We start from the raw sequence: 139632 nt of genomic DNA, 5'->3' as shown, positions 1-139632 counted from the left end.
TTCTTCCCTTGCTGTGGCCTCTCTGAACCTGGCAGTCAGCAGTTTAGGGACTCCCTGAGTCAGGCAGTGCCATGAAAACAACACTTTTTAATTGCCAGCAGCAGACCTATTCCAAATGAATCCGTCTCAGCTGACACGGTGAGGAGTTTCCTCGTTTAATTCCTGACTCTCAGCCTTTTCCACACAACACCTAACTGCTTCTAATCCATTTCGGAAATGCGATGACTCACCTGCAGTTACTTTACACGGTGAGACCCCGTGGTAAGTCATTTTACAGAGAGTACAAAAAGCATAGTTGCAACGGGAACATATGCCCATGGTGCAACCTGGTTCCTGCATGACCGGTGTCTGACAGCCTGGGCGAGGGCAATACACTACATCTGCCATCAAGTCCAAGCTAGACTGCAGAAGCAGGCGGTCATAACGTGCAAACAATTGCTCTCCAACCAACTCTTTAACCTAAGCAAAGAGCAAAGAAAGATTATGTGCATTTGAAATTCTAAGTTTGCTAGCTTTGGCAGAAAAAGGCAATTTGATGAAAAAGTACCTACAGCTGGGATGAGTTCCCTTTATATTCTCCAATACAGATCAAGAAATTACTCCTAGAAAGGTTATTTTAGGAACAGTTAAATAATCAAATGAGAAACATGCAGCATCAAGTGCAGCGGGACGTTAATTCAGGCCTCCGACCAGCGCCAGCACTGACACAGTGGGCACCATGTGCTGTGTTACGCAGCTTTAACAAGGGCTGTGACTCAGAACATGAAAACAAAATTCCCCAGGTGTGTGCCCAGCGCTCACCATCCAAAGCCACACCTCGCTGCCTGCAGTTACTGGGCACTTAGCAGAACTCTGCCAGCACAGCCGCATTACCTGGCCAGGAGTAGCGACAGAAGAACACTTGGGCTCAGGGCAGTTGAGGCAGTGGACCTGACCATCCCTGATCTGTATTTCAAAGTAGTCCTTCAGGCAGGCTTTGCAGTAGACGTGGCTGCACTCGGTGAAGTACATACATTCGCTGCCCAGCTTCTCACTGAAGCAGATATTGCACAAGTACATCTTACTGTTAAAGCACTTTCTTCTCTGAGCCTGATCAAAGTCCAAGATCTCCCTAATCAGGCTTGATAAAGATTCCACATCCTGCACAGCTCTTTCATCAATGATTTCTTCATCAGCTGCTGCAGAGCCTGCTGCACCACCACAATCCTTCTCGGCATCTAGAGGGACCAAAGCTGTCCTGCTCTGAGCACTCCCTTGATGGCACATTTTTAGCTCATATGGGGAGGAAATATTCAGGTAACTCAATGTTTCTTCCTTCAGGAACTGCATCCAGGCAAACAAGACCACACAGCCTCGATTCTCTTCCCATACGTTGTCTAAATGCTTGCAAAGAGCACTGAGCTAGAAAAGAAAACCACGACTTCAGATTTCAGGAACTTCTGACAACACATTACCATTTTCCTCTCCCATGGTCTTCATTTAATGCAAATTCAGGAGTTCAATTTCTGCATTTTTTATGTAGACATAGAAAACATAAAACTATGCTCAAAGATGCAGGCTTACAACTCTCAGAAGAGCGACCAAATCAAAACAGGTAGGAAACAAAAGAGACAACTGAAAGAGAGAGGTAATTGTACAGGTCTTAATTTTACTTTTATCTACCATGTTAACATCCACCAGAACACTGTCAGTTATTAACTTACTTAGGACCACCACATGGTCAAAATGTTAGAAGTACTCTGCAAACCTGTGCTTGGGAGAGCCATTTGCCACTGAGGGTAAAGGCAGGCGGGGAGGTTGACGGGTAGTCTGGTGGAAGCTCAAAATTCAGCACGAGGGGAGGCAGAAAGCAGACGGTGTACTCAAACCCGTTCTTCTGGAGGCTGTCTGCAGAATTGCCTGAATCAAAGACAATTGAGACAAAGTGAGAAATAGCAAGAAAATGAAAACCAGCCAGCCACAGCTATTTACAGCAGCAACCGAGATCTCTCTTTTCATTTGATAATTTCTAGATTTGAAATGATTTATTCATCGGCCCTCAGTAACAAAACTTCCCAGTGCCATAAAACATCATGGGGTTTTATGAGATTAAATCAGTAACTACCAGTACTGTGAGATACCAGGTCCTGCACAAACCAACAGCCTGGGAAGGCGAGCCCTCAAGAAAGAATAAATAAATAAATGAACTTGATTGTTCCCACAAAGTACTATTATTCATCTCTAACTTTGAAGCTCGCTGAAGAGGTTACGTGCACAAGGATGGAACCCAGAACCCAACAACATCAAAAGCACAGGACAGGGTCAGTCACTGATAAATATTCCTGTAGGTTACCAGCACATCTAAGCGCGCACCAGGAAAAGCTAATTTAGGATAACAAAAGTCGTCTCAACTCACCACTCACAAAAACTTTGAAGTTTTGAGGCAATTCCAAACAAATTCTTGTTTCTCCTCCTTGTGCAGACTCGGCTCTCTTAAACTCATCCTCATCGTAGATGCTAGCCAAGGCCAGCAGCTCATCCTCCTGAGCTTCTTTGTCTTCCGAAGACATTTAAATTTTCTGTGGACACAGCATCACCTGAGTTAACGCGGCCTGTTCAGTAATTGACTCTGGGTATCTACTGTATTCTACTGCAGTAAGATTTAGAAACCCAAATATCTGATATAAAACAATGTGAAATATAACCCAGAATTTTTACACGTTGAAAAAAATAGATTTAACTTTATAAAACACAAACCACCAACAGAACATCAAAGGCTTCAAAAGCAAAGTGTGTTGGTGACTGGGGACAGCTGGAAGAACAAAGGTGAAATATGCTGAAGGCAAAAGTATCACAAGAGATGTTTTGTTAGCATCTGAAAGGGAAAACATCAGAAAAGAAGAAAAATGACCTTGCAACAACAGTTCCTCTCAGCCCTGTTCTAGAAAATGAATTTCTAGAAAATGACTTTCTGATCACAACTGCTGAAGCTGTCAATAAGGCGCCTGAAATCCTACAGAGACACCTTGCAGATGCACCCCCCTAACGCCTCGGTTTGTGTTTTGGTGAAATAAAGCCGTGGTTCAGGCGTTACCTTGGTATTCACGGCTGCCGGTGAGGAGCTGCGGGTGCCCAGGGCCGGGTCCGGGGCGCTGCTCATCCCCTGGGCCAGCGGCGGGCAGGGGCTGCTCGGGGCCCGGCCTCACCGTGCCAGGGCCGCGGCTCGGGGCTGCGGGGCCCGCCTGAGGGCAGAGGAACGACAAAAACCTCAGGGGGAGCCAAGTCCGGCGGGAAGCGCGGCGCGCCCGGCGCTCCGGCAGAGCCCCCTCAGCGCCCCGGAGCCGCCTCACAACCCCCGGCCCGGCTCCGACCGGCTGCCGGGACCCATCTGTAGCCTGAAAAAGAAAAAAAAAACGGAAAAAAAAGCAAAAAAAAAAAAGGTGAAAAGCGCCACCACCACCACCACCCCCCCCCAACCCGGGCACACCCGCGGGGCCGCCCCCCGGGCCGAGGCCGCTCCGGGAGCTCCGAGCCCTGAGGCCGAACCCGGCCCCGCCGCCCCCCTCAGCCCCCGGTACCTCGGCGGGGGCAGCGCTGGGCCCGCGGCCGCTCAGGGCCGGCACCGAGAGGGGGCCGCGGGCGGCGGAGGCCGAGGGGGAGGCACCGGCCCCGCCCCGCCTCCGCCAGCGGCCTCAGCGCCCCCGGCGGCCGGAGGAACGCGGGGCACGGCCCCGGTGGGTGCCGCAGGAGGCCCGAGGGCCGCGGCCTGCCCCGCACACACACCCCCCACCCCCCCGCCGCTTTTGTCACGAGAAACGAGAGGTTGAGAAGGCAATCCAGGAGAATCCAGTGCATTTATTTCTTCCGGGTGTTTCAGCTCTGGGTTTTTAACACATACAAAGTAATGGTTGCGAGTTTAATGACAAGCAGCACTAGAAGCAAATTACTGCGTAAAACTCATAGAAAAAATGGGTTCTGTTCCTGAAAAAAGAAAACAAGCATTCCAAACAAAGGCCTCATGAAGGAAGCAAGCGTACCCCTTAAAAAAAAGTGTTAGGAAGTAGTCGGTCAACTTTCAGCATAGGCAGCTGGACTACAAGTCCTCATTCCTTCTACAAGCACCTAATTGAGCTAGAGACAAAGACTTCATGTAGTCTAACTAGCTGGGGAATATACACTTCCATAGTTAAGAGCACATTCATAGTCCAATCTGTTAAGAGTATACAGTTGCTATTCTACAGCCTAGGTAAATGAGTCTGAGTTTGGGCTGACTATCCCTGAAGCGAGGATACCAGCTAAGGACTAAAGGTACTGCTGCTAGACCACTGCTTTGCATACCTTGTGTGAGTAGTAATTGTTCAAGTGCAGATCAAAATAAAACTAGAGTTGTGTGTTAACACTTAAACAATGGCTAGACTAAGATAAACAGATGAAAGACTATGCTGCAGGCTCCCTCCCCCATTATTTTCCTCATAGTCCTAATATTAATGGGCATCTTCTTATAAACACGTGCTATGATCCACAAGAGAAAGTGAACAGTGTTGCAAATTAGATCTGAGCTTTTGCAGTCTCACTTCTTTAAAAGAAGACTGGGCCTGAACATGCTCAAAGGAGACAGCTTAGGGCTGTTTCTGGTAAGAATCCCAGGAAGTTCTAGCTACAATGACTATGGCAAGAAATACTGCTTATTTGATCAAGTAGTTGGCTACCTAAGTATTCTGATGTTAGGCACTGACCAAACCTCTCCAAATAGTACTAAGAGTGCTGTGGTATCCACTTGCTTCAATTTGTATTCAGAACATACAAAGTCAACAACTTAAAGCTTTATTGTAGTTTGCAATAATATAAACAAGTACTGAAATTTAGTCAATGTCCATTTCAGGAAGCTTCTTTTCCGTAGCTGTTGGGGCAGCTGCAGCACTCTGTTCATCAGCAGTCTGGGACCCACTGTTGCCATCTCCCTGGCCTTCTACTGGTCCATTCGGTTCAGATGGTTTCTGCTCCTCCTTTGGGAGTTCAACTTTGGGTTTTGGCTTTGTGACTATAGGATTACAAATACTTGTCAACTCCTGGAAAGGAAATTAAATAGTGTTAGAAGTTAAAGAACAACTGTTAATATGCAAACATGTTTGCCACATCTACTTTTGTCACCAGCTAGGTATCCAAAGTTGAAAGGTAACGTTCCCTTGTACACATCCAACAGAAATACCTCACCACTGTCCTATTACAGATTTCTCAGTCTTCCTCTTAGCACACAACTAGATTAAGAAACAGGTTTGTGAAACTCAGGAATTGTGTATAAAGACTTACTTTAGTTTTAGCTTGTATGTCTTTAGCTTTTATAACTGGGTCCAAAGTAAGACTTCTCTTGTTTTGAAGATTAAGTTTATTATTCATCCACTCCATAGCTTCATTTGCACTCTTCTCCACTTTTGCTACATCTGCTTCATCTAGGTGGTCATACTGCTCATCCTGAAACAGGTTAGTAGTAGCTGTGTAAATAAGTACTTTAAGCATGCAAATTAAAGCTAAGAGTTCAAAGGAATTAGTATGCAAAGTTCTACAAAGACTGAACTAGAAGGCAATTCTGGTTAGCAGAGCAATTAGCCTGCTCATCCACAGATCTAATCAGACAGAAATTGAAGTTCTGCTGCTGCTGCTATTTTCCCCTCCAAGAGCGATCAAGATCTGATTTAGACTGCCATTTTCAAGCCAACGCCCACTTCTGAAAATGTGGCAGACAGAACTCAGCAGCTAATCAGGAGGTTACACCATCTTTTTGATTAGCCTTCATAAAATTCAAAATAAGCTTTTTTTATTGCATTTTTATTGCATTATTTCCTTGTATTTGCCAGAAATTAAGCATGGAAATACCTTTGCTTTGAATGCATGAACAGTCTTCATGTACTGTTGAATCTGCTTCCCTAAGTCCTCAAATGCTTTTGGTCTTTCCTCTGATTCTTGAAATCTTGCTTGAATAGGCTGACCCAGAGTCTGAAACAAAGTAAAACAGGTATCAAGAAAGCATTCAGAATCACAACAATGCTGCAAGATTTGACAGGACACATCAATATTCCCAAACTCTTTACCACATACCTTCAATTCTGTTAATTTATCAATGTAAACTTGTTTGGGTTGGTCTTCACCATCTTCATAAAGCCAGTTTTCTGTATCTTCCAGCTTCAGTGTGAAACTATTTCGATCCTGAAGCAATCAATACAAAATAGTTAGGCAAGATAATCCTAGTAGACTGCAGACTGTATTAAATGATGCCTGGAATCTTTCTGGAACATTTTTGTAAAGAACTTTGAAAGTGTTAATCTACTTTCACTGAAAAACAGAAATTCTTCAGTAAAGCTTAGTGGCTGAGACCAGACTTAAGGAAGAGCTTAGCTCAGTATTGTCACAAAAGCCTGTTTTTCTCATCTTCTGATATTTATCATTACTATGTTCTCAGACTTGGTCATAGAGTGAAACCTATCTTTAGCAAAGGTGCCATGAATCTTACTTGGTTTGTCCCAGTTTTAGCTGATATACATTACCTAGGCACCACACAGACACCTTGCCAGCACAGCTGCTGTTATAATCAATGGAGATACAGTTGAGGTTGGAGTGATTCACCTGATGACATGTAATCATCTACCTTAGAGTGATGATCACAACAAGCTCATTTGGCATGCCAGGGAAAGCTAATTAATACCACAGGATTTCCATGCAACCTGTTCAGGTAGCACATTTAGTCAGACAAATCCCACCTACTATACCCCCAGATTGGCCTCTTCTTCTATTTTGAAACCATCCCTAAATACTGACAAGAGCTGAAGCAGAATAGGCTGCCTTAAAGATTGTCCAAGTGTTTCTTGTTTGTTTCAGTCGAAATACACACTGACAGCAGCCTCTTTTCCAAGAGATGCAGCAATTGAGCACCATACAACCTGGGTACCATCCACTTGTATGTGGTCCACATTTCGATTATTTTCACAGAAAGGTTAAAGATATTTCTTCAAATTTAGATTTTAAGTATTAAAGATGCAGTCTAAAGCATACTACTTAATACAGTCCAAGGCTATTAAAATACAACTGGTCATTGCAGGAGAACATTAGAAGATGATCAAGCTAGCAGTACTTACATCTTCAGTAACAAATTTCTCATAAATACCGCAGAGTTTGTCTCTCATATCATACACATATTCTTCCACTGCATTCTTGGCATCATTCCTCTCCTTCTCTAGTTTATCCTGCATTATCATTTTACCCTGCAAACAAGTTGTCAAATTAGTTGGCTAAGAAGCTAATTACCTCACTAGGTGTCTTCACAATACCTGTTAACAAATGCTTAAGTATTTCAGAATCTTTAGTCAAACTATGGATAACAGAACTCTAGACAGTACATCAAGAAAATCTCATTTCAGTTTAATGTTGGTGGGACATCCAACATAGCACAGTCTACCCCAGATGAAGAACCAGCCACCATCATGGTAGCAGCTGCCAAACATCTTTTAACCATAGCTGATTTTGGACACAATCACTGAATATCACCATCTTTTCTGCAGAACGTATCTCCAGTAAGAGTTACAGCATTTAACAAGAATACATTTTTGGCTCTATGGGACACTGTTGTTCACCCCAAAGGTGCTGTATTCACCTTTCCCTAACCACCACTGACATTTACCAAGCTTAACGAACAGCAAAACTCCCCAGATCTACTAGTGACATTTTTTTAGCTTGGGCAAGTACGAGTTTACCTCATTCTCAATGAACAAGTTCAGCATGTCTTTCCCTATCTGCCACACCAGCTGATTCTCAATGGGAAGGTCCACTGTAGTAGTCTTCACTTTAGCCTTCTTGGCTTGAGGTGGCTGATCCACTTTCTTGTCTTTTGAGTCAGCTTGAGAAGTCTGCATTGAAGGAATATATTCAAAGTAAAAACCAGCATCATCAGTTAGTTCAAGCTGAGTATTCATGATTGGCAACAGAAACAAGTATTAACAAGTCAGTACACGTCAGCATTAGAAGTGCACACCATCATTCTTACATCCCACCTGCCAAAAGGAGTCAGAATTAACACAACTGCTGACCTCTTCTCAGCACACTAGCTACAGTCATGGGGGTGATGCCCCAACCCTGATGCCCCCTTTTAGTATTTAAATTACTGAAAATTATGATTTCTTTTATGAGCAAGAGTTCACCCATTTTACCAGTACAAGGTCACCTGACAGGCCTGCAATAATCTATTCATGTATTTAAAACTCATTCACAATAAAGACTACAAATATTTCAAATACAAGTTTAGCATCCAAAGCTATGACAAAGGTAGTGGATGATATGTTCACACACTACACGTTCTTCTGAATCTCACAGAAGAAAAGTTGTCTTCCAGATTTTTATTTTACCTCCATTTCTTCAGACTCTCCCTTATTTTCAGGTTGGGCCTGCTGTTGTTCTTCAGTCTTCTGTTGCTCCTCCTGGTCTACCTGCATCTTCTGAAATCCATAAAAAGATTCAGTTTAAATTAATGCATATGCAGAGCACTGCTTCAGCTCTTACGCTGATCACTTTACTTGCACCTAATGTTCTTTAGGCAAAGGAGTACATTCATGTATACCTCAAAGTCATGGTTTCAAGAGATCTGTCACAGGTGTGACATACATAAATCAGTACCTAATCACACCTGTATCTTAGGTGCAAGGCACACCTACTAAATCCTTCTACAGTTTCTAGAAACTCTCCAGAACCTGACCAACTGTGCTTTATCATGTCTTCCAAGTAGCCAACAGCAGCAAAGTCCATTACCTCTTCCTCTTTTGCATGCTGATCTGTTTCCATAGGCTCTTCATTCTCATCAGATTTATGGACTTCCACTAGAGATGCACTTGAAACACTGAAGATACCATGGATATTTACTCTAACTTTGACTTTCACTTTTGAACTGGATCCATCTGTTTGAGGAGTGACCTTCTGAACCAAGAAGTGAGCTAAACAACCCCAGAAAGAAAAAACACTTGATTAACTTCACATGAAATTAAGTAAGTTCTATTGCTGGCAGCAGATTGCCAGCATGCACTCTAAAGATATCAAAACCTATCTAATCGAGGTAGTTTGACCTTTTCATCAGCAATACTAGGATACTGTTATTAGAAATTGTCTATAGTATGCTGTAAAAGCTGGAGTTACTTGTATCAGAATAAGAAACCTCACAGTTCTGAGTATGCCCCCCCCTTTCAAGTTTGCTTCAGCATCAGTAATCTCTGCTTTTAGAATATTTGTCCATAAACTTCATGTTACTCCACATATTTTATTGCAGATTCATGACTTTGTAAACCTGTCCCTACAGCATTTGTAGTAGATTAGACTTTCCAGACTATGTAATTAAAAAGAAGTCTGGAAAGATGTACAAGATGATTAATCAAGTTTAAAACCACAGAATGGCCTTAACTACCTATAGCCGGATCTGGGTAAGGCAGTTCCTTGGGAGAGCTGTAGTATGCCTCAAGAGTGAAAGGTTCCTTTCTGTAGAATGTGAGTACTTTAGAAAATGGAGCAGGATGGTTCTTGGGAAAGACCTCACAGTCACTGCAAGAGAAAACAGTACTTGTTTAGCACGAGGTGCCACTTCTGACGAAGTTAACAAAACATTTCCAGATATTCTTCACAACGTATGGAAAAGCTTAAAAAGTAACAAAAGATCTAGTGTTTTATATGAAAGTAAGCACAACAGCAACGTAGGAAGTGCTGAACTTTGCTATCCTTTTCTCCCCTACTGTCACTAACTTCAGTGAAGGTCTCAAAGTTTGAGATGTTAGATGGACGCTGTTCTAAGTACTACCTCCTCTAGTTGTTATCAGTTAGTTTTAAGCTGTATGTAATCATGCAAGAAGACTGAACATTATTTTTACCTTAACCCTTCTTCTGCTGGTGAATTCCATCGCAAAGAAATGGGATATGGTATCAAGTCTGTGATAGAAAATTCTCTCACTTTGAAAGCCGGGGATAAGATAGCACACTGAAAGAACAAAGGAGTTATATTACAGAAATTCAGGCTTCAGGTGAATAGTAACTTAATTCAGCAAGTAGCTATTTAAGCTGCTTAACATGTAGGATTACTCTAAGTTAAGGGAGACTAATGCTGATTGATGGACTCAGGAACTGCATAGTAAACACTACAAGCGTTTATGTACCCTTCCTTTTCAGGAAGCTGTCATGATCTGCTCACTCTGAAAACATGTTTTAATTTAGAACAATCATGCCATTGAGTTTTTTTAGTGCCAGTGCAAGGAATCAGAAAATGTAAACCAAAGGTTTTAGTGACAGTATCAGTTGGTTTGATTCTTTTTTTTAAACAAACCATAACAAAACCCCTTTTTAAACAGATTACATTCCAACAGCTGGTTTGTACCACAGATGGAACAGAGATAAGCACCTATTAAGCATTTGAAGAGGAAAATAAGGTGATCATAGCAAAATTAATGTGCATTCAAAAGATCATAGCGCTAGTAACTACAGAGTATTTACTATTGCTTATGCCATTTGGTGATTCTGGCCTCAGCTCAGGACAGATTTCCATCAGCAAGAACCCAAGTTTTCATTTCCATTCACATCATTAAGCAATTGCCAGATTACAAGTTTATCAGTAGCCCTGTAAAGCTTTGTTTAACTTAGGCTCCCAAAAGGAGCCTGCAAAGGAAATAAAGTCCTCATATGACCATTATCATACTACCAGTTTCCAGCTACAGCTGGAGCAGAGTGCATATTTCACTGCAGACTACACTGACCCACTGATTTTGCTTATACAAACAGCACAAAGGAGTCACTTAAAACTGCCACTCTCCTTTTTCCCAGCCACCTTGCTGGAGTTTATGTGAATCCAGTCTATGATGCACATGAAGTCACCTTCATGTTACCTGTGGACTTCAGCTCAAGTATTTATGGATTTCAATAAAAATATTCACAGCTAAAGCACACAGCACTTTTTACCTGCAGCGCACAACCTCGTGCAACAGCCTCATCTGCATTCAAAGTTGTACTGACTTCTTTGCCAAAAAATTTACTGATCTTCTCTTTTACAGCAGGGATTCTTGTTGTACCACCAACTATTTCTACCGCATAAATATCCTCCTTCTTTAACTCTAGAAAGGAGTCAGACGTTAGTTTATTGAATAAACTGTTCTGTTTTAAGTGAATACACTGACATTGTAAGCTACATTATACTAGACCAACCGTTATAAGCTTGTTCTAAATTTCTAAGCAGTAAGAATTTCAGGTCTTAGATTCTGAGAAAAGGTTCTAGAAAGCTTAAAACTAAGCCAGAAAAGGTTAGCTGTGCTAATCAGTCTGCCCAAGTTCTGTCAGCAGCCAGAGGAAGCTTGTATTAAGGACATCTCCTTTCTGCATGCAGAATACAGAACGCATACACACTTACTGGCTTGCTCCAGCACGCTGCGAAGGGGTGCTTCTACTCTCGCAAGGAGTCCATCACACATCTCTAAAAATTTGCTTCTGTTAGAAGACACCAAAAATAAAACTATAGCATACCATAAGCTAGTTAAAGCTGCAAATAAAACAGGATGCTAAGATTGAAATAATTTTAAAATGCTGCAGTGTGTACCCTCCCCAATCCTAGCTTTACACTTAGTTATTTCACATAATCTGTTCCTAGTAATCTAGGCATACTTGCAACCTTTATAGCCCTTCCTCTTAGTTCAAGGCCACTGAGCTGTCTTTAGAGATCATCATTTCGAGCAGAACCCCTGCACAAGCTTCTCTTACATTTCCCTCCTCCCACCAATCCTGAACACCAGTACTTTATGCTAAGTTTCCTTCCAGAAGGAAGGAACTTGAATGAAGTACGCTCTACAGCTTACCTTTGTAGAAGTATATACATTACCTGTTCATTGTTCCAGACACGTCTATGTCATTCATGAAGCATTCGATGTTCATTGGGAGATCAGAGGCATTAGCGCTCATCAGTTTTTTCAGTTTTTCACATTCTTGGTATAGCCTCAGTAACGCACGGATCTTTGACTTGATGTCTAATTTATATTTCTTCCCAAATTCTTCACAGAAGTATTCAACTAACATTTCATCAAATTTCCTGCCTCCAAGTGTTGTGTCAAATGCTGTAGCAAGAACCTTAAGAAAATTGAACTCTTCAGTAATAGTACAATCAATCATTGCTTCAGTGAAACTGATTAACTGCTAATGTCAAAGCACTGTTTCAACATAGCTTTGAATCAAAGCAAGCATATCACAGCATTACTGCAGATGAAGAAACACTGGCACAGGCACAACAAAAGGATCCACTACTGTTCACCTATATCCTGCCCTTGCCAGTAAGGGATCTTTTGATGAGCCTTGTCTAGAAGGCTAACCCCTTTCCAAATAATATTGTGCAATGTATGAGATTACTACGGGACATAGCTTAATTCTTGCTACCAGTAAAGTTATTTTTATTTCAGGGCAACCTCACTAGCAGGTGCCTCACTAATATCTGACATCTAGCATGAGTTACAGCTGCAGTAGTAGTTGTACACATCCTAAAGTCTTTTTAAAAAGCCTACCAAACCTGAGCAGAGGTTTACCTATGACCTGTAGCCGGTACTAGATATGTTCAAAGTGTTATCAGAGAAAGCTATCACTAACAGACAAGTGCTAGCAGCTCTACAGGTATTTGACCTCTTTGTGAAAGATAATTTTCTCAAATGACAGCAAACACACATGCTCCAGGAGAAGGATATCCATTACCCCAAATGCTAAAGTGGCTAATTTACAAATACATGCTCATTTTTGATGATGGAATTGCCTGAAGAACACCTGCAGTCCTCAGCTGATTCTACGCTAACATTGTGAGCTTGACACTTCTCACAATGTAGGTTCAGTGAGACTGAATGAGGTTCAGTTTCTACATTTTTAACTGCTTTGCTATCCAGTACTGTTTATATCCAGAAGCTTCTCTTCAATACTTCTACAGCTTCAGAACAGCAGAAACAAGTTTGAGAAGCAAGAACTAGATGAAGTTTCTTCATAAGAGGAAACAACTACAAAGTGTGTATTTTCATAACTTTCGCCTTCTCGTTTCACTTCCCTATGCTTTCACTTTGTTTCTCTAGTGAAGGGAAAAACGACTGGACCTGCAGAAATCCTAACTCTAAAAAAGCTAACTAATAAATGCTAACATTTGTGGCAAAACAGTAGCATCTTGGCAACTTACACTGAAGTACACTAACTTGCTTAGCTTCCCCTTTTTTTCCTTAGTCATTAAGAAAAATTACTCTTACATGAGCACCACAGTAAGCATTCAAAACAGAAGTTTGCACCTACACCCTTCTAGGAATTTGTTTTCACACTAGACCTTATGACTTGAGTATTTTTTGTTTTGAAAGCAGCACCCAAACATCTGTAAAAATTGAATCCAAGCTTTTCATTCTTTGCCAAAGTACACTGATCAATGTACATTTGCTTCTTCTACATATCATTCAAAAAGCTCCCTCATTCCCTGCCCTACTTTCAACTCCAAAGTGCAAGTTTAAAAATACAAATTGAGCTGCCTGGACATGCTTAGGTAAAGACAGGCAAGCTTGCCTGTAACAGTTAGCGTATGCACTGATGAATATTTCTATTGGTACTTAAAATAGATGCATAACAGATTCTTTACTTTCAGTTTTCCTTTGTTGAATGCGCAGACAGAAACTTGATATGCAGAGTGCCCCATATCCACAAACACAACATTCCGTGGCTTCTCTTCTAGGGCAGGCAGGTCTTGCTTATAGATTCCATATGCAAGGGCAACTGCACAGAAACAAGAGTTGGTACAGTTAGGGCATTCAGATTTGTAATTCCTTTAAGTAGTAGCTGGTACAGCAGTAAAGAGCATTAACATTTCATCTTATTTTTCAAGCTACAAAATTTTCTTGTTAAATATAATCCTGATGTAAAAATAACACGGAAGAACACTAAGAAGTATTAGCCCCTCCTAGAAGAGATACTGCTCCATTGAACAGGTATTCCAGAAACATTTTTATGCCTCTGAAGGAATGAAAAGTGGACTTTAGAAACTTAATGGTCAGTCGTTATTCCAGAGGACATGGATCAGTGACAAATTAGAAACCATTTTATCTAATAAAACTACAGTGTTAAGTGATTGAAAGGGAGAGAAAGTAAGACATTACCTGCAGTGGTTTCATTGATTATTCTCAGACAGTTGAGACCAGCAATCTGTGTAGCATCCATCACAGACCTCCTTTCTGCATCTGTGTAGAAACATGGAACCTGCAAGAAGATCAGATATTCATTATTAGCATTTAAGACCCATCCATAGCAAACAGCCAAACATGTAGAGACTGCACAGAGCACAGCAGCTTTCCTTCACACCCCACCCGAGAGTTACCCTTCCAATTTGTTTCAATGTTCATTACATCATTGTTCTTCCCCCTCTATCACAGCTGAAAAGGCAAGAGGTGTGAACCTTCCTTCACTCCCTCTCACAAACTACTTATTTTAGGAGCACAGAACAAGAAACATATCAAGTATTTTGATAAACAGCAGAAATTGAAGGCACTCTGTCATTAGCAAAGTAAGTCCAACTTTGGGGAAGACATGAATAAGACTCAGTCTGAAGTAGAAGACAAAGACCCGAGCACAGGTTTAATTGGCAGTTTTGTGCTATTACCAAAGGCCTTTTCAGTTCATGACACTAACAACGTACAGAAGCCTTGGTTAGCACATACTTACCGAAACAACACAGTCAACTACAGGCTTCTTAAGCGCATTCTCAGCTGTCTCTTTTAATTTGGTAAGGAGCATTCCAGTCACCTGTTCAATAGTAAAGTTTCTTTCTTCTTCCATATACATGACCTTCAAATAGAAATTGTATGTACATTACACGGCCTTTACTGAAAGCAAGCTTCAAAACTATTGCAGCCCCATCTTATGTACAGCAAACAAAATACATAACACTAGAATATGCATTTGAGAATTCATATAGACAATGCTACTTTGGGCACAGTTTTGAGTCTTGATTGCTCAACAGTGTCTAGGATACTTCCCTCCCTGCTGCTCTGAAGTATTTGACCAGTTATTGCTAAAAAACGGATCAGAGATCCAGGTACGGTTCAAAAGGAAATTTCTGCCACTTTACCTGACATGTAAAGCTCACCTCTTACATCCTTGCAATAGATGAGCAGCAGCTAAATTAATTATGTTGGTCAAATAGCTGCCTTCCAAACCCACCACAGAAAGAAATGCATTGATAAAGTGGTCTGTGTTAAACCGGCTTTGCAAGGAAAAATAGCTAACTGCAAAATCAGTCTCACCAAGCACTAGGGAAGACCACCTGCATTATTCGCCTTTTATTTAAGATTTTTATAGTCAGAAAAGAACAGAAATCACAGCAGGTAGATTCAAAACCAAGAGATAAATGGAAGCATCACTTTTTTCTTCTTGCTCTTTAAAATACTCCAGACTTACCTTGATGCCAGTTGAACCTGTTGGCAGCTGGACAAGTTCATAGGCAAGGCTCGTTTTTTCAGCTTGAACAAAGGGATCTGAGAATGCACGACCATGAAATCTTTTAAAACTTTGTACTGTATTCTTTGCATTTGAAATAACCTAGAGGAAAAGAAATCTTTAATACAACTTGTCAGGGGAACATCTGAATTTCAAACAGAAGACTACACAGCTACACAGAGTTTGGTTCTCAGGCTTCTCTTGCTGAAGATTTGTCATTGGTATCTTAATAGTATCAGGGCAGATGCTAGAAGGCAGCTTCCCTCTGATCTCTCAGGTAACCTACAAGAATTAAAGATTTAAAGTAAAATGTATGCCTGAAAACTGAGCCAAGGGTCTATCAAAACCACAAAGTAGTTAGCATTTCATTCTCATAGTGTATACATAAGATACAAGAAAGTGTCTTCCCCATTTACCTGTTTCCTACCACCCTACCTTTCTACTGGGCTGCAGCCAGTAAGTTACCAAGTGTAACAAGCATAGTGATGCAGATTCCACATCAGGTCCATCACATGCATGTGACAGTCAACAGGTGGGTATTCTTTAAAAAGTCAGGAGGGCCCCAAGATGATACTGTCAACTTGATTTAACTGACAAAAGGTAAACTCTTTTAACAGCAAAGATCAGTGCAGATGTAGAAGTGAGAAAATCATTGATGTTTCACACAATTTAAGTATCCTAGTTTAATTCTTCCATTTATACTACAATATACTCAGAAATAAGTCACAACAATGTTCAAGCTGACAATGTTTACCTGTGATTCAGTTCCAGTGAAATGTATTTCCTAAGTAACCTGGGTTGGTTTGGTTTGACTTCCTGTAAGTTTATTTTCTGCATGACAAACCTCATTATCTACTGGATTCTCTGCTTAGCTTAAAAAAATGCATTGATACAGACACCCAATTCCAGAAGAACATCTGCATTGAGTTCTAGTGCAGTTCTGCTTGAGTGCCATGATTGTGTCCAGTCACTTTTGTGTTCTAGACACTGAATCTTCACTAGGTACTTAGGCTAAGAAAAATCAAGCATGTGAGTCAAGCATTTGAATAGTCACTTCCTGTAGAGCACTCCAAAAAAAGTTTGACTGCTGTTTCACAGCAACACAATACACAATACATCAGGACCCAAACGTCATGAGCAGAACAAGTCAGCTAAACTTCTTCTTGGTCCTTAAAGCATATTTATCTACCTACACCAACAGAAATTCTTAAGTATGAGCAAGAAAGCCTAAGAGACATTTAGGCTGTAACTCAAGCATGAAGAGTCAAGGAGCTATATGAGATAATCAGGTTTGTCCCCTTTCTACTAAAGGAATGCCCTGAAGAGTTGTATGGAATATAGCTACAATTAAAAAACTACCCTAATCCAGAGAGATAAGCTAAGGTAGGATGAAACACTATTGCTTGTTACAAATGTAAGTTCTGAAGCCAAAGTGTTTCAGATTTGAGGCAAAAACAGTTTTCCCCCCATTTCATTAAATACACCCTTATATTCCTATCCAAGATGATAGAGCAGCATTACAAACTGAACAACTGAATTAAGTTTAGCTGTTTGTCACAGTTAGACACTAGGAAGCCAGTTCAGAGTCCTTTTAAGCTTCACATATGAGAAAACCTGTGATAGCCTGATTTTTGACCACTGAAGCTGCTTTCACCCAAACTGCACACTCACCTGGCTTTTAGCTGCAGCGCCAATCGAGCGATTCTTGGGTCCAAAGGCTATACATGATCTAGAACAAGAACAAAGATTGGTAGCGATTGGTACCCCTGCACTGAACATCAGCAGTCAATGCTTTTTGGTAGGAGTGTTGACAATTAACATTCGGTGCATTAAGAAAATTGGTCGCTTTGCATACAGGGAGTCTATTCCTGTGAACTCTGGTATCTATACAAAATGCTAATTAAACTCCTCAGTTTTTAAGTAAACCCTTCAAGCACAGGAAGAAAAAAATGCAGATGAAGACTGGTGCTCATGGGTTTCATCTGCACTCACTGAAGGAAAAATGCAGGTTACCAAAGAAAAACCGTACCTCACCTCAAGCTCTGCTTAGAGCTTGCAGTTCTAAGAAAACAGAAGAAAACCTCCTTTTGAAGAAATTCCTAGTCCCACTAAGCTCCTTGACTTACATATTTAGCAAACTGTATCAACCCTAAAGTAAATCCAAGCTCCTCGTACCACTGAAGTACAAACAGAGGAAAGGCTGCCATTAGGCAGATCGTTGCTATTAATGAGACATTCACAGCCCAGTGATCTCCGTGCAGCAAACGAGACAGCCTTACAGCAGAATTATGCCACCAGGCTGCCCCAAGAAACAAATTTCAACTCTGCCCAAGGTTTGGAATTGGTCCTCTGAATGGAAACTGTCAGAAACAGAACAGAGGGACAGAGATAATTACCTTGGGTTTTCATTTTGAAAATATACGCACCCAATTTATTAATAGCTTAATAGATGAAACAAGGCCCATCCCCTTAAGCAAATATTACAACCGAATTAACGTTTGGGGAATAAACCTTCTAAAGCAATTATTCATGGGATTAGTTAATGAAGAGCAAGGCTCGTTGGCGCTAGGCAAACCCCAGGGCCCATGCTGGAAGGAACAGGAGCTGCAGTGCTACAGCTGGAAACCTGACCAGCACCGAGCAGGAAGCTCATTATTAATTCACCTGGCTCTCCAGAAAGAAATTCTGGCATGAAGGTGAATCTGTGCCTTTCTCCTGAAGGAAAGGACACGCAGCTGCTAAACGCAGGAGCCATCGGCAGTGTTCGGCACGCTGCCGCTCCCTGCGTTAGGGCAGAGCTCTGCAGCCCTGTCAGACTGGTACCTCGAGGTGGGGGTTGTCTCCAGAAAGGGTTACAGCACCGTGACCAAACAGGCAGGCTGCGTTACAGATCTGGAATAACTTCAGTTCTGGGAGCACACATCCGCGTTAACCACGCTTGCACCTGCTCAGCACGGAGGCTGCCGTGCCCCCGGACAGCCCCACGGCACCGGGGCAGCCCAGAACCGTAACTGAGGGGGGAGCAGCCCGCCAGCCTCACTCCCCAAATTGCTTCAAAGCAGCCAGGGTAACCCATTAAGTACAAATTACACTATTAATTACACAACTTACTGGAAGTTGAGTAACTCACCATAGCATTTTAAATAGAAACATAATCGCAGTGAAGGTCAGCTGAGGTCTAAGGCAGCAACTGAAGGAGGGCTCTGACCTCCCTGCTGCACCTCGCAGCTACCTGCAGGCACTGCCCTGCCTGCCCTCACCACCCCTATTTTGTAGGACACCCACAGCCCCAGCAGCACGCTGCCACCACACTGACACACAGCACCGGCCTCCTAAGGTCACTCACAGCTACTCGGTGTAACTCAAGCACCCTCTTCCTCGTGGGTAAGGAAACTGCCTTAATCCTCCTCCTGCCTCTAGCTTTATCTCCACCACTTCTGCATTTCAGGAATGCCACATCCAAGGACAGCTGTGCGGCACCACTTTTGGATGTACAAGCCCAAACCCCGCAGGGAGAAGCAAAGCAGAGCCACGGGCGGGTTCGGTCACAGCACCAACCAGGCCACTGCGCTGCAAGGGGAGCGTTGGGCAGGGCTCACAGAGCTCGCTTGCTGAGCCAGGCCCTCTGCTTTCAGGACATTTTGGTGGCTGTGCCCACCTCTCAGCACAGGTGTGCCTGCTCACAGCGCTGCTTTCTGCAGGCCCTCGGTGTATGAGGGAATCAGAACAGTGCCTGAGGGCAAAGCACCGCTAAGGGCATCCTCAATATAATTTTTGGGTTGACCTGTGTGGTGCCAGGAGCTGGACTCGGTGCTCCCTGTGGGTCCCTTCCCACGCGGGATACCCTATGATTTTGTGATTTTATGAATATAAGATAACGTGGAACAGGAAGGGGTGGATAAATTATCTCCTGGGAAGCGCGCTGTGCCCGGTGACTTCCAGCATCTCCCCTCTCCGATGTGGATCCGTGCAGCCTCCAGGTACCCCGGGCACACCTCAGCTCCTGGGAGCCGCTCCGAGACGCCTCCCGTTAAACATTCCCCCGATACCCCTACAATCACTGCCCGCACTGCCGGGACTCGCGAGCCCGGCCCTCACCGCAGCACAGCCGGCGGGCTGGGGGCATTTTCCTCCATTTCCTATTCCCTGGAGCCCTCCCCAGCCCCCTCAGCCCCCCTCGGGCCCTCAACAAAGCCACAGAGCCCCCCCCTCCCCCCCCCCAATCGCCTCACAGGCCCCGACCCCCCCCCCCCCCCCCCGCGCCTCACAGGCCCCGGGCCTCGCCTCACGGAGCCGCCCCCCCCGAGCCCCCCGGCCGACTCACGGCGTGCTGCGGTCGCTGTACTCGTTGGCGACGGTCTCGATGCCGCCGGCGCGGGCCACGGCCACGTAGCAGCTCTGGAAGCCCAGGTCGATGCCCACCACCGACATGGCGCCGCCCGGCCCAGCCCGGCCCCGCCGCTCTGCGCTGAGGCGAGGCGGAGGCGCGGCCCCTTTAAATGCGCGGCGGCGGCGGCGCGGCGCGGAGGGGGGGGCGGGGCTTGGCGGAAGGGGGGCGGGGCGAGGCCGGGCACTTCTGGAAGGATCCCGCCGGGCCGCGCCGCGCGGGACAGCAACGGAAAAAGGAGGGGGGGGGGGAGAGGAGGAAGGGAAGATCTCGCGAGAGGACCGGGGCCCAGCCAATCCCCGCCCCGGAGGGGGGAGGGAGCGCGGTGGCTCCGCCCCTCGGCGGGACGCACGGGGCCGCCCGCGCGTGGCCACGCCCACACAGCGCGTGGCCACGCCCACCCAGTGCATGGCCATGCCCACTTCGTGGATGCCACGCCCACCGCGTGTCTGGCCACGCCCCCCCGCATGAGGCGGTAGCGGCCGGCCCCGAGGCGCGGGGGGGCCGTGAGGGGCCCTGGGGGCTCTGAGGGGCCGTGGGGGGCTCTGAGGGGCCTGGAGGGGCTCTGAGGGTCCCTGGGGAGCCTGAGGGGGCTCTGAGGGGCCTGGAGGGGCTGTGAGGGGCCGTGAGGGGCCCTGGGGGGCATTGGGAGGCCGTGAGGGGCTCTGAGGGGCTGCGCAGGGCCGTGAGGGGGGGGCCTTGGGGAGCTCTAAGGGGCTCTGAGGGGTCGTGAGGCCCTGTGGGGGCCTGGCTGCATCTCTGAGTTACAGGGAAATCAAATCAAACCCAGGCTGGACTCAAAGCCTCCCAGCCCGGGGCTGTGCCCAGAAGTCAGTCAGTTTCCACCTCAGATACCGCTTAAATTTATCACGGTTCCTTTCCATCCTCACAGGCCAGCAGGTCCCTAACAGTGTGAAGCATTGCTCTTAGCACATCACAGCCCGGCCTCTGCCCCATGTCACGGACCCTACGGCTGCATCGGCTCCCAGGGCAGCGCGAGGCCAGCAGGCTTGGGGAAAAAGCTGTTGGTAAGCGATTGACTGGAAAGGTGGCAGGGCTTTTCACTCAGGGAGGAAAAGCAAAGAGGCTTTTTTCTTGTGTGGCATAGGTCTGTCACCTGGTGAGACCAGATCGACGCAGGAAAGCTGCAGCGGACCAAGCACAGTGCTGGGACAACGGCAGGGCTGCTGCCCCTGGAGGCCGAGAGGAGCTGAGGGAGAGCTCTGCTGGGGGAGAGGTCAGGGAACAAAGTGCCAAGGAGCGGCCGGTTCATCCCGACACAAATGTGATTCAGATACTTTACTGACATTGCAAAACATAATGTTTGGGAAAGTTTTTAATTCTGAGATGAAACGTGCTGAAGGTACGGAAGCGCAGTGTGCTATAAACGGGACACTTCCAAATTCCTGGCCCTAAATTTACACTGCTGCGCCTTGTTTCAGTGATACAGAAGACACATGGCAGAGAAACTCAATATTTAAAGCAGGAAGGACTCTTGCCCCAAAGACTGTTGAGTAGCCTCAGCTCCGAGTGCTTGCAATTCCTCGCGGCGTGCTCAGTGACACTGCTTTGGCAGCTGTAGGTGGGCTGGGAATTGCATCATGGTGCTAATGACAGAATAATAATGAAGTGTTTAACCTCGGACGTCCTTGAGAGTATGGGAAAGTGCCAACAAACGGCACCAGCCTGAGCGGAGAGTATCACACAGCACATGCTCAAGGCACAATTAGAAGCCAGAATATCATCGAGTTTCCTCTTTTTTTTTTTTTCACTTTCATTTTCAAAACGAGTGAAGCTGCCAGCGAAGGGCCGGCTCCTCGCTGCCCTCGCCTGTGGCTGCCTGGCCCCTGCTAGTGCTGGACGCAGCTGGGCAGCCGGAGCAGCAGATGCTGGCCCCGGGGATGGAGGAGGGAGAGGGGCCATGGGCCCAAGCAGGCTGTTGGGACCAGCACGTACAGGCAGCTGGGGGAAAATGCCTCAATCAGCTCAGAATCCGGGCTGCTGTTACGTCGGGGTGTGAGATGGAACAGATTCTGCAGCCCTCCCCTCTCTCTGTTATTTTCTCAGTGTTTTTGGTATAAAAAAATTAGACTTGTACTGTACAAAACATGAAAAGCCTGTAATAAATCCTGCTGCCCCTGGAGATGGAAGGAGGGGAGAGGGGCCTGCAGGCACAAAGAGGCTGTTCTGACCAGCACAAACAGCCAGCTGGGGGAAAGTGCCTAAATCAGTTCATAATCTGAGCTGTTGCCATGTTGGGTCTGCTTCTATGGTCTTCCTCACTCCCTTATTTTCTCAACGTTTTTCATATTAAAAAAAAATATGAAACTTCTACTGTGCAACGCATGAAAAGACTGTAATAAATCCTGCTAAGAAACAAGCAGGATTTGATAATGACTGAAACATGTACCGTACACTGAACTCTCTCAGTACATGCTCTTTATTAAGGCTCTATCGTTTCTTACCTGATGACGGCTGTGTTGCAGGAGAGAGAGCAACTGTAAAATGGAAGAGCAAAGAACTGGTTGGGATAACTCTGCTTACTGGATTTTACCCACAGCCTCAAAAGGTAGGTCCTGATTTCTTTACTGCTTATGTTCCTGTGTGAAACAAACTGGGAGATGAAGCCCGCCTATGTCACTGTGGTGGGCAAAATGCACAGAGAAGGATGGAGAAGAGCTGAAACATGAGAGCAAAAGGAGGGAGAAATGAGGAGTGGGAGGAAAAAAATGTCTGGAATAGCGGGCAGCCCGGTTTGAAAGCACATTGTTGGGCTGCATTTCCATCCATTCCCCGGTACAACAGTAAGGGACTAAAGAAAGAATGAACACAAGTTCAGTTACCTCTTATATCCCCTGTGGTGTGAGCCTGATGCCCCGTACCTTCAGTATGGTGGTGCTCAGCCACAGGGAAGGGACCTGACTGCTGGGAGGATGGGGATGTGTGTGGCTGCCCCGCTGGAGCCCAGGTGCCTGCCCTGCTGGCTCCCCTGCTCCACTTCTCCCAGCCTGGCAAACCGATAGCTCCCAGACCCACTGCAGAGGCAGAAAACTGCTGCAATTCTTTGCCAGTGTTTAGTGAGCATGCCTGAAGCGCGCAGGCTTGCCTCAGTTCACTTTGGGGATGGGATGTGTTAGGTGTGAAACGTGGACATGTCCCACGGACGTGTCATCTGCTCGGGTGGGCACCAAGGTCCTTACGGTGTTTAAACCTGTCTGGGTTAAACTGTCCGTCAGCTTCTGACAATGGGTTACTGCTGGGAGAGAATTCCCAAGAGCTGGTGGATTTTAAGTTCCGTGGGTTTCTGCTTTCAATTAAAGGAGGTGTCTAGTATATTTTAAAAACTCTGTCATGAGATCGAATTATTCAAGAGGACCCAGAGCGTGAAAATCAGGAGTAAATAAATCTGACATGCTGGAAATTATGGGGGAAAATCTGCACATTTATCATTCCTTTCACTTGTTTTCTGGCACATTTTGCTAGAAATTTTATTTATTGAATTTTAGAATGCTAAGAAATAGCAAGGCAAAGCTCAGCTCTGAGGTAGCGCAGCACCGGACCACGTGAATTTACGTTGATGTCTAACATCAAAGCAGACATTGCCTTCTTCTGAGTAACTTGCTTTTTTCTTATGCATTTAAATACGTAATCTGCGAACCCCTACCAGACCTAAATATTCCTACCTGAACATATTGCTTGTTATTTTGAATGTGCCGTGTGTGTTGCTACCGAGCTGCTTATGTGACTGCTGTGTATATGAACATGGGACAGAGAATGTACTAAAAACATAAGGATTATATGTGGCCTAAAACTCAGGTATTTTTTGAAGAAGGAATAATTTTCTGTTCTGTTGCCACCATTTCACTGCTTTGAGTTGCAAACAGCTCCTCTCTGTAATGACAGACACTGTGAACATCTATTCCTCAAAAGCCAAGGGTATGAAGAAAAGGAGAAGAGGGTAATGCATCTAGGTTAATTGACAGCCCCAAGACTTTTCTGAAACTTATTTCTCTTGGGAACTGCACGAATAAACCTCGGCCTGGCAGATTGAATTCCCTCTGATTTCCCATTATCCATATGCTAAGCACAAGTGCTCACAAACCGCAGATCTGCCGTTAGAGTATGGGAGCTCAGGCCAGTGTTTTCAGGCTTTGTTTACAGAGGCATGTCTTGTAATTCATTAGCACAGGCTAAACATGAAAACGAATATGAGCTTAAAATAAGCCCGAGCTGGTGTCCGTCACAGGCTATTCTTTGGAGTGCTGTAAATAGCCCTTGCATGTCATCTAATGTATGGTTCATCGTGCTATTCTGGGGTATTCAGATACAGACGGGCTTTGCGAGCTCCTGAAGTGAGGGGAGCTGGAGTATCGTGTTCCCGAACTCTAATAAGAACCACACCACATATAACGTGGTTCTCAGAAAATCCTGGCTTGCCGTCCTGTGAAAAGTTATTCTGGGGCCATTTCCCCCAGCGTAGTTATCTCAAGAATTTGCAGTTAAATGGCTGTTGAAAATACGTTTTTCCCTCTTACTCTGGTTTCTGTACTTTCAAGCTCGAAATGTGATTAGATTTCATTTGCTTACTAATGAAGCTGTTGCAGGTACTGAGGTGTCAGAGCTAGATAGTGGCCCCCCAAACTAAATCTTGAAGAATCCACTGAAAATTTGGCCTGACCCTTCTGCTGCAGGCTGGGAGCGAGGCACCGCGGGCAGCGCGTCCCTTTCGTCTGCCACCGAGGCTCCTTTGTATGCTGTGGCTGAATTCCCAGGGAAGAAAACCATCTGAACCTGCGGCATGTCCATGTAATACATTCCAGTGATCTATTTAATGATGTCAGCTTCCACAAGCTGCGCAAACCACGGCCCCGCTACGTCGACATGCTTCACGCGCCGTCGGGAGCCATTTCTGAGCTGTTGACACACAAAGATACTTCGTGTTCACTGAAATGTGAGCCGAGGATCTAAAAATACCGCGGAGTTTTACAGGCTGGAGCTGGAACAGTCACGGCGCAGGCACTTGCGGAGGGTGCAGCGAGGACAACAAAACATCCCCATAGTAACACTGCCGGCCCCACTCCCTCGGGAGGAGGGTGGCTGGGGTCCCAGGCTCACGGGTAGCACAGAACGGATTGGAAGCGCTCACAGAACGGATTGGAAGCGCTCAAAATCCAGAGCAGTGTACTGAAGGTGGCAAGTGCCAAACGCACAGCGTGTTAGGGCATTTCCGAAGTGGCAGTACCAGTACCGGCTTTCTCTGTCTAAAGAATTCTGTCTTGCGCTAGCCAGTACTCCCAACTGTTGGTTCATGAGGTTAAGATGATAAGTTCAGTTTGTTTAAATGCCCTGAAATAATAAAGCCCGCGTTTTCTTTTCATTTCCATGGAACTCTGGCTGGACTTCCATTCAGATTACAGGTTTTGGGGGTGCGTTATCCCTCCCAGTGTGGCTTTACAACAGCTGACCCAGTGAAGCCTAACCCAATTTGGGGCTCAAGAAGCTTCCTCCACACGAAGGTTGAGGAACGGCTCCAGCTGACCCATCTATCTTTTTTCTTCCAGCTTTCTGTACTCCCTCTAATTGTCTGTTTATATGGTGGATACCAAAGGAGTCATGAGCCTGGTTCCTCTGCGAAGAAGCAAAGCAACCTGGCCAACAGGGATGTATTTATTACCTTAACGGAGTACTGTGAGTAAACTCAGTTACTGAAGGTACAGCTGAATGGCAGCAAGAAATTCTGGACAGGGCGTGCTTGAAGTCTATTTACTCTATCCCTTATCACTGAGGTGTTTTTCTAGTCTGCAGTTCTGCCTGAATAGGGGCCTTCTGTGTTACTCTGCTAGAGAGCTGGGGGGGGAAAAAAGTAAAATGCCCATTAAAAAAAATGCCAAGTGCCAGCATCGCTAGCGCTCCCAGTTTGTCACTGTTGTTGTCCCAGCAGTAGCACTACCAGCTACTGAGCTGCTCGTCATTTTGGAAGGCTGATCAGTTTTGTGTGAGTGGCACTCGTAGCAGCAGTCTTGGCAAGGGAGGTTTAACTGTTTATTCGTTGACTCAGCCCTTCCTGAGAAAGCTCTGGCTCCATTCTTCCTGTTGCACATACAAACCCTTAACAAATATTGTGACACCTTGCTTTCAAGAGCAATGCGCAGGCACAGAAAAGTGCAGGGAGGTGGAAGCACAGTGGGAGCTGCATGACAAGGTAGCTCGAGGTCTGTGCCACCGAAGCTTCAGCACCTTCAATTTTCTTCTCCTGCGTTGTCTGCATACCCCCCCCTTTCCTGTCTAGAGAGGGGCACATTTTGGAAAGCAATTGCCCTGCCCAGCATATTTAGAAATAGGTTAATGATACTGCGACTTTAAATAGCAGCCTGGTGTGCAAGAGCAGGATTTATGGTCCCAGCCAGCTCATTGAGCAGCAGCAGCCCGGATCTGTCCGCCCTTGGCAGGGAGCTGAGCGCCACGCCGTGACTCTGCACATTCGGTCCGTGGAGTCGCATCCCACCCTGAGGGGTGCCACAGTGAGTTACCGAATGCAAGGACTGGCTGTGAGACACTCCCCCGAGGAGGCTGCAGGCTGTAGGAACCTGCGGAGTCTGAAGTTACAAGCACTCTTTCAAACTTCTTAGGTAGCAGGATTTTTAGTGGGTTGCTCCAGTACCAGGTGTGTTGTTGAGGTCTCTGTGTAAGGAGCAGCCCACACGCTCCGTGCGTGTTCTGGCACATGGCACCACAGCCCTGGCTGTGCTGGCACATTGAGGGAACGGTGGTTCTGCTGTCACAGCTGCCAGGAACACCAAATGTAGTTGGGCAGAGTACAGACACTGCTATCAGTGTGTAATTCACTCCAAGATTTTAAGTAATTCTGAGGTAAAAAGGGAGCAGGGATTTATTGTAAGCATGGAATATTATAAATAGATCAATCCTAAAGCAGGAAATGCTTCTGTCTGACTTTCTCCATTCAAGTCAGATGCCAGCCATCAAGATTCAGATATTGAGGCCAGACTCTGGTGCGTTTATAACATACCAGGCATCACACAGCACAACGTAGCTATGGTGCCAGATGTAATTATTCACAGATTACCACAGAGCATCAGCCAAAACAGGACAATTATCAGATACCACAAGAAATGCCAGATGGAGAGGAAAACAAACTGCATAGAGGAACAGCCACTAGCCTTTGACATTACAATTTCAGAGTTTGGAGACAGGAACTACCATGATTCAATTCGCCACACAATAATTAATCCTGATGAGTTGGAGCTGCTTATGTCTAACAATTCCTCAGTATCGTACCTTCCCCATGTGACAGTTAATCGGTGCCATTGTCCTCAGCAGATGTGACCTGCTCTGACATGTTTCATGTGTGACACAGCAGGAAGTTCTGGCTCTCGTATTTCCAGGCTGTGATATTAGAATCATAAAATCATTCAGGCTGGAAAAGACCTTTGGGATCGAGTCCAACCAGCACAAGGTACCATCAGAGGCAGAACACCTCAGGACGTGGGGTGATCATCAGCTGAAAGGATCAGATTTGTACTGCTGCATTATGTGTGCCATATGTTCTATTCTTATGTATCTGTGTTTCCACCTTGTACCTTGTCTTGAGGGAAGTGTAAGCCTCTCTGGCCAAGGTCTGTCTTTTATCCCACTCCTATGTTTCCTAACACAGTAAGGCCCTGATCCAACTGGCACTGCTGGATGTTAGGAATTTAAGGAAATACAATAGATTTTGTTGTTTTATATAATAAATGAATACCGTGCACTCCCAAGAAGCCACATAGCTGTTACTACACTACTAAGGACCCGGGATGGTTCACCTGCTTTGGGGAATGCAGGGGGCCGGCGCAATGCCCACACTGCCCGCAGGTTGTCCCTGCAGGAGGGGATGAATTCTGGATGAATTCAGAGAATGGCTGGGTATAAAATATCCCGGGATAAGAAAGGCAGGAGTCACCCCAGCTCCACATTAAGGAGTGTGTTTCCTTGAGGATTTTTGTAGTGAGATCAACATTATTGTTTTAATACCGATCCCGTGAGGTAACAACAAGTTTTGATAAAGCAAACGTTAGGAAGCCCCACTCGTGGCTGCCCTGAATTCAGGATGGGGGCTGTGCTGCCTGTGCCAGCTGGCAGCGAGGCTCCGGGGGCTGCGTGCCAGGAGCGTGCCCTCAGCACTGCCACCACGGCTTCGTTTTCTGCCCCTTGACCTCTCCTCCCGTGCCATGAGCCGTAAGGAGGTGATGCAGGAGCCCAAAATACCAGCTGCTGCTGGCACAGGGCTTAGTGGGGTGGGGGCAAGGCTTCGCCTTGTGGTTCCTAGGGGTGCCTGAGGTGTTTATTCCCTCACTGTTAGGTATGGATGGAGAACGGAGGGGCAGTGCGGGCAGGGGGACAACTTGTCAGCGGCACCCCCTGAGAAGGGGGCTTATACGTGACTATATTTCCCGTGCTCATGCGCCTGCACCGCAGCAGAGCCGATGCCGTGCGTTACGAGGCGGTAACGGGCTAAATCCCCCCTTTTCTGCCATTTAGCCCCGCGCTGAGGGCGGCTCTGCCTCGCCTCAGGCCCGCCTCGCGTCCCGGCATGCAGCGCGGCCCCGCCCGCCGCCATGGCGACTCCCATGCACCGCCTCATCGCCCGCCGCCAGGCGTGAGTGCGCCGGGACCGACGGGGGGTGGAGGGGGGGGGAGCACAACGGGGGGGGCCCCGCGGCCGCTCCTCGGCCCGCACACGGGCAGCGGGGCCCCGGCGGCCCGGGCACGGCCCCGCAGCCCTCAGGAGAGCGCCCCGCAGCGCGGCCGGGCCGGGCCGGGGAGAGGCGGCGCGGTTTTAAAAGTGGCATTTTGGGTTATAAAAGCGGTGGTTGTGTGCTCCCGGCGTGGGTTTAGGGGCTGGTAAAGGGGTGTGTGTGGGGAAGCAGCGGCTCTGTGCTCAGAGCTGAGGGGTCTGATTGCACAGCAGCGAAATGAGGAGAAACCAGCACTTTGGTGGTGTTAAGTACAGTGAATGCCCCCCTCGGCACTCCTCTGGGGGTTTGCTTCTTCACCTCCCTCCTTAGAACAATTTGTTGTTGCTTTTTTAAGAGTGTTCCTTTTTTTTCTGTCTGCTCACAGCCGTTGGTTAACATACGGATGGCTTCTGCGTCTTCGTGCCTTTTTTGTTGTTTACTGTAGTTCAGTTGTTCTTCCTCATTTTCCAGCAGAAAATAACTTGGAATTTCAAAGCACTTTTGGAATACTGGTTCTTTAGGTTGCTATTCTGTATAGGTTAAGGAGCGATTTCCTACATTTTTGTTATGCCTTCAGGTGCTTGATGGCTGTTTGCTGTATTGCACATTGGCTAACCTCTGCGTTTAGGTCGTAGCCACTGACCTGTATTAAAAGTTTACCTTAACCTCATGCTTTTCATTCATGTTAAAACTTGTTAGTGTTGATATGATATTTATAGGTCTGGTTGCTGAGCTATTTTGATCTGTTTTCCTGGTTGTTGCTTTTAGGGCTTGATTTTTATCGTCCTACCTTGCATAAAGTTGCCTGCCCCAGTCGTGTGAGCAGTCCCAGAGCCCTGGAAATGCTGAATTTTGTTGTTGTTGCTTTGAGCTGCCCTCCTCCTGTGGAGACAGCTCTGGGCTGGTTTGTGGTACAAAAAAAAACAAAGTGAATGTTTTTCTATGTTGACTAAGCAGAGATAGCATCCTTGTTTTGCTTACATGCAACTCTTGTGGTAGAGCCAGGAGACCAGGACAAGACAAAGCAAGCTGTTCAGAGGACCTTGATTTGATTTTTTTTTTGTTTTGTTGGTGCTCCTGCTTCCTGCTGAAGTTTGAGTTAACTGCACCGTGTAGGTAGCAGGGTTAGTTAGTCATACAGTGCTCATTTACATCAACGTTTCTGAAGGTAAATCATGAAGCCAAATAAACTTTGCGTTGAGACTGATGAATGTTCAAAACAAGATTCCCTTTGAGATGCAGCAGAACTGTCGGAAAAAGCGATAGCTAGATGCAAAGGAGAAACAATCGCTACAAAGGAACACTCCTTTCTGAGAGTAGGGTGTTCGCTGCTGGTCTGTCACCTCATGCTCTCTAAATACTGAGTGAACAGTCGAGGATCCTCCTCCTAGCTGAGCCAGGCTGTTAATTTTGGATGATTAAGATGTGCTGGCTGTCAAAAATGAGTGTCTTCATGTTGAAAAAACAACGCAAGGTGGAAATAAGTCACAGCAGTTTCAGTGAGCTGCATGAGAGCTACAAAGTCCTGGCTCTGAAACTAATCTGTGATATGGCCTTGAGTGGGTCGCCTGGCTGCTGTCTGAGTTTCCTTGTTTGTAAAGGAGGAGCACATCTGTGAGAAGATAAGCAAACAGAGTTTTTTTAAACTTTAGAATTGTGGATTAAGTGCTAGAATATGAAAACATGAGTTTTTCTCACTTAACTTGCTCCTAAAAATGATCAAAGAATTTGATCACTGAAGACTGAAATGCAGATGTAAAATGTTCTTTTATACTAATTGTATTTGAATGGCAGAGAGCAGTAAGTAAACAAGAACGTGTTCTTGCAATAAATCTTCTGACAGGCTTTAATAAATCTTAGCGAGGTTCAAGTAAGTTACCAATAGGAGCAGCTCTGTTTTACTTGCTCAGAATCCCAGGCTCTTTGTGTTAATTTGGAAGTGTTCTGCTGTTGAGGGTTAGATACGAGGATATGGGAACGAAGATTGCAAGCTTGGCTGGCAGGAGCTTGTACGAGCATAAAGTGAAATTCAGGTGCAGTTGCTCAGTGCGTTGACAGTTAATGTCTGTAGTTCAGCATTAGCTACCGTAGCAGAAGAAGGCTTAAGCTGAAGCTCTGGAACAGAGGAAAAGTGTTCTTTCTACTTTCATAAATAGTTGATATTAGGATCTTTTGATAACTGAAGTGCGTGAGTTTGCCAAAATTCTGTGTGTACGTTACTGTTCTTGTCCCAACTGAAGATGTTTAATAGTTAAACCAGAGCAATGTTCATGGGTGCTTTAAACATAGCTGCGTGTATTGTTAAGAATTTGTGTGCTAAAGAAAATTTCTATTTTTTCAATAGGTAGAACAGAGTTGGAATCAGTCACTTAATGCAATTCTGCATTTTTATAGGGAAGCAAACAAGCAGCACGTCAGATGTCAGAAATGCTTGGAGTTCGGACATTGGACGTATGAATGTACAGGGAAGAGAAAATACCTGCACAGACCTTCGAGGACAGCTCAGTTAGCAAAAGTTCTGAAGGAAAAAGAGAAGCGACTGTTATTGCAACAAAGGTAAGATGGGCAGAATGAGAACGTTTGGTTTATTAATGAAAAGGTAATTTTGTGGGTGGGTGGGAAAAATGGTGGTCCAGGCCTTTTTCTGTTGTCTTTTCTCCCAGGCTGTGAGGTGTCTGTTCAGTATCAGAACCGTTGTGTATGTTAGGTGGTGTATGTGCACTTGGATCCCACAAAATTAAGGCATTGTTTGTTAACACCTGCTTGTTGCTTGGGGTCAAAAAAGCTTTAAGTGCGTCTGAAACAAACAATAAAGTATACTAAGCTAAGGGTAAAGTAGTCGGAGGCTCTCTGTAATAGAATATGGCTTCCTGAGTTCCTCAGTTGCTTGGTTCCTTGAGTTCACGTGTGAGCAGGTTGAGGATTTGAAGACCTGCCTTCTGTCACTGTTTAGCTTGCTGGCATCAGTAGAGCCTGCTGCCTGCCAGTCCTAGAGGAGCTGAGAGGGAAGGAAAGGTGAGACGATGTTTATTCCTTAGTAAAAACTGCTACAATCAACTAAAAGTAGAACTCCTGAGTTTTATTTATGGTTCTGGAGGCGATGTGTGGTGCCACAGGGAGAACAACCAAGTGTAACAAAGCAGCTTTGTTTGATACGCAGCCGGCTGACCGCTCTCAGCTCTGTGGCTTCATAAAGTGTCAAACTCATAGAACTATACATATGTTAAAACGCTAGAGGGAGGCACAGGCCGATGGGTGGCAGCCTGGGTTAGTCACCAGCCTCCCCATAGGTGCTTTGGGGTGTAGCTCTGTGTACGCACACTGGTGCTCATCCCTGGTTACCTAGGTAAGGGCATACGGCCCTAACAACAGAAATACAAGTGGTGCTCAGCAGTACAGGAGGGATTATAGCTTGCCTCAAAGCTTGAGGGTCAGTGACTCTTCCTCTTGTCGATGGGATTTTGTGAGGGGTGTGGAAAACTCCTTCGTGTAATAATTCTGCTATTCTCATACAACTGGTATGAAAAAGAAAAACTTGGAAAATCTCATTTCGCTAGCGTACAAATGGCCTTGGGTACTTTTGTTGAAATGTAGTTTACACTTAATGTGTTTCTATTTCTGACATTTTCTGGAGTTATCAGCACGTGCTGCTATCTAATTGCTAAGTGAAATGTATTTTCAACTTCTCTAATTCAATGGTTACTGTTAGTACTGTGTACATAAGATGGCTTTCAGAAATAGTTTCAGTTGAGGAAAAAGTATCCCGGGTCATAAAAGAACATCTTCCTCACCTATCAGTGGCACGTTAAGCATGTAAGTAGATGATGAGGGATTACTTCAATCACAAATGTTCATTCCAGGTTGAATTATGTGCTATTTTCCTACAATGGGGAAAAAGGGGATGCAAAGAGGATGTGACTGGTAAACATGACTGAAATATTTAAAAATGATTAAAAAATCCCAAACTGAAGACTAGTAAAAATCTCCTGAAGTGTTTTTTTAAATATCACAAAAGAATGTTTCCTTTACTCCTAAAACATTCTGCACGTGTATGAATACATGGCAGTCTGAAAGACAAATAGCTGGAAAGCAGCCATATGAATAGTTTTGTGTCTTTTGTACCTGAAAGAAACGCACGATGAAAGCTACAGACTAATCTGATCTTCTAATCCTTTGTTTCAATCGGTTCAGTTATTGCTAAATATGGGTACACAGAACTTTTTTTTTGTATCTGTATCCCCTCCCCTCTGCTTCTGCCATCCCAAGATGTTGTTGTCTGTATAATGCAAAGGAAAAAAGTAAAGGTGAGTGAAGCATTCTTAACCCAGAAAATCAGAGGTGAATTGCTGCTCCCCCTCCCCGGATTTGTAGATATTGTTTTTCTAGTTTAAATAGCAACTGAAAATAGATACTAAAGGAGCTTTGGGCAGATTTCTGCAAGTGGGATACCAGTTTTCTAGTACTGAACTCAGCTCCTCTGTGCTGCTACATATTTAATTTTCCTACTGCATTAATCAAAGGCATTGTTTTTCTCCCCCTTAATTAGCGCTGGAGAAAGTACTGCAGAAAGGAAGACCAAGAAGAAAAGGTACGTGGGGATCGATGACAAGTTGTACGGCTGCTTCAGGGTGTGATCTTGCACTGGGTGTTACAGCAGGCAGTTTGGAAGGGGCCTGTGTGGAAACTGAAAGTGAGCATTGCAGATACAGATTTGGTGTTAAGCTTTTAGCCTGTTGTGGGTATTTGCACAGCAGGTACTTGGGAGAGTTTCTACTCTTCCCTGTCCAAAAACTTTAATTTCTTTGTCCTCTGCTTTTCTCCCTGGTCATTCTCCTATCTCTGTGTTGTTTTGTTTTAATAATAAGTTGTCTTATTTCTGCCTCAATGTTTATCGAGTAGTTTAATTGTGCAAGAATGGCATACTGTTTCTAGCCTGTTCTCTCTCCACCTACTCATCTTGCTCTTCCTTTTGTTTTCATCCCTTTTTCTTAACAGCTGTCTGTCTCTGAAGCTTTGTCTAGAGAATGAAACATGTATCTTAAAAATAATAAATAAAAAATCCAGGAACTAAACATTTCCTCCTTTACCATCCTCCATCCCTGGAAAAAAAAATAAGTCGAGCCAAGAGTTGTTTTGCCATCCTTCCTCCTTTACATATGCAGTAATGCTAGCATGGGAATCCACTTCAGTCTCTATTAGCAAAATCCTTTCAGGAGCAGCTAGAACCCGGGCTGTAAGACTCCTGCTAATCACGTTGCAAGTTTTACATATGGGGGATGTCTGTACAGTAATCGCCTCATTGTCTCCTTGCCTTTCATTGACTGTCCTCTGTCTCTGAATCTGACCAGTTAAAAACAGCCTTGTTTTTTTTAAAGGCAAGGCCTTTTGCTTTGTGTGTCAGTCATTAAATGAGCCAGAGCATTTTTTTAAAACATGCTTTTATATGAAGCTCTCATGTTAAATCCGGCTTTATTGGAACACTTGATTAGGATCTTAGTTCTACTATCAGGATGTGTTTTCTCAAGGGCTTCTTTCTCGGTAGTGTTCACGTATTGTTGGAATTATCCACGGCTAGTGAGATCATAAATTAGCTGATTTCTTAACAATATAGTTCAGATCTCTTCCTTCCTCAGCTTTCTCATGTGTTGCAGTCTTCTACTTGGCATGATTTTCAGAGTAGTTGAGCTCTAAACCGCTGCCAAAAGGAAAAGAACAAAAGAATTTGGGTTGGGGGGTTGTTTGACCATTGTTTCTTTAAACCTTAAAAACTTTGCTATGCTTGAATTGTTACCCTGCTTTTATGCCAGTATAAAATCCATCAATGTAAATTCCTTTCCAGGTCACATGGTTTTTATATCTTTAGTATGATAGGGGAAAAAATAAACGCAGAAAATTGAGCGAAGCAATGGATGTGTAAGTTCCAGATTTAAAAAATGCAAAAGTGAGACTTCTGGCAGCAGTGAGCGCTAACCTTTTACATAGTGTGTGTTTGTTTTGATATAAACAGTAATAAGGAAGCTACAGGCTTAACCAGAAAAACAGGAACAGGCAAAACTGCTGTCGGACAATGTTGTAACCTTAGGTGGCACAGAACTGTCTCTGAGTTTACGTTGGCTTCATCACTCCTCTGTGGCATACTTGGTTAATGAATTGAAAGCCCCCTTTATGCTGCCTGTCTGAAGGGTCCTGAATTGAGTCCTAATTCCCTTGTTCCTTCAGGCAATCCGGCATGTGAACAGCCAGGTGCTGGTGCCCAACATTGTAGGTTTGATTTAAGCAGCATGTTTAAAATCACCTGGGGCTGTTAGGTGATTGCAGTGGAGCCAGAAAGGGTAAAATCTCGGAGAAGGGTGATAGCCAACGTTACCAAATGCAGCAGTAATCCTGTGGTTCATCGTGCATGGAATAATATTAGTTGTTACCATCTGTGAGCTTGTGTGGAGGAGAACGAATGCTTATCTGCTGGAGGAATGTGCTTTTCCAGTGGTACAGCAGACCCACAAATCTGTGACCTCCCAATATATAGCATCTAGGATGTCACCTTACCTAATTAGGACAAGGTAAAATAGGTGAATTTTGCTTGTTCCCATGTCCGTCTTCCTTTTGTGACTACCAATAGGCCACCGATTGCATCAGCTGGCAACAAGTATCTGCTTGCTTTTTTCTCATGGATCTAGCCAGTGCTTTCGTCGAGGTGAAGGTATTGAGTATCGTGTCTGATGTTTCAGATACACGGATGTTTTGGGGGGAAAAAAACATTTTGTCAGGGTTACTGTTCAGGGGATCCTCTGATCCTTGCCCGTATAAATGGGTCTGCACATCCAGTAAAAAGATTGAAACTACTGGTTTGTGTGGGAGTTTGCCCAGAAAATAACAAATACCACTTTAAAAATAGACACTTTTTTTTCTTATCTCGTTACACCAGTTTTCCACCAACAATGTCTGTATTTAACTGGCCTTTATGATTTATTTTTTTTTTTATAAACAGCCATTATGTCTGTGCACAGAGAGGGAACCCATGCCCTGTGTATTATAAAAACTTCAGTGGTCTGTAGCATATTACAGGCGTTCAGATCTGGCAGTTGTCGTGACAGTGGCTGATCTGATGGAAAAAACATTACTCTCTAGTAGACTTAACGTAGGCATTTCCTGAATTTTTATACTTAACCAAACACTGAGATAAAAACTACAAATCTGCATTATTATTTCTAGCATTTTTGCATAGTATTTGGTTGACTTGGTGGGAAGAAGGGTGGATAAGTACCTCTATATTTTGCTTGGAGAAAGATTTATGGAAGAACTTAATTGTACTTTCTTAGAATTCGTATTACATCAGTTCTGCAAAGACCTTGGGAACAGTGGCCTTACAGTAAGAGCTAAACACGGAGGACAGGAAAAAAAGGAGAAAAAAAAAAATTAAACTGCAGAGCCTACAGAAATCCACTTTACAGTGTTCCTGACTCCATCTTTATCCTGGACTGTTTCCATACCTTCTCTTCCACCCCGAAAACAGAAGCCTGCTGTAGCGGCAGGTAGTGGGGGTTCTGCCAGCAGTAATCTAAGAAAGGTTTCCGCTGAGCACAATTCTGACGTTTGGGAAATCTCGCTGATGAAACTTCCACCAACTCACATTGCCAAAATTGCACTTCTTATTGCAGTGCTAGGGATCTGATCTTGGTTACTTTTCCCCCCGAGGCTTTAGTGGTACAGCACATTCCTGCAACTTTCTTTTATTTACGAGTTAGTGAAGACGCTAGTTGTTACTGTGAACAGGAGGAGCCTTGCCAACTTTCAAACGTAACTTTTTTTTTTTTCCCCTGTAGTCCTGTTCGGGCTTTCATGTTGTCCAGGGCAACTTACATCATGTGCATGGTGTCATTCTGCTGTTGCTCAAAATTAATTTGTTCAGAATGGAACGGGAGGTTGGGAGCAGGAGGGGAAGGAAGATTGTTAAATTGTTAGGCCTGGAAATTTTCAGGCCGAATAATTGGTCTTTGGATTACAACAGAGTATAAAGAGCGCTCTGTAATGCTGTCTATAGCAGGCCTGTTCTCATCTGTGTATTTGTTTTCTTTCAGATCTAAAAGTGTGACGAGTTCCAGCAGCAGCAGCAGTGTCAGCTCAGCTAGCGATTCGTCATCTGACAGTGAAGATTCCTCTACCTCCTCTTCTGATGATGATAGTGACAGTGATGAGAGCTCCTCAACTTCCTCATCGTCTCCATCCTCGAGTAGTACTACTTCTTCTTCAGAGTTTGAATCAGATTCTAGTTCCTCGAGCAGTAGCAGCAGCAGCACAGACAGTAGTAGTTCTGATGATGAGCCACCAAAGAAAAAGAAGAAGAAATAATATGTTGTAGCGAAGAACTGTTGCTGAGCAAACGATAACATTCTTCAAAGATGTTCTGAGCACGTGGTTGCCAAGCAGTTTACCTGGTCAACATTTCTACTGCTAAAACTTTCTAAATGTTTTGCATAGTTCATAGGACATGAAAAGTATTAAATGGCACGTGAAACTTACTGAAAGAGTGTTTTTGTGGTTTATCCTTTTATGGGAAATTTTACTTTTTTAGTTTAAAAATCTATCATCAGATTTGTTTATACGAGCTAAGGTCCAGTAACCTGGATGTTTACATGCTGGAAAGCAAAAGCTTTTTATCACAGATCATGCTGTGCATCACATACTGCTACTCTGCTTACGGCAACTTCACTTACATGTAGAAAATCCTCCGATCTGTCAGAAGCAGAAGTTGTACGCTGCTGGCTGTAGAGCACGGTCATTGTTGAAACTGAATGCACAATGTTGCACACAGAGGGCCTTCCATCTCACTGTTAACAAATGTATTATATGCTGCTGAGCTTTTTTTCTGATGGCTTTTCCTGATGCTTCCAGGTCGAGTCTTAATTGCAACATGAAACTTTAAATAGTGTTCATTTGTTAACGATCAATATGCTACTTGTGCTGTACAGAGGCTTTAGTCTTTTCAACTTTGCCTGTTTCCATATTTCCTGTCTTTGTAGTACTTTTCTGAGACAAACAGAGTCTGTTGTAGCATTGTCTATGTAAGAAAGAGGAGCAGTGCACAGTGGAAGAATTACGACTGATGCTGCTTAGGAGTTTCATCTTTGTGCCTTTTTTTTGTAAATTAAATGTATCCTGGTGAGAGAAGGGCTCGAGTGGGTGTTTTTTCAGAACTCCCAATAGCTTTCCACACAGAGTACGGTTCGTAAAGCCAGAGAAATGGTAGTGATGAGCAAAAACAGGCACTATTTTTTAGGAGAGAGAAGAAAGGCTATTTTCGTGGGATGCTCAGTAAGGAGTGGAGTTGTCTTTTAAAAGAGGTCCAAAGGACAGTGTTTCCATTTTGATATTTTTGAAAAAAAAAAAAAAAAAGTTCTGTAATGCAAGATTGCCAATCTATGTTGTTGAGCACATGGTAACTGGCATTATAGTCTGCAGTATAATCTGTTCGCTATTTTTACCGGCGTGTGTACATGTCTGTGGAAATCTGGCACGGGAGAAGCAAGTTAGTGCAAAAAAAAAATAAATCCAAGCATACTGCAGAACAACTCTTGCTGGTTATAAATTGAAATTTATTTGTTCTTTTGGTGGACTTGAGCTGTTGGCATTAGTATTTTAATTTGTGATGCCATCTCCTGAATTTCTTACTGTTGGAGTTACCCTTTTCTGAGGGGGAGGCATCACATGTGGAAGAATTCTTAAATATCTTGGTCTAGGTAAAATATAGTAACTAAACTATTTTTTATATTTTTATGGAAAAGTAGTGTGTAGAATTACTTTTGAATAAACTGTGCTTATATTTAAATGTTTGAAAATATATATGTTGTGTGTTTTAGTCTGTTTTAGTGTGTTTTACGGAACACTGCAGACTGTAAATAAAAATTATCAGAAAGTTGTTGAAGTCTTCTTGAGTAAATGTACTATTTAATGGGAAAAGTTAATAAATTATTAAACGGTATTTGTTAAGTTTATGCTTCCTGCAAATCAAAATGCAAGACCTTTGGAAAACAGTACTTTTATAGGTCTGGGTTTAGGGTCATCTCTCATGGTTTCAGCGCGACTGAAGCAGGTGAGTGGAAGTTTGCAGCCCCAGCTTCCATTGTAAGGGCACAGCCGGGCTGTAGGGGACTGCAGGAAGAGGGGTGTGGAGCCCATCTGTGTGAAGATGATGTGCTACGAAGAAAAAAGGCTTTTGTTTTGGTTGATGTTGAGCTGAGCAGCAGCGTGGATGCGAAGGGGGTTGTGATGAGGAAGGGCAGTTGTTTCGAAGGGAGAGGACAAGGAAATGAGTCTGAACTGTCCTTGCCATGCTGTTATGACCACGCTGTACGTTGGTTTCTTTAATGCTGCTGGTGTTTGTGTGTAGATGGCTTTGTCAGATGTGCATTGCTCCACACAGAAGTGTTACTACTGCTGCCCTTTAAAATGTTTCTGCCAAAAAAGAAAAACTTAAGATTGTCAGACAACTACTGATAGCAAAGCAAGTCACTCTGTTTGGGGGCGGCCTCTTCCTGCTTCTGTTTACATTTAGTGCCCATAGTCAGACAAATTGTGTCCATTCATAGGGACAAAAGGAAACACTTGTGCATGTCAGGTTCCATCAGTGGGAGGTAGGACAAGGTAACATAATTGCAGATAGTATCAAGAAGTCATTAATTTAGTTTCTGGTCCACTGTTGGCTCATGAGCAGACATCAGAGATGGCTCACTGTTCTCGCTGCGTATCTGACGTTGCCTGCCATTAAGTCTGAGACCAGCCGTAAGGCTGCCTATGCTCACGTTGTTTTAATGTTTACTTTTAAGTATGATATGTTTGATTTTTTGTGACTTGCCCTTTCTGTTTATCTCTGTATATTCTTATTTTACAGAGTAAAGGCCACCAGTCTGTCAAGAGCCTCACCACTCATCTTTCACTAGATCTCATCCTGATACCTCGTTATAAGGTGCTTTGATTCCATTTTTTTCAATGGGAAAGGTGATTTCTTTGATTACTGTCTTCCAAAGCTCTAGGTTACCTACAAAAAGCCAGTAATTAAAAGCAAACAAAAACAAACAACCCCCCCCTTGGAATTGTTATTTACCAAGCGTGTATATTTACACGAAACCTGTGTAGCTTGGAACAGGCTCAATTTAATCTTTCCTCTTCCAAGCAAAGCTGCCATTGCTAATTGAAGTGAAGCAATTGATGCAGTCTTGTAGAAAAATAGCCTCAGGAAAAGGCATTGCATTTCAAGGAGAAACGCTGCTAACCCAGGGGAGAGCAAAGGGAGGGAGGGACAGGACAACCTGGTCCAGGCCTCTACTGAATCAAACGTTGGTCAGCCAGAGACAGGCTTTTGGGTGCCCTCAGTGAAGTTGCATTAAAAAGTCTTTAATGGATTGATGGATTTTATTTATTTATTTATTTATTTTGGGAAAGTGTCCTTAATAAATAGGAATTTTGCTATCAAATGGATTTGCTCTATGAAGAAATGATTCAGCATACCTGAACCCCATGGGTTTAATTTGCTTTATGAAGTTCCATTTACCCGAGCCGTGCCTTTAACCAGACACTGAGACATCAGTTGTGTCGGAGGCAGATCTTCACAGCCTAATTTTGTTCAAGATGTGTAAAAATTGTGTGTGTAGGGGGGGTGTTAGGAATAATACAAACCATAATGCAGGATATCAGCTTGGAGAAGCAAGGTACCAAAAATGTCACTGGCAGAACATCATTTTGAAAACACTGTGGAAACCTTACAGGAATGTATAGGGTATTTTTATTATTTTCTGTCTATTTGCAGTACAGTGCTGTGTTCTCAGGGCCTCTGCCTCCTCTGCCCCTGTGAAGTGGGAACTTGTAATTGCTTTTACTTTCGGGCAGGATTGTTACCATTTGGCCATATTTTGTAGAGAAGTCGGTAATATTTTAGTGTCAAAACCCCCTTTGGAGTTAGCAGCCCGTTAAAACACTTTAAATCGTTTATTTTTTGCGTGGGCCCGAAGCAGAGCCGCGCTGCGGCCCGTCAGCGTGGGCTGTGTGGGCAGGGCTACAGGTGCTGCTTTCTACTAAACTCCAACACTTGTGCGCGTTTAGTTACATTTTACTTCACATTTATTTTTCCATCCCTGGCCCCGACCCCCTCCCCTCACCCCTGAGGCGCGGGACACCTCTCCCCCCACCCCCCCCAACCCCCCCACCCCCTCCCCTCCGCATGACGCGTGACGTCGCGCGGTCACGTGAGCGGCGGCGGCGCGGGGGCTGCCGGGAGCGCTGGGGCCCGGCTGCGGGAGGAGGCGCGGCCCGGCCGCACGGGCGGAGCGCAGCGGGGCAGGGGCCAGGCAGGGCCCAGCCCGCCCGGGGCCGCCCAGCGCCGCCCGACGTCGCCGGCCCAGCCCCAGCCCGAGCTCCCCTCGCCCTCCTCGCCGCCAGCCCGGCCCCGGCCCCGCCATGGAGCGCCGGGAGCCCCGGGGAGCCGCCAGCACCGCCGCCAGCACCGCCCGCCTGTGAGGCGCCCCCCGCCGCAGGCCTCGGGCCCTGCTCCCCCCCCTTCTCCCTCACCCCTCACCCATCCCGGCCGGGCCCTGCCCTGCCCCCCGGCGGCACCACGACCCGGCCCGGGCCCGGCGGAGCGCCCCGCGGAGGTGAGACCCCGGGGGGGGGCAACCGGGCACCGGGGGGAGGGCGGGGGGGGCGAGGGAGGAGCCCGGCCCCGGCCCGGACCAGGCCCCGGAGGCCCCTTCCCGGCCGCCGCCGCCCCCCCCCCACCCTTGTGGGCCGCGGCCCTACCGGGAGGCCTTGGGCCCGGCCGGTGCCGGGGATGCTGCTGGGGCCGGCGCTGCCCCCTCGGGTTTGGGCCCCGGCAGCCGGCGGCGGGCAGCGCTTTGTTCCTGCCCCCCCCACACACCCACAGGGCGCTGGGACCGGGCTGGGGCCGCTCCAAGGAGGGATGGGGGTGGGGGGGGTGTGCGGGCACAGCCTCCGGGGGTGTTATGGGAAGCACTGGCCCCAGCACGAGCGGTGCTGAGCTGCGGGCGCTGCGTTGGGCAGGCAGGCAGAGAAGTGCTGGGTGCAGGCAGGCACCGCTGCTCGCAGCCGCTGCCTCTTCCAGAGGTGCCTCGCGCCGTGGCTGCCTTTCAGGGGGAAGCTGAGCGCCTGTGGCCGTGCCTCAGCCCCGGCCCCGCTCCCTGTGGTGCCCACAAGCAGCTGGGGCCCTGCTCTGTGAGCACCCCCTCAGCCAAACGCGGCCCCTGACGACTTGAAGTGCTCCCCGTGGTGGCAGCCAGGCCTCCCACTCGGCTCCCCGTGAGCGGGGCAGGCACTTACTCAACGCCGGCAGGCTTTGAAATTAACTTCTCCTGCTCAAGTGTCTGCCTGGGGTTCTCACCTTGCTGCTGGCTCTTCCAGTGCCGGCCTTCTCACGAGAGCGTTGCTGGCTGCTTGCGCTTCTTGAAAACTCCCCAATGCTCCTCTGAAGCGGGGCGCCTGGCAGCCCGGGGCGTTGTTGTGAAATAGGGTCTAGTCAAGTGATTGGAAGGAGTGGCATTTCGTATCTGCTCTAATGAGAGAAACATCATTAAACCCTCCGCACGCTGCTGCGCCTTCTGGCCCAGCAGGGCTTGGTACGAACAGCACCAGTCCTGGAGGGGCCGTGCAGGGCGTTAGATGTGAGTTGTACAGCAGCTCGTGGTGAGAATCGGGGAGTTCTTGCTCGTCGATACCAGGAGAGAAAATTTTGCCACTGGGCATTGTTAGTACCTCGGCTTTCTTGCCGTATCGGGGTCATTTCTGTGCTGTGCAGTGCTTGTGTGGCTTTCTGTGAGGGTGACTTCTCCAGTGCTGAGCAGTGCTCTCAGTTGTCAAAGAACATGGTGGATTTCAGGTCTCGTTTCAAGAGTGGGTTCAGGTCCCTAATATTTTCTTTAAACGTCTTCCCAGTTCTCATTTCTGGCATTTCTCCTCCCTCTCAAACGTTGTGAGAGGGAGACTGAACGCCCCGGGTGGGTTTTTTTCCCAGTTTTGTGCAGGAAGCCACGCAGCAACCCCCCAGAGAAGAGGTGTGTTTTGCATTCTTCTAGCTATAATGATCGCAACTTGATAAAACTTCAGTGAAACGTTCCTTGGGTTTGCAGGTTGCCGTTTTTGTGAGCTGGAATGTGTTTGTGCGTGGTTATTTCCCAACTATTTAATGAAAGGATGCCACGTATTTTTTTTTATCTGCGAACGCGGCTCAGTTTGCATTGTTCAGCCTTTGTAAATAAATACTTGCAGCAGAAATCTGTCCTGACCTCGCAGGCAGCAGATAGTAAGTTGGCAGGCGTGCCTTAGTTCCTCCTTTCTCCCCTGGCTCCCAGCTGCTGGCAGGGATGTTGGGCTGCACTTTGTTTTCCACGCTGGCCGCCCCGGCTGCGGGACGGGGCTGCAGGCACACGGGGACTCGGCCCCCTCCTCCCCCTCGCTTTGTGTGTCACGAGAGTTGCCAGAACTGCTCACAGCTGCGTCAGGTGCCTCTGCTCTTGTGCTTCCTGCTCCTCCTCTTGTTTGGAGAGGTTTTTTGAATCGTTGCTCCTGTTAAGCTTTGCTCCAGATGATGGGAGGCGGCGGTGTTGAGGGCAGGCACAGCAGCGGGTGATCCCTGAGGCTGGCTGCCGAGAGCTGAGGCACGAAGTGAGCAGCTTCCACGGGCAGCTTTTGGGAGCCGTGGGCAGAAAACTGGAAGCTGAAGGAGGCCGCCTTTGTCGGCAGAGCCGTGTTGTAGAACAGGGAGAAAGTTGGTGGGGCAGAGCCCTGCGTGGGGCCTCCCTGTCTGAGGAGGTAGGAACAGAGTCGGGATTTCAGTGGCTGTGAGGTTCCTTCTCTGCTGCAGTAATTGTTGCCAGCCACATAATTTCAGAGCGTTACTCACCTGTGGTTTGTTCTACAGGCACTCTTTTTTGCTCGTGTTGCTGTAGTGTCACAGTTCCCTTCAGCAGGAGTGGAGAAATGAACCCGAGGCCGTCTGTCCCCCCGTGTCGTTCGTTTTCAGTGTCTCTCGTGGAGTTTGTGCCACGGAGGAGCTGATGCTGGTGTCGTCCTCGCTACAGCAGGGAAGCTCCACGCTGTGGGGAGGTGGAGAGGCCGCAGCGTGACAGGGAGCGTTTGGAAGTGGGTCAGGAAGCTTTAAGAAAACACATTTTAGTAGAGCACTGCTAGGGGTAGGCAAAATACCGCTAGCTCTGTTCAAATGAGAAAGTAATGAGTGGGTAGGTGGGATTGGTAAAGGAAAGAGGAAAGGACTTCTCTCGCAGTGACTCTCCTCTTGCGGGACGGATCCTTTCTGCAGCTGCTGCAGATTGACGAGATGACTTTAGCCTTGTGAGATGTTAGGGCTTCTGCCGCTCAGGAAATACAGCTGCAGGGGCTCGTGCTCCTTCCTGCCATAAAGCTTTTCTCTTGAGCTTAGTCAGCCTGCGATGTTAGAGGAGTCCTGTGCTTACGCTTTGTAGTTTCCTCCTGTGGTAACCTGGATTTGTGCTCTCTCTAGCTCTGTAACGTATACCTGCATGGAGCCGTTGCCGTTTCCCACGCCTGGCACTTGTGCTGCTGCTCTCCGAGATGGGAATGTGAGGCTGTGCCTGTGGAGGTGCCTCGCAGAGCACTTAGCCGCGGCGCGGGGCTTCCTTCCCTGGTTTTGTGCCAGCCTCGTACGTGCAGCCCGGAATCCCAGCCTCCCCTCTGGCTGTAACGCCGCTCGCCTCGTGCTCGTGTCTCGCTTGCTGTCTGCCATCTCCCCAGGCTCTCAGATCTCTGCTGCTTTCCAAGTTTCTTCCTCCAGCTTTGTGTTCCAGATCTCCCTCTTCCCTAACGCAGCGAGCTCTGTTTTCTTCCCAAGCGCCTTGTGGTTCTTCAAGTTGTCGTGGCTCTTGTTCTCACTTGAGTCGTTAATTGTTCTTGCTGATGAACGTAAAACCCGGTTTATGAACTGGCAGCAGCACCAGGTACCAACAGGAGAAAAAAACCACCTCATTGTGCCGGGTGCTGCACAGACACTGAATAAGGGAAGTTCTTGCCCTGAAGTCCTGAACTCATTTTCTTCTCTTGACAGCTCATTAGGAACAGTTTGCCCGCACGGCTCTGCTGAGGGCTGTGCTGAGGCACCGTCCCCAGCCCCAGCAGCACCTCCCGGGCAGCTCCTGAGCCCCGTTTGTTGCCAGCTGTTGCTGAAGTTCAGTTTTCATTTATAGTTACTGATAATAGACAGTTCCTGATAACTTGAATGCGGTGCTTGTCCATGATTTATAATTACAAGTTTAGTTAAGAGTCAGTTTTACTAACATCACGGGCCTGTGCTGATCACGTTGCTCAGGACAGTTTCCTTCCCCACCCCTCACTGCTGGCAGCTCTCTGCAACCTAAGAGCAATCTCTTGCTATTTCCACTACCACGATGGGGGGCAGAAAGGCCAGACTTAGACAACCAGCTGGAACAGTGCTGCTCTTAAACGTTAGTGCTGTGTTCCTTTTCCCATAAAGGGCCGATGTTTCCCCCACTGTCTGCAGTTCCCAAAAGTGGCTTTCAAATGGGTGTCCTTTGGGCTGGGCTTGAAACTTCCCTCTGCTGTTGGGTTTGGCTTTTCAGCGGAGGGCCGGGAGGCAGCTCCGAGCTGTGGGTGCCCCCCTGAAGCTCTCGGGGCTGGGCAATGTCAGAGGCCGTGCGTTACACCGAAGCAGATCACAGGCTTTGTGCTTTCAAAGCTTTTACTCTATATGGCGCTGAAAGGAGCAGGCACCCAGGTCCTGGTGCACTGCAGCCATGTGGGCTCCTGGCAGCAGCCGTAAACGCTCGGTATCTCGCTGTAATTTGTCTGTACATCGTTGGGCGTTGTTTGGTGTGTGAGTGGTGGTGGCCACCACCAGCCTTGCGATGGGTGAGCCCTTCTGGCACCCTGTCACAGCAAGCCCTGCGCGCTCCTTTCCTTGGCAGCCTGCTCCCACAGCAGCCCCTGCCCTCCCTCCTCGCCCCAGCACCCACTGCTGGTCCCCTGCTCCTGCTGCCCTGCCTTCCCCGGGACCCCCCTGGGGGATTTCCCATCTTCAGGACCCTTGGGAAGCAGCAGGGATGTGCTGTGGGGCGTCCCGTGGTGCTGTGCTGCTCCTCTTCCTCTCAGCCACATCTCGCAGCGCTCGCTTTGCTCCTCAGATGAGGCTTTCCAGGGCATGGCAGTGTGTTTAATTTTTAGAAGCAAGCGCTGGGAACGCGGTGTTTCTACCCAGCGACCAGGTAAAAAGCACCCTTCGGGCAGGAGGAATTGTTGAAACTTGCTCAGATTCTAAAGTTCTGTGGTCTGTAAAATTCTGCTCAGGTTCTAGAGCTCAGATTCTAAACTTCCACCCTGGTAAGAGTCAAATTGCTGCCTGTCAGATGCTTCCCGTGCTGGCTTTGGCTCTCAAACCTGCCCGCTTTGGTGCTGAGCGCTGACTCTGCTCCTGCCGTCCCAGCGAGGTGCAGCAGGTGCACACCAATCTTCGACATTTTAACCCAAATCTGCTCCAGAACACTGAAGCTGCTTCCCCGCTCCTCGCCACCCATCCTGAGCTTCCCGTAAAGCTCAACAGCTGATAAAACCCGGGGAGCACCTGGGTACGGTCACACACACCTCTGGGTTTGTTTCTGTCTTTAATTTAATTTCCAGGGACGTTAAAGAGCTTTCAGTGCTGGAAGTGCTTAAATGGCTCTGATCGGGCTTTGATGTGCACAAATCATTAAAGCAAGTGGGATGAGGAGATAAGAGCCCGCTTCACTCGGGATAGTTTGGGTAGGAGCAGCTAACAGTGTTTTGCTATGGGGGAGGGCAGAATCCAACCCCAAAAAGCCACCTCAGAGCAGTTTCTGTGTAACACTGAGTGTGTTCGTGGGCAGAGGAGTGTAAACCATCGTTTTCTGAAAAAAACCCAAACCCAACTGATTATCTCATTTACCAGGCCTCCGCTTCTATTAGCGTAATCACTTTCTTATTTAACGATAATTTAAAAATTGCGTGGTCAAAGTCCAGCTGTGAGAAATGGTGCCCGTGTTGGTTACCACGGGGCTCCCAGGGTGTCACACAGGGAGCAGGGCTGGGGGCCCTGCAGGAGGAGCGCCTGGCAGTGCCCGGCAGCCAGCGGGACGTGTTTCGGTGTAAATAAAAATAGCAGCTCGATGGAAGCTGCCCTGCTTGAGAAAGCTTTGATTTTACAAAGGCAGCTTTATTCTCCTGACCTCGGGGCCTCCGAGCATGAAGATCGGACAGGACGAGATACGGCGGGTAAGGTTTTTGCTGTCCTACATCTTTTTTTTTGGTGCGCTGGGTGGTCCCGCGTGGGGAAAGGCTTCTGACGGTTCTGTTTGCGTGGAGCCAGTTCTTGGTGTACGTGTGGGTGGGGGGAGGCCCGGCGGTGGTACCTTTTTTTTCTCTTGGTTGCTTTTTTGGAGATTTACAGCGGGACCTTCGCGTGGAGCTGTGGCTGCTGTGCCAGGGGCTGGCCCCGCCGTGCTGAGCGGGGAGGTGTTGGCCTCGCACCGAAACCTTCCTCTGGCCCGGGGAAAGCTGTGAGCCTGCAGAAGGCTGCAGTGAAAAGGTTTTCCTGGAGCAATGATTACTTCTGCTGAAAGATCTGCACCAATTATATTTAATGAGGGGGAAAGAGAAGCGAGGAGTTTGTGCTGGGACACATCCCGAGCCAGTGAGTAGCAGAAACCTCGTACCAGGAGGGGCTTGAGCAAGCAGGCTTCAGCTTCAAGTTGTTCGTTGCTTGTAAGCTCCTAAAAGAGGACTTTCTGGCTTCGTTTTTCTCTGATTTCCTCTGATTAGTTTTGTGGTTTAAGAAGTCAGTTGCATCTCTTATGGCCACACGGGGCATGACCCACACCGAGTGGGCATTGCAGGGTGCTCTCACGGCACCCTCAGCACCCCCTAGCTGGCTCCAGGCACTCGCATGGCCTTGGTTATGTGGAGGGATGTTAGAGTGCTTTCACTGACTGAAAAGCTAAAGGTGGGTGAAATGAGAACATTTTAATTTCGGTTTCTCATCAAGAGAACTACAAAACTTGAGCCTTGTGGCTGGCGTAAGGGGGTGAGCTCGCACCAAGAGTGGACACAGCGCGTGGCGCATTTAACGTGTTACACAACGAATAGTTCAAGAACTATGGTGTGTAAGTAAATAACTCGCACATTAAAGATTGCTCTTAGCTTGCACCGTGCTGCTTTGGAGTGGGAAATGGAATTGGGTTAATTCCCAGGCACAGTGACAGGTCTGCCTTCTGGGCCAGGCGCCCGCGCAGGACGGAGCTGCTCAGGGGAGCTGCTTTGCCCGCCGCATCCTTGGGCGCTTCTGAAAGGGGCAGCGGCCGTCCTGCCGTGTTCCTGCAGCACCTGGAAGCTTGTCTGTCTGTCTGTCTGCCTGTCCGTCTGTCTGTCAGCTGGAGCATCATCGTGTGGAAGCTCCGTAACGAGTGAACGCAGCTGAAGGCCCCGCACGGGCTGTTGCAGTGAGGGTTTGGAAATTCAACTGAATTTTGGCGTGAGTGTTGCAAGGCTGCTTGTGTCTTCCCTTTATTTTGTACTAGAAAAAGTTTAACTTCTTTTTCTGGCGGCAAGATCCATCCGGTCTCCCTGCTGTGAAATCACGCGTGCTGTTCTGCTCGCCTGGGGTGCCCTTTGCCAGCTCCTTTATCCACAGCTGAACGCGCCGCGAGCGGCCGCTCACAAGCAGCTGGCACACGCCTGGCCTGTGCCACCTGCAAAGTGAAGTTCTGAGGCCGGGTAGGACAAAATCATCCAGGTATCTTCTGCCACCCGTCTCTGCACGACACAAAGTGTCTTTGTCCCATTGAATTTGGTGGTTCTCTCAATGACGTGCTCACAGGGGTTGTGAAATACCCGGGGCGTTCAGCGGGCTGGACACACGGTTAGAACTTTCCGTCCGTGTTGACGGTAGCTCTGGTCCCTTCCTGTTGGCTTCAGTTTTTTTGTTCTTTGGCTGTAAATCTCAGCTGTTCTCCGGTGGGTTTTACCAAAGTTCAGCCAGCAACCTCTCTCATCATCTTGGGAAGCCCAAAGTGGCCCAGGAGCTCCCTAACGGCTGGCGGCGGCCGTTGGCGCCCAGCTGGGCTGTCCCGGTGCGTGCCGACACCTCAGCTCAGGTGACTGCTGGTGCTTCTCCACACCCTGTTCGGTTGTGCTCTCAGGAATTCACCTGGTTGTGCCCTGTGACCCCGCAGCACGCCCCGAGGGGCTCTGCCCACGTTTCTGCAGGGTGTTGGGTCTGACGTGGGGAAGTTGCGTGGCACCGGGGGTGAGAAACGCGGGCAGTCATGCTCTTTCCTCTTTATTTTTATTAAAGAAGTTGCTTATTCCCACTCTCTCATGCTGTTATAGCTGCTCTAGAGGCTGGGGAGCGTTCAGGCTCATCCACGTTCCCAAATAACCCTGTCCCCCAGGGTTTGTTTTGACCCCACACAGCTCGGGGGCCGGCAGGGCCGTGCTGCAGCCCCGGTGCCTCCTGCCTGCCCCTGGTGCCGTGCTCGAAGCAGCGAGGAGAGGAGCAGGGGTGTTGGTGGGTGTACGGCCGTGTGCCCGGCTGCTGGGGCAGTTACAGAGCCCCCCCTGGTTTATTCAGCGCCTGAATTTACGGTCTGAGAACCCGATGTGTGTGAGCCTGGTGTGCAGCACGGGGCTTGGGCCTTGGCTGCGATGAGAGGCTGGAGATAAATGCGTAGTGAGGAAGCAGCCAGGTGAGCTTTCAGCAGGGCTGGAGGAAGCGGCAGCTAAACCTGGGCACCGTGTGATAAACTTCTCTCCTGCTTGGTCTGCAGCTGAGGACGGGAACCTTCAGGCAAACGTGAGTTTTCCCTTTTGTCCTTCAGGTGGGGCTTCGTGAGAACACTCGGTATTGTTTCAGGGCCTGGTCGGGGTGTATTTATCACGGGATTTCTGCAAAGCCAGTCCCTTCTGAGGCATAATGCTGCAGAGTTCGTAACGCTCCCGTGTAATGAGGCCTTGAAGACAGTAAATTAACGTGAGGAAGTCAGAACTATAATAGGCAGATTAACGCCGGCTGTCTGAAGAACTATTGCTTAATAAAATTTAAACGCCAATTGTCTCGGCTTCAAAGCTGGAGCAGGAGAACATGCAGGCACAGGAATCTGGGTAGCGAGTCTGCACGATTAAAGTGGCTGCTGGGAGCAGCATCGCGGTGCGCTTCGTGGAGCCTGTGCGGGCAGGAAGGAGCACACGGGGAAGCTCCGCGCTGCTCCAGCACCTCACCCTGCAGCGTGGGTCAGAAAGGGATGGTTTTGGTGGATCCCAGCCTCATATTGCAGTCTGGTTATCCCCCTTCCCTCTGGGGTCAGTAGGGTTCCCCTGGCTGGGCCATTCCTCCACGGGGTCGGTGCCTTCGTGCTCCCGGTTGTGTTGTGGCTCTGTTTTTTCTGCTTGAAGCCATTTCTCTGCTGTTCCCATCCCCGGGGAGAGCCGGGCACGCTGCTGCATTGCCTGGGTTTCCCTCTGTAGGGACAGCACAAAGGGGCTGGTGCTGCAGGCCTGGGAGCACTCCCCTGGCTGGGAAGAAAAAGGAAGCCGGGAACTTTGTTTCAGAGGGCCGGGCAGCTGATGTCTTCCTGCCCCTAAGTGGTTAGCGAAAAGAAAAACAAAACCGATAGCTTCAGGTCTGTGTTTTTCTTTCGTTTCTCTCCAGAGGACGCAGGGAGGATTTCTTCCAACAGCTCTTGAGCTGCCAGCCTCGCACAAGAGCCTGGCTGTGCGGCGCGGTTCCTTGCAGAACCAAGAGCGAGCTGCAATCATTGCTTTATTTTTAGAGCTTGCCCTTGGTAGTGACACAAAATAAAACCGAGGGCTGGGTAAGGTTAATCCAGGGAAGGAGAGGTGAGGGGGTCTGGGCGCTTTCACTACCCTGTAATGCTGTTGCACAAAGTAACTGTGATGGTTTAAAGGAGGGTGGTGTGGGGTCTGTTAACCCTTGAGTAAATAACAGCACATTCTTCTTGGTCAGAATCGGTTTAAAGCTATTTTAGCAGTATGTTTAGGAAAAGGACTTCAGACTTGTTTTAGACAAGCTGAAACGCAGCTGCAGAAGTTCCAAGTGTCCTCCTTAATTTGGGTTGTAAAATTCAGTTTCTGGGAGCTGCGTTTACCTTAATTAAAACAGAAGCCTTGTGTCTGTGTGCTGGGTCTTGGTGTGGTGAACGCTGTGCCCAGCTCTCACTCAGCTCCTCTCATAAAATGGGTCTTACGTGAGCGTGCAGAGCCTCGTCAGTCCCACTGCAAGGCCAGGGGCCCAAGGGAGGAATCCAGCCGATGAAATTAAAGAGCTGGAGCTTTGGGGGGGTTCTGCAGCCGCAGGGCTGGCCGGGAAGGGGAAGGGCCCCGTGGCAAACACCGAGCTCTTCCCTCTGGTGGCTCTCATCAAACATTAACCTCGCCTAGGGCAACTTTTTTTTGTTTTGTTTTTAAAAGCTCTGCCACCCTTACGGTGCGTACAGAGGTGGTGTTCTCCAGCTGTGCGTTAGCAGCTCGCTGGGGAGTGTGCAGAGGGAATGCCCCACGTGAAGGACAGGGTGGAATTTCTGGGGAAATCTGGGTTTTGTATTAGTTTTATACTGCCAGTATCTGTACCAGATGACCAACAGAAGAGATTTCCTAATGAAACCTTGGAAGAAGGGATATCTGCTAGAAACAGGGTTGTATTTTCAAGAAACAACACACCCAAACCCTTGGCTTTCCCCAAAACACCCAGGTGAGGTGATGGCTCACCCTTTCTCGTGCTCAGGACACATCAGCGCCGCTGCAGTGTGAGCGTGCCTCGCCTCGGGCTGACTGATGCCGAGTTAGAATTGCCGAGCACTTCTGGCAGAGCCACCCTCTCCTCTCGGGGAGCAGGTAACGCCTGCAGCCGGAGCCATCCCAAACCAAACGCCCTCCCGAGGCAGAGCCTCGAGGGGAACTCCATCCGTGGGGTTGGAGGCGAGAGGGAGAGGAGGAAAGTGGGACGCTGCGCTCTTCTGAAAGCTTTTTATTTTATTTATTTATTGACACGTGACTATTATTTAAATTCTCTGTAAACTCCTTTTTGGTTTTGCTGCTTATTTCAGTGTCACAAAGCCGTACGAAGCCAACCTGGATGCCTGTGTTACTGCTGCTGTATTTGCAGCACCGTGATTATCCTTAAACTTACCTGGAGCTTGGACAATTTTGTGCAAAGCTCTATTGGTTCTGTAAGCAATGTTTCAGTTTTTCTGCACTTTTATTTTTCTTTACCATAAACCAGAAAGCTCTAAATCACTTTTATTTGGGAAGCTTTCAGTCGTTAGTGGCCACACCAGAGCGCGTTGCTGCTTTGTGCCTCGGCGTGCTTCGTTTTGCTGCTGTGGGGCAGGGTTTGGTGGCTGGGCTTGGTTTTGTTTGTGACTTCTTTCTTTACCAACTCTTCTGTGAGTGCATTTGGATTAAACTGTCAGAGTAGCACTTGGGAACTGTGTGTGTGTGTGTGCAGATACCTCATTCCTTATATACTGCTCCTTCCTAGGGGCAGCATTTCCAGCCTGGGGTGTGAGCCGGGTGTGCCCTGCCCAGCTGCTGGGGCCTGCGTGCTGCGTTTCCCCCACAGCCCCTTTATCATTCACGGCCAAATGCTGTCAAACAACGCTGGTGTTTCCTCGCAGCCAGCTAGCCCGTGCTGCCTGAGCCACCTGTGGGATCTCTCCTGCTTCTCAAAGCAATTCAGACAGAAAGAGGCCCTTGAGGTAGATGAGGCTGTCTCAGAGGGGTCAGGGTGCTGCGAACACACTCTGAGGATCCACTGAGGCCTGGCTGTCTCCCTTAGCCTGGCTCAGCTCCTCCGAGGGGTTCTCCGGGGGCCCTAAAGCTGGACAAGACACAAGCATCTGAAAAGTTCCTCCTGCAATTGCCTTTGCTGCTAGCAGTCCGGGTTGAGCAGGCACACCTTGTCTCGTGCTCGGTGCTGTGCACGGGGTGCGTGTGGCTGGGAAGCTGTCGGACACGCCGAGCTCAGAGCCCGCCGCGCCAACCAGCACCGGCTTCATTTATTTGCATGTTTAATGCCCGTGTGATTTTAATAGCGTAGTACACGCTGTTGGTGCTTAAAATATCCCCGCAGAGATGCAGAAGAGTAGATAAAGAAGTCTCGTTTGAATGCGATCCAAATGATCAATTCCACTCCCTTCCTTCCCCAGCAAAACAAAAAGAAAACCCCAACGCGCTCCCTGTACGGCCACAGTGAGTGCCTGTGGGGACATTTGCCACTTGCTGTGTACTGCAGAGGGGTAGGGAGGAGTGGCAAAAAGTGCCCTGAGCTGCTTTGATATTTCCAAAGCCTGATTTTGCATTGACCTGGCGCACAGAGCCAGCCTGCCTGCTTCGCTCCGAGGGGTGGCTGCCTTCGGGTCCCTTCTGTGCAGCAGCGTTGTACCAAGTGCCAGACCTTGACTTCCCCAGCCCAACGAGCTGCGGTACGTTCGTACAGCTCTGGGAGGGCGCTCAGCTCTCTGAAAGCCAGTGAAGAGCTTTATGTTAAAATTTACCCCCCTGTTTGTAAAATGTAGGTGTGAAATTGAAAATCGGCCTCACCTGATCAGTATAGTTAAATCTGGTGTTTGTTTCTGTTTAAATCCTGCACGTAGAAGAAATCTGAAGAAGAACAAGCTTCCTAGACCTCCATCCTTCAGAAGGAATTTGCGTTTTGCCGTGCATGGGCAAGTGCTGAGGCAGTTTGCTGGCGGCAGTGCCCCGAGGCCTGCGGTGTGCTCCCACCTCCAGGAGTTGGGCTGAGTTTAGCATAATGGGAGGAAAAATAATTTTCACACCTGTGTTAAAAACAGTCATATCCACAGGCTTGGTATCAGCACTGAGCTGGATTATGCTAATGCTTTTACCTTGTTTACAACACAAATATTCCAGGGAAGTGCAACAGATCCAGTGCCTGGAAAAGCACTGAGTGTGTAAGCTCAGGCTGGGGGTTCTGGCTGCGGCGTCCCTGTAGGTTTTATTGCAGCAGAGCAGCAGGCAGAATGCAGCCAAATGAGTAAGAAATTGCCATGAAAGGCTAAAATGTTATTAAGGTGAAAAGAATAATGTTAAACAGACAACCGAGTGATAGGTAGAAGGCTTCCTAGGATGGGCTAGCTGCTTTTACACAGCTTTCAAATCAGTGCTGTAGCAAACTTTGTTGTTTCTAGACAGCTTCCTATTATTTTTAACAGTGACTTTCAAAGTAGATGACTTCTTCATTTTAGACTGCAGCTTATTTATGTGGAAGAATAGGCATTTCTTCTCTGGAAGCACCAACTGTGCTTTTGGCACACCAGTAGGGTGCTTTTATAGCTCTCTTAACATAAAGAATTACGCTCACAAAACCGGGGAGACCTCATCGGTCATCTGATTTTGTTGATTCCTGTGGGTCCCGATGCTTTATGAAGCGCAAAGCTGACAGTATTTTCTCGCTGTGTTGCTACAACTTGGCGTATTGCTGTTAACTCAAACAGCAAGAGCAAACCTCCAAGGAGGATGGGCAGGAGGGGAGCTTGCCAGCTTTCTAGTCTGCATTTTTGCAGTAGGCACAGATCGTGTGGCCTAGGGCAGAAGTGCAGCACTGACAGAACTTCACGGAAATGACTGCTTTGGCTAGAAAGGCCTTTTAGGAGGGAGGGAGGAAGGTAGGCCTGGAAACAACATCAAAGCTGGAGGTCAGAGGATGTCGGGGAATGCCCAGAAAGGTGCCTTGGGGCAGAGCTGAAAGCAAACCACAGCCCGATTCAGGCACTGAACGGGGGCGGGGGAAGAGAAGGGAATTGCAGAACACTTGGGGGATGTTGAGGAGAAAGGGAATTGTAGGAATGACTGGGAGAGGACGGGGTGGGCTGGAACAGCTAAATGCTTCAAACAGGTGCAATAGTTAGAAACAGTTATTTGCCTGAGGACTTTGTGCTTTTTTTCATTTTACTTTTAGTTTTCCTGCATAAACTCTCCCAGTTAGGCACAGAAGGTAGCTGTAAATTGTGGGTTACAGCTGTTCTAAATGCAAGGTTCTTTAAACTGGACAAAAACATCTCTTCAGTTGTGAGGAGCTGCTGTCAGCAGCGGGTTCTTAACTGAGCTCTCTCGTTTGGCAGAACGGGTACTGGGGGCTCACTGCGCCTGCCTTCCTCCTTCCTCATTTCCTTCTGTGATCAGGAAATTATGTTTTTTTTGTAGCAACATGAACCGTGAAGACCGGAATGTGCTGCGTATGAAAGAAAGGGAAAGGCGAAATCAAGAAATTCAACAGGGTGAAGAAGCCTTTCCACCTAACTCTCCTCTCTTTGCGGAACCGTACAAAGTTGTGAGTTTATGCCATTTTCACAAACTCATTTTTTTGTGGCAGTTCTGTGCAATTATTATTAGAGGACTAAGACCTCTATTGGCTGTCTAGATTTTAACAGCAGCTTTGGTTTTTTTAGAAGATAAATATTGATTGGGCATCAGTAAAAGTAACAAAGTTCATTCGGATTTCTTTTGTAAGCTGTAGAAATAAGTGTAAAGTATTGCGGAGTGTTTTGTTCCTTTTCCTTACCTTCTATGCCAGTAGGGACTTTGTCATTATTTTCTAAAAAATAAAATAAAATTAAAGATCAAAGATTTTGAAATTGAAAACAAAAGCCTTCTAGTTTTCAAATACAAAAATGACTCAGTGCTGCCTAAGCACATCTTTTCTGTGTGCTCTAGGGGGTTAAATTACTGCTTGAAAAGTAAACCTGGGACTAGGAAACCTTGGCAAAACGATCGGGGTGCTAGCCACGATCCTAGCCTTGAAATGTAGATCAGCTGCACTAGTTGTCAAGTCAATTCACTGAAAGCGAAGTTGTGACTCTTAACACTGAATTTTGCATTTTTTCTAATGATTTTCACAGACCAGCAAAGAAGACAAATTGTCTAGTCGCATTCAGAGCATGCTCGGTAATTATGACGAAATGGAGGATCTTCTAGGAGATCGATCGCAACAGAAGCTCGTTGGAATTCCCAAACCAACCGTACCATCAGCAACAGATGAGAAATCAAACCAAAGTTTCTTTGGTGACCAGAGACATAATACTAGTTCACATCAGAGTAGCAAATGGACTCCTGTAGGACCAGCACCTAGCACTTCCTCGCAATCTCAGAAACGGTCCTCGGGTTTACAGAGCGGGCACAGCAGTCAGCGCGGCAGTGGCAATAACACTAGCAGTAGTGGCCAGAGGCATGACCGTGACTCATACAGTAGCAGCAGCAGCCGCAAAAAAAGCCAGCATGGATCAGAACACTCCAAATCCCGTTCTTCCAGCCCTGGAAAACCACCTGCTGTTTCTTCGTTGAGCTCCAGCCATTCGAGATCTCATGGAGGCGATCATCACAGCAAAGAACATCAACGGTCAAAATCTCCCCGGGATCCAGATGCCAACTGGGACTCTCCCTCCCGCGTACCCTCATTTTCAAGTGGACAACACTCTAATCAGTCTTTTCCACCCTCACTAATGTCCAAGTCCAATTCAATGTTACAGAAACCCACTGCCTATGTAAGGCCGATGGATGGGCAGGAATCCATGGAACCAAAGTTATCTTCTGAACACTACAGTAGCCAGACTCACAGCAGCAGTGTGAATGAGCTGAAGCCCAGCAGCAAAGCACATCTAACCAAGCTGAAAATACCTTCTCAACCACTCGATGTAAGTTCCTACCTATTTACTGGGTTCTTAAATGATAGTCCCTTCGGGCTGGGATTTTCCAGCTTCTTTAAAATCCCAATCTACGTAACTAAGATGCAGTTTATAGTAAATGCTGTTTTTTTGTTAAATAAAACATCTCTCCTGGTGAAGACCTGTATTTTAAATGGAAAACATGAAATTTTTCCATGTGGATACTGTGATTTTCATTAAACAGAGCCTATGAGACAGTCTGAGAAAGGCTTAGCTAACCCAGACAGGCTAATTTTCCTGGAGTACTTCTGAAGTCAAAAGTCAGTAAAATAGTAGGATATTCACAAGTCTTTTGACAAGCCTGTATCCATATATTGTCTTTGCTGGGAGCTGTGTTGCCTTAGTCAGGTGATGCTATCTGAGCATATCAGGTTTTGTTTTGGAGCCTGTAGTAATTTCTAGGTGTGATTATTATACCTTCACCTAAGGAACATCAGCTAACCCCAAAGCACACCAAAGTGAAAAAGGTTCAGAACTTTGCTCAGGTATGCTGAATACAGAATACTATTGGACTAACAACTTTTAATAGTTTAATAATCCTGGAATTGGTAAGGCACAGACCTTGACTACAGCTCACTTGCAAGGAGAGGGCCTTTCTTAATAACAAAATGGCCGTGCATTTCATATGAACTCTTTAAGTGCCAGTAGCAAGAAAAAAAACGTTTGTTCCTGGGATTTCAATAAATAGCAGATTAAGATTCAGGAAACAGATAAGGAAAGTCGAAAAATTATTTCCACCTTCTGAAAGACTTGACACGCTGGTGTTAATGCAGTGAGATGTGTAGTCATTCTGCTTTCTTCCTGTTGCAGCGTCCCAAATGCAGTAGATTCATAGTTTCATAATTATTGCTGTTTCTAGTTTCGTGCTGTGCTCTGTTTTACTTTGTAAAGCAGTTTGTCATTACTGTGTATTCATTGTCATGCATTTGAGTTCAGATATTATGCAGTGGCTTCTTCCAGGGAAAGATTGAAAGCCATGATTCTTTTTTCCCCTCTTTCCAGAAGTTTTTAATATCCCCGACTGCCTAAGATCACTTTTAACCGTCAAGTGAAAAGTAAGAGATTATTGTGGCAGTTTTATAGATCCGGTGTATTTGCTTTTCATAACTGGATGTGACTCATCCCATAAAAATTTGAAGCTATCTGATATTAGAATTAATATTGTTGAAAAGAATTAATGAGGTCTGTTTGTATCTATATAGACTCTGTATGAATTATGATAAGGATTGAAGTTTATTCTTAACTGCTTCAAACTCCTGGGATCTTTTAAAGAAAATCTGCTCTAGGAGATGTTAATCTTGAGTTTTGATTTGTAGGCATCAGCATCTGGCGATGTGAGCTGTGTGGATGAAATTCTAAAAGTAAGTTCTCTGCTTTTTTTTCATAAGTTATTTGTTGAAGATACAAAACATTACTAAGGAGGTGGAAAATACTCTCCAGTTGATTAGTTCCTTTTAAATTGGCTTGACTGCAAGTTGTTACAGGAGGGCTCTTCAAATAATCCTCTGAAGCGGGTAGACTGGGGAAAACTGGAGGCAGAGCTGTGCGTGAGCTGGGCACTGTGCACTGCAGGGTGCACACATCATCTCCTGGATAGCCTCATGGCATTCCTTTCCTTCTAGCCCCATCCCCGCTAATCTAACCAGAATTTAGCCATTTCTTCCACCTAAATACAGTCATTACCTTCCAATACCTTTTTAGAGTATAATTATTTGTAGCTACCCAACAGCAGACCCTTCCCTTCTCCTCTGCCTGCATTATTTTCTCAAGCCTTTTTACCCCTCACGTGACCTCCTGTTCATATGTCTGCTGTCACAAAGGTATCATTGCCCCATGAGCATTTCCATAGCGTATTTCCTCTGACCTTCAGTACTCCATGGTCCTTGGAGATGCTCTGAATGAATACAAGATGCTTTCTTTCCAGCTTCAGGTATTGATTTTCACCTCTTTTTCCTCAAATTTTATAGATTTCCCTTCCCAGGATTTTTCTTTCTACCCCTTTATCTTACATGTGCTCTTCACAGGCTGAAGTGATCAGACGCTGGCTTCTACTTCAGTTTATGTTCAGGCCAACCAGTTTTATTGATTTGTTCCTTTCTGCTTGTTTTGTTGGCATGTCTATTTATTTTCATGAGTAGCAATTTAAGATTTAGGTTTATGTGCAAAATCTTCGTTACACATTTGGGGAATTAAGATTTGAATATAAAGCTCATTGAAGCGTGAACAATGAACTGAAAATTGAGAGGTTTACCATTTGAATCAGGATTTTAACTTGAAATCTTTGCTCTGCTTTTGTTTTGTTAATAGCTTGTCTTTTTTGTTTTGGTACAGGAGATGTCCCATTCTTGGCCTCCTCCACTGACTGCTATTCATACTCCGTGCAAAACTGAACCGTCAAAATTTCCTTTTCCAACAAAGGTCAGTGCTGTAGTCAAATACCGAATGCAGTTTAAAAAAGTAGCTCCTATTAAAGATTAGGATTTTGAAACTCTTTTAAATTCAATTCTGTATTCTGTGTTTGTTTCAGTGCTGTGCAACTCTTTATCTTGCTTCACAATAACATTGTCGTTCTTATGAAAAATGTCATTGTTTATCCTCTGGTTTACATGCATAAAGCACTCTTCAATGTCTGCGAAGACATGTATAAGCTTTCATTTTTATATTAAATTCTTTTTCATAAATTCAAACCTTCTTCAGGGTACTCCTGAAGCTTTAAAACGCCACTGAGCCTTTTCCCTGTTAGGGAAATACTTTGCAGCACTTTGTGCAGAAGCAAGCATTGTTTACCTCGTCAAGCAAGCAGTGGAGACTGACTGATAAATGTTAAGAAATTCAAACATATTTTTCTGCATAAACTGATTTTTCCTCATAATTTTGAAGTCCAGTTGTAGTTCTGTTAGATCTTACATTTCCAATTACAAAGGAAAAAAAGTTTTTAAATGAGACCTTTTGCTCAAGAAGTTTTGAGATTACTTGCCCAGAAATATGCCTTATTAGCTTACCATGTACTTAATAACTACTGAAGCATTTAAATTATTAATTGGAAAGAGAAATCAGTTGCTTTTTGCTGCTGCTGACAGCATAGGGCATGTTGCCAAGAGACCTGCTTGAGCCGACACCTCTGAGGAAGGAGCTTGCATTCTCCTACCTTTTCGCTCTTGGCTGTTTGCTCCTTTCCCCTCGGGCTGGCTCTTGCACTCCCAGCTGCAGTGCTTTAAGGCAAATTGGCAGAAGTGATTGTTTGCCTTGAACTGCAGCTCTGTAATCTGAAGTGTCTTGGAAGCTGTAGGTAGGCAGGGTAGATAGTTTGGGGAGCAACTTCAGCAAGTACAGTTCAGCTTACGATAGCTGACTCGTTCAGGACTTCGTACCTATTGATTAGCAGAAAAAGATTTAAGGTAAGAATACAATGTTTCTCAAGGCTCAACATACATCTGAAACAGGTTGAGGTACTCTGTTCCTAGTTTGGCATAATTTCGGATTGCAGAAATTATGCTGGTCATCTTTTAAAAGTTACCTTAATAATTATGAAGACTACACCTTTTCGGACCAGGCTGGTATGCTAGAGGACCAGTTGCTGCTATCAGTTTCCTGCTTGATCCAAATTACTCCCCAAAACAGTTCAGTGAAATGTTTTAAGATTTTTTCCCTGAGATTTCTAAATGAAATCTGTCTAAACAGATTGTCTTGTTCCATGAATGCTTGAACATCAACTTTCTAGCCCCGTTTCTCTTAACATGAAGATGTTTTGGAGTTTGCATGTGTTTGAAAATCCAAGTAAAGGAGCTTTAATACATGAAACAAGCACAATGGATTACTCTTTCTAACAATCTAGTTGGAAAAGAAGTGTGTTCTCCTTTTGACTAGTTGGTCATAAGAAAATGTTTTCTTGTGAGCACCTGTAATAGTTTCCTCAGTGTGGGCACAAGGTTTAATCTAGGTGATTTACCCAGATGAGCACTGAATGAGTACAGTTTTCCAAAAGGCTCTAGCTATAGCTCACGATTATTTCTTGGTCAAAAGTTCCAGCCTCTGTAAGTGCACATCCACAAACTCCCACAGACTGAAAGGTTAAACAGTTCTGTTTCTCCTACTGGCTAGATGTCTTGGAGCTACAGACAGTCCTGTTGTCATCACCCTGTTCTGTCGTGTTTTTGTCTCCGTGCATCTCTTTGACTCAGTGTGGGGAGAAAGAAGCTGTGCAGAGATCTGTAGGCCTTTGCCATGTCCAGAGAAAGTACGTAAGGTTGCACAGCCTTGTTGATGCTTGAACAAAAAAGGGTGGTTGTGTGTTTGGTGTTTTCTTCTTCTTTTGAATCTATCAACCTGGATTGTGTTTCTTCACCCAGTTTGCAAAAAAAAATTCCATTTATGGCTGCTCTGACTCTTTCGACTTTTTGCCAGCTTTTTTATTTTGTGGCTGCACATCTTAACCATGGAACTTTGTCAAATTCTCTCTCCATATCCAAAGTCTGTAATTTCCTCTGCCTTCTCCCCTCTGTCATTCTTGGCAGCAGGATCTTCGCAGAATTCCAGCAAGCCAGTGAGCCGTAGGCTTGTGCTGCCTGGACCCAGAGCAGAACTCAGAAAACAAAACAAAGCAGTGATTTACTTTAATCAAGCAGTGCTGCTCTAGAAAAGCTCGTTCTCTTTAATACTCTATTTATTTACAAGTGATATGCTGCAGTATTTCACAGCGTTCCTTTTGTGTGCAGAAGCCTGGCATGTTTTGCCTGCGCACATAAAATAGGGCTTCTTTTAGTGGACCGGTTGGTTTTATTTGTGAGGCTGTTGGGATAAGATCACTTCTATGTGCGGATAGTGAGTAGGTTGCAGGGACTCTAACCACTGACTGGGGCCTGTCTGCATTATTATAAATATACCTAATATCAGAAAGTCTTTGAATCAGAAGATAAAACTTCATGAAAATAGGTCAGGGAAAGTTTTATGGATACTATGAAAAGAAACTGATTCCTGACTCTTGGTAAAAACGTTATCTGGTGACCTAACACTCTGTAATTTTATCCTATGTAAGTTGTTTTTTGTTTGTTTTTTAAAGCCATGGGCTCACTGTCAAAATCTCCAAAGCAGGAAGTACTGGTGTGTTTGTAAAATATATTCAAAAATCCAGCTGTTTGTTAGAGGGTGGGAGCTTTTCATCTCAAAGCAAGCATCCTTGCCAGGTTTTGTGCCTGCGTGCCCGTGCGGTGACCTGGAGACATCCCTGGAGAGGTGGGTTCTGTCTCCAGCCTTGTTCAGTGCCTGCCCCGTGCTGAAGTGACCGTAATGGCCAGTGGGCAGGTGTGTCGATCCTTTCTCAAACAGAAACTTTCTTCTGAGAAATAAAAATGAAAACCTGAGTTTTCAGACATTACATGGGAACGGGTCCCATTCCCCACAGGCTGCTCACAGCCCGATTCGGTACCCCACTGCTGTTCCCAGCAGCTACCAGGTGGTTTTTCTCACTGCAGTTCTTGTGGCAAACTACAAGCAGCAATTTTATTTCCTGTTAAGTGTCGTCACTGCCTAACCTCAGTGGTATTCTGTGAAAGAGGTTTCCTTCCTTTAAGATATTTTTAATTCCTTTTTGAAGTAGACCTTTAGAAGATAGTGCCATAGGTAACCTCATGGCTGAAAGTGTATATTCTTATTTATTTATTAATTTCTGAGTTTCTTAAAGAAATAATGTATTCAAAGACAAAATAGGTGGTGAGGTGTTTGGAAAAAGTTGTGTGTTTAAGCATAACTCCTCGTTAAAGTGCACTTAACTGAAATATTGCACTGTGCCTTAGAAATAGGAAGTTGACTGACGCGAGCAGTTAGGGGTTTCTGCAGAATTTGTGCTACGTATACTGGTGAGAATGGTGCCAGTTCCTCGTCTTGTGCTCACCCCAGCACAGATGCTCTGTATCTGTAGATGTGGTATTTTGATTACAATATGGTCTTTACTTCTTTTTTGACTTGAGTTTTATCAGTCCTGTCTAAGTTAACGGTAGGCAAAGGAAATTGGGGAATCACGCTTGCACTCTGTGAACTTGTGTCAAAGATAAAAATCTGTTTTTGTTTTGAAGGAGGTAGAGCTTTGCTTTCTGTTGAAGTCACAACACTTTTTTCCAGCCTTGTCTTCTCTTTTCACTTTGGGTATAGTTAAATTTTATTTATATTGTCCCTTTCTTTCATTCGGTTTCTTTCATTAGAGGCGTTTGGAACACCTGAAAATGAAGTCTCCTGGGAAGGTGTGGTTTTGAGAGAAGTGTTGCAGTCTGTTCTTCTAGACCACTGACAAAAAACTTGTCCAAGACAGTATTTCAACTGCTTCCACTTTTGAAATAAAGTTGAAGGAAGTTAGAGTTAATCTAAGCACGCCTTGTTGCATAAAGCTTTTGTTACGTTTGGAAATCGCGCATACAGCCACTCAGCACACCAGTGAGCTGGCTGTTAGGGAAGACTGGTTCGTAGCTATACCAAAACCCCTGCAATTCAGTGTTGTAAAATGTGTGCGTGTGACTTCATGAATTATCTCAATTTTTTCAGCTTTCATGCTTAAAGTCAGCGTTTGTCCTCGTTTTAAAATGAGGTCAGGAGGGTCCTGGTTTGAAATGGCGAACTGGTTTAGACATTTTTCGGTAACTCGGTGCTCTGCATATTTGTTTATTGAAACAATATGTTAGTGTTTGAAAAGTTTGATAATGTACTTTCGGGAGACAGAATTGTTTTTTTGGAATGGGAATAGCAAAGATCACAGCAGTGCTAAAATCTGCAGGGCTGCATCTTTCAAGGCTGGACTTGTAGGTAACACGTCTGTTACGTCTCAAGGCAGGTAATATCGCTGTTCATTGGCTTTGGTACAAGTGAATTGCCTGATTACATGCGGATTTGGCTGTTTATCGGGACGGGGGTGGGGGCGAGGAAGGGAAATGATCTGTTTGTCAGCTGTGCCTGCCTGCGTTTCCCCAGGAACTCGTGCAGAGTGTTCTGAGACGAGGAGTTGGACGCAGCGCTTGTGCAGGGCTCTTCAGATTTCAAGTTTCATTGTCTCATGTGCTCTTCTGTAGCTGGGACTTTTTCATTACTGTGAGCTTTAGTATGCTCATTAATTGTTCATTGAGTGTTAGTATGCTCATGGCTTGTCCACCAAGATGCTGTATGTGTCTGAAAAAGAGAAGAGAAGAATTTGAGTGAAAATATGTAAAGCTAACAGCAAGGCTTTCCCCACTGTATAAGAAAAATAAAAACATACCAAACTGCTCATCTTCATGCTAAACAAACAAAGAGATAGGATTTATGGAAGTTACACAGAGATTGAGTTTCAGATACCAAGAGGTACAGCACAAGGCCCTTAAAACCTGGCACGTAGGGATGGCCGAGCTCCAGACGAGGAACATGAAGTGCTCTTTCCATGTTCTTGCTGTTCCACTAGGGTTGGTGAAAGGAGTTTGGGCCCAGATAAAGAATCACTCTTTGCTTTGTTGTTGTTGTGTGTGTTTTTTGGTGGAGGAGTGGTTTTGTTTTGTTTTTTTAAAGATGAGGTGCCATCCTTTAAAGTCAAAGAATAGCTGGATGATGGCGTGGTTTTTGGTATGTTAAAATTCCCTTTGAAAAAACTCCTGTGATCTTTTTATTCCCTTAGGAGTCCCAACAGTCCAGTTTTGGCACTGGAGAACAGAGTAAGTATATTAAACTTCCTTTAATACGTGTAATGTTTTTGTTGTGATTCAGTATTTTTAGTATCCTCCTAAGATGTTAGGCTTTTTAAAGAGACTTTTCCAGACTGGTCATAGCATGGAGTCTAGGTTAAGATTTTCTGTACTTTCTCAAATGTTGACTTACGAAATAGCATTTGATTTTCTTCCTAGTTTCTTGTTGAGAACTAGAAAGCCAGTAACAGCCTTGCAACTCTGTTGTATCTGCTGGGGAAAAAAAAAAAAAAAAAAAAAAAAGAACCATCTTTAATTTGTCATATTATTTAATTCTTGAAAAGGTGTCTTTTTGGTTGATCTGAATGAAAATAGCTGAGTACTAAAAACAAAACACCCTCAGATAAAACCTCTGGATGTAATAGAAACTAACAGATTGCATAAGTTCATGTTTTAGTAGAAAAAGCACATTACGTTTTCCCCTTTGCTATGTTCATTTTCACTTTTTGAACATAAAATCAGAAGAAAAAAAAACCAATCAAGAATTCTTATAGCAATAGACTTAATAATCTTGAATTCATGTCCCAAAATATATGTCTGTTTTTTAGACAAAAGCAGCTTTTATTCCTCTTGAATTATATCTTTAATTTAATATTACTGAAATAAGTAATTTAACCAGGTAACATACATGTACCTAGAAAAATTGAATTAGATTGGTGCTGTTGTCTTCCAGAAGTCTTTCCACTTCCTGTTGAAGTGATTAAACAGATTAAGTAGTAAAAGCATAATGGGTTATTCTTAGGTATTCACAAGCAGCTTAATCTAAACACCTAATACAGTGGGGGAATTAAGGAAACAAAACGTAATTCCCTGATGCCAACAAATAGACGTGCGTTCCGGGAGCAACTGATCTCTCTGTATGTGAATGGAGAGGCTGGATAAATAAAAACATAGATCTGGTTTTCAACTCCTGTTTGAGTTTTCTGGGAAACTTTTAACATTCTTGTTCCTGTTGCACTATGCTTAGCAATATACCAGAATTAAAGAAAAGGGAAGAATAGAACCCCAAGCTGAAAAGCAGATTATATCAGTATGTATTTTGACTGTAAGAGTTGGTTTGAGTGAGTGTTTTTTGGGTGTTTGAAGGTTGCTTATCCACTAAAAAGCTGCGCAGGGATGCTGAAAAGTCAGGAACTTGACAGGTTGACCTGTATCCCGTACCCAGCACATGGAAGGCAATACTTTAACCTTGATAGAAGCAAAACATTTTTTCACACCATCAAAACCAAATTAAGCACGTATCGGTTTCAACAGCGAGGTTTTAAATAACTTTCAAGATTTTCTCGGTTAAATTAGTTGTTTTACTTGGTGTTTTGTCTCTGCATCCGCTCACTCGGTTGGTCTCTGGGAGACTGTACCTGGTGTCTGCTGGTTCTTCCTTTCTGCCGTTCGCTCAGCCCTTCTGGGTTTGTTTATCCAGGACTGTTTACTTCTGGCAATCTTGGAGTGACTATTTTCCTGTCTGAGTTTAAAACTATGCACTTTTTTCTTCTAGAACGATATAATCCTTCATCAAAAACATCCAATGGTCATCAGTCCAAATCGTAAGTAGCTGTTGAGAAAACATTTCTCAAATAACTGTCAAATTTTAAGAAATTGGGGAAAATAGCTGTTTTGTTACGTGACCGTGTCGGTTCTTGCACAGACTCTTTAGCATACTTGTGCTAGGCTGGCAGAAAACAGGGATCGTTTCCTGTAAGCCCTTTTCAGGGCCAGTAGAGCAAACACGGTGTATCGGTATGGGTAAAAAACACACTGTGCATGCTTTCCTTTCCCCTGCTTTTGTCAGCTATCAGGATAGGTGTGAAGGAGTTTGGACCTAGGAACTGGCTTGTGAACTGGCAGCATATAAGAACAGGCAGGATGGGACAGGACGTACCAAACGTGTGCACTGCAGAGCTGTCAGCTAGGAGCAGCTTGCAGCAGTTGCACAGCCAGACAGGATGAGAACTGTTTTGTTATTGGAGGAGATAGTAAACTGGGTTTGGGATCTAGTTAAATTCATGCTACTCAGTCTTTTAAGTGACCAATTAACATTTTTGTTAATTAGGTACACAGACCCAACGTTATGCATCCTCAGTCATACAACTGAAAGAAAAAAAAAAAAAAGTAACTGGAAGATTCTAGATGACTGTACCCCACCACCTTTCTCAAACCTGAAAATTGATTATTTGCTGCTTAAAGATTGTTTCCAAACAAACATGTCCATAAAAATAAAGTTTTACCACCCGATTGTATGTTTCATAAAAGTGATGATAGATTCTGAAAACCGGGTATTCTGAGTTAATGCTTGCTGTGATGCAGTTACAAAATGAAGTCTAGTTCTTCTGCTTGTCCGTGTCCATATTACAGTCTTAACAAGATTAAAAAGCAAATGACCTGTGGGAAGGAAATAGAAGATAATTGAAGGCCGATTTATTTATTTATTTTAGACTTGCAGTCAATTTCCTGAAAACATGAGGTTTAAGAAGATGCTTATATGCAGCCATTTCAACAAGCAGGAGAAATAGGAGTTCACTGTTTGACTTTGCTTTTGTTTTGGTAGTGGAATTCTCCATGAAAGGACTGTGCTATTTCCAAAACAAAATGCAAGAACATCTAAGGACAAGATGTAGCATTGTGCATTAGTTGAACTGGGGTGCATAGGAAGAAGGATTAGAAGATGTTTACTGTTGCAGTAGACTTTGAAACAAAGTGATTGTACTCTGTTCAAAAACCTCAGCAAATGACATAAATGTATCTTTTGGAAAAGGATAGTAGTGGAAAACATTGGGAACTAGATCTAGAGGTTGGCATCTCTTTTCAGGTTATCGGTAGAACAACTATACTGTAAAATTCAGATATACCAGACTTTTAATCCTTTCTCATCTTCTTTTTCCAGATGTGAATCGAACCAGACAGAGTAAGATGTCTTATTTTTGTAATCATTTTTTTTTAAATAAGCACAAAGGCAATATACCCCACTATTTGTTTCCAATGTGTTCATGTATTTTCAGTATTGTGAAATAGGTGTGTGTAATTATAACTAGCTTAAATAATAGAGTAATTATAACTGAATAATAATAATAGAAAAATTATAGCTTAATACAGTTGTGCTTTTGCCATGAGACGGGAAACAGCCACTTCATTTTATTTAGCACAGTATTCTTGGTCATTGTATGAGAGAAGTTGAACATCCAGATTTTAGCTCTTCCTGCATTAGTAAAATGTATGAGATTTCCTTCCTAAATTTGACAGATTGAACAAAGGAGTAAAAGTACTAGAGTCTGTATTTGTCTTTAAAGAATGACTTAACTCGCCATTCTTAAACAATTAAATGTTTTAGAATGGTAACTTGCAGATTTCACCCACGCAGCCTGCTCTATAGCATAAACAATAGCATGCTGCAATATAGAAGAATGCTTTGACTGTAATTAAAGTACATGGAAAAACTTGTCTCACTTTCTCCCTTTTACTTACAGTATGTTGAAAGATGACTTAAAGCTTAGCAGTAGTGAAGACAGCGATGGAGAGCAGGTATGTTCATTCAGTACCAAAGTTTCAGGGAAGTATAGCAAGCACGTTGATAATTTGGTAGTTCAGCAGCAGTCAGTACTCCCAACAGCAAACCGAGCAGCTCAAAGATTTGTAATTAAGAAGCAAAAATCAATTAGCAAGTTTCTAAACAAGCTCCAGGTATTCCACAATACAAACTGGGGGAAAATCATCTGTTTTGTGTGAATAGTATGCTTTTACCTAAAGACTCTTGCCTTTCTGATTTCAAGTGGACTTTCTATGAAAATAAAGAGGAGTGTACTTCATAACATATGTAACGGCCTGCCATTGAAAGATAGAACCCTGCATGTTCTTCCATGCTGTCTAACACATGCATGGCATAAACATTTCTGTGCAGGGACTGTGTTCGGGATGATAAGAGCTACTGTGTTTGTGTTTTGCTCCCAGGTTTTATCTGTAACTGGGTATAGCAGCACCTTTATTGCTGTAGATAAGTCTTTTTTTCTTTTTTGTCAATATTAATGTTGTGTGGCTTCTGCTAAAAATGGCATTTGGCATGCTAAATTAAAAATACCTGTAGGGTCTGTACTAAGCAGCAGTAGTCCACTCTCCTTTTTTTTTTTTAAATTTATTTTTTTCCTATTCCCACTTCTATTACTTGATTTGTTTTCTCACGTGAAGAACTTGAAGATAGTGCATTTACTTGGGTACCTACTGGTACTCTGGCCATCTCTAGAGTAGGATCATAGAATTTCAAATAACCTGATACAAAAAGGTGTTATTAAGGATTGAGAAAATAGCATCTCTCAGAATACAGGGGACTCTAAGATGACACATCTGTGGTAAAAACTTGGAGAAAACTCTGATTTGTTTTTCTTTCTGTTCAAGGAAAATTGAGACAACTTTCTCAAGTACTGAATTAAAACACTGTTCTGGCAAAATATTTTAAAATTTTAAGGCTCTAAATTGATGCTTTGCGACGTAACTGTATGTGCAATCCTAAAATAACTTCCAGAAGCTTCACGGTCTTCTTCTTAATTGCAGGATTGTGATAAGACAGTGCCAAGGAGCACACCTGGAAGGTAGGCATTCCTGCTAGATTGCAGCATAGAAAGTAAAGCAGTGAAATTCAGTCCAGTCAGCACTCATGACCTGATCTCATTTCTAAAATCTCTGTCTTTCATCTTCTGTTAGAGCAAAAGGTGATGAAAACGTAATCGGTGATTAAATAGCATTTATCCTGCAAATTATAGTAACCACTTTGTGAAGGGGGGGAGGGGGGCAAAAGCTGTTGTTTGTTTCCAGAGTAAGTTGCATTCTGTTGAACTTTTAAGCAATTGTTAATTAAAATGTTAGATTTCATTCTTCCTAATGGAAGGATTTCTAGGATGTGTTTGCACCTTGAGTAGTGTTTCTTTATTTTTCTTCATTTTTGTTTTCAGTAATTCTGAACCTTCACAGCATAACAGTGAAGGAGCAGATAATTCAAGGGATGACTCGAGCAGCCATAGTGGATCTGAAAGCAGTTCAGGATCTGACTCCGAAAGTGAAAGCAGTTCCAGTGATAGTGAAGCTAATGAACCATCACAGAGCGCGTCCCCTGAGGTAGGATGTGACATGTATTCAGGCTGTCTTCGTTAGTTTGGCGTTCATCCCGAGTTTTAAAAGCAGAAAAATTGAATGTGTTCTCAAAGTGGTTAAAAAAAAAAAGTTGAGCTGACACACGTGGAATCATTCCCCCATCTGCACAGTGTTCTTTTGCTGAAGCACCTGTAGTTGGACACAGTAACGGTGCTTTGTGTAAGCACACATTTGATGTTCCAATTTGAGGTGATTTTTACCACCAGTTACCTGGTGGAGTGCAGACTCTAGGTATGGTAACAGTATCTTAAAAAACTGTGGTCTTTTAGTCTGGGTAGCTACGGCAGCAGGTATCGCCTCTGGGTAGCAGCTGCTCTGGATGAGGGGAAAAATGAGAACTGCTATTTGTAACTATATTCATCAACTCCTTTTATTTTTGTTAATTATTGATCTCAGATGTTTGGTGTACCTCTTGCTTAGACATGCAGCACAGTGGAGGTGTCCTGCAGAAAAGATGGAAGAAATGTAAAATGCTTGATATAACACTGCTGTTTCTTTTTTTAAATTTTGTTTTTAGCCAGAGCCACCGCCAACAAACAAGTGGCAACTGGATAACTGGTTGAACAAAGTAAATTCGCATAAAGTGTCACCAGCTTCTTCTGTGGACAGCAATATCCCGTCCTCACAAGGCTACAAAAAAGAGGGACGGGATCAGGGGACAGGCAGTGGGTACGCTGATCAAAGCGGATCCAAGGATTCGATTTCTTCTACGCCAGGGCGAGATTCCAAACCCACCCAAAAGGGCTCAGAGGGCAGTCGTGGCAGGCAGAAATCACCTGCGCAGAGTGACAGCTCAACACAGAGGAGGACTGTAGGTAAAAAGCAGCCCAAGAAGGCAGAAAAGACATCTGTTGAAGAGCCTAGAGGAGGTCTTAAAATAGAAAGTGAAACCCCAGTAGACATGGCAACAAATATACCTTCAAACAGGCATAAGGCAGCCACAAAAGGTTCCAGAAAACCTAACATAAAGAAAGAGCCCAAATCTTCCCCTCGGCCTACAACGGAGAAGAAGAAATACAAGGCTTCGAGCAAATCTGCCCAGAAATCCAGGGAATTCATAGAAACAGATACCTCATCCTCTGATTCAGATGAAAATGAAAGCCTGCCTCCTTCGTCACAAACACCCAAATATTCTGAGAGCAATAGGACTCCTGTTAAATCTTCCATGGAGGAGGATGACAGCTTTTTTCGGCATAGAATGTTCTCTCCTATGGAAGAGAAAGAGCTTCTTTCACCACTCAGTGATCCTGATGAAAGGTACCCACTTATTGTGAAGATTGACCTGAGCCTCTTATCAAGAATACCAGGGAAGCCTTACAAGGATGCTGACGCGCCCAAAGTGGAAAAGAAAACCGTACCAGAGAAGCACACAAGAGAATCCCAGAAGCAGCCTTCTGACAAAAGCTCTACAAAAGGCAAAAGGAAACATAAGCAGGTGATGACTCTGTACATATAATTTTGCCTGTTATCTTAGCCCCTTATTGCCTTGCTACGGGGGTGAAGTGTATAACCCAGCAACCCACATCGTACCTCACTGTCATGACGCTGAGTAATTCAGGAGATGACTTTGGCCACTTTTTTGTGTAGAATATGTTGGTCATTCCTGTGTCATTGTACTAGGGGTTATTTGAGTTTTCTTTTGGAGTGAGGAGGGAAAGGGAGAAGGTTGTACATGGAGGTGTGAGAGCTCGTGGAGGTTGCAGTGCTGCTGTACCTCTGAGCACTGCATCCTGCACTCTCCTGCCTCCGCTCCACCTGCCATTAGTCCCTGTTGCACTGCAGGCCAGCTCAGGCCGCTAATCCAAAGGAAAATCCACCTGGCCCCCCCAAAAAAAAGTCTTAATGTGGATCACTTCAAACAGCAAACGATGCATTTGCATGGGAGCTATTGCCAGGATAAGGGACGGGCGGAAACAGACCTGGGACATAGCAAGAGAAACCATAAGCTCAGGGGCGCTGCTTTACTGGAATTGGAAGTATCCCTCCATAACAGTGAGGCTTTTCAGAAAAGCATTTAATCTTCTCAATTAAATAAAAAAGCAGGAATCCCAAGGGACAGTAAAATGGACAGGTATTCATGAGGGATCTGAACAGAGTTAGCACTGCTGGGAGAAAAATGGTAGGGGGTAGCTACTAGTATAATTTTAAACTGCTTTTGGAAAAACTCAGTAGAAGACACACAGTCTGTGTAAAGAGCAAATCTGTGACTGCCATTTGCTGTTGTGTTTTCGTGATGGTGATGCTCAAGGTTGAAATATTGGTGTGACTAAGGTGTAACCTTCTGGGTTTGAGTCTGGGTTCTGTACCAGGTGATGTACTCTGTGGGGCCCTAAGTTCTGGTTTATTCTTTGTATTTCTACTTCCAGTGCTTGTTGAAGACAGCTTTGAAATGCACCCTCAAACCCTTTGACTTTAGGATTAGGTTTATATAAAAACCTGGTATTCAGCATCTCTTCCTTTACAGCCAGCAAGACTTTTACTGTTTCTGGCGTTCGTAGGACACCTGCTTTAGGCTCCCAGCATAAAATCTGTTTCCTGATCTCTTATTGAAGCTTTTGGCTTTTTTTTTTTCTGGTATTTCATGGTAATACTTTTGTTCTAAAATGTACAATTTGACTGCCACTTTTTTTATACGGGTTGGTAATTCAGAAGTCAGATTTTGTTTTTCTTTGTGTTCCGATCTCAGGGTTCAATATCTGGTCAAATATTTGATGCAGGCTAGATGCTTTGGGGAATGTTTTTGTGGTCTGTACAGATCTTACTCTGTACACTGCACAATACTACTAAATATGAAACATTTACAGCTTCACTGAGATGATAATGTAGACATTTGCCTGGATGTATTTCTTGTTTGCTTTATTCAGAATGAGGATGAAAACAGAGCCAGTGAAAGCAAGAAAACAAAACTGGAAGAGAAAGCTCCATCAGGACACAAGACGTCTAGCAGTAGAGAGTGAGTATCTTGGCTGTTTTCAACATGAAAGCTCGGGGTGATCAAGAAGACCGATCTCCCCCCCTTCCCTTCCCTCCACAACAGTGTCTCCTCATTATTATTTGATGGGTAAAATTTCATTGCTTCTTATTCTTGAGACGGATTTAGTTCAGTTTCTGCTAGTAGCTGGTGGAAATTGATTTCCATAACCAAAAACATTGACCAAGCACATTTTTTTACTTAACAAAAAACTAAGGTAAACCCTAAAGTGAAGGGTTGGTTTATTATGGAAAGTACACTTCCTGTTTTTTTTTTTCTCTGACGTATGGTGTGTTTTTTTTCTAGAAGTAAGCTGTGCCTCTAGGTTTTTGATCTTGCAAAATCTGTACTTTTAAATTAACCTAATCCGTTAATTCTCCATTTAGCAAGTATGTAAACTGAGAATAAATTACTTAACTGACATATGGGATGCTGATGGCATTGAGACATGGATCTATGGATTTAGCCTCAAATTTGCTTGACAGATTAGCTGAAGTATGCACGACACAAAAAATAAAACATTGCAGACTTAGCAAAAACAACATCCTTCAATACCCTTTTCCTTGCAGGTTATTTCTGCAATTTTGTAAATGACAGGATAAAGGGAATGGTTTTAAATTAAAAGAGAGGAGATTTAGATTAGAGGTTAGGAGGAAATTCTTCACTCAGAGGGTGCTGAGGCACTGGATCAGGTTCGCAGTGAGGTTGTGGATGCCCATCCCTGGAGGTGTTCAAGGCCAGGCTGGATGAGACCCTGGGCAACCTGGCCGAGTGGGTGGCATCCCCCCCATGGCAGGGGGGTGGAAATGGGTGATCTGTACGGTCCCTTCCAACCCGAGCTGTTCTGTGATTCTATCTTTTTTCCTTTTATTCTTGATATTTGCTTGTTTGCCAGTGTGGTTGTCAGAAGGACACTTTGTTAAATGCAACTGTATTTTTATTAAAATACTCTGTATAAATAATTACTTAATGTACTGTACTCTGTAAAAAGGGGAGCCAGGAATAAGTAACCATAGCCCTCAGCAGTGAAGTTGAGAAAGTTTTCCACTTCCCTGGCTTCCAGAGCTGGCTTATCTGGACCATCTTTTTTCTGAATTGTTAGGCTGACTAGTCTGCAATAGACAGGCTGGCGCTGACATGGGCATTAATTTCTGACGTGGTGTTTAGGGTGTTTTTTAAGAACTGTTGCAGGGATGTGGTTTTATGGTTAGAACTTGCCTGCTGCATTTTCAGGTCAGAACAGATAAAATGGTAAAAACGAGTTCAATCAGGCTTCGTAACATCCAGTCACTGTGATAATTGTTCTTTCTTTCTTCCTCTGAATCTGGCTTGGTAGGGCTAACAATAAAAATCTTGGTTTTTGGGGGAGGAAGAAGGGACCAAAAAAAAAAAAAAAGAATTTAGAAGAAAATGGGCTTTTTTTTCTTTTTTTTTTTTTTTTAATAAAAGACAAAACTGAATGTGTTCATTTTGCTCAGGTCTCTAAAGCCAAGTGCTGTTAAAGAGAAGGATTTACTGCCGTCTCCTGCTGCCCCAGTCCTCCAGAAGGATTCCAAGCAGGAACATGGGTCCCGAAAGAGGACAGTCAGCCAGTCGTCATCCTTGAAGTCCAGCAGCAACGTCAGTAAGGACAGTAGTGGTGGCAGTAAAAGCAACTCATCTTCTAAACAGAAGAAGATGGAGGGAAAGGGTTCTAGCAGTACTAAAGAAACCAAGGTAAAGGGCTTATTCTGGGACTGCCTTGAACTTGTCAAACTGCAAAGCGAAACACATGCTCAGTGTGATCTAAACAGTAATTCACCGTTCAAGTTGAAATGTAATTAGTTTTAGATTTGCATTGTTTCATGTCATGGTGCTTAGGTACCTTGGAAGTCCGTAAATTAGAAAATAACTTGGGAGAGATTGTGGAATACTAATGCTTATTCCTACCAAATGCTTATGTTAATTAGTGAAATGAGTTTAGACATCTGATTACAGATGCTGCTTATTTGTTGTTTAATTTGTTAATGAGAAATATCACTACAAATCTGTTTACACAACAGTAAATAGAATAATGAGGTTACTCTTATGTCATTGGAGCAGATACAAATCTTGTCCTAATTTTAAGAGCAGAAGCTGGGTCTGTGTTCACTGCTAGGATGCAAAGTTATGGCTCTCATCTTACTGCATCCTTGGACTCCAGAAAGGAGCTTTTAACTCCAGCTCAGGAAGGTACAGAGCCCACTATAATTAGATTAGATGAAAAATGGGTGCAAAGATGATACAGGAAACTTTTTTTAATTTAAGAGATTTAGGTTAGGAAGATACTTACATGGTGGGATTCAAAAATATTACAGGAAGATGATGCACTTAAGTCATGGAAATGTAATGTGTTTTTTCATCAATACATAAATGTGCATTACTGGACAGAAATTACTTTGTGAGAACATCTGACTGTTTAAAATGTATCACTGAATACCTGTGATAAGCAATTTCTAATGTATAGCCAATTTTTGAGTGTAGAATGTTTAACTTGGAGGGATTTCAGCTCCATCTTTGGGATTCCAAAGTACGCTGAAGATGTTGGTGCAGTCTGTCTGTGAGCTCCCTGCAGCAAAGCCCCAAAGCCTCCTATGGGCTCTGGAAACTGCAGCAGTTGAAGCAGCTGCTAACCTCAGTGGCTGGGTTTGCAGTTTCTGAGAAGTTCAGAAGCAAGGTCTAAAGCATTCAGGAAGGATAATTGATTGGGCAGGAGTAAAGCAGCAAATTGCCATTAGCAATGGCAGAAAGTAGCTTAGTCATTGGGGTGGAGTTCATGAAATATCTGAAGTGGGAGACGTGCTGTGTTACTTCAGATGCCATTGCAATGAGATTTGAGAAACCTGGCGAGGTTGTGTGCATCGAGACACTTCCAGGATGCCTGTAGATAATGAAGTTGCATCACAGACTGCTGCTCTCTGTCCTTTCCTTATTTGTTAGCATAGAACTGTCCCTAAACCAGCTGTTAACTGGTGTGCTGTTTATCCTTTTATGCCTTGGATATGCTTAGTCATGCCTTTCTTAAAGCAGCATACTGCATTCCACTGCATGTTTTGGTATTGACTCCAGGATCCTTCTGATTAGCAATGATCTGATAAGGGTAGGTTATGAAATACATCTGTATAGCTGGCCTTTGGTCTTCATAAAGCCAAAGAGCTGAAAACACATGCGAAGCTGGAAAGCTGCTTTACACTTGAGCAGAACAGATTCACTTACAACACACAGAATGTTTTAGTATCCAATCTGCAGCCTGAAGTGTCACTGAGCTGTGTGTAATTTAAGGGAGCAAGGACTGTATTGTGAGGACAGTTGTCATTTCTCCCTGAAGATGTTGTTTATCGTTGTGAAATCCTGGTGTTTTCAAAGCAAAGAGATTCAGCAGTTTACTCTGGAGAAAAATGAGAAGTCATTAAAATATTCATAGTATCTGTGATGGGGTGGGAAAACAGGACCTAGAAACAGCAGTGTGGGAGGTTCAGGGAGGGATTTCCTGGACCTAGGTGTGTCTAGGAAACCTTAGCTGCACTCCTTCCTCTGAGGGAGAGCTCCTGGTGTATTAGAGCCAAGAGCCTGATCGCAGCCTCTGTGTCTTCCTCTGTGCCAGCGTGAGGTGAAAGCCTTGTGGAAGCTGTGTTACTGTATGGCAGCGAGAGCAGCTGCAAAAGTGACCTTACTGTGAAGTAGCTGTGAAGTCATAGGAGAAACTTACATAACAAACGCTTTATTTGCAGACAAAGAAGGCTTAATTGTTCTTTAAGTTTATGATTTGGGAACAATTTTCCTTTCAGGAAAAGATTCTGAACAATTCCTCAAACTGCCCTCCTGTGTCTGCTCCATCTACAGAGAGCTCAAAGTCTAGAAGAGCAAAACTTGTTTTTGATGACAGGTAAGAAAAGCAGAGGGATCCTTTCCCTTTGTGGGGATGCTAGTCTTGGAGCACAGCCAGCCCCCTGTGGGGAAGTGTTGTCTTTTTGCTTCACAAAAGACGTTAAGTACAAGCTCGTGTTCCGGAGAGCTGCAGTGATGTGCTTGTCTGCCCGCTCTGTGTGCCACTTACGTGGTAGACAGTGCAGTCCTTGAGAAGGGAGTCCTTGAGAAGCCTGTCCTGTACCTTCCCCTAACGAGGCAGGGCCAAGCAGTAGACTTGCATCGCTCAGGGTTGTTCTGGTTTTAAATGCTGATGGGTCCATTGCACCCTCAAATTCTTGTTTTGTTTCCTTCTCTACCCCACGCTGTTGATCAAGTGTTTGGTTTGCTTGGCTATCAAATGCAATCCTGTGTACTAAACATCTTGGTCAAGATACTATTTCAAATTACCAACAAGAGAACTAAATTTAACTATTTGTAACGGTTCTATCATACTGTAAATAATCATACAATTTAACTATTAAAAGTATTTTTAAACAGTTTCAGCATACAGTAGCTCCTGTAACTTGAGTTAGAGGAAAAAAAAAAAAAAAAGAAATGTCAACATTAAGAAACTTCAGTTGTAAAAGGAAATGCATTGTGGATGGTGCTGAGTCCGTAAGTTTCTCTCTTCTATTGTAGGACTTACTCAGCTGATCATTATTTACAGGAAGCAAAGAAGTTAAAGCATAATGCGGATGCACTGGTAAGTAAATCTGCAATATTTCTCCAGTGTTTGCACACAATGCTGGGGTTTGTTTACTGCTTTTGCCAGATGGTTCCATATCTGTACTGGGACTTTCTGGTGTATCCTCTCAATTCTTGTCTTTAAAGTTTTTTCCAATCTCCTCAGTCTGACAGGTTCGAGAAGGCTGTGTACTACCTAGATGCCGTAGTGTCGTTCATTGAGTGTGGGAATGCATTGGAGAAAAATGCTCAGGAATCCAAGTCCCCGTTCCCTATGTATTCAGAAACTGTGGAATTAATCAAGTAAGCAACGTAGGGGATACACAAAAGTCAAGTGGGTGGGAAGGAGGTCTGGAAATAAGAACTTCTGGGTTTCAGAAGGGTTTTCCCACCACCGTTTGAAATCCCTTATTCTCCAGTAGAACCAGATCACTTACCACTTTGTTCCAGTTGCTGAGGGTTAAACTGGTTTAATGAATGTTGAGATCCTTTGTTCCAAGGTTCTTGATGTCTCCCAATAATATGTAACACGTGAAAAGCAAAATTTTCCCAATTATTATCTAGTCATATTTTGTTTAGAGTCTGGGGGAAGTAACTGAAATGGTGAAGACAGTTGAAATTAGAAATTGATAAGAACTTTGATGGATAAGTGATAGTACAATACTTTATTTTGTTGTTTACTTGCTGATACTTTATTTGTAGGTACACTATGAAACTGAAAAATTACTTGGCACCGGATGCTACAGCTGCAGATAAAAGGCTAGCAGTGCTTTGGTATGTGTATTCTGAACTTAAGATAACACACTGATTACTTCAAGTGCAGTCTCCATGAAATACTGTATTACACCGAGTTCTCAGGTGGTTTTGAACAAAAAAATGTCCATTTGACTGTGCAGAAAGATTAATGATATATATCTGATTACAGTAAATTTGGGCAGAGAGGCTCTCTACATGTAGTTTTGGGACTATTAATGAAATTACTGAATCTTTTTCCAGCTCTGTCTAATTTCCTTAAAATGATGTCAGTTAGTGCTTTTATTTTAGAATATGATTTCATTGATGCGATGTCTATTGCAGCAATGAGGCAACAAAGTTGTTATGTGGCTAGAAATGGTAGAGAGATCTTCTGAACTTTTATCCTCCTTAATGTTTTGGTAAAATTACTGTTGATGAATTGAGCTCTCCGTTTTCTCTCTTTGCAAATTGCAATACTCAAAAATAATGGATTGCTGTTGAGTTTGATGTGGATCCAGCTGATAGGGGGCTGTTCGGTGACCTAGGTGCTTCAGAAAACACCGTTGTTGCATTAACAAACTGTTTTCTGGTTTGTTTTATCTTTTTTTTTTTTCTAAGATGGGATTATCAACATGCACTGCTTATTCATTTGAAAGAACTTGTAGCTCTGCTTTGTGCCTTTTTTGCAAAGATAAACTTGAAACTAAGGTGTTTGACTGGATTTGCAAGGAGTAATGGCAGAAAGGATGAGGGTGCTTCCTATGTATTCACCCAGTGATTAAGTCAAACTTTAGAATGACTGAACAATTGTCATTTGCCATCTGGACCAGTGAAATGGCTGCAGCAAGCAGGGGAGCAGAACCAACCAGTATCAGGTGGAAAAGAAAATGGGGGTTAAAGCAGAATACACTAGACTCAGCATGTCATGACGTGAGCAAAACAAATTAAATGAAACTCTTGTCTAGCAAGTAATTTAGTGTCGTCTCCTGGGCTCAGAACTGGAGATTAGTTATATCAGCAAAATCATGGAAAACTATAATTTCCGCTCAAGGCAGAAAGCTGCTGTGGCTTTCACTTCCTTAAGAAGTTAAAAGTGGGTTTGGGTTTTTGCTACTTGGGACTTGACAATTGGCTTTTCAGAGTAAGGAGGGAAAGCTTTTAAAAACACAGCTGTGAGATTTTTGAACTTTGCTGAGATGTGATACACTTGGCTTTAATTGTAAACGTTTTGCTGTTCTGTCTTTGTTTAGTCTTCGGTGCCAGTCTCTGCTATACCTAAGGCTTTTCAAACTGAAAAAGGAAAGTGCATTGAAATATTCTAAGACTCTGACTGAACATCTGAAGGTAATTGCATATGTATTTTTCATTTTCAATCAAATTAAAGTTCTACATCACTAAAAATTCCTCTATGCAGTTTACAGACTGCTGCATGCAAACTTCAGTATGCTCTATTTAGAACTGAAAGTATATTTGAGCTGAGTAGCTTAAAGCTGGGAAGATTCAGCATGACTATAATGACATCAACCCACTGGTCCTAACATGATTGATCTCTATTAATAATTTGATGTAGCTTTTGTCTTTAATAAGTTTAGTAGGCTTCAAAGAGAATTTTAAAAGATTTTTCTTTCTGCAGATATAACAAAGCTGAAACCTCACTTTATCTTCACTGATTTTTGTCTTAGTCATCAGTACAAGGGATATTTTTACCACATTTGAAAGTACTTTGCTTGATATTATTCAAGATTTTGATTATTGTTTAAAAGAAAAGCCGTAAGAACTAACTTGGTCAAAAATGACCGATTAAGCAAATAAAATGTGATTAAAGTATAAACATAAATCATGACAATTTTTTTTTTCCCCAACAGAATTCCTATAACAATTCTCAAGCACCATCACCCGGTATGGGAAGGTAAGTAATAAAAGTTGGTACCAGTATTTCCCAATGCATCTGTTGTTCATATAATTATCATAGATCATTCTAACAATATGTCATAGATGCATGTAATTCTAATTGTAGTAGATTATTTTATTTTGATAAAGAGTTTGGAAAATTGTCACTTGTGATATTGTAGTACTGAAACTTAGGCAGTTCCTTGTTTGGGAAGGAAAAGAAAAAAAAAAAGTAGTGGGTCATTAACACACAAAGTGTTTGTCTTTGTGAATTTGTTGTTTTATACAATGCTTTTTCCCTCAAAGCAATAGCTTTATTGGTGCTGCAAGCCCAGATGGCTACAAGTACAGGGTTGTCTGTTCCATAGTATAGCCATTTAATTTATTCTTTAAAACTTAACAACCAACCTTTTATAGATTACTCTATCAAAATTAAAAATTCCAGAATTTAGGGGAACTGGTCAGATTTGCATCATGTTATTTGAAAATGTAGCAGTATGGCAGCATAATTAACCATGTTGTTTTATTATTATTATTATTTAAGCCTCAATTAATTTAAACAATGAGTTTAAGACTTTTTAATTAAAAGATGGTGAGGATTGGTTTTGGTTGTTAAGCTGAAACACAGGAGTTGGAGGAGCCTTGGCAATTTTTACCAGCCCATGCATTTCATCTGTTGCAGGGCAAACCCTGACTTCTTGATGTGTGAAGTGGGGGTGTTTTAGCATCCCACGTTCTGAGGTGTAGGAAGAGAGGTCTTAAGCATTATTCTTACAGCATGACGAGCCTGAAGGACACATGCATGCATTTTACAATTTAATATTTTTCTTTGGATAAGCAGCAAGCCTGTTGGTATGCCGTCTCCAGTCTCTCCAAAGCTGTCTCCAGGGAATTCAGGAAATTACTCTTCTGGGGCAGCCAACCCTTCAGGGAGCGGGTCTTCGGTGACGATCCCCCAGAGGATCCATCAGATGGCAGCCAGCTACGTCCAAGTTACATCCAACTTCCTCTATGCCACTGAAATATGGGACCAAGCCGAGCAGCTGTCTAAAGAACAGAAAGGTAAGGCTCGTCACAGGCAGGTTATAACCTCAGATGTGTCAGGCTGTGCTGAAACGCTAACAGGTTTGATTCTGGAGTTAGGGTTAACAGCACGCGGGATGCTTAGCTGGGTCCTCTGCAAAAGAAAGACAGAAAGCGATGCCCTTGATTATGGTGATTTCCCAGGCTGGTTGTCTTGGTTGTCAGGTGGTGCTGGTGGTGTAATGTTTCCTAATGGCTATGTTTTAAATAAACAAATCCTGATTTTCCCATAATTTGTTCGCTGCAGGAAGAGGAACTTGGTGTACTTCCTTCTCTGAAATTCTTATCTTGAGTAAATGCACACGTTTGAGGGAAAAGACCAAAAAAAGTTTAGCAACCATTTAACCATAGTATAATTATTCTCATCAGCTAGTCTTATGGGAAAGAGTAAAGAAATTGACTAGCAAAGACCTTTTTCTTTTATTTTTATTCTTCGAACATTCAGCCATCTTTCGTTTCTTCTGTTTTAATCTGAAAGATTTGTGTTGAAAAGATTTTTTTTTTTTTTTTGTGATGCAGTGTTTCCAGTACACCAGCCAACGTGAAAGATTGTGCCTAATTTAACTTGCATTTCTGTTGTTTTAGAGTTCTTTGCTGAACTGGATAAAGTCATGGGCCCTCTGGTTTTTAATTCAAGCATCATGACAGACCTAGTGCGTTATACCCGTCAGGGACTACATTGGTTGCGCCTGGATGCCAAGTGATATTTTGAACTGAAGGAATGGAAAATAGAACACATTTTTCTCGCTGCCTCTGATTTATCTCCACAACACTGTGTCATGTCAATAAGGAAGACTGCCATAACACATTGCTTAGTTGACACTAAGAGCAAGGAATGCTTTGAAATGTCTCCCATCCTCATTTGTGTTTTGTGTTTTAACCCCAAATTATCTGGTTAATGGACTTCTTCAGTATTCCCGTTTTAAGTTATTTAAATATTTTAAAATTTGCAAAATATAAAGGTGTACTTCTGCTAATCTATCATGGATAGATTGGATCATTGGAATTCCAGTCATAATACATAAGTCAGTTTAAATCCTATTTATTTTAATTTTTTAATTTTAATTTTGAAAAGCCCGATTTTGGGGCAGTTTTTAGCTGTTTCTTCCCTAAATTTACCCTTTCGAGTACTTAGCAGAAATTAAACATAGACACTTTATTTAAGGACTTTGTGAGCTTTGTTACTCTGTAATGTCTTGTGGTGGTAGAGCCTGTAAAAGGAAGTAGGGTTGATAGGTTCTAACGTGTAGGAACACCATACTTTTCATGCCTAATGCCTATGAGTCAACTAATAAATGACAGCTAGAGATTTATTATTGCAGAATTTGTACTAAATAGAAAAGTTCCAGATATTCTTCTACATATTAAGATACTTCGTTTAAATGAATTTTAAAGAAATTTATATGGAAAATATTTAGCTGGATCTGACTTGGGTTGCTTTCAAGGCAGTTTCAAAACACTGATTAACACTATAACAAATCACAAAACATTACAGTAATTTGTATTCGATGTAATATCAAAGTAATGGTGTAGGAATGAACTTCAGTCTGATAGGTGCGATGCATACAGGAAAGGTTTCTGAAATGGACAATCTTGTGCTTTTTTGTATCTCTTCATTTAAAACAAGTTTTGTTTCCGTGCTTGTCATTTTTCGATACGTTCAAAATCAGCGAACTTTGTGGTTAAAAAAACCAAACCGACAGTAGTTAAATTCCTACCAGAACCGTCATTTGCATCTTTTCTATTGACTGAGAAACCAGGAATCGGAAGTAGAAATGGAGGTCCATTTTTTCCTTTTAGGGTCTGATGGTTAATGGACACTACAGCATGACAGTGCAACAGCCATTGTGGGGTGGGGAGCACGCCTGCTATTACAGGGAAGCTGTCTGACTGCTTTGATGCAGAATGGATTTGAAACTTGTATTTACCCCATGTTAACGAAGGTCCCATTAATGCTTGATGTGTTTGACGGAGCAGAATATTCGCTTGAGAGGAGTGATGTGGTGCAACAGAAACGGTTCGTGGAGTTGCAGCTGACTGCTCTCAAAACGTGCAAACCAAAGTACCTGTCCACGCAAGGTGCTTGTCTGAGTCAAAGGTTTAAAATGCTACTGCTTTCAGTATTGCTTAGTGCCCCTAACATGTCTGGTGTGCCTTATGCCTTACTTTTAGATGAAGATTTTATGAACTGTTTACAAGATGTTTTACAGCAGGACCAGGTATACTGTATGCAGTGGTCTTCTGCAGTACTTTGGTAAAATTCCATTTCCTTTGTAAAAGTAGTGTCTGTCACACAAACGGACTTCTCAGCGCAGTGGTCTCCTGTTAAAGAGTCAAACTCTGAATACTTTGGAGTGAGATGGTGGAATGCTGCTTTGTTTTATCTCCCACTTAACCCTTTATTCTGTACCAGATATGAACGTGCATGTTCAGGAAAATTATTGCACTAAATTTTTGTGTAGCTGTAGTTAAGTGCCAAACTCATGGCAACCTCGGCGGAAGGAATAGAATTCTACGCTACTTAGTACTGCAGTATGTCCTATGGGCTTTAAGAGTTTAGGAGTTTTGCAAATTAGTAACCTACTAAAAGGTAGCTGCATATTCGTAGAGCTTCCTTTGCGTTCCAGCGTGTTTTGTACTTCCAGAAGAGCTTTGCTACATACAAACCGATACGTGGGTGACGGACCTGCGACGTGGTCACTTAGAGCCGAATTTCCTGTTCAGGTCTGTTGGAGCATCCTTTGTATTGAATCACTGTGCAAGATCACATTTCTTTTAGTGTTTGCTGTTAGAGACAGAACTCTGTACCCTCAGACTCTGCATCCTGGTTAATGGGACACTGTCAACTATTTTTTCCTTTAATACTCTAAAGTGCCTAGCACACTTTTGACGCTATATAAAAATACCTTCTTAGAAGTTGCATTCATAGTTTATTTTTTTGTGTAGTGCTGCACTAGCCAGCATGGCTGTTTTTTGGCTTGCTCTTTTGTGCACAGTTACCATGACTGTCAGCAGGAATGGTCTCATCTCTGGGATTTTTTTTTTTCTTTTACTAGAGTCCCACAAATACCTTTTGGTGTCACGTGCAATTGGTCTATAAAAATGTATCGCTTATCCCTAGATCGGTGAATCTTAAAGGATTGTCTTCAAATGACCAGAAGACTTTCCACATTGTGTCAAAATGTGGACCTAAACTGGTTGAAAGTGTCCCACCTCAACAGTGTACTTCACAGTGAAATACCCTCCAAGAGTGCTGTCCCGGATTTCTGTCTGTCTGGGAGATGTGCAGTGGTCTTGTTCATTGAAAAGAAATGCCTTACTCATCTGTGGCTATTTCAAGCAGAGAAACTTAGATTTCACACTTCCAAAAGCATATCTATTTTGGGATTTACCGTTATTTCAAAGAGAAAAGTTAAGTATTTATCAGACTTCATAGCCAAAAAATGCAAATACGTAATAAGCTTCCATCCCTCTGTCCAAATGCAGGCTAACAATCTAAATCTTTTTTTTTTTTTTTTTAACCTCTACACAACAGCGGTGGAAATGCATGTCCCTTCAGCACTAAGGCAAGTCGCACTATGGACTAATGAGGGAATCCCTAACTCCTGGCTTCCTAAACGATTCCCTAGACGATTGTATATTAAATACATATCAGCGCTGTAATTCTAATTCCCTTACTGAACGCGGTCCCAGTTGGTGAATCTTAAAAATGGCTTAATCAGACTAGGCTTGCTCAGATATCAATATTATTTGAATTTGCTGTGAAACTTGCAGGTTCCTAGGTGATAAGTGCAACCATTTATATTTATAAACAAATCTTTAGGACACCAGAGTAAAACAGCCCGATACTTTTATTTTGATTTGAAACTATTAGCCATAAAGCAGAGCGTATGGATGGCTCTTCTTGGCTTTTGATGGCAGTATGCAATTTGTATTGTATGTGTCTTTTAATATATATGTATATATATATGAACTCAGTCTGTCCAAAGTATATGTTATACTTGTTTTTAGATTATGGTGCAACTGACTATATTGATATATTATTTATTGAGTGATGAGTCACCGTCTTACTGGTGATAAATCTTGCATATTATACAGGAGTGCAATGTATATTCCTTTAGATTGCTGAGGCTTGATTGCTGTGATAACAAAAAAAAAAAAAGCCCTGAAATGTATTTATGAAAGGCCCCAACATACAGAGAGTCAGTACTTTATGGAAATACTGTTGTGCTTGCCTGGGGCAAGTAAAATAAAGCCGTAGGCAGATAATTATGTAATTTTCCAAAATGGGAAACTATTGGAAAGAGAGACTACCTTTGCTGTATTTAATGTTTCACTTACCTAACAGATATTTACTGTCACTGCAGTGTTTATATTAAGGGCCTGAGCAAGTCAAGTTTGAATTACCCATTGGGGAGTAAGCAACTTCCAAATTATTACATGTCTGACGAGTATTTCGGTCAGGGTTTAAATTACTCCATCTAAGGAATCAGTATTACGGAAAACTGTGTGTTTCCAAGCAACAGAGTTAAGATACCTGTTAAGTATAAAGAGTAGCCAAAGCTTTTGGTAGCCAACTCAGACAGATACAGACCTATTCCAGGAGGCAAATGTCCTAAGTATGAAAGTTGTGTAAACCCAATCAATCAGGGAATCGTGATCTCTGTCTAACCCCATTACTTCTCAAGGAATTGGTCTCCGATGCCATTTGAAACCAGCAGCGTTGGGGGCAGAGAGGGAAGGGTTGGCTGTACAGTGAGCGAATTCCTGTTTCAACAGGAGCTCTGGGCTTCGGCGGAGCAGCCTTGGCTCTTTGCTCTCTGCCAGTCTCAGCTGAGTTTCAGTGGAATACACTATAGCGAGCAATTGGAAATGCTGCCTTACAGCAGAGAATTTATACAGGCTATCTGTGTGTAAACGCTTACCTGTTTTAATTTCATCTGGAAACTTAATGGGAACGTATCCGTTCCTGTCGGAACTCTCCACGTTTGCTAACGGAGCTGATACAGGCAAATTGGATTGCAGTGTTCCCTGTCTTCAGTTTTTGTATGCAACCCTAGGAATTGATGCAGTCGGGTGCACAGTTACTTCTGCAGCGGTTGGCGTCGGCTGCGCTGGCATTATACATCTGAACACTCAACTCTAAGGACCAGGCATGACTTTTGCAAGCACAGTTCCTGACATTTGTATCTGGTCCCCCTTTTAAATTGTTTTAAGAAATTTTGTATATGGAGGATAAAGTGCTTATATATTTATTAAAAATCCTTTATCTTATTTGAAATTATTATTTGGTGAAGAAGGGTTTTCTTTTGGGGGAGGGTTTGCGGGAGGGGGAAGGTAACTTTTAAGCTGTCACTTATAAATGAAGCCCTTATTAATCATACAGAAAGGTACTGTTAGTAACTAATGGGATGTCTCTGTTTTATGCTTTGTACATGACAAGTCCATGTGTTACATTTTGTTTCTATCAAAATATTTAGGCATCTGTCTTTCAACCAAAACCTAAAAAAAAAAAACAAACTGTGATTTTATTTGTTGCAATACATTTGAAATTTCAAAGGGTACTTTGGGGCTCAAAATTAGGATTTCTAAGTCAGTATGTGCATTTCACGTAATAAAGCTGTTAATGGTGAGCAAAGTATTATATACTAACTAGATTTTTTCCACATCTGTATAGTATATTCTATGTATTTTGTGGTATTGAGATTATAGAAAGTTTAGTGTCTGAAACATGCGTTTAATGTGTATTTTTAAACAAATTTATGGCAATTAAAATATTTGGAGAAAAGGGTATCACATTTCAATTTGTAAAGATCTTTTTAACTACTGTGTCATTAAAATGCTTTGTACAATGCAAAACTGTAACTGGAGAAACTAAGTTTAATAAATATCAAATAGATTTTCTGTATTAAACTTCATAAACACTGTGTTCGTGTCTGTTGGACAGGCTGTCTCCTCCCCAGTATTGCATTTTAAAGCAGTTTTCATCTTTGTTTTAATGCTATCTGTATAACAAAGGAAGCTAACATTCAGTATTTGTGTCCCAGACCTGTTGATATTCGTCTAATCAAAAGTGGCTTCGTTTCTCTCAGCCCTCTGAGTTAAGATGGATCTGATTTTAATAAATTTATTTTGAAATAAGAATATCCTTCAGTGGAAGAGGTCAGTTTAGGACTTACTTGGGCAATTTTGATTAGAAGTAATTAAAAGTAAATACATTTTCTAGTTATCACCAGATATATTTGGCGTATTGAATCTGCTAGCAGTATTATTATCAGTTTGTTTGTTCCCTCTTTCCGACAGGCCTTTATTTGAAGTACTGATAAGAGTTCAGCTGTTGAGACTGAAATGAGATGGAAGCGTGATCTACTTTAAGCACTTGCCAGGTTGAAGGATAAATGTCTAAAGTCCAGTTTGAAATAAGCATTCCTACTTGAAATGCCTGATGTGCACTCACCATACACTTTGCTCACAGGATACAAGGAAAAACCCAGGTTGTTTACTGAATATAAACTTTTAATCCACACCTTAAAAAAATATATATTAACAGTTATAAAAAAACAAAACAAACGTGAGATGCAGGGTCCTTTTATTGAGCTTGGCCAGAGTCATCCTCAGGCGTATGCTGCAGAGGTACAGCCTTGGTTACTGAATGCTGTCCAGCTCTTTGAAGTCCTTTTACCAGTTCTTATGGCAGAAATGTCGAATGTGCTTGTTGCTGATTCACTGCCCTAGCTTTTGAACGGTCAATAAATATTTCACAAGTAGAGTGGAGCATTGTTAGCAGTAACAGTGATGGGTGTTCTTCATCATGACAGGTCACTCGGAGGCGGATCTCAGGAAGCAGCGGTTTTTCCTGGAAAACAAACCACCGTCAGGCACTGACAGCTGTGTAGGGCTCCAGCAGGTCTGTCTGTCCTTAGCAGGGCTCAGCTATTACACCAGTGCTTGTATTCAGCTTAATGTGACTTGGTTTGTCTCGATTCATCTTATATTCTTTGCTTTGCATGGTAACTCCAAAGTACGTATTACCCAGGGCTATATGGCCAGGCTCTAGTGCAAAAAATATACACAACAAAAATGCCTTCCTGTCTATTCATCTTCCTGTAGCTGCTGTTATAGTTCATCCACGTTAATTGTTAAAACCAAATGGTGCATTTCAGGTGCATGCAGAGTAGGAACCCGACTGTCATTTCCTGTAGTATCTGTGTGTAGATGGATCTATTTTACCCATTTTCCATTTGCTTTCTGGTGTAAGTACAGTAAGTGCCACACAAAATCAGCTTTCAAGCACTAGGCAGTAATTTTAACTAATCACTTTTTATATGTAGTTGGATAACTTATGTTTGCTTTAGTATTTTAGCTTTGAAACAGTGAGCTTCAGTAATCACTTTAAAGTGCTTACCATTTTAAGGATGGATTATTATTTAAGGCTTCTAAGTGGCTACCTAAAGCTGTCTGGGACTCTATGGTTGGTTGCCTTTTTTTTTTTTTTTTTTTGAAAAGATGGTTATTCTGGGTTGCAGTGAAACTACAAAGGCCTGTCATCAAGGGCATTTGGACTCTGTTCTGTTTGTACTGCTTACAAAAAAGGTCTAAATCTATTGCTCCATCCATCCCCCTCCTATCTTTTTTTTTTTTTTTTTATGCCCAGAATTAATCCCATGTCTTATTTGAATGAGAATAACCGGGAACTTCCTCTCCATAATATAATACCAAGTATTCCTGAGCCTTTCTATTGACCAGGGTTAGTTACCTGCATAGCATTGTAATGCACTCGCTGTTATCCCTGCATGAGGCTCCAATGGGTCTCAGTGAGACTCCTCTCCAGAACGGTGTCATCCTCCTTTGCCTTGTTAGGTGGGGCTGTGGCTGGTGCAGGGAAGCACAGTGCATCTGAAACAGATTGTGGCACAGCTGTCAGGAGCACGCAGCAGCTGTAGGCAGGTGGTCATTTGGATGCTGTGGTCAATCATATAAATTTTAAGTGAAGGACTGTAAATCTTTCTTGTTTTCAGATCGTAGAGAGCTCTGTTAAAGTACAATTGCTTATATCCTAACCCTAAAGAAATAATTATAAAAATCAACGTTTTTAATTGTCTTGAGAGGGAAGGCAGAATTATTTGCTAAATTACATCTCAGAGCAACCCAGTATTCCCTCTAAGCAGTTAGTTACTTCTTCAGGATGTTGAATCTGCTAAAAAAGCTTTGCTCTTACTTCTGGCTCTGGCAGTTAGTGTTATTCGTGTAGCTCCTAACACTTTCCTTCACTGCCTGGCTGTTTGCGCTAGCATTTTAAATAGTTCTCTCTACTTACCTGGCTGAGCAGCAGCGAGCAGAATAAGAAGATTGCCATGACTTTCAAACAGTGCATCTTCACAGTATGGGCTGCTGCTTCGGCTGGAGGCGGAGGAGGTTGGAAGAGCCCTGAATAGAACTTGCCAAGCTTCAGCCAGATTTTTATAGACTTCATTCTCTTATCATTGCATCAGCTGTCAGTCATTACAGGAACAAAGTTCATTTCAGAGCAAGAGGGAATTACAAAGTTAGCATCTACCGAAGCGATCTGGTTCAAGGCCTGTCTATCTAGCTAATGATTTACTCTCCTTCCACTTGTACTTTGTCTGGTCAGCTTACCAGATTTGCCAACTGTTCCTTTTTTTAAAACCTAACACGTTACCAGAACTCCATCCTGCACTTGCAAGCAAAAGGGTGGGTGGCCCAAAGTGTGTGGTAAAGATCAAAAGCCTTATTATAACAACCTTATTTAACTCCTCTGACATTCACAGTATGCACAGCTCTGGGTTTGCCAGCTGGCAGGTAAGTATTGTCCTACCGAGTTTATTTGGAGCAGCAAATGGTACTTTTGGTTCTGCTTCTCATTCTGGGTACATGAAAGAATCATAAGCAAGTTACTTCTAACCTGTCTTTCCATGAACGTCGTGCTTAAAAAGTGGATGCAGTACTTTCCATGTGGGTTTTGAAGTGTAAAAAGTGTGTAATTGCTGATAAATCTTAGACCTCTTCTTACAAGGATCCCAGTCTGTTAAAGATAAGCTAGGCAGCTAACCCTAAAAGCAGGAGATGGCTGTCAGGACTTTCTGGAGTTGAGTTGCTCCACGTAGCGAGACCATGGTTTCTTTAGACGAGCTGTCTCTGCTGTGGTCTGCCTCTATCTTACAGCACAACTCTGGAGTGGTCTTCTAGAAGCTGCCAACAACAGCTCCCACCGATGGGGACAGATTAGAGTTAATGAGAGGCACTCTTACACTTTTCTGTGGTGATGTGAGAAGAGATTGCAGCAGCCTGGAGGAAATGTTTCAAAAGAACTACACGCTACCTTTCATCTTGCCCAAAGTCTCCGTTCAGACACACACTACTCCCACTTGGTCTCCCGCTGGGAAGTGGGAGAGGTGTTTGTAAGATCCCTACTCTGTCGCTGCACCTTGCCAGCACTCCTCCTCCTCCTCGTCTCTGATATTTTATGCATCTGGCTCCCAAATCTGTCCGCGTGTTCTGTATCTGTCAAGGAAATGGTTTATGAGCTTGCAGAGCAACACTACCAGCTCAGCCATGGCAAGCACTGCGTGGAGGCTGGGAGGCACCCTGCTTTGAAAGTTACTTCAAGTGGGAAGATAGCGTATAAAATAATGAGTTGTTTTAGCTAAATTATAAATCTAAATATGAAAGCAACAGACTACATTTTCTGTGATTGCTTAACGTGGACGTTTAAGTGCCAGCGTGGAAGGCAAGTTACTGAGATTAAGATAATGCCTGCCATGTTGTCAGGTTCCTGCCTACGGATGATTACCCCTTAGCCCAAATTTCACTGGGATTAAATAAAATCTCTTTGCAGCATATCACCTGCAAGCTATTATTGGAAGAGTTATTCCTTTCCTGGGGCTCCTTACTGTTTCCCTGTTTGTCTTGCTTCCTTGTGGGAAGGAATCAAACCCCTTCTTCATTTCACCTTCCTTGTGTTCACACAGGGAAGGAAATGAGACAGTAAATAATTGCAGATCAAATAACAGAACTGGAATGTTTCTTTTACATCTGGCTGTGAATTTCTCAATTGTTTTTCCCGTTAAGTCCTTTCCTTCCATGCATGTTCTAATTTCTGCTGTCTCTCTAGGCACTGTAGTAGAACAGAGACAAGAAAAGAAACAGTGGTAGTCTTGGCTGCGTATTTGGAGCACAGGATGTGAAATGACAGCTCAGCTCTGACAGCCGTGTCCTCAGTAAGTCATTGTTCCTCAGCTTTTTTGGCTAGCTAAGATTAGTGCTGTGTGATGATGTGTCAAAACTGTTGTGTGTCCTAGGTTACTAACAGTGTCAGCTTGTAGTTGCAGATGCCTTTGAAGCAGCAATCTGTTTATTCTGTGCAAGAAAAGAAAAAAATTGGACTGCTTGTTTCCATGTATGCAAATCCAGTGCAGTCCACTTTCTACCGCTGGCTACTCAGAAGCCACAGCAAAAATGTTGGTTTAAACAACACCACCAAAAAAAAATAAATAAAAAAATTGCTGCATTGCCACTCCTAATATTTAGCAAAGGGACAATAGAAATAATTGGATGATTAAGATGGTAGCCCGCTGTCTCCTATTTGCCAGTAGGAAGCCACGGCCCCCTTGAACATTTAGCAGAGGGAGAACAGAAACAAATGAGATTGGGAAACTTTCAAACACTGAGCCCAACGCCCTGATGCCACGCAGTGGGCAGGAGCCATCGCTGCTGGCAGCGTGTGGAAACGCCGGGTTCTGCATCCCTGCCCCACAGGCCGGACCCGGGGGCAGCTCGGGGCTGGCGCTGGAGCCCCACAGGCCGAGGCCACCTCGGGGGGGTTGCGACAGGCGTTGCAGCCGTGGGAGCAGGCAGGGAGCAGCCCCCATCCCGGGGCTGCCTGCGGTGCTCGCGGGGCTGCAGCGCCGTGGGTAAACTCGGCGGCAGGGGCTGAACGTGCCACGGTGTTTACAGGAGTCTGGCAGCCGGCGAGGCCAGAGGTCAGCTGTCTGTGAACGGGGGCAGAGACCGCATCGCAGAGGCTGCGAGGAGCGGCGCAGCCTCTAGGGTTCCGGAGAGGGATTGAGGAAGTACTGAGGCTGTACCAAGCCTACGAGTCCTGTTATTTAGGCTACAAGCGGCTGCTGGAGCTCTTTGGGGCTAAGTAGGATGCAAATAAGAGCTGTGAGCAGAGCCTGCCTCGGGACATCTTTGCCACCTCCCAGCTGCAGCCAGTTCAATGCTCCCGTCTTGCTCAGGCTGCCTGCACAGCACCGCTGAGCCAAAGCAGCTTGAAGCACGGGCTGCTTGTGGTGCAGCGGGAGCACTGGTACTACTCCCGGGCACGGCAGCCTCTGACTGTGCTCGAGTACAAAACCATAAAGCATTTGACTGCACGATTTGCATGCCCCCAGCTTCCTGAAGTGAGGCCGAGCATCTTTGTATTCCCAGACGGCTCAGCCCTGAGCCCGCGGAGCACCTACCCCCGGAGAACGTCACTCTCCCTCTGCAGATAAGATAAATGCTCAGTACCAGCTACGGGACTAGCACAACAGGGAGATAAATGAGTTACTTTGCTTGCAGCAAGAGCTTGAGACAATCAGCTCAAGACTAAGGGAAAAAAAAAAGATAAAGAACTGAGCCAAACGGTCTGGACTGGGGAGAGCAAAGGGTGTCACACTTAATGCTAGGGGGTGAATTTCCTAGGAACAGATTTAAAAGCAAACAGTAGCAATAAAGCTCCTGAGATCACCCTCAGGTGTCAAAATAATCTTTTTTTTTCTCCTTGTAGTTCCCACGAAGAAGCTTCTAATTCGGCTCGTTAACACTAAGCAGCCAGCAGAATGGCAGCTTATCGTGCGATTAACGTTAATAAAGATGATAACCAGGTAGGTGTATGCGGGGCAGAGTCCACGCTCAGCTCCGAGCCGTCAGCCAGCTCATGCAGTTTTGGGCAGTATCAGATGGGCTGTTTGTTTTCTCATGGGCATCACGGCTGGAACGATTCTATTTCAAGCAAAAAGTGGCTGGGGAGGGAAAGATCAAGGGATCAAAGAGCTTACCCCGAGCTGTCATTTCTAACCAAGGAGAGCTGAACACAGCCCTTGCTACGCTAACTAGACTGGGAAGTGTCTCAAAGAAACAGGAGGCAAAGAGGCTGGAAAGTAAAGTAAAAAGTAGACTAAAAATTAAAAAGTAAAAAGGAAAGGAAAAAGTAAAAAGTAAAATAAAGTAGTTTGAGCACAGGGTACTTTAACCTGATCATCCCTTTGTACAGAGTGAACCAGAGCCATTTCATACAACTCATCTCAACACGCAAAGCCATGGGCTTCACACAGTCATGAGACAAAGTTAAAGTTTATTAGACAGCACTTTATCTCCCCGTCATCCCAATCACATGAACTTGCTTAGCAACAGGACGCCGATAACGCGGCGCTAACATCTCCGCTGACATCTCCTTGTGGCGCTGGCTACTTGTCGTTCTCGTAGTCGGCGGGGTTCTTCCTCTTCAGCCTCTCGAACTCCTGCATGCCCCAGGAATACAGGAGGTAGGCGCCCACGAAGGCTGCAAAGAGAGGAGAGCGCTGAGGATGGCGAGGGGGGAGGCAAAGCTGCGCCAGGCTGGCTCACGAGACACCTGGTACAAACCCTCCCTGTTCCCCCATCCTTCCCCAGTCCCCCTTGGCCTCCCCCTTTCCCCTCCAGCCTCCCCCAATCCTCCCCATTCCCCCCCAGTCCCTCCCATTCCTCCCCCCCGACTCCCCCAGTCCCCCTCAGCCTGCTCCAGTCCCCCTATTCCCTCCCAGCCTCTCCCATTCTCCCTTAGCCTCCCCCCCCAATCCCTACGACCTCCTCCAGGCCCTCCCGTTACCCCCCAGCTTCTCCTGGCCTCCCCCAGCCCCCCCAATTCCCCTCCCAGCCTCCTCCATTTCCCCCAGTCCCCCTCAGCCTCCCCCACCCCCTCCCCTTCACCTCCAGCCCCTCCCATTCCCCCCCACAGCCTACCCCTGTCCCCTTAACCCCCCTGAGTCCCCCACACCCTCTCCCCTTCCCCCTCAGCCTCCCCCATTCCCCCCCAATTCCCCTCCCAACCTCCCCCATTTCCCCTGATCCCCCCCAGCCCCCCTCAGGCCTCCCCCTCCCCCTCAGCGCCCCCCCCATACTCACGGGGCACCACCTTGAAGACCTGCGAGCTGAAACGCCGCCACACGTTGGGCAGCCCGTGCGACAGCACGTTGGGGAAGGCTCGCTGCTCGAAGGGCGACAGGCTGTAGGTGACGACGTGCCGCACCCGCGCCAGGTTCCCGAAGTGCCGGCCCATGGCGGTGTCACCTTGGCGACCGCCGCCTTGGCCGCCTCGCCGCCCGGAAGCGGAAGCGGCATCGGAGATGCCGCTTCCGCTTCCGGGCGACGCGGCGGCTGCGCGGGAGGATCCCCCCCCCCTCAAGGGGGTGTCGGTCCTCCCCCAAAATGTCCGGGTGGAGTAAAAAAAAAAAAGACAAAGTAAAAAAAAGTTAAAAAAAAAAAGTAAAAAAAAAAAGTAAAGACAGACAAAAAGTAAAGTAAAAAAAAAGTAAAGAAAAAGTAAAAAAAGTAAAAAAAAAAAGTAAAAAAAAAGTAAAGTAAAAATAAAAAAGAAAGACAAAGTAAAAAAAAGTAAAAAAAAAAAAAGTAAGGACAGACAAAAAGTAAAGTAAAAAAAGTAAAGTAAGAAAGACGAAGTAAAAAAAAGTAAAAGTAAAAAAAAAAGGTAAAAAAAAAAAAAAAGACAAAGGTAAAAAAAACACCGAGTGACGTTGTCACGATGAAAACACGAAGTGACGTTGCCACAGTAAAAAAAAAAAAAACACACCAAATGACATTGTGATAATCAACACCAAGCGATGTTGCAACAATAATAAACGTTAAATGATGTTGACACAGTAAAAATCACCGATCTTGCCGCAATTTTATAAATGAGGCAAAAGAATAATGTGAAGGCGGTGCGCGCATCCCCTCACGGATTTAAATCTTGCACAAACTGCCCCGTGGAAAACACTGCGTGATGTTGGCACAGTAAAAAGCAAACAAACAAACACTAAACGATATTGCCACAATTTTATAAGTGAGGCAGAATAATAACATGAAGGCTGTGAGCACATCCCCTCACAGATATAAATCTTCCCCAAAATGCCACATGGAAAACACTAAATTATGTTGCCACTATAAAAACAAACAAACAAACAACAACACTAAGTGATGTTGCCACAGTAAAATAAATAAATAAATAATGTTACCACAATTTTATGAGACAAAATAATAATGTGAAGGCTGTGAGTGCATCCCCTCACAGATGTAAATCCTCCCCAAAACACCACGTGGAAAAAGAAACACATTACCACAATAAAAAACACCAAATGACACTGGCACAATGAAGAACACTAAATGATGGTGCCACAGTTTTATAAATGAGACAAAATAATAATGTGAAGGGACATGGTTTTAAACACAAAAGCATTTGGTGAGGCTGAATTCCCCCAGTTTGAAAGGGGGTAGTGGGAGCAACGCTCACTGGGCAGGGAAGCTTCTTTACACCAATCAAGCCCAATGTTGACCTGGGCTGGGATTTTGTTTGACACCAAGGTTTTTGCCTTGAGCTCTTGGTGTTTTCCAGCCGCACCTCCGATCAGAGCCAAAGCAAGCACTATTTTTAGGTAGCAGCCCCAGTCAGAGGCCTCTTTTGGTGAAAGTTATGTGACCGCTCACCAGGCAGCGTTGTGCCTCCGCAGGGTACTCCAGAAGGCGTACTCCTCACTCACAGAAGCACCACAGCAGCACCGACTGGTTCACATCTAGGAGGGGAAGCACTGCCCGTGTCCTGTCACAGCACTGGGAAGTCACACACAGCCCCTTGGGTTCAGGCCTTTCTCTGCCAGACTCAGTTCCCAAGCCCTTGGGTACTGCACAGGTCAGGCTTTAACATTACGGTCCAGTAGGAAGTCAGGGACTCTATGCATTAATACATCTGGAAGCCTTTTTAAAGGCTAGTCTTAGCAATTTAAAGAAAAACAAAAACCACACAAGACAGTGCTACACTACATCCTTCTGTTAAAAATCCACATCAAAGCTGTCTTTTGTGTGAGCCTCATCTTAGCATGGGTCCCCAAACCAAAACAAGTGTTTTGAGCAAAATTCTTGTAAGTAGAAAAATCTAGGAGAAAACACGTTAGTCTTGGTGAAGCTTTTGTTTAAAAACATACAGAATTAAGGTGCTGTTACCTACACTCTTACTGTGAGAGGAAATGAAGCTATGGCCCTACATCTTCACACCTCATATCAGACTACTAGACTTTTACCAGCATTAAATAAACTAACTTAATAGCCTCCTAAAGGCCTTTAAATGACAGTGTTGAACATTTCCACATATCTCAGAAGCATGTGGCAGCATAGTTTTACATGTAGAATCCCATACCCTAACACCATGACCAGCCTGTATATTGTGCTAAAAAACAGATCAAGATTTCTCAATAGCATATCTGTAAGCTGTTGCATGTTTGTGTTTAAATAGTTCAGTGATTTATTTTTTTTAATCTCTCTTTAAATTCTTACCATCCATTGGTGAGAAAGCTTGAGGAGCATGACAGAAGAAAAGCAAGGGACAGCCTGATAACTTTTCTTTTTTAAACAGAACTGCAGGGAACAGTTGTCTTCTTGCTAGGGGAATTAGAAAAATGTGTTAGGGAAAAGAGTGAGAAACCAAGAAAGTAATTTTTTTAATATTAGAGTCTTTCCTCTTTCCTTAGAGGCTTGCCAGAAATATCATTACAACATTACATATTGAGGAAGACTAGCAGGCACTGAGCTTAAGTGGTATGCATGATAGGCATTTATTTCCTTTTTTTTTTTTTAATCTATAACAAAACAGCTTAAAATAGGCATCTGGTAGTTGAAATCTTTCATATTTTAAATGCAAGATTATTCCAATAAAAAGATATTTACATTTAGTTTCACATTGTAGAAAAGTTGAGTGGCTACAAAAATAAGTGCTATTATGTAAACACCTACTAATTGCATGCTAAATCCTGACCGATTTTAAAGAGCTGTTAGACAAATGCTGCAGGTATTCTGATAATTCAAAATACCCAAGCTAAGTGTAAAATGAATTAGGATTCACCCACTACCGACAAGTGCACTTAGTAGCTATCATATCTTCATATTCTTTGTAGACTATGGAGCCGTCAGGCTCTATTGTTAGCACGCTCAGTGGGCTGTACTCAGCAGGAACACAAGAGGGCTTCGGAACAGACGAGTCCAATTTCTCATATATTAAGTTCTGCACCATCGTATGCACAGGAGAGCCATAACGGTGCCCCACGACCCTCGGGCAGTCCCCTTTGCAATACTGAGGGCTGTATCTGTGTGGCGCTATTATCCATTTGTCCCATTTTAGCTGGCTGAAACTCAGACGGAAGCTGTGAAGCTCACACTCATTTTGAGGAAACAGGAATTGTTTGAAATATTCACTCAAATTGTAAGGTGGAGTTGCTGGAGCTTCGTTCAGGTTCTCATCTCTTCGACGCCGAGGGGCCCTTTTACCTTGCGGATTCTCTCTTCTTTCGTCATCTATAATATCAGCCAGCAGACTGCTCCTTTGCCTGGGCCGCACTGGGTTTTTCCTTCTACGTCTAAGTGAGTTCCACCTGTGATAAGCTTGCTCACTGGTATCATTTAAGTAAAGGAGAAGAGAAGGGGGAACCAGAGCCATATTAATATAACTGTCCTGTTCAGTGCCATGTTGTGGATCACCCATCAGACAAGTGAAGTTCACAGCCATATGAATATTCCTCCTGTTAGTAGCAATTAGAGGCTGGAGAAAAGAAGTCACGTCAATCTCCACCCACTTGCGTTTTCTAACTTCAAAGTGCAGGCTAAAAGCTACAGCGTGAGAAACACTGGGACATACTTGGCTAGAAAAATCATGCTCCTTAACAGACAAGTGGCACATGCATGTAAAGGAAGAAGTGGGAACAGATGTGTCAAATGAATAGAGCAAGACAGACTTGAGTAAGTGCTCTAGAGCAGTAACACGATCCAAGTTGAAGAGCAAATCCCCCGAGTGAAGGTCTCCTGAGAAGGGAAACAAAATTTTGCAGTTACTGTACCTTAATTTGCCATGAAGACATACATACTGAAGTTGGTTCAGATTCAGGCTACTACTTTAACTATTGCTGTATTTAGGATACGTAATCATGCAATTAACTGACAGTATATTTTTAAAGCAGTAGACTATACTATGCCAGGAAATTTTAGCCATAAACATTGATTTATTTTTTTCTGTAGTGAATACTTTTTAACCAATCCTCAACCTCAAAGTGCTATTACTGTGTATGAGCGTGATGTTTGTGTTCTAGGTTATCTGGCTGTCCCAGTGGAGGAATCCAAGTCAGGAAAACTCAGACAACTCATCACCAGTCACGTAAGTAGAATTAGAGGCCAAGGATTGTTGCTCTGACTACACCACATTAAAAAAAAGTCAGTGACGTGCTCAGCCACCCTAGTTTTCAGACCCGACCCTGCTTTAGCAGGGGTTCTACTCTTCACACATTTGGTTATGATTCTTTCCTAGGGAAAGCACAAGGCAAGGAGAAAGAGTCATCCTGTAGCAGGGTTGTTGTGCGATAGGCATTGGAAGGGAACATAATGCCCTTCCTAGCCACTTTTTCCTTGATTTCTTATGTTGTTTAGAGCTGATTATAAAATTTCCTCTAACCAGAGGAAAAACGTGCTAGGCAGAAACATCAATATGATCTTAACCACAGTACCTTTTCTGTGTCAGCTCCCAGACTATGGGGAAGTCTTTGTCTAATGCCATTTAAAGAGAAGCACATTACAAAGAGCTTGCACAGTTTAAGAGAAGAGCCATCAGCATTAAAGCAGCAACAACTCTAACAGAGTAAGATATTTTTCTGCTATACTGCAAGCATAGAACATGCCAAAATAAACCCCAACCAGCTGAACCTTTGAAGTTCAGGTCACTGCACACCTACCTGTCATTAGGTCCCTGTGGCTGTGCTTGCATTCCGAACACGGGGTGAAGAGTCGAACAGTGTTATAGAGGTGGCTTTTGTTGGCCTTGGGGATTCCCTCCTTGGTAGCAGACATCTTATAGAGCCTCTTCATGTACCTGAGGGCTCTGGAGTCTGGCTGTAGCCTCGGGGCCTCGCTTTCCCAGCTCTGGCGTCCCTGGTCAGACAGCACCTTGAGAAGGGGTGGCAGGAGGGCATATCCACGTCTCACACCTTTTGGCAGCCTCAACAATGGGTTTAGCTCACTGGTGGCATCCTCAGGAGCTACCAATAACCCAGAGATCCTGTCAGATACTGCACTGTCCCTGGAGCGGGGGGCACACTGTATGCTAGAAGAAAGCCAGTGAATATAGCAATAGAAACAAACACAAATTCTCCAGGTACCCTCCATACTTCTTAGGGCTGCAGCCAAAAAAACACCTCCACTAAAATATTCAAGAAAAAAAGAGTCTGTGAGCATGAGCCCTTATATATGTTGCAGCTGTGGCATGGGAGGGAGGTTTCTTTCTCATTAGAAACCGAGGAGGAAGACCTGCAGCTGGCTGCGGAGCCCATATGCTTGTTTGCATTCAGGGTAGAGTCGCTGCACATGAGAGCATTTTGTAAGCAAAATCCTTACTCTCAGCGTAAACCTTTCTCACGTGGTAAATGGCAATACAAGAGCGTTCGTTTATCAGCCTCCAGAGGGAGCCGGGGAGACAAGCTAATACTGGCCAGTCTAACTGGATGCCTGTTATTTGCACAAATTTTGATATTTGCGAGTTAACTGTTAAGAAAATGTCAGTAATAATGCTAATTATCATCGCTAAGTATATCTAAAATGATAAATATTATTTTAATCAGTAATAATAAGATAACAAAAAAGAGTTAAACTGGTTTTCATTTGCTGTTAATGTATTTCTCAAGTTTTGCTTCTCAGTGGATGATAACATCCACCTGAGAGGGGGTAACTGTGGCTGTGGTACCCTCAGGCTCACTCCCCTTCCAGCACACATTTACCTCCAGTCTTAGCTGAGGCAAGCAAAAAAGCAGAGTGGTTTTTTCAGTCAGTACCAGCGGTCTGGAGTGTGCTCCAGGAGACTCTACCTGGAGTAACACTGGTTGCTTCAGGAGTATTGGGAGCTTCTGTTATGCAACATAACTGAAGGGATGGGGTTTCTTTTATTTAATCAGGAAAATGCATAAGAAAGTGTGTTTTCATGGCATTTGTTTTTAGAGCTAAGCTATCAGTAATCTAGTAAAATGTCACCCGTAATCTGACTTTCACATCTCAAGGCTTAGTTAAGGAGTACTTGTTCAGAGAATGCTTAATTAACTTAGAGAAATGTCAGTCTGGCATTCTTTGATTTGCAGTGGAAGGTGAATTCAGATAACAATCTATCTTCTGAAACAATATTGCCTTTTTGTTAGGTTCGTTAAAGCTGTTTTGATTACGATAAGAGGGGGATACCGTCACGTCTAAGGTCAGCTATGTTTAAACTGCTTTGGATAAGTTTATCAGTGCCTTGTTCATTTTAAAAACATATCCTTGAAGCAGACAGGCTGATCTGCTGCTCCCTTCTGGATATGAATTAGTCCCACTTCACGTTAAGTTCAGACATGTAACAACAGTTTCTGCTGTTCCATGACAATTTAAGCTGCTTTCTGACACTGCTCCTTGCTACAAACCACGTGTGCATTCCTGCTCTCTCCTTTGCTGATTCTGATCTTATCACATCTTGTGGGCAGTCCATTCAGGGAGCTGAAATGATTGGAAAATAATCCAAGGAGAAGTGAATGTGTGCTTTATTGTACTGAAATCACTGGACAACCTGAGAACAGCTAAGCCTATCTCGAACAATTCAAGGCTCAGCAGGGCATGAGTGGTACTTCTGAACGCTAAAGGCGGAGCAAATCCTTCACTATTATTATGTGTGGTGGGTGCCAAAATAATCTTGCATATTTTTATATATACACTGCATTGGAGAGAGAGTTCTTGAACATGTAGCTTTAGAAATGTTTACTTAAGTAAACCGAGAAGTTCATGAAACAGGTGAAAGGTCACAGAAATCTGTAACCGAGGATTTAAGCCTAGCTCTGACCAGAGATATTCTGCTCTTCTGAAAAGTTCAGTGGCCTGATCATAAAACTCATCCAGATTTATTAGCTCTTTTGCTGGAAGTTGAAGCAGAGAGCAAAATCAAATGCATCCAACTTGAACTGATGCCTCATTGAAGAGGCACCTTCACGGAGCACGATGACAGGGAGAAATCTAAAGGTGCTCTGGGGGCCAGGGCTGGGAGCTGCTGGGGGCCATCAGCCCGATGCCCCTCATCCTCGGGTTACGGGTAGCGTTAATTGGTGTCTGGGGGTTTTAATGGACTCAGGTTTCTGAGCGCTTGGACAGGATTCCTGAAGTGCTACAGACCGCAGGTATGTGTGAGTGAAGGCTTCACATCCTTACACCTGTGGGCAGGTGGGCACGGTCACTGGAGGTATTGAAGGTTCTTGTTTAGTCAAACACAATGTCCAAGGAGATCAGTTTCAGGATATTTCTTTAAGATTGCTATTGTTTGTTGTTCTTGTGTTTTACATATCTGAAACATGTATTCAGTCTGTTATTAATCATTAGATTGTTGCAGCAGAAACTGCTTTTTCCTTTTTCTTCCTTGGGAAACACTGAGTACCCAGTCTGTACTGTCGTAAACTAGCAGCAATCTTTAAATTCCTATAAAACTGAGCTGAAGAATTTGTGGCTTTACCCTGTAGCTAGATCATTACATTTGTTTCTTACCACAAGGGAGCAAAAGCATTAATCACAGGTGTAGCTGCTGTGCCCTGATAAACAAAGTGTTTTCCTTTTGGCTCACCGAGCTGATTCAGTGCGCTTTGAAATACAAGAAGCATCAGGTGCTCTCTGCAGGGTCGGTTAATGATGTTGCAGAAGCTCAGCTAACTACCCGTACAGAGGTAACGCTGAGCTGCATGTCTGCGGTACAGATGTGAGCTGCAGCAATTTCTAACAATTTAAAAGGAAGAAATGTTTCCTGTTACTTCTAATCGCTTCTTCCTGCCATAAACCAAAAAGATCAAACACATTATTTTAATGAGCTGGTGTGTGTATACGTGTCATTGTTCAACAAAACAGAATTAGGGCTAAAAAATATGTACCACTGATGTTGTGACTATAGTATAAAACAGATTTCTTTTAATTACGGATTATAGCCTCTGCTCAAGTCTTCCCATTTTTATTTCCTAGACAAGAACATCAGTGAGTCCTCAAGTTGATGCTAGCCAGAAGTTTGGGCTCTGTTTGCCACTCTGTGCCTGCCATTTGAGCTGTTTTTAACAGCCACGGTGGATGAGGTTTTTCCCAGTCATTATCATACTTACAATTGCCCTACAGAGGACTCCGTTTCCTGGCTGAGAGGTCAGCCTTCCCAGGGAGCTCTGGAAAATAAGTGAAACCTACCCGAGGATGTAGGTGAAATCTATGGAAACCAAGGCTCTGATGGATAGTTTATGAATCCCTTTTTTTTTAACGCAGGCTATTTCTCCTACTAGTTATGCAGCTTTCGTGTATGCTGTTCCTGCTGCTGCCACTTTGTGCTTTACCTTCCAGCTGCCTGAGGTGGCACGGCCGTGCTGACCGTGTGGTGTAACACCGGGGCTGTGACCTTGTGGGCGCCTTGTGAGAATTAATAAATGTTCTTGACAGGGCAGTCAGTTAGCTGGTTCATTTGGTGCATGAATTTAGTGACTTAACAGGCAGCAGTGTGAGAAAAGTTTTTCCTCGTCCTGTTGTGAACACAAACGACCAGCACGGAGCAGCCTGGCGGCCTCACCCAGCGGCTCAGGCTGCTGGTGGCCGTTTGGTACCCGTGTCTTACCCCAGTCAAACCTCTTCAGTTCTGCAGCAGTGAATGTACGTGCTTGTGGAGTGCTCTCCTAGAGCTCTTCTGTGTCGAGAGTTTAGTTTACAAGTCCTTCACACCCTGTTTCTGTCATCCACCTGACGATTGGTGAGGGATGCAGATATGTGGTGCTACGATATGTCACCTGCCAAGCAAATATCCCATGGAAACCCGCAGCTTTCTCCTCGTAATCAGATATTCTTTAAAAAAATAATGAGAGCTCATTGTCTGCAAAGAAACAATGGCTGCACAGAGCAGCTACCACAGTGCAAGGCTCCCGAGGGACCCCCCATCAGAGGACACCTCCCCTTGCCCCCCCTCTGTGCGGTAGGCACCCAGCCCGACCAGAGGGGTTACGGCTTGGGGTGCGCAGCCTGCAGGGACTGAAAGCTCCCCTAGGAGCTCACTGTGCATGGGCCTTTGGAAAGGAGCTAGGGGGATTTGTATGCACCCTTATAAATATGACAGACCATGTGGTAGCTGAATGAAGTAGTCTTTTAATATAATTAAGTTTTTATTGAAACAAACCATCTGAAGTTAACCAACAGCTGTTAGTTCGCACACAGCGGTTCTGTTCCAGGCAGGAGCTGCACGCTTATCCGTAACGTGGCTCCAAGGCTTATTTGCACAATGCATTTAATGCAGCCTGAGGGTTGCTGCTATCAAGCATGGCTTTTGCTGCCTTCTCCTCCTTGCCTTTCGGCTCCATGCTCTTGCTTTTTCCCTTGGATGGAATAGCATTTACCTGGCCTGCGAGCTGAATGCCGCCTTCCCCAGCTGCATGCTCTGCACAAAATTGTGTGGCTGCTCAAAATGCATCCTCTGGTAAGGAAGCAGCTGCGAGGTGTGGCTGCTGGCTTTGTCAGGTCCCACAGCCTGGCTTTGCTGTCATGTGGGGCTCTCCACCGTGACGTAGTCAGGTATGTGTAAGGTGTTAAAGATGTCCAGAAAGCTTTTGTGAAAAACATACGTGGTTACAGTGAGCTCTGCTTTTTTTCCTGCTTTTCATAAACACGCAGACAGGAGTGCAGGAGTTATTCCCCTCCTCCTTGTTTTTAGAAAGGAGAAGGCAAAAAACCACTCAGAATAACCTCTGACAGACCCAGGAGCTGGGACCTTCACTCGGTGTTCTTCTTGCCCTGGCGTGGACAGCTGAGATCTCCAACATCCATGGAACAGAGAGCTCAGCTGGGGCTCTGTGCTGTCGGTTGGTCCCAGTTACCCCTCCCGAGATATTTGCCTGCCTGGCAAATTTTCGAGCAGAAGCTGAAGGGGAAGGGAACCTCAGAGGCCAACCCCAGAAGCCGGGGAGCCCCCGCGGCCCTTCCATAACACAGCCCGGGAGGCGCCGGCTGCCAGCTGGGGCTCCCCGGAGGCTCTGGGCTCGCCTCTGGGCTCCGCAGCAAGTCCCGGGGGGGTTTCGGGGCTCGGCCCCGCTGCCAGGCGTGGCCTCGGGGCTCTGCCCCCCTGCCCCGACACGGGAGCCCCCGGCGGCCGCCGCCGCCTCCAGCGCGCCCCGGGACGCGGCTGCGGCTCCTCCGGGCTCGGGCTGCGGCCGGGACCCCCGGGACCAAACCCGGGACCCCCCCGGGACCCCCCCGGGACCCCCCCGGGACCCCGCAGCCCGGCTGGGGGCGATGAGCGGGGCAGCAGGGGAGCAGCCTGCCCCAGGTAGGTGGCAATGGGGGGGGGGGACCCTCGGTGCCCCGTGGGCTGCCGAGAACAGCCGGGGTTGAAAAGCGATTTTCTCGAAGGCGGTGTGGTCTCGGTGGCCAAAGGGATCCTTTCAGGGGTTCCAGCACGCGGGGTCGCAGGGCTGAAGGAGCTGTGGCGTGTAACAATGTGCCGTGTGTGCGCTGCCGTCAGCGGGAGGCTGCTAAATCTCTCTGTTAAAGACCTGAGCCGCGTAATTATTTCCTGCAGAAATCACGGGGGCAGGAATTGCCTGGACCCTTCTTTTCCTGTTGTGCAGAGACCTGCTAATAGGATTCTTCTCTCGGAAAGAGACGTCTCAGCAGCCCCCAGTGCCGGGATTGAAGCAGTGGCAGGTAGAGGTGGATGTGGTTTGGGGGAGAGCAGTTCCTCGCTCCATGCCGTAGCGCTCTGTGCTCAAAATGCTCCCGGAGTGATGTGTTTGGGACGGAGGAGCATCTCCCAATGGTATGTGCCGAAGTTTGGGAATTAATGGGAAAATATTGAAGTTAAAACTTGAACATTTTGGCGTGTATTCGGAAACAGAAATCCGAGATGAATGAACACGGGGCGGGGAGGTGACTGAGGGAGAAAAGTATTTCCAAGCGCGTGCGGGGGGCTCACAGAAGATTTTCCAGCCATTTACAAGTGGCGAGAGAAAATGCAAATGCAGGTTTTTCTGAATTTGCCTGGGAGGGCTTTGTACGCCCCGGTTCTGCCTCCTTTTGGCTCTATTTAGCGCTAAGGTGCAAGCCCCAACACGCAGAGGGGCAGATTGCTGCTGGCAGCGCTGTGCCGGCCTGCCAGGGACCCGCTGCTGGGATCCACCAAGGGCACGGGGCAGCCCGGGGGGAAAGGGGCAGCCTTGGTGCCCCCCAGCCACCACCCAGGGGTCTGCCCGGCTGGCTCGGTGCTTAATTTAGTGTGCTCGTTACCTCCTTCTGACTTGGTCTGATAATTTGCACCCTGCTTCCTTGCTTCATCCAGACTTGGGGGAAAAAGTGGGTAAAATGAATCCTCTGGTGCTAAGAACAAGCTTAGGGGAGAAAATGCTGCCTTGCCTATTTTCGGTCGTTCTGATCCGTCCCTGAACAAGTTCATTTCCCACGCCTTGGAGAAGGGAACTAATTTTTGTTTTGCATGAATTTGCATCAGGGCTGTGCCTTTTGTTGTTCCCTCTGAAAGCCTTCCCAAGTCTAGCCCATTAATAAGTCTCCAAAAAATGCACACGCTTTGATTTTTAGTAACTTCAGTGTCTGCAGATTGCCCTCAACCTACTGGAATCTCCAAGAGCTTCCAGCCGTGGCTGGGCTGGCTGTGCCAGGGGATGAACCCCCTGCCTTTGTCCCATGTCACCCTCGTGGCTGGTTCCAGTTGGCCAAGGCCAACTGGGAGCTGCAAACTGGTGCTGGCTGAGTGCAGCGTGAGGGCCTGCCAGGAGGCTGCTGGTGTAACCCAGTGAAACCGGGGCTGAAAAGGAATTGCAGGGTGGGGCAGGCACAAGTGCAATGGGAGTTCTGCGACTGTTCTCTTAAAATAGCTTTACACATGCATAATTCTGATACAGATGACTAAAAGCAAAGAGGAGGGGAAAAAAGAACTAATCACAGTTAGTTCCTCTTTGCTTATGATGTTTTCTTAATCTTGGTTATTAAAATCAAGTCTTAATTTCTTTAGAAGTTGTTTGCAAAGGAAAAGCTGTGTTAGAAATATGTTCCAACCTGCCATCAATGATGTCTCGTAACTTTATTCAGTCTTTAAAAAACACGTTTCAATTCCTGTTCCCTGCACCTTCATCTTTTGGCACGGGGATGCCAGGCACCATTTGTGCAGGTACGCGGAGGAGATCCAGGTTTCCAGCTGGCACTGGGAGTGCTGGCCCAGCACGAGGCCGGCTCTGGAGCTGGCTGCTTTGCCCACTCAGACAAGAGAGGCAAATGTAAGCGTGCTTTAAAAGAGGGTTGTATTTTTCTCAAGGGCATGCAGAAGATGAATTGCATTTGGGTATTTTCTGCCCGTTTCTTTGGGTCTGGTTTAGGTCTGATTCAAAACACTGAAATCAAAGTGAAGGTGCCTTTTACTTCAGAGGGCCTTGAAGAAACTTTTTGAAGAGTTACAGTGGGAATTTATGTTTTTGTGTCAGACTACACACATTTTAAGACGTGAATAAATGTATTTAAATATTCCATAGTCTGACAACCAAGCCTTCAGGTGACTTGAAGTTAACAGAGTGCCTGTGCTCTCAGAGCCATCCATCCTTACATCAATACGGCCGTGGCCTTCCTGCCAGAAGATAACTAAGTTCAGGGGGGTGTTGGTTGTGAGGTGACACGTGTGCTTCTGGCTCCTCATGCTGGGACACAAAGTGACCCGTGCTGCTGGGCTACATTAGCTTGGGGATCTGTGTGAACTTCTGCTCGCCCCCAGAACCTCTGGTGCTGCCCCTGGCAGCTCTCAGCCTACAGAGCAGTAGGAATGAAAGAAGTGGTCCAAGCCCAAATGCTTCCGAACTGCAGCACAGCAATATGTAAAGTGCTCGAACTTGGAAAGTCTTCATACAATGAACGTATGGAAACGTGGAAAGTGAACAAATGTAAATAATCCATGTAAATAAGCAGCTGTAAATTAACAAAGATTGAAAACGCAGACTTGTCAACAGCAGACGAAGTCAAATCCGAGTTAATCCAACCAGTCACTTTCTCTCTGTCCCCCTCCACACCAGCTTTCCAGCTCACCTCCTTTAGCAGGCGTTTCATTTGTATTTTTTTCTGAGATGCCCAGTGACAGTTCTGGGGCTGCTTTGACCAGGCCGTTACATGTCTTGGGGACGAGTCTTTCACACTCTGACAGTTTGAGGACCTGCATCATACTCAGCTTTCTAAGCTGAGCTTTCCCTTTTCCAGGCCGAGCTCTAGTACTGTGTACTAGCTTTTAGTAACGACCAGTTTTGGACCTTTAAACATAGACTGTAAGCTGTTTAGCAACGTTACCTCATTGCTGAGTCAAGAAATCTTAATACTTGTCTTTATTAGTTACATTCCATTTTGTATCTTGGTCTTTCAGATTTTGTCCTTCTCTGTCTGAAGAGCCCCAGTTCTCCTTTGGCTCTTGCTTTGTCCCCCTGCCTGTCTTACAGCTCTTCCTCGCCACCCTTAATTCCGAGTGCCGACCTCTGTGCCAAAACAAGCCCAGGCTGCCCGAGTTTGCATGTGGGTTGCCTGCATGCAAAGTTTAATATGTCAAATTTCGACTGAATTTATGCAAAGTGATTGTTCAGGGATTTGAATTTGTTCACAAATTGAGAATATTCAGATTTCACAGATACATCACAACCGGTATCTGGTGCAGTTGTTTGTTGCCAGATTTTGCCTGAACTCTACACCACAAGATCCAGTGCTTCATAAAGAAGGATTATCAGCATATTTTTTTTTACCTTTTGAAGTCAATATGTTAGTCTGAGCCTTGCCTTAAACAGCTGGGAAACTTCATCTGACAATTCCACCCCCTAGGAAAAAAACCTAACCCCCAAACCCGTGGACATCTCTCCAGCTGGAATATTCCAGTCAAATGGATAAACATTTGTCTTAATAAGTACCTGCAGCAGGAAACACGAGGCAATGCTGATACACGTGGGACCTTTCTAGAATATACAAACCTGTCTATTTTTCATCCCAAATGCACAGTGACATCTCTCCTCTTTAGGAGTTAATTCTCACTGCAGCATTCCGTTGCGTGGAGCTATGTAAGATTATTTCTTGTATCATGGGCGTTCCTGCACCTGTCCCTACATCTGTTGTACAGACTGAAAGTTTCACTAGCAGGGGAGGATTATGATCAGTATTCAAAAATAACAGCTTTTTGCTACTCATCTGTCCAGGAGTAATAATGTACTGTACTGTACAGTGAATCTCTATCTAATACAATTTCAATTTCAATCCTGTTTTGAAGCAAATGTTCCATGTTGATTTGTATGCTAAAAATATGAATCAGCTTTTTTGGGTCTTTTATTTTCTGGACAAAAAAAAAGCTATTAATACACAAGTACAAATAATTGTTTACTTCAAAATTGTCAACAAACTTTCCAAGTGTTGTAAAACGAGTGGTTTAGATAGCAAGCACACAGTTTGAGCTGAGTTTTGTAATAATCTTGGAGCCCATAAAATGTAAGGGCATGACCTGACGATTTGTTGTACTTCTCTGAACAGTCACCATTAATTTCTGAATTTCTACTGTTCTGTATTTGAGATAATCACATCACATTAGATATTTGTTGCTACAGCTGAATGTTCTGGCATCTAAAGCATCACAGGCCATTTCTACAAGGCTGGATGTTGAAGACTCAGGAATGACTCAGCTTCATAACAGATACTGCAGAAACCAAGCGATTTAATGCTTCCTGTATATTGCTGACGTTATCAAAGCTGTCCTGAGAAGTGACCAGCATCTGAGTTTTCCAAGCTGCCCCGCTCAGTTCTTCACACCACCAAACCTTGTAAGGAAACGATTGCAGTTCCAGTGGGTCCGATTGAGGAGATTTGTACAAGCCTTGAATGCGGCGCCCACCCCGCTTTGGCACGTTCAGAACAGCAGCGATGTGCTGCCCTGGGGTCTCAGATTGCCGATATTCCCTGCTATCTCCAAGGCTGATGGGGAATTTCAATCCACAGCAGCCTGGCTGGTGCCAGGAATGCCTGTTCCGTCGGGTCTGAGGGGAGGTCGTCGGCACCGATTCCCTGCAGCGGCAGCAGGCGCGTGTTCCACATTGCTGGGGGATTTATACATCCAAGGGCCCTTCCAGCCTAAGGTCAGATGAGCACATACTGCTTGGGGTTTTGTCTAATCCGGCATACCACGGTCTTTCTGCTGGTGGCAAGTGTTCAGTTTGCACCTGTCCGTGCCTCCCCCCTCCTCCTCTTTCACCCATCCCTGCTGCTGAAGACTTTGTAGAAGTCGATCTAAGGCAACTCAGCTGCAGGACCCTTAGGTGTATGAGTGCCATCCTCAGGCCTCTGCTGCTTTAGCTGCCAGGAGACCTCAGGAGGAGCTCACCACCCAGAGAAGTCCCCTGCCTTCAGGTGCATTTTGCAGCCCTTGCCGGGCTAAGCACTGCTCAGTTACGCCACTGATAAGGTTGACACATTGGCAGTTCTTTGTTGGCTTTGCATACTCGCAATGCCTCAAAATTAAATCTTTAATTTGTGGAGGAATGGAACATTTTATTTGGCACAAAACCAAAATATGTACTTTTAAATTTATTATTTGAACTTATTTTGCTATAAATTGAGCACTAGAATGTAGAGGGCGTGTGGAAGTCCTGCTACCAACACCTGTAAGGGGACACTTACATCCATAGTAAGGTGCATGGCAAGTGCCATGGGCTTTAGAAATGCTTCTGCGGTATTTCTGAGGTATCTGAGTCAAAGGTGTCTGAGGTGGCACTTCAGTAGGGTCAGGAGCCTATTCTTGCATGGTAAGGGAAAATGAGCTTGCACACGTAACCTTAGGTCTCTGGGGCTTAAGGACCTGAGACCATTACCTGAGCTGACCCTTGGAAATGCACCCACAAAGCCTGCGTGTAGCACGATTATCCAGCACAGGAAATCTGCTCTAGTGAATAGGGCAGGCAGCTGGAAAATAGAAGGTTTATCCTCTTCCCACTTCTGCCAGTAACTTACTGCAGGAATGTGGGTAAATCACTGTGTAGCCTCAAATCTGCCCACAGAATAGCTGCCTTTGGCTCTGCATCTGAGAAGTGTTGAGTTCAAAACACCTTTGTGTATACTTACACATAGTGCAAGTAATTTTGCATAAATTATATAAAAGAGACTGTGAAATAAGAGGGATTTCTTCATATCAAATGAAAAATGAAGTCAGTGGGATTTTCTAGTGGATTGTCAGTCATTAGATGAAGACTAATAGAATGTATTGCTGGGTAGCTAGGAAAATTGCTCCTTTAATATATAAAATGAGATTTAAAATGCAGAAATCAGTTGTATCTTCTTGTATATCCACTTGTAGGAATTTCCAGAGCAGACACTTCCTGTGCTTCTTGCATTCCTGTTAATAACTTCTTATAACTTTACCATATGAAAGACATCTTGAAACTTGTTCCTCTTTTTTTTTTTTTTTTCCGTAGTGAAAACTCCCAAAAAAGTTGTGAAATTTGCATTGTGCAGAGCTTGCAGAATAAGGTCCTTATTAGCAAAAAGCGTTGAGTAGAAAAGCAAATACATGTTTCCTAAAATATAAATCTGACATTTAAAATGGATTTGCACATCATTCTGTCATCCCCCTGCCTTCTGAAGTTTGGTGAGCCTACAAGATTTAAATGATTAACCGGCCTTTCCAGACCACTGGCCAAATGAGTCCTTACCAAATAGGAAGGTATGTGGGCAGTCAAAAGATTAACGAACCAGGTTTGTTTGGAGACTCTTCTTTGAGTTTGATTATTAGAATAATACTGCTTTTCCTTCTGGAACTGTGTGCTCGGGTTGCAAGGCAGACAGCTTTCTTTAAAAGCTGGGTTCGAGAGGCGTTAGTTGGGTCCTGCTGGTTTTATGCATTCATAAGCTCCAAGGCAGTAAATGAAAGCATGTGGGAAGGAAATACCTGTTATCAGTCATTATCCTGAACTGAACTGTACTTAATGCCCCAGACCTTCGTGTTCTGCGTCTCTGTTGACCCTCTGCAATTTTTCCCTTAAAAAAATGCACGCTGCTGGATTAAACCGCCGGCAGAGCCCGCGCTGCCTTCGCTGTGCGTTTGTTACGTGGGAGAGTGGCAAAGCTGCTCCGAGCTTAATCGTGTAATGCTCCTTTTCTTTATGACATCTAATGGCTACATTATTTATTTAGCCTCCCCGTAACAAAGACACCATTGTACCTGAGTGCTGTGAGAGAAAGCAGAGAGCCTGCCTCTGCCGTGAAACTGTACCAGCAGCCCCCCGGAATTCCTCCTTATTTATTTATTTTCCCAGGCGCAGGGAGAGGAGCACACACCTGATGGCAAAAGCAGGCAGCAGCTGGCATTTCTGCTCTTCTGCGGGACCCTTGTCCCAGGGGGGCCGTAATGTCCCTCTCTAGTTACTGCTCGCACATTTTATGGTGCCTGAAAGATAAACAAATGGGTCACGATCTTGGGCAGTGTTTGTTATCATCCTGCACTACTCCTCCATGCTGAGCTACACGTGTGACTCCTCAGCAGTATTTTTAAATGCAGTGACAAGTCTCATCCAAATTCTACTCCGGTAATTACCTGTGGAAAAAAAGAAAGCCCAGAGCTTCTGAGCAGTGAGACACTTCTTGAACAAGATGTCCTGTGTCTGTTTTGAATGCCCCTTCACTTAGCCAGTATAAAGAACTGCAGTCTGTGGAGTTCGGAGAGCGTTTTGCCAGTGATGATCGGAGTCAGCATCAGACCCAAAAGGATGCACGTTCGTACTTTGATAGCCTAACACTGAGGGTGCACGAGGGTAAAGGTGGTCCTGGGTCAGAGGGACAGGCCCGAGCCCCCAGAGCCCTGTTGGTGTCGAGGGGGCTCCTTGGCAGGGTGCTCAGAGCACGAGCCGTCGTGGGGTGGGTTTGTGTCTGGCAAGAGACTCGTTATCAGGAGCAGTGCTTCACTGCACAAATAAATCTTATTGTTACGGTATTTGTACAGGACACAGTGGCATTAATAATACTCAGGTAAAACAAAAATCGAGCTCTTTTGAAACATATACAAATTAATCACTGGATGTTACTATGTTTAGTGTCAGCTCACACAAAATGAGGTTCAGACATTAGGAGGAAGTCGTAAATGTAATGGCAAACTTAATGGGTTTTTCTATGGGGGATGTTAAATCCCAGCTTCTTAAATCCAGCCTTTGCTCACGGGGAGCTGCTCGCATGCCCAGCATTTACCTCGGTACCTTCTGCACTCACACCGTTTGAAGTTTCCAACCTGTGGCCCAGGGATCGCCGCTAACCTGTGAGCCACGCTAAATGAAGGTCAGCTGGTGTGAGAAACCAGATTGAACAGAAAAACTGAAACCACTGCGTGTGCAGCCCATGGCTTGAGACACCGAAGCACCCCTGTTTCATCTGCTGCAGGGTATGGTGTTTGCTAGAGACTCCTCTGTGGGTTCAGAGAGTTTGGTCACCAGCTGTATAGCATCTAAATGTGCCTGGAGCATAGTTTCAGCTGGGAAACGTGTTCAACTTAATATTGTTTTATTTTTCCTGAGGATGCTTTCAGTTATGATTTGATTGTTCTAACCTGAAGCTCCACAGTTATCTGTTTCACCAGGGACAAATCCTGTAACCTGACTTCGTCAGAAATCCTAGCGGAGGATTATGTGACTGTAAGCGTGGCTGTGCTTTCCCAACGCAAAGCATTTGGCTGCAGTACTGATTTAAGGTAATTCTTGGCATCTGTGCTTGCTTTTTCCCCAAAGCACAGCTGCTTGTTTCTGCTTGACACCACGGCAGAAGCCCCGTGCACTGCAACTGCCTCTGTTGCTGCACAGGGGGAAACCAGCCTTAAAAGGAGCAAGAGCAGGGGAAGCTTCTGTAAGTTACTTTGGCTGCAGAACATTTTCTATGAAATCAGGGTGTGAAGGAACACAGGGATGTCTGCCTTTGATCCAGGGCACATCTTTGGGACTTAAAATAATGGTGTTGGCTTTGTATTGCATTTTGTCTATAAATTGCTACCAAAAAAAATAACTACATATTAGGAAATGCTGGAAAACTATTGATTACGTTTGCTGTAATGTCATGAAGGATTAATTCCCTTAGGAATTATTGTTTTATGGTAAAAAATAATGAGTGTTTGTCTATAACAACCCTGTCCCAGCCTTCTGCCCTGCTAACCAGTCTGGTTGCTCGGTAGTGCAGCTGCACCTGTGAAGTCTGGGAGTGATGAGGGCTCTCAGGGATATTAGTTTGCCTGTTAGGCTGCTGTTATTTGCATGGTACGAGTGGATAAACCCCAGGATTTCTATTTTTCCTTTCTATCTTTGCCACCGTTGACCTAGTTTTTGAAGCCAGTAGCCCTGAGCAGCCATCTGTACCCGAGCTGATGCCAAATAATGGAAATCACATCGCAAGGTAATCGCACCCTGAGTGGTCTGAGGGTCCACGGGTGTGTGTGCTGTGGTTGCACTGCTCCCCCTTTGGGTTTCGCTTCCCAACACCATCACTAGTGGTGATGACTGAACAGCCGGCGTGCTTGTGGCCGAGCCAGGTACGAGCAAGGTTTCCCTCGTTCCTGATGCATTGCAATGTTTTTAACTGCCGGGAGCAGCTGGAAGTTCTCTCTTTTTGGGGTCTCTCCATTGCAGATGGCTCAGTCCTCGTTAGGACTTATTATTTTAATAAGTCCGTGTATTATTTTAAGTTACCAGGAAAACTTGTGCTGGTTTAGGGCCTGGGGCTCTGTGGTACTGTGCCAGCAGGGCCATTTTGCTGAGGCTTTGCTCTGGTTTGTGAGGTTTCAGCTAATTTGCTCTGAGCTGTTGCTGATGCCCTGCCACGCGGAGCCGTTCAGAGGAAAGCTGCGTTTGTTCCCGGGAGCCTCTCAGTTGGTAATGGATTTATCCCCGCAGCAGCGTGGCAACAAGTGGCATTTATCCCCACTTTCCATAGGAGAGGTGCCTGGCGATGCGTTTCATTTAAGGCTGTTTGAACTTGGCATAGCTTTGATGTCTGTGAAGTTCTTGTCCAGAGTGATCGGGAGAGGGAGTGTGGGCTCTGGGCTGTGCCGGGAGAGTTTCAGACACCACCTCAACCCCGATGTGTCCTAATGTCTTAAAGATACCTCCTTCTGGTACGAGGGCCAGAGCTTACAAAGATTTGTGGCAAATCCAGGAGCTGAACCAAACTCCCTGGAGTTGCTTGCTTAGCTGCTGAGTTTCGCTGTCCTCAGGGTGCTGGGAGATGCAGGAATTGATGCCGTAACATTTCAGGGCGTGGGGTGATAAAACGATGGCTTGGGCTTTCTGCATTTTCTCTTTTCCTTGCGGTACGTTTGAACCTCTGCTGCCCACGTAGGGCTAAGCTCGGATTTCTGTCTGCAGCTCTTTAACAACCTGCCATCTCTGACAGCTGCACAAAACTCACGGTCCTGAAGGAAGCACGCAGCACACAAAACACAAGCGGTGCCTCCAACTGCTCCCCAACCAGAGCTCGGGGACCTGCGAGGAGCCGTCCACCTCCGTGACTTTCCTCCCAGGCGGGCAGCACATCGTGCAGCATTTACTTCTCATTTCTCGGGCCATTTGAAGCGGTCCCCTCGCCTCCTGTTTCAGAACACTCACCTCCATCTGACACTGAGTCCTGGCTTTGTGAAAGCGCTGGTACATGGGGTGGCTGAACACCGAGCTAGTTACTGAATAACTCGCAGGAGCCCTTCTCTGCGCTCAGTTGCAGCTCACACGCCGTGCTGGGGTGTGTAAATCGGGCTGAGGGCTGGCCCTGCTGTGTACAGGATTTAGAAAAAGCCTCGGGTTGTTGCTTGCAGCAACTCTCAGGCACGGGCTGAGCAGTCAGCAAGCTGCACTCCAACAGCCCCCGTGTCCTGCTGCGCACAGGGGAGCTGGAGGCTGAATCCAGATCCTGTCAGAGAACATTTTGCTGCTTCCCACTAAATAAATGCTGAATCTAGCCACAAGCAAGGAGATTATTTTCTGTAGGAAGCTTGGAAGAAACTCCTGTTTTTTCCCTGGGAGACGATGCATGAGAACAAATGGGAGAGTTGTTGCCTGGATGACATTAACCAGTTGGCAGCTTAGTTTGAGGAAAAAATAGTGACATGAAATCGGCTTATTTTTTAAGCCCAGCTGGAAACTAGTCAGAATTCATCTCACCAGATAAGGATGTTATAAAATACAGCATCGGACTCCAGCAAATGTATTTGGAGGCAGGAAGGAATTTACTGCAGAGGCTTGAGGTGATTCAGAGTCACACAAAGTAGATGAAAGCCTCAGCCTCTGCCTTCTGTGCCATTTTACAGACAAAGCATTTCAAAAACAAAAGTTTTTTTTTCTTTTAAAAAAAAAACAAACAAAACTGCGGCACATAAAACACAGCCTCAGTGCTTCCTTGATCTGCCTTGATGTTTATCATACAGCCCTTTTTTCTCTGCTCCTCGGAAAGCAGCACTTAATTCTTGAAGAAAATTAAATCTCCCTGCTTCCAGTGGGACTCATTGGCCCTTGTCTCGTGGCGCTCCTCGGCTGCTGCGGAGCTGGGAGCGCGGTCCCCAGGGAAGGGCTCTGGGCTGGGGCCAGCAGGAGCCCGCTCTGGCAGTGACATCCGAGGGCAGACGGAGCTGTGCTGGCTGCGGGAGGGCGAGGGCTCTGCCTGCTGCGGCCTCGGCAGCCCCTGCGTGGAATTTTTGGGCTCTGCCCACGTGGGAGCCGCGGCCACGGCCCCAAGGCTCGGGTGGAACAAGCGCCGCTGTTAATAATTGACCGGTGAGATAATGAAATAGCCGTGCCTGCTGTTTGCTGTTCTTTCTTTTCCACCGTGGCCGTAACACTCTGCACGATGGAATGTAATAAAGCAAAGGGCGATTTCCACAGGCGAGGCAGGGGAGTCGTGCGTGGATGCGGCTTTGGAGCCTGTGATGTGCCCAGGGCTGCCTGCTGCCTCTGAGGCATCCCGGCCATGTGGCGGCCAGGTAAGTGACGGGGGAAATCGCCTCTTCGGCACTCTGCAAGTTAATTGATTAATTGCTTCTTAATCTACAGATAAGTGCGTGTGTTTGGGGAGGGAGAGAGGTTCTGCGAATCGCAGGGTGCGGACCTTGGAGGGCCCCAGGGCGTGTGTCTGTGTTGTGCTGCCTTGCTGTCCCCAGCTCCCTGCACAAGCAGATGTCTTTTCATCGGGACAGTGCCCACGGCAGCGTGTCCCGGAGCAGCTGGGGGATGCAGATCCAAGGACCCAGCTTAATGCAGCGCTTGTACGATGTCTGTATGTGGTTTGAGCACTGCCAGGTGCACCCGGCCGTGGGTGCCTGAGGGACCCCCGAAGGACTAACTCAGGTCTCGGGTTGCTTCCTGAGCAGCATCTGCTGCCCAAGTCCATCAGCTCGCATCCAAAGGCATCTTTCCTGTAGCAGTCAGCAGGGAAACAGGCAAAGGAGCAGGAACTGTCCTGGAAGATATTAAAACCACACTTTGAGGTGTTGAACCCGGGCTCCAGAGCAGCCTCGGGGCAGTGTGATTGCACGCAGCCTCCTGAGCACCAGGGCTCAGCCTGCGCACCTCGGAGTGAGAAAGATGGGACTTCACAGGGTGCTGCTTGCTCCTCGGGGCTGCACGCTCTGCGTGTTTGCCGAATAAAGGACGTCTGGGTCTGAGTTCCCAGAGTGAGCTCAGTGTGTGCTTTCCCCAATCTTTTTCCTAATCATCTCCTGTCAGTTTTGTGGCATATGCTTGGAAACTGTTTGCAAAGGTAAGCGAGTGTTTAATTTCTGCCTGGGATCCCGAGTACCCTGCGTTCCACCACCAAACCTGTGCTAATGTAACTAACAGGTATTCCCAGATCAGCTTTGGCTCCTGGTAGTTTCTTGGGGCTTGTTATGGAAACCAGCGATAACAGTGATTAGTGTGAGCAAGAATAAATGCTTGTGCATTTTGTCCAGATGAAAGATATGGGAAAATGCTTGAATGCAATGCTTGCCAAAGGACTGGGCTGCTCTACTATACTGTGTTTCCTTTATATACTTTGTGTTTTTCTTTTTATTCCACTGGAACGCTCTGTAGTAACTGGATAATACATTTTAGTCTCCCTCGGCCCGAAGGCAGGCACAATTACAGCTGACATCTGGATAAAGGAGGCTGAGCACTGGCATCTTCTGGGAAGGAGTAGTTTCTGTTTCTTACGTCAAAATAAGTGAGTTTAAAAGCTAATTGTTTTTAAAAATCAAATTAATTCATCATAGTAGATTTGTATAGAAGAAAATGGAAGTGCTAATACTGTTGGCTGATTATATTTCATACTGGCAGTGTGCTCTAAAATAGTGGGGCAGCTGCGTGCTTTACTGAGGCCAGCAAGTTCCCACAGGAATTAAGCTGTGGGCAGCAGAAGTGCTCGGGAGGCAAGGTGCTGGGTGCCCTTCCCAGGGTAGGACTTCGTAACAGTTTTGTGGCGAGGCAAAAGGTAGCACAGCAGTGACGGTGTGATTGCATCTGCAGGATAAACTCTGCCATGCAAGGGGGAAACTGCCTCGGGCAGGCTGAGAACGAACCCACCTGGCCTCGGGCCGCTCTGCTCCCTGTTGCAGAAGCTGCCGAAAATGTGGTTTTCTGCTCTTGGTTGTCTTAAACATGTTGGGAGTGTGTGTGAGGGGTGTGAGAGCTCTGTGTTCAGTTTGAATTCTCTTTTGTGTTTCCTAGGATGTTAATAATCTAATCCATAACGAACTTGCACATGTATAAAAATCAACAGAATCGTTAGAGTTTTTTCTGTTAAACTTTGAGCTCATTAGAGTCTCTAGTCATTAGAGTCTCTAGTTCTTTGGTGCTCTTGAATCTCTTCGAGTCTGTTCTAGGATGATAAATTTGTGGGATTAAATGAGCTCAATCAAGCAACAAAAAAAAAAGAAGATTGTGGTGAAGTAAGAAAGGATGGAAGGGGAAAGGCTGGGAGGACACTCGTGTTTGGGCTGAAGCAGCGATTTCTGACAAAAGCCTTTTTTGTTTCTACCTCGGAAAACACGTCACAAAGAAAGTGTTTGGTGTTCAGTAGATTCGGGAGCGATGACGGTGGAAGCCAGGAGACGTTTTTCAGGCTGAGTAACGAAAGACAGTGAATCTGAGGACAATGGGGAAGTATGCGAGGGGTGACTGCTGTAACGAGAAGGTCAGGCTCCGCTGGGCGCCCAGACAAGGTCTCTCTCTGAGGGATTGCTAAACCTGACCTTCCTCATTAAATCCTTGGTCAGACATCAGGCTGTGGCTCCCAGGCCCAAGATAATTTTATTTGGGCTGCAGTCTTTTTCAGCCGAGCAGTCGTGTTACCGAGATGTGTCGGCAGCGAGGTGCCCCCACCCTGCAGATGCAGGGAAGGCGAGTGATGGACCAGCTCCTGACCAGGCAGAGCTCCCGTGCTGGTCCATAGGAGCCCCGTCCTTCCGTGGAGAGCTGGGCGAGGGCATTTAGGAAGATTTATTCGCACAAAATGAATGGATATTGAAACGCATTCTTATTTTCATCTTCCTTGAAATTGCTCGGGACATTTCCATTGCTCCAGAAAGCCGGAGGTCTGTGTGTGTGATTTCACTGGGAATGTTTACATTCCTCAAACTGGTGAAATTTATTAATGTGCACATGAGTCATAAACCTCCTCTAAATCCTACTTAGGCTCTGTCTCAATAATGTCTGACACTCTGACTTTCTTTGGCTCCCAGTAGCAGGGAAAGTTTCCCACTGGGCCCGTGTAAGCCAACCCTGCAAGTTTGTCCATGGGCTTTGACATACAACATCCCGGGCAGCTGCCAGACAGCGACCTGCATGGTCGTGGAAACTGCACTAAATCGGGAGTCTGTTTTGTAGAGACTTCAGACGTCTTGGAAGAAAAATACAGGTTAGCAAAGGTGCATTTCCAGTCATCCAAAGAGGGTGCCATCTGCTCTTTTCTCTTATGTTGCTCTCCTGTAAGACAAGTTTGAAACCTGAAGTTGAAAGTTCTTCTAATTTATAAACTAGAAAGGCAATAAAGCTGGGAGAGAGACTTTCCGAGACGCTGGCACAGGGACAGTCGTCCAGACACGCTTCCCTGGATGTGGTGTCCTTCTCCTTCCCTCGCCCTTTATCATGTGAAAGTGGTGGAATTTGAAGACTTCAGACTTCTGTCTGGAATTTCCGCAAGTTTCACAGCGCGGTCAAAGGAATGAATCTTGCTAAGACGTGGCGTGTCTGGAGAGAAGAGAGACGGGCACTGGGGCTGCGTGGGTCACCGTGTCCTGCGTGTGCGTGGGTTTCTGCCTGGGTGGCGATGTGGGAGCCGTGGGTGCAGCTGCAGAGCAGTGCCCTGGTGCCCCCCATGCTGGCCGGGAGCTGCCTGCCGAAGCAAGGTACCACGGATGTGTTTTGGGTGGCCTGTGAAACGGATGGGTCAGGTGCTGTGATCTGTGCAAGTGATTGGAATCTGAAGAATTTGGGCTAATATTGACAGAGTGTTTGCCCTCTGATAAGGAGCGGGTCAGTCACAAACACGAACATGACATAATGTCGGTAGGTTGGTCACAGAGCTTGCCTTGCCTTTCACACTTATCTCTTCTGTTCTTCAGAGAGCAGCTGCATGCTGTGGTTTGGTACAGGTTAATAGCTGTGGGGCTCTTGCCTTTATTTCCACGGAACTATTTGTCTAAAAGGGGCAGTTTTACAGAAATCGCCTCAGTAAACTTTATTGGAAGTGGACAAATGAGCACGGCCGCGACAATACTGTTTTTTCCCTACTATTATCACGGTAGAAACTTGGAGCAAATCTTGTTTTGATACATCAGACATCGTTATCTTGGTCCAGAGTGTGCCAGCCTAGTGCCCACAGCATCCTCCGGGTTTTGTTCAGCCTCAGCCCCCGGCCTGCTGTGCAGCCGTAGCTGATTGCTTTCCCTCTTGAGGTCCTGATTCTCTTCCATGCTTTTGTTCACCTCATCTCCTTGGCAAATCTACAGAGCAGCGACTTCATGTTCTGTATTTGCAGGCTGCTTTGCATAGAGAACTGTGCTCCACGTACAGGTTCCTGGGCAGAACTGGAATAAATACAATAAATAAGGGGGTGGAAGTCAAGCCTTTAAAAAACAAAACAAAAACCAAACCAAAACAAAAAAGCACTTTTGTTTGGATCTTAATAGCTGTTAGGGGCTTTATTACCTCCTTGGGCACCTAGAATGACACAGTTAGCACATTTCCTTCATCTTCCAGTGTGTTTTGTTCCAAAACACCTTTAATTTAATGTTTTTCTTTTTGCTTCTGGAGGGTTACAATGAAAATACTGAGAGCTTGCCTGGAACATTCGCTCTGTGTCACGGGCTTGCCAGGGCACTTCTAAGACCCAAACCAGCGTGGTCCATGAGGGTGCTCCACCAGCTGAGGAGAACAATGACTCCGTTGTTTGGCAGCTGAGGTTTAACTAAATTCTTCCTTCCCTTTCGCATGTGAAAAGGAGGCAGATTCTGCATAGTTCTTTGAACACATCAAGGTCCGTGATTTTTGCTACCTGAGCTCAGGAAGCATCTTCCCAAATAGGGATGACGAATAGGACGGTGGGTTTTCCCTAAGTTGTGTTTCATCATCGTGTTTAAGTTTTGATGGAGATTGTGGAGCTCTGTACATCACGTCAGTCCCTATTATTTCTATCGCTTCAAGGCCGTGACATTGCAGGCTTCACTCAGACTGAGCAGACGCTCAAGATCAGGGCCGTGGCAAGAACAGGAGCAGAGGGCACCAGAGTGGAGAAAAAAATTCTCAGACTTATCTGGCACCTCCCTGCTGCCCAGGAAAGGCTGCAGGTGGCTCAGGTGAGAGGCTGCCGTGGAAGAGCAGGCACAGGAGGGAATGCCCTGTGAGCTGCCACCTCCTCCTGCGTCCTGCTGCAAGCACAACTCGGTACTTGCTGCTGTTGTTTCCAAGCCAATTGCTCACACCTTGAGCTTCTAAGGCACAGAAATAGTTCCCTGCTCTTTCTGGTATCGCCATGAAAACCTGAGACACGAATTCTTCTCTTTGTTGCTAAATTGCAAGCAGAGGTAGCTGGAAAGAACGAGGGGGAAAGGTTCTTAGGAAACACTGCTGTAGCAAACCAGGAGAGCTCTGTCGCTGATGCACGCGGAGCCGCAGCACAAGTGTTATATAAATTCTGCACATAGCTGCGGAAAGTCAGAGCCAGCTTCTGGCTGTAAATCCAGGCAGCTCCACTAACTTCGGTGGAACGGTGCCAGCACGTCCCAGACAAAGCCTTGGCCCGGCCTATTAATAGCAGCCGTGGGGGAATCGAGCTGCTTGGAGAAGGTCCACTGGAATAAAATTTTGATTAAAAAACGGAGATAAAAATGACAGAGGAATCTGCCTCCTGGTTCTCTCGTGGAATGTGGCTCCCTCAGGGTTTCATCCTGTGCGGCTCCCAGCACCTCCAGGTACACCCAGGCTCGCAGAGCTCACCAAGCATTCACTCTCTCATCTGCTTTTCCTTCTTGATAGGTTCAGAAAATTCAAGGTTTTCTTTACACCAGATTTCTAAGGTTTTTATTTCCTTAAATTCTTCAGTACGCCGATGAAAAGCATGGGAAATTTCGTCATCAGCCACTCATGCTTTGTGTTTTCTGTGAGACAAATTTCACGGCTGCGTTTAGATCATCTCTAGGGAGAGAGAAATCTTCTCCAAGTGTCCGGGAGTTAATTTCTTGCTGAAATTTCTGAAGGACCCCAGCAGAAGTTCCCACTTGGTGGTGGTACGCTCCTTTCATTTCTCAGAAACTAGTTAATTTATTTACTGTGCCCCACGAGTCCAAGTTCTCTTTAGAGATTAACTTGTGTATTTTGGCTTCCATCCACCTCTTCCCTTGGCTCCAAATGAATGATACCAGCACTGTCTTTGAAACGAGGCAGGAATGTGAAGGTTTTTGATTAAACGGCGGCATCACCGCTGGAATCTCCCCGCCAGCTTTACGAGGCCCTGCTGCGGATGCGAGTTGTTGGGAACAGTGGGCGAACCTGGGGGGAGTTCCACCTTTTTCAGGAAAACAGGCGTGCGATATTTAGCTGGTAGGATTTGGAGACAGTTTGCGTTTCTTCAGGAGTGTGGCTGCATAAGGTAAGTGCAGCCGTGTAGCTGCAAAGCCTCCTGCTGCTCAGGTGAGGGCTGTGTCCATCCGAAGGAGATCCAGGTGCTGACCCAGGGCTGTGAGCATTTCTGGAAGCACAACCGAAAGTCACTTTGAAGCTTCATCCCGCCAGGTGTGTGCTGTATTCAGGTACCTCCAGGATTAGGCAGCACTGAGTTAGGGTTTTCAACCTCTCAGACTTATTTCTGGACAGACTCAGAAACCAGCTTTGAATCTGGCCCTTGATGCTTTGTAACTGCATTGAGAGGACATCCCCTAATTGTGTACGCCTTTTAGATTTAATGAAGATCTCAAAAGCTCTTGTTATTAAAGACTGAGTCCCTCCATTTGTGGCAGAGGAATTGTTCATTCCAATATCCTGATAATTGCTGAAGCCATCTAGCTACTCTGAACACTGCTTTCAGGTTCTCACCACCACCGTGTGTGATGCTCTGCCTGGTCTCCCAAAGTGCAGTTGGGATCCTCCAGCTGAGTCTTTTTCACATCTCTGTTTTTTTTTGTTTGTTTTATTTTAGGATCCTCTGAATATTACCGGAATGTGACTGCGCTGCAAAATGTACTTTTTCAACAGCTCAGTTGCAGACATCTAATCAGACCGTTTCCTGGAAAGGCTTCGACATGGCTCTGTCTGGGAACGAGATAGAAAGATGGGCTCATGGGCAAGGCGGCCGAATTGGAGAGCTGGTGGAGCCCGCGGCCTCCCCTGACAGCAGCCGTGTGTCTCCAGTGACGTCCCTTGGCAGCACGGAGCAGCTCCTGCACCTCCCTGGCAGGGCAGACTCTGCTTACAGCTCTTTCTCAGGGGGATCAAACGTCCCGGAGTATCCCACCCCATCGTGCTACGGCGAGCACTGCTCTTTGCCTCCCGAGCAGGTACCGTACATGGACTCAGAGTACGTGAGGGGGATTTATAACCTCAGTGCAGCAAACGCTGATCTCAGGTGGCTGCCTCCACACAAGGCACCAGACCCGGGCACCCGGGGCATCTCTCACAGCGCTGGGCTCGCGGGGGGCTGTGGAAGCACTCCTTCCCCCGGGGCTCCCGGCCAGGGACCGCCACCCTCTCCTCCCGTGCGACTCGACAGCTTCAGGGTCGCCAAGCACCTTGAAAACACGAGAGGGAGGCGTAGCTCTGGAAGCCCCAGCGAGGGCAGTGCGCAGCCAGCTCACGTGGACGTGTCGTGGAGCCAGAACAGGGCTGAAATCCCTGAGCCAGAGGCGGAGGCAGCCGGGAGAAAGACTGTGCAGCACAAAGGTTGGTGGTCTGCTGGTTCTGCAGAGGGGGTGTCTGTGTCAAAAGGTCTGGGGCTAAGGACAGCAGAAAATGCAGAGAGGAGCCCAGCCCAAAAACCTGTGAAGAGAAGTAATGCCCATGTTTTCAGCAGGCCGTCTTCCTTCATTTTTCAGGAATATTTAAGGACTGACTCTGTGGCTAACGTCTCGAAAATTTTTTCTGCTTACAATTCAGCTCATGCTCATAAAATTCCTGACGAGACGAGCTCCAAGCCCTATCTTCCGGGGCATGCCAACCCTCGCACTGTTAATGATACACAGGAAGACAAACAGCATCCCTGCAGCGTGCGCAGGCCAACTTTCAGAGAAGCAGATCTGCGAGGCACAGTGCCAGAGCCCAGCCGGTGGAAGGGGTCCTTGCTCTGCGCCCAGTGCCCGCTCCGTGCCGAGCTGTGCTCAGACCTGGACCGGGATGTGTTTGAGGACATCTGTGACTTACAATATATGGAGCATGCTCTTCTAACTAAAAATGCATCCGGGAAGCTGAGCAGTTGTAGAGATGGAAAGCAGTGCTATAACTCCAAAGGAGAGCTCGGGAGTGGTGCTGGGGAACTGCTCCTGAGTCCCCAAGCCAAAACACAGAAAGCGTCGGTGTCCTGCAGCTCCCATGCTGAGCACACAGATGATGCCGACCACACAGCTTTGCTCAGACCAAAGGAGGATTCCACATCACAACTTCTAAATGAAGTCAGGAAAGAAAAACAAGCCAGTAACAGCGATCCTGAGCTTAGCATGCATCTGGAGCAAGAGGAGGCTCCTGCTCCCTATCAGAAATACCAACCTGGACTTCAAAAACAGCTCTCAAGGGAGCTGCAGGATGATCTTGCTGGTGAACAAATAAGCAGGCAGACGACTCCCATGCTTTACTACCTTGCTGGGGGAAAAGCCACCAACATCCTGCACCACCACAAGCTCGCCCAATGTCGAGAGGGCTCAAGGAGCTCACCAGAGGAATTTCCAACAAGCAGCCAGGCTCCTTCAGTGAGGAGCGGAGAGATACAGAGGGAAAGCAGCCAGCTCCAGCCAGCCAGCCTGCGCCACCGGTGTGCTGATGATGGTCTGAATGAGACTGAAGATCTCATTCTCGGGAGTCCTGCTTCATCCATGGATGAGAGCTTCAAGAATGACTACAGAGAGAAACTTAAAGTGGCCCAGAAAAAGGTTCTGAGAGAAACCTCCTTTAAAAGAAAAGACTTGCAGATGAGTTTGCCTGTTAGACTGAGACAGAAGCCCTCCAAGAGGCCTTCAATCGAACACCTGAGATCTTTCTCATTATCCGGTGCAAATGAGGAATCCAAACTCGCTCCTTGTTCCCCTCCTCCTCTGGAATCCTTAGAAAGGTTCAACAGAGATGGAGAAATAGAGAGGCCACAAAGGGGTCAAACAGGGGGAAGGAAAAGGGAAACAAAAGAGGAAAAGAAACTCTGTTATTCTGAGCCTGAGAAACTCGATCAGCTCGCAGACAAGGAAGCCCCGTGGAACCAGGCCAGGGGTGAAAGGACTGAGCCGGGCACAGAGGCAGCCAGGAGAAAGACCCTGGAAAACAGAGGGAGGGCACTGTCCAGCTCCAGTATCTCCCGGACAGAACTGAAACAAATCCAGCACACGGCGCTGGTTGAATACATGGAACGAAAGATTAGCCAAAGACCAGGAGGCACGCAGCACGTCCCGCTGCATAAACCACCCCTGCAGAAGAGGCCCTCGCTTCCCAAGTGGCCTCCTGGCAAGGCTTCCAACCCCAACGGGAGCAGGAAGATGCAAAGCGATGAGGTTTTCTGCCAAGCATTCTCTGAAGAACCACCACCAGATGTCTCCTCTCCTTCGGCACTCGTCCTCCCCCCGAGCGTGGCCAACAGATGTGGCCCCAGCTCTGCCACTGCCGGGTCGGTGCCCTCAGAGCCCAGCCCGTGTCCTGCAGCCGTGGGGAGCTGTGGTTCTGAGCAGGCACCAGCCGAAAGCCTCCCTGGGGCTGGAGCTCCTGCTGCTGCCCCGGCTGCTGAGAGACCCGAGTCAACGCCTCCTGCTGCACAGGTGAGAGGGGCTGGAGCAGGGGCTGCTCTGAGAGAGGGCACTGGCTGTAAAACCACTGAGCAGCAGGAATGGGGATGAAGGCTTGGTATTTAACACGTGGTAGAGAGATGAAAAGAGTCGTGGCAAGGCACGCTTGCTCAGTCTGTAGGAAATGCTGCATAGGGGTTGGAAGACAGAGCGAATGCTCCATTTTTGCAGCGTGCCAGAGAATTAATTAGGGGAGATTTTAAAGAAGTGCTCCCAATTTTGACGCATTCGTGATGAATGATAACAATTTGTTATTCTCCAAAGCATTATGTAAGGAAGCATTACCAGCAGCAGACAAACAACGCGTTCCTCAGTGTGAGGAGCTGCAGCCATTGCGTAAGGGTGGGAACTGCAATGGCCGACTGAGCAGCGACTGAGCAGCGTGCTCGCGCCGGGCAGAAGCGCTCGTTATCCTGCAACAAGTGGGCAGTTTCACAAAGGGGTGGGGGGAAGGCTTCTAGCTAAAAATTACTCTTTGGGAAGTTCCTGAAGTGACTGGAAATCAGCTAGAGACCTGCCCGTTGCTTTGCTTCTGCTGTGCTCTGCAATCACAGCCTGGGAACTCAGGAACCTTTTTGGCTCCTGAATTTGAAGGACAGTGGCTGTCAATGTTGTTGCAAAAGGGGAAAAAATAAAAATAATAAAATAGAAAAGAAATACTCTATTATGTTACAAAAATTATCCAACTGAAGAGACTCCCACCAGCACTGGCCACTTTGAGTTGTGGGGGTCAGTGGGAGCAGAGCCTGTGCTTTGTTGCTAGCCCTCACTTGGTTTTCTAGGAAAAACAGGTGGATGCTACCTAGAAAGAGTCTAATGGCATCTGCAGTAATAAAAAGAGGTGGAGAAACTTAAAACACCAAACAAACAAAAAACCAACAAAACACCAGCTTGCTAAACCCACTCAGGTTTATGCCCCCAAACAAGGGCGTGAAGCCGAGGCAGCGGCACGGTGCGAGCCTGCCGCCTGTACCGGTGCCGTTCTCGTTTCCAGGACGCGGACAGAGGTGCCAGCAGTGCCAGCGGGGCCGTGTCACCACCTCAGCCTCGTGAGAGCTTCCTCGGCACCCCCAGGTAAGGCTCCAAGGGGCACGGGGGTTGCCCCCTTGCTCTCTGCCGTGCGCTCCGCACCGCGCCGTGCGCCCGGGGAGCTCCTGCGGACACCGGGAGCGCAGCTCCCCCCTGCGACCTCCGGCAAAAACAGCAGCTGGGAGGGCTCGGGGAGGTCCAGCCTTGAGACTTTAATAAATAGAGGAAGCTGGAAAGATGCTTGTAGCTGCTTAAACAGCCTGCAAAAGCATCTGTTGCAGAGGAAGTGTCTCAAATATAAAGGAACTTCTTTGTTCTTACAGTTTCCACGATCCTGTGGGAGGTGGGTGCCAGAATCACGAACAAGACAATGATATAAGTGGACACTCTCGTCAGGATGCCGAGGAACTAGCTCCTGAAACCTCTATTCCCAGCCCAAGAAGCAGCAGCAAGGAAGATGCCCAAGTGGAGAAGGAATGCAGAGCCGGATCTCTGACTGGCAGTGCTTTAACGGAGCGCCCAGAGCAGCAGCTAAAGGCAAGCGATGCTGCAGTGCCTCAGGAGAAAGGAACATGCTGCCATGTGGTGCTGGCTCAGTCTCACCAAGGAGACAAAAATGCACCCAAAGATTTATTTGCAAAGGAAGCAGCCGTGCTCGACAGCCCAGAGGATATTCTGCAGGAGAGAGAGACAAATCCATCCAAAAGGAGGCTGGGGTCTGCTGAGGACCAGCGATACCAAGAACTTGCGATGGAGATTGTTGCCAAAGACAGTTCTCTGGTTGATATTCTCATGCCTTACCCAGTGAGAAAAACTGCTCTGGACCTGATGGAGGGTCTTTTTCCTGCTGACGTTTCCATGCTGGATAAATCGCACAGAAGAAAGGCAGATGGACAGCACGCACAGGGGAACGAGTAAGTAGACTAAAACAATTAACCAGTATTTTAAGGTCTTATGGTGCATGAATATTAAGTATATACTAGTGCTAAGAAGACTTAGGGATTTTTTACACTTGTTTTGTTACTGAAATATTTTAGTTTTCTGATTTACCTATCAAGAAATGAGAAAGAGGCTATGAGTGTGTAATGGGAGAAACCTGGAGTAAACTACACCATGACAGCAGCATGCAAACAAACAAGCTGCGTGCATGGAAAGCAGGAGAAATAAGCAGGCTGTGCATTAGCAGGTGGGCATTTGTGGTATGAGAAATGTAACCCAATTCTGCCAGGTTAATTTGCTGCTGTTCAGCCAGGCCGTGTGGTTCCCACACCACGCCATTCACGGATTTTGCAGATCCAGGTGTGCAGCAGATTCATCCACTCCTGAGCCTGTGGGAAGGGGAGCTGGGGCTGCCCATTAGGCCAGGAGCTGGCCCAGAGGTCCTTGCTGCTGAAGGTGGCAGGAGACAAAGTCCCTGCTGTGAGATGAGAGAAAGGTGACTCAGAAGTAGAGATGCATAAAACCAAGGACATAACCAGAGAATGGTAGAGGCTGGAAACGATCTCCAAGATCATCTAGTCCAACCTCCAGCCTAGCGCTGCCAAGTCCCCATTAAACCACTCACAAAGCACTGCATCCACACGTTTTCTGAACATCTCTAAGGATGGCGAATCCACAACTTCCCTGGGCAGTTTGTTCCAGTGTTTCACAACTTTTTCAGTGATTATATTTCTCCTAATATCCAACCTAAAGCTCCCCTGGTGCAACTTAAGGCCGTTTCCTCTGGTGCAATAGGGTCTCCCCTGAGCCTCCTTTTCTCCAGGCTAAACAACCCCCGCTCCCCCAGTGCCCCTCAGACCCTTCACCAGCCTCATTGCCCTTCTTTGGACACAATGTTCATGAACAAAACTCTAAGTGTTTGTCACAGGTGTTTGTTTTCTGTACAAATAGTAGGAAAAGCAATGGAGATGTGCCGGAAGAATGTTCTGAACCTGAACTCGATGCCAAGCAAAGGAGTGACAGTCCCATTTGTAAGGGAAACCAGACCCCGAACCTGAGCGGAGGTGACACAAAGGACCTAGATGACATCACGTGTAAGAAAGTAGGTGGATGGCCTGCAAAGGAAGCGTTGTTTCTTCACCACCACGACGTTATTCATGTCACATTCCTGTACTGTGGGTGCTCCTATTCATGATGTGTATCCCAGTAACAATGTTTCACATACAACCTTGAATCATTTTTAGTTTTTTTTTTTTTGTTTGTTTGTTTGTTTGTTTGTTTGTTTTTTCTGTAGTAAATTTCCTAGTGAATTGGCAAATTGGTCACAAGCAATGGTGTGTAAATTCTGTGTGGCTTTACTCAGACCTCTCCTTCCACACGCTCACCTTCAGCAGGTTGTTGGGGATGGCTCGTGTCTGCAATGAGCCCGCAGGTTGGTTATCCCTCTCCTCGCACAGCCAGCTCCTGTGCAGCAGCTGGCTCAAATCTGGTTTCAGTAGCTGTAAAATTCATTACAGCTGGCAGCGTAAATAAGAAATGGCTTTTACTCTGAGAGGGCTGGCAGCAGTTTCTGTATGTTATAAGGGTCTGTTAATTTCCATACATGCAGTGAGTAAAGGTAGCATGGACGTGGCTGGACTCCGGTTCTAGGGGTAGACACAGGGCATCTTGGAAGGGTAACGTGTAGCTTTGAAGAATTAAATAATTTTTTCCCTGTAGAAACTTGGCCATAACCTCTCTCAGGTAATTATAGTCTGCCTTCCTGAAGTTCCTCCTGCTGTGCATGTGGTGATATTTTTCGTTGCCTGCTGTTTAACTGCTGCTGCTCTTTATGGTGACGTTGGTTGATTTCCAAAAAAAGCTGATATCGCTCTCCCACTCTGCTCTCGGGGCCTCTTCCCACAGTAACACTGCTGTATTACACAGCCTTCCCCGCTTGCTTTGCTACTAGGCACTTTGCTCACTGGCATCCACTGAAAAAATCACTTTTTCTGTGCATGTTATAAACGAAATTCCAGTCAGTTCTTGTGTGGTAAGAGAGCTGTGGCTTCACGGTCACGTCTTAGACAAAGCCGTGTGTATACATGTTGTAATCTTTGTTGTAGTTTATTTCTGACTCTGGTAGGAAGCTCTCAGAGCTAGGAATTATATCAGCAGTTAAGGCGATTACCAGTAATTTGCTTTTCAGAGTTTGAGAATTAAGTATACCTAGCATGATCTTTCTTTCTTTTTGTTTTCCAGAGCTTGAAATTATTTTAAGTCTTAAATTCGCCAAAGATGACATGAGAAAAATCCCTTCTTTATAAGCGACACGACTTCCCTTCGGCAATAAGCCTCTTGTGATGTTTTTTTTTTCTCCCTTTGCAGCTGGAACTCGTCTCCAGCCTGCGCTCCAAGCTGCAGGCGCTGTGTGAGGACAGGGAGCTCGTCCTCTTGGAAGCCAGCGAGTGCGCCGCGCGTGGCAAGGAGCTGGAGGCCACGGTGCACGACGTCTGCAAGCCCAACGAGTTCGAGCGCTACCTGATGTTCATCGGGGACCTGGAGAAGGTGGTGAGCCTGCTGCTCTGCCTGTCCAGCCGCCTCGCCCGCGTCCAGAACGCCATGAGGAAGATCGACAGCAATACAGATGCGGAGGAGAAGGTGGGTGATGAGAGCACAGGGTGTTTAATTTGTCCAGTCTGTGTTTTTCAAGGGGGGGCTGTGCTCTCACAGCTCTGAATAGGTGGGATTGTATCCGACCTGAGCCAGCCAGCTGCTGCTCGGGCAGTGTTTGGTACCAGGCAGAGAGGGGCTGGGTCTTTTGGTGCCGTTTTGGACAGTTTGGTGCCAGAGAGCCCTCGTGCATGGCCAGCAGCACCTCTGCTCTCGCAGCAGGGCGGTGGCATGGCAGGAGCAGCAGGACCTGGGGCTGAGCTTTTGAACCCGTGACCGCTCCCTCCAGAGCAGACCACAACCTGTGCTTCAGAGGTGGTTGTTTTCCCATTGGTAACTGCAGCGTGGTAATTACCGCTGTCAAACCTTATTTCACTGAAAGGGCACGTCTGAACTGTAGGGAGCAGGAGGAAGATGTGGTCGTAACTTCAGAGAGGATTTCCTGTAGTTTAACTCTGTAGTTTAACTGGCCACTTTTGCTGGAAAATTAGGAATTGTATCATTCCACCAGGAAATCTTTTCAAGTCTGAAATATGTTTTTTTTTTTTTTTTTTTTTCTATCTGAGTTTATCCTAGGAATCCTGAGTTTCAAGCTGAGTTTACCCTAGGAATGACGGTTTCCTGCTGTCCTCATTGCTTTCAGACATGCTTTTATCAAAGCGGTACCTGCTGCTGTTAGGTTTTGTTCAGAAATTAGGAAGCACAGTGTTACTGCTGGGATCCCTGGTGTTACTGCTGGGATCCATGGAGCTGGGCTGCTGCTGACCTTTCATGCATGTTGTAGAGGTTTGTTGTAGTTGGAGCACAGGGGGCACTGAGAATCCTCCCGTGCAGAGCGATGAGGAGAAGCAGGATCTACCTGCTCTGAAATGTCTGCCAGGTTAACGCAAATAATTCCGGGCAGCATTCCACACCTAACGGACTTTGTGCCTTGTGGTTGGCAGGGGGCTGCCATTTCCGTAGTGTTCTGTTTGTCCTCTTCATGTAAATACATTAAAATCATTTATTCAAAACTTGGAATAACATGCCTGAGAAAGGCTTATTTATGTGCCAATATTTTTTGCAGGTATCTCCCAGTTGATACAATTGCCCTGGCAGCCTTGCTGTTTGATTCCAGCTGCCACCCTCAGGATGCAGGTGGTGGCAGTTGCTCTGTGCTGTTTATGGACTTGGTCCTGAAACCAGGGATTTTCCAGCAGGGCTATCCCTATAAAAATCATTACAGCTGAAAGAGAATGAGCTAAAATGTGAAAGGTGTTAAAAGCCCATAGGACAGGCGAGGCTTGATGCTTGTGGATTTGGGAAAAAGAAACCTTTGATGAACACTTGTCTGCATCTCAGTTATTTTAGTACACCTGCATTTTAATAGAAGGAACCTGATATTTTTCATATGGCATTGGCACTCTGGCGACACACAACTCAGAAAATACAAAGATGTGTGCTTAAAAAACTGCTTATTGAAAGAAGAAAGTTGCAGGATATGATAAAATTAGCAGAATGTTAAGTACATTGATTTTTGTCCCGAGGGCAGCATGGAAGAAGTGCGCCTTGATGGGATTTACTGGGAGTCTTTACCTTGCAAGCCACAAGAACGAGTAATTTAATCTAGGAAAAACTCATGTGGAACACAAAGCCCACAAGAGGAAGTAATTAAACTAAATCGAGTGTGGCTTCCAAATTACGATCCAGAGTCTGCCAGGAACGATGAGTTTTCACAGTGTGCTGCTTTGTTTTTTCATCCCGTTAGCAATCGCTGAACGAGCGGCACAAGCTCCTGTCCAGGCAGCGGGAAGATGCAAAAGATCTGAAGGAGAACCTGGACCGCAGGGGCAGAGTGGTGTCCGGCATCCTCGCCAAATACCTGACGGAGCAGCAGCTGCAGGACTACAGGCGCTTTGTGCAGGAGAAGACCTCCTTGCTGATCGAACAGAAGGACCTCGAAGAGCAGATCAAGTTTTTCGAGGAACAGTTAGAAAATCTCGAGAAGAGCATCCCCCTCTAATACCCTAACGGACCGTCCGCTTTTGTACCTGGCAATTTGTGATGTTTTCCCGGGAATCCGTGCACGCTGACCACCCTGGGCTCCCGCTGATGACCTGTATGCTGCTGTTAGTGCCCCAGGACCGACAAGTGCTTCGAGGCTCGAGGCACACTCTGGACACGCTTCCCCCCTTGGAAGGCCAAGTGACAAAATCCTGCGGTGTGTAGCAGGCTGTGTTTTGGAAATGACTGCTAGGATGTCTTATTCCTCTAAATGTGTCGTGTATTTCCCCTTGTCCTCTGTCTGTCTGTTTCCAGATTGACGTGACTGCAATAAAAGAGCAGCACGAGTCTGCACCTCGTGGGTGGGCGAGTGTTTGAAGCGGAAAACCATGCGGGTGTGCAAATCTGAACTGAGATTGAACAAAACCGTAGGGAATGCTACGGATCGTTTCGGTGAAACTCCTGCACTTGTTCCTACTGCTTATGTACGTGACACAGTAAAAATGCATTGCAGTGGAAGAAAATAGTCATTTTCTTAGTAGTTGCCTTCCACAGGTACCTCCTGGCTCTGCACAGCCCAGGTGGGCTGTCCAGTAGCAGGTCTTCTTATGAGGGCAGGAAAAAAAATGCCAGTAGGTGTTGAAACCATCTTAAAAGAACATCTCTGGGAACGTTAAACTCTGAACTTACTCCTGCACACTGTGTTTGCAAAGTCCTTGCTATGCTTTTGAAGTGTTTATTTTTCAAGCAACGCCTTTGGGGGCTGTTTCTAAGTAGCTTTCAATTGTCAGCGTGCACAAGGAGTGCTGAGCGTGGGGAAAGCGCTCGGCTGCAGCAAGAGGTAGGTGGGAAGAGCGGAGGAAATAATTCGGTTTCAATGAGGCTTTATGTAATTCCCTTGGCAAAAATCTTTTAAACTAACGTTGTGTTTTGAGTCAAACCAGTGATGTTGCTGTACTTAAAATTTGAGTGATTTTTTTTAAGGTGTTCAGTGAGAGGAATATTCGGTGTGAGCTGCACGCCTCGGTCGTGAATGAGGCAACTACGAATCTAACTCAGGTTTCTTCCATGGGCAAAACAGATTTTCCCTGTTCCCTGATGCTAGGTGTTACCAAGAAATGTTTTACTAGCGGTGCCTTTGAGGTCGCCAGCTGCTCTCCCTCTGCCTTCAGAACGAACTGAGGTGGTGTTAGCTGCTTCACGGGGCCCAATAAACAAGGGTTGGCTCTGTGGCTGTGGGACTGATGTACCCTGAACAGGGCTGCAGAGGTGGCTTCAGAGGTATGTCTACAACGCTCACCAAGTGCAGTAAATGTATTTGCAGTAAAGGGTGCAAGAGGATGGATTAGAACAGAGTGGTTTTGTCCTGCTGGTCTGAGCAAAACGGATCGTGCCAATTGTTGGATGCGCTGATTTCCTGGACACAAGGAACTCCAGCGAGCAGTGCCCCAGCTGTGCAGCTGGATGGCCATTTGGCTTCAGTTTAGCTCAGCAGAATAAAAAGTTTGAAGTCCCTCAGGTGGCTGAAGGATGGGGCAATGTGTCAGTGCCAGCTGACACCACTACAAAATCCAGACTCTCCTAGACCCATAAAAATGTGTGGTTCCTCTCCTAGCTGAGGGTAACCAACTAGTCGGAAATAAATTGAAGCTGGTACGTGCCTTGAGGTGCAGTTGTGGGTCTGCACCCTTTAGTTTCTCTTGGCTTTTTCCTGCTTGGTGTCATGGAGAAGATTTTTGCTGCTCCTACTGCTCCCACTCTGGCATTCACAAGTATGTTTCAAAGAGCAAAAATTAAAAATAACTTCTACTCCGTTTTGCAAAAAGTCATGGATCTGTGCTCCTTGTTACTTTTTCTGAACTGTGAATTTCAGGCAAAGTGAAAACGATGCAGCAACGAAATCGAAACCTCTTTGCTGGCAAGCAGAAACGCTTCCAAGGCACCAGCAGGTCCGGATGTCAGGTGGGTCTCGATTCTGATGCTGATCCTTTGTTATAGATTTGTTTCCAGTGGCCAAGCCCAAGGCACCGGTGCCAGCTCATGCTGGAGGGAAGTCGTGTGCAGTCTTGCTGGAACACTGACATGCTGTGTGCTTGTAAAATCACAGACTGATGGGCAAACACAAATGATGATTTAACCTGATCCCATCTTAAAAGCTTTGCAGAGCATCCTTCCTAATGCATAGGAGCAGCCCCGGGTACTTCTGATAATGGCCAAAGGCTGAGGTGGCTCAAATTCATGTCCGTTACCTGCGAGGGAGAACTTTTATTGCCTAGAGCTAGAGGGATGAGCAAATACAGCAGGTGTGGGACAGAGCAAGTGGCCAGTGGAAGGAGAACATGCTTTCTGCTCATTTGGCAGCGCCTTGGCAGCCACTGTGGGAATTTTAGAGGTAGTGGCTCACTTAGGGTTTGATTTAACACCCACTGCAACGTGTGGGAGTCGCTGCTGGATCAGGAGCTGCTGTTTCAGCCTCTCAGGCACTAAATTGAAAGGTTTTTATTATTTTTGTTTCTTTAAACCCTGGCCTCGTTCTCTTCACGGAGGCGTTATGCTGTTGGACTTGTGCGTGCAGAGCTAATTAAGGAAGGGAGGGGTGCAGGGGTTAATGCAAATGTGCTGCAGAAGATGTATCTGGTGCCTGTGAGAGCTGGGCTTAGTAAATGGGAGGATGTTCTCTCTGCTTTGGGAATTCATGGCAACCATCTGAATAAAATTTTAAAAATAAGCTCAGAGCAGCGTTGCAAAGCTCATCTTCTACACCCTACAGAAGCCCACGGCTCTGTGGAAGGATAAGCAGGCAGTGGGAATCGTGTAGCCTCTGGGCTTAACAAAACGCACTCAAGAAGCAGCTCATGCATTTCCCTGTGAAACAGCAAGAAGCATTAAGGGTTGTGTGAGAGATTCTGAAATGTCACATGAGCCTCACAGCTGAGTCATCTCATAGATAAATCCACGGAGAGAAAGCACGGGCTGAGCCATAGGCTTGGTTTAGAGAAAAGAGGCACTGCTGAAATCATGTGCAAGCAGCCAGGGGTCTTTGTGGCAGCCTTCAGCCCATGGGACGAGTACAGGAGCATCCCACAGCCCCTCACCACGTAACCCTGTGTGAAGCAGACCCTTGTGACGTCCCTGCCTGGCGGCAGCTCCTGACAAAGAGGCCCCAGCACCCGTTTTGGGGGTCCCACTGGCTGCCCCCTCCTGCCCATGGGGTCGGTGCTGCAGCAGGCACTGAGCGCTGCCAGCAGCACGCGGGGCCGAGCCACCCCCAGCAACGGGCAGAGAGCTGCTTGGAGGGAGTGTTCCCACCAGTTGCTGATACAAATTTACTAAAAAACTTTTTGAGGTGCGATTTGGTGGTTTGGGGAGAGCCCTTTCAGGGGCAGTGTGTGAGAGCGGCCTGCTCATACTGGGTGCTGTGCTGCGAGGAGCCCTGGCGGGTGGCACAGTGAGAACTGCAGTGAGTTCAGTGAGGGCAAACACAAGAGCAATTTATCTCTCAAAATACTTTTTTGGTGCTCATCTGGTTTGTTCTGCACTGGCCCTCTTGCTGCTGGTGGCTACATCACCGTTTGGGTGTCTCCTGACAGAGCGTTTCTGGTCCCTGAGTTCGCAGGGCCCCGGAGGCAGGCCCTGTCCATCACTGTCCATCACTGTCCTCAGCTGCTCCTCAGAGAGGGAGCATTAGATGAAAGGTGGGAAAGGGGAAACCCACCAGGCTGTAGCTCTTCCTGCTGGGGACACAAAACCCTCCCTGGCTGTTTTTTCCTGGCGGCAGGAGGCAAACATTTAGGCACTGCAGTCAGTGACAGAAGCTGAGCCCAGTACAAGGGCTGGATGTGCTTGACGATTTGCTTTGTCTTATAAATTAGTGAAATAAACCTTGGCCCTGGAATGGAAAGTGAATGTTCCTCATCACGATGCAGAGCTCTGGATCTGCGTCCTGCTCTGCCCCTGCTGGCCCACAAAGTGCTGTTCGTGCCCGTGCTACGTGCAGGCCAAGTCAGTGTTGTTCATCTCTTTATGAATTTATAGGGTTCCACATTAGCACAAATTAGTGGAATGAGCAAAACCAGCCGTGTTGCCACTTTACTTCAATTGATATGCAAATCAGGAAGCAAATGCACCCAAGGAATGTAGGTCATGGGGAAATGTGCAGAGCACAAGAAGGGGGGAGCAAGGAGGAGCTCAGGAGGCCTCTCATGGCCCTCCCCTCCCCTCGGTTCGTTTTGCAACTCCTGCTGGGTCTGGTGGTGGTTATGGAGGGACTCCGCTGATGGACGTTGGTTTGGTGATAAAGCTAAGACCTTGTAAAGGCTCCTTTGCAGGACAGGCTCAGCATTGCCCAAGGATTTCATGCAACAGCTCTTTGTATTCAATACTCGTGAGAAGAGAACTGAGACAGGAAAAGTCGACCTGAACCTGCCCACGGCTGCCTTGCCTCATCCTGCTCGAACAGCCCTAGCCTGGAGGACAAAGTCTGGCCTTTCACACAGCCCCAGCTTGGAGCTTGTTTGTGAACCTCTTGGGCGCAGATTGTTGGGCTGATGCTCCTCGGGACCTGTTGTGCTGGTGAATGGGCAGAGTTGTTACAAAAACGACCTGAGTCAGAGGCAAACAAACATTAGCTTTGGTGATCCCTGCTGCTAAAGTAAAACCTCCACCAGTTTCGTTTGTGTAGCCACTTCAGGGAGTGTGGAGCATTCACAGGTTACTGGTGCCTCTGTTTGTGTTGCCTACAAGTCTAAAAAATTACCTTGATTTGGATTTAAATACCAACAACTGTGTGCTTTACAGAAGTGAGCAGGGAGATTACCTCCGTATTGTAGCTGGAAAAGGGGGACAGGGCAGGTAGGCAGACAGGTCACCAAGGGAAAACAACCCCTGGCTCCTGAATCCTGGTCCTGTGTTGTGTCTGCACCCACCACTTCCAGCTTTAACTCACTGCCAGCCCTCTCCCACCCTCTACGCCATTTCCACGCAGCACAGGCAGAGCCCAGGGGCAAGGGTTTCGTGTTTTTATCCTTCCCTGCAATCAGCTTTGATGGTGCAGGAGGCAGCCCCTGGCTCTGGGCAGGGCCACAAGCTCAGGTTTGCCTGGCTGGCTGTCCCCTCGCGGCGCTGCTGGCGTGTTCAGGAAAACCTCCTGGTTAAACTTCACAGCTGCCAGGCCTTCATGTCCACGTCCCGTCGTGTTCAGCCGGGTTTGGGCTTCAAGGAGTGAAATGTGAGAAGAAGCTGCTAAGCTGAGGGATTCATGAAGCAGTATCTCGGCCAAGATGCTCCCCTGATTTGCTAAAAATCCCGTACCGTGTCCCCCCATGGTGTCAGCAGCAGCACATGACACTGAAACCAGGAAAGCTGAAGGACGGGTTTTACTTCAAACAGAAGGCAATCTGTGTTTTTGTAAAAAGGGCTGCTTTTACCTCAACCTGAAGGCGATCTGTGTTTCAGTGAAATGGCAGCGTGTGTTCTCAGCACCTGAGTGTGTTTGCACCTGGAGGCACGCAGACAGCACTGGTTGCACTGATCGCAGCCTGCCCCGGCGCTTTCTTTTCCGTAATGCCCTCAGCAGGGAGGAGCGAGCTGAGTCACGGCACAGCCTCGCGGGCACAGCCGGGCCCACCCCACCCGCGTGGCACTGCCAGCCTCGGCACCCCCCGGCATCACAGCCCTTGGCCAAGCACCTCCTGGGCACGTGGCGAGGACCAGGGCTCCTCCAGCGCTGCTGGGGGCTCCGGTGGCACGCTGCTTAGTCGTGGAGAGGCCTCCGAGGAGGGAGGAATGCAGAACTTCCTTGATGGGACGTGTTGCAACAGAGCCTTATCGCAGACGTGACTTCTTCTTTCTGCCCCGCCGCAGCAGCGCAGGAGCTTTGAAACCTTCTCCCTGCTTTGCGAAGGTGAAGTCGTAACCACAGCTTGCAGTGGTTGTCGGGTGTTCTTTTTCTGAACCAAAACACTCCATCCTCACACTTTACCTCTGCCTCAGGTTGTTTTCACTCAAAATTAGCACTAAAAATTCAGCCACATGCTGTGACTATGTGCTTCACCAGACCTATTCATAACAAACCCCCAAATAAGACTGAGTCAATCCAGAGACGGCTTCCAACTCGCACTGAGGCAGCCTCAGTTCTGTGGGCGCCTCAGAGGTAAGGCAAACACACACGCACACTTCCGTGGTTTCAAAAGCTACAGCAGAAAGGTGTTTAATGTCACTAAATTGAGAAAGGATTTTTAAAACAGAGCGACAGACATTTTTCCTGGAGCTCTGCAGCTCACCCCGCAGTTTCAGACGGCCGCACCGGTCACTGCTCACACCACCAGCCACGGAGCAAACAGAACTTTTTTTTTTTAACCCTACTCCAGACATAGAAGTCATGAGGTGCTTGGTCATTAACATTGCGTAACACCTTAATTAGTTCAGTACGGAAGCAGACGGGTGCAGAATAATCCCATTCTCTTCCCAGAGCAGCTGGCTCGGACCTTTCTGCGCTCAGCGACCAACGCCGGGACCGCGGGGCCGACGCTGCAGGGAACAAAGGCAGCGCCTCCACACCCTGCACGGTCCTAGAGTGTTTGGGGGAAGCCAATTACAGACAACAAGAGGAAGCACGAGGCGTAATTCAAGGCTGGAAACAAAAACCAAAATCCACATTCCTGGAGTCACTGACTCAGAGAGGCAAAGCACGCAAACAAGTGTTTGGGACAGAAACCCAAACACCTGACTGTGACAGCAGCATGGCAAGCACAGAACTTAGTCACCGCTGTCACCTCTGAGCTCTGCAGCTTTGTTGTTAGTTTTAGATGAAAAATGAGGCAGTTTAGCAGACTGTGCAAAGCAACCAAACAGTTTCTCTTAGCTCTGCCTCTTCGTCTCAGGTTAACTTTAGCCACATAATTTAAAAAATAATAACAATCTCATGGCAAATGTGTTGCTCGCAGTTAGCATGCTGTTTGGAGCTACACGTCGTTCTCTCTATATAAAACAATTATAATACAAAAGAAAAGTGAGTTTTAGATCCGTGATTCATGCTGTTGAGATACACGTTAAGAGGTCATGCAGACATCTTATCATGAAACACCCACTGAACAAAGCCCAATCTCTTTATAAATATTTTCATAAGTAGTCCAAAATCAAAGTTCAGATTTTAAATAAAAAGAATCAGATGTACAAGCCTAACTCGGTTTCCAGTTGGCTACTCACACTGCACAGGATCGGAGTCCTGGTTTTCCACTTCAGTTTTTTGCTATCAGACATCAAAAAGGTTTTCACTCAGATTAAGCGATAGCACTGCAGTCAGTTTAAGCATTCACAGTTTTGAGACATGGTTAGTACCACCTGGTCAAAAAGTCCCTCAGGAAGAGGAAAAATAAAAATAAAAAAGCTAACCTAGGCTTCACACTGAGGTAGACAGGTCAGAGTGACTGAGCAATGAGGGTGTTTTCTTTTTTAACCTCTTAATCTAATAAAATGCTTTAGGCAACAATTAAGACACATTAGTATTTCTGGTAGTGAGAAATCTCGTTCTGAAAAAAACACAATTTGAAAATACACAATTTTAAAATAGAAATATTCCTCCTCTGTTACCAAAACATTCAGAAACGTCATAGAAAACTATGCATCTTTCCTCGAACGCAAGCCTGCTAGGTAACAAGCCGTGTTCAAGCAGCCGGCTCCCAGGCTGCTGTTCACAGTGTAAAATCCACACTT

At 45.6% G+C, this 139632-nt stretch overlaps 8 protein-coding genes across 8 annotated transcripts in view; 3 read left to right on the top strand and 5 right to left on the bottom strand.

The window, feature by feature from the left end:
* The window catches only part of RNF14 (ring finger protein 14), a 6409-nt gene extending 2758 nt beyond the window's left edge, over positions 1–3651 (bottom strand). Inside the window, exons 1-6 of the mRNA XM_084295134.1 lie at positions 3558–3651; positions 3074–3374; positions 2396–2558; positions 1748–1899; positions 874–1401; positions 231–459 (exon numbers count right to left, since the gene is read on the bottom strand). Coding sequence (XP_084151260.1) covers positions 231–459; positions 874–1401; positions 1748–1899; positions 2396–2549 — 1063 coding nt within the window. The 5' untranslated portion in view covers positions 2550–2558; positions 3074–3374; positions 3558–3651. The remainder of the gene's footprint in view (positions 1–230; positions 460–873; positions 1402–1747; positions 1900–2395; positions 2559–3073; positions 3375–3557) is intronic.
* A 163-nt stretch (positions 3652–3814) lies between these two features.
* On the bottom strand, positions 3815–19998 carry HSPA4 (heat shock protein family A (Hsp70) member 4). Its single transcript, XM_084295448.1, has 19 exons — positions 19805–19998; positions 17152–17209; positions 15442–15582; positions 14707–14829; positions 14145–14244; positions 13631–13764; positions 11864–12108; positions 11399–11475; positions 10954–11105; positions 9876–9982; positions 9419–9552; positions 8773–8954; positions 8373–8462; positions 7725–7877; positions 7110–7235; positions 6076–6183; positions 5854–5973; positions 5290–5451; positions 3815–5048 (listed from the first exon to the last, which is right to left on the bottom strand). The coding sequence occupies exons 1-19, from the start codon at positions 19909–19911 to the stop codon at positions 4842–4844; spliced, it is 2526 nt and encodes an 841-aa protein (XP_084151574.1). The 5' UTR covers positions 19912–19998; the 3' UTR covers positions 3815–4841.
* Positions 19999–28465: 8467 nt separating this feature from the next.
* On the top strand, positions 28466–38529 carry ZCCHC10 (zinc finger CCHC-type containing 10). Its single transcript, XM_084295364.1, has 4 exons — positions 28466–28520; positions 30994–31155; positions 33146–33187; positions 36678–38529. The coding sequence occupies exons 1-4, from the start codon at positions 28480–28482 to the stop codon at positions 36946–36948; spliced, it is 516 nt and encodes a 171-aa protein (XP_084151490.1). The 5' UTR covers positions 28466–28479; the 3' UTR covers positions 36949–38529.
* A 2350-nt stretch (positions 38530–40879) lies between these two features.
* On the top strand, positions 40880–85780 carry AFF4 (ALF transcription elongation factor 4). Its single transcript, XM_084295363.1, has 22 exons — positions 40880–41243; positions 54844–54970; positions 55539–56330; positions 57677–57721; positions 58692–58778; positions 63991–64027; positions 65553–65601; positions 66939–66959; positions 67519–67573; positions 68597–68634; positions 68995–69157; positions 69711–70628; positions 72058–72146; positions 73643–73880; positions 75971–76068; positions 76731–76794; positions 76942–77078; positions 77478–77549; positions 78761–78854; positions 79376–79419; positions 80242–80462; positions 81069–85780. Exons 2-22 carry the CDS (start codon positions 54848–54850, stop codon positions 81185–81187), a joined length of 3504 nt encoding a protein of 1167 aa, XP_084151489.1. The 5' UTR covers positions 40880–41243; positions 54844–54847; the 3' UTR covers positions 81188–85780.
* Positions 85781–88235: 2455 nt separating this feature from the next.
* Positions 88236–88857, bottom strand: LEAP2 (liver enriched antimicrobial peptide 2; the record flags this gene model as incomplete). The annotated part of the gene is made up of 2 exons (XM_084295171.1): positions 88236–88379; positions 88801–88857. 2 exons carry the CDS (start codon positions 88855–88857, stop codon positions 88236–88238), a joined length of 201 nt encoding a protein of 66 aa, XP_084151297.1.
* A 3964-nt stretch (positions 88858–92821) lies between these two features.
* On the bottom strand, positions 92822–93858 carry UQCRQ (ubiquinol-cytochrome c reductase complex III subunit VII). Its single transcript, XM_084295296.1, has 2 exons — positions 93651–93858; positions 92822–93048 (listed from the first exon to the last, which is right to left on the bottom strand). Exons 1-2 carry the CDS (start codon positions 93802–93804, stop codon positions 92954–92956), a joined length of 249 nt encoding a protein of 82 aa, XP_084151422.1. The 5' UTR covers positions 93805–93858; the 3' UTR covers positions 92822–92953.
* A 2781-nt stretch (positions 93859–96639) lies between these two features.
* Positions 96640–98939, bottom strand: GDF9 (growth differentiation factor 9; the record flags this gene model as incomplete). The annotated part of the gene is made up of 2 exons (XM_084295222.1): positions 96640–97589; positions 98510–98939. 2 exons carry the CDS (start codon positions 98937–98939, stop codon positions 96640–96642), a joined length of 1380 nt encoding a protein of 459 aa, XP_084151348.1.
* Positions 98940–122583: 23644 nt separating this feature from the next.
* SHROOM1 (shroom family member 1) lies at positions 122584–131938 on the top strand (the record flags this gene model as incomplete). The annotated part of the gene is made up of 7 exons (XM_084295466.1): positions 122584–125289; positions 125581–125631; positions 126311–126390; positions 126669–127259; positions 128236–128386; positions 129652–129924; positions 131684–131938. 7 exons carry the CDS (start codon positions 122584–122586, stop codon positions 131936–131938), a joined length of 4107 nt encoding a protein of 1368 aa, XP_084151592.1.
* Between the last annotated feature and the right edge of the window lie 7694 nt (positions 131939–139632).

Source organism: Netta rufina, assembly GCF_964035555.1.
Source record: "Netta rufina genome assembly, chromosome: 14".
Classification (NCBI taxonomy): Eukaryota; Metazoa; Chordata; class Aves; order Anseriformes; family Anatidae; genus Netta; species Netta rufina.
The sequence above is the reverse complement of the archived record's forward strand: the minus strand, read 5'-3'. Positions and strand labels throughout refer to the sequence as shown.

Bases quoted from the DNA above. Each gene is read 5' to 3' on its own strand.
- AFF4 (XM_084295363.1), top strand. From the start codon at position 54,848: ATGAACCGTGAAGACCGGAATGTGCTGCGTATGAAAGAAAGGGAAAGG. The intron at 57,722-58,691 runs GTAAGTTCTCTG...GTTTTGGTACAG, and splicing joins GTGTGGATGAAATTCTAAAA to GAGATGTCCCATTCTTGGCC. The intron at 69,158-69,710 runs GTAGGATGTGAC...TTTTGTTTTTAG, and splicing joins CACAGAGCGCGTCCCCTGAG to CCAGAGCCACCGCCAACAAA.
- ZCCHC10 (XM_084295364.1), top strand. From the start codon at position 28,480: ATGGCGACTCCCATGCACCGCCTCATCGCCCGCCGCCAGGC. The intron at 28,521-30,993 runs GTGAGTGCGCCG...GCATTTTTATAG, and splicing joins CTCATCGCCCGCCGCCAGGC to GGAAGCAAACAAGCAGCACG. The intron at 31,156-33,145 runs GTAAGATGGGCA...CCCCTTAATTAG, and splicing joins CGACTGTTATTGCAACAAAG to CGCTGGAGAAAGTACTGCAG.
- HSPA4 (XM_084295448.1), bottom strand. From the start codon at position 19,911: ATGTCGGTGGTGGGCATCGACCTGGGCTTCCAGAGCTGCTACGTGGCC. The intron at 13,765-14,144 runs GTAATGTCTTAC...GTTTCTGTGCAG, and splicing joins AATCAATGAAACCACTGCAG to TTGCCCTTGCATATGGAATC. The intron at 6,184-7,109 runs GTAAGTACTGCT...TGATTGCTTCAG, and splicing joins AGAAATTTGTTACTGAAGAT to GATCGAAATAGTTTCACACT.
- UQCRQ (XM_084295296.1), bottom strand. From the start codon at position 93,804: ATGGGCCGGCACTTCGGGAACCTGGCGCGGGTGCGGCACGTCGTCACC. The intron at 93,049-93,650 runs GTGAGTATGGGG...CTCTCTTTGCAG, and splicing joins GGTCTTCAAGGTGGTGCCCC to CCTTCGTGGGCGCCTACCTC.